Genomic DNA, 144,179 nt, shown 5'->3' with positions numbered 1-144,179 from the left:
CAGAGTGTATGGAGCTGGGTGATCCCGGCTGCGTACGCTGACATAGCGGCCTGGTGAATAGCTGATGGACGGACCCCGCTGATCAGCTATTAATGACCTGGCCTCACTGTTTAGAGCTGGAAACCCCCTGTAAGTCCCGCTGCAGCCCGGTTTTCCTGGTGATCAGCTTGCGGTTGGAGCAGATCGGCCACAACGTCTTCAGGTATCACTTGTATCCCTCCTTGGCAACGAGGAAGCAGTTGCACAATCTGACTGACTGATTGGTGTTTGTTTGAGCATCGTTGGTGCCAACATGTGATTAGATTGCAAGGCAAAGCGGCAGCAAATGAGTGGAAAGTCCTGAGAGGAGTCATGAGGAAGTCGCCGGCATGCAGGAAGTTTTTGTGGTAGGACAGAGAAGTTTGTGGAAAGCGGTCAGAGCGCAGGGAAACTCCGCAGGGCGCATCCAGAAGAGTTTGAGAACTTTGCACATAAGAAGTGGCCTGATTGTGACCAAGTCCCACCGCCGCCGCCACGCTCTCTGTTCAGCTTTTTTTCTTCTTGGAGCTGATTTCCCCATTTTTTTAATATATCGTGACTGATGGTCTGAGCGACTTCCATGTGTAATGCTCTTTCATCACAAGCGCTGTACGGAAGTAAACTAATGGAAAAAGTTTTAAAGGGGTTCTCCAGGACTTCACGGTAGGTCAACAATAGATGATCGGAGGTTGGCTGCTATTTGGGATCCCCGCTGATATTGGGCCATTTGTCTTTGTAGACAAAACCGGAAGCTGACAGCTCTGTCCACGGTGCAGTGGCCTGGTTTAGTATTGCAGGAGCAAGTCCCATTGAATTCAATGCAATACCAACCACTACGCTACAGCCAGCGCTGTTTGCTTCTTGCTCAGTCCACAATGACAGCAGCAACAATATCAGCTGGTGGCCTTGTATCCCAAGTGTTGGGCCATGCTGATCAGCTGTTGGTGACTATCCTGAGGATAGGTCATTGATTGTAACATCCCGGACAACCCCTTTAAGTAATTTTCCATTTTCTGCCAATGCAATGAGTAGAGGATGGGTGTTATGAGCATGCCGGGGTTAGCTGAACGTTTTGTAATGACTGAAGGCGATGCATCGCTTTGTCTGGGGGGCTACATATTGGAGACTATAGTAGGCTGACCATGATGTTATCACGACGTGCATCGAGGAAGGGGGGGGGGCAGAATCTTCTCTTGGGGCCGGTTAATATATTACTCACTGAGGAGTCTGAAATTGCAGCGTTCGGTCAAATCATTGACCAGCAATATACCTAACGTCAAGAATAGGCATTGTTGACGGCCCCCTGGGGTCTTCTATTGCCCCTATGTTCGTTACCTGAGGGTCTGACTTTGCTTCTCTCTCGCAGGAATACGTTAAAGGCCTCTGCGAACCGGAGATGGAGATAAGAGAAGGCTACCCCAAGGAGATGCACTGCATATTCGCCTCCGCTCAGGGTTTGTTCCTCAACCGTCTCATTATGGACACTTGCGCCCACATCGCCATGGTGGAAATCGGCATCCTTAGTATTAAAGGTGGCACGGAACCCGTTGTCATGGCTCAGAGTCAAATCCAGCAGTTTGTTAGACTCTTTAGAAATAACGAAAATCTATCCCACGACCGAGAACCGGAGGTAAAACGGAGGTTCAAACAGTTTGTGGAAGCCAACGCCGATAAATATACCATGGACCTATTAATACTGCCCAGCACATTAAAGGAGGAGCTGCTGAATCTCACGTCGGAGGCCAAATCTTGTACAATACCCGACTGTGCAGATCTTGAGATCGCCACGGTAAACACCAACGCTGTAGACCAAGCCGATGGCAGTCGGTGCACTGAGCAGTCCAGAGTTGGCACACGGACCCCGGTGACGGAACTGACCAAACAGCTGGACTCGGTCTTTTCCAGCGTACCGAAAACTCTACCAAACCCGCCACTCGTGCCGCTCTCCCACCAAGAAAGATCGTCTGTGAAGCGACGATATTCAGAGAGTGAAGAAAGATGTCTGAAGAAGCCCTTCTCCTTAGAATGCATCCAGGTAGACGGTCCCATCTCCAGAGTCACCGACCCGTCTGATATTCCCATCATTGACTTGGTATCTGATTCCGGCGAAGACTCGTTGATCATCGTAGAAGACGACGCCACCGTCAGCGCGGAAACGGAGTACAAAATCCTTGTGAACTTCTTTAAGACTATGGGGTATTCCAAGGAAGTGGTTGAAAAGGTTATCCGGAACTTTGGACAGTCTGAGGAACCCTTAAGGCTTCTTGAAGAGATAGAAAAAGAAAGCAACAAGGTGCCGAGTCGGCGGGAAAGTCAAACCGGTGAGCAGCGAACGGCTCAAGACCTTAATGTCCCTAAAAAGGAGTCTCGGCCGCAGCAAGAGGTGATGGTAGAGCCCATCAGTACACACGCATTCAGTAACGGAGACCTTCTGAAGTATAACTCAAGGAAGCACAACCCCCTAGGGACTGAAGGACTCAAGACCCAAAGACCGGGAATGGAAGGTAATTTACTAAAAAACTTTAGCTTTGTTGCAAGAGGGGCTTCCAGTCCCCCGAGGAATAGACAAGTCTCAGCCTCCGAAGAACCGGGACCTTCCAACCTGCCTCCGGTCAAAGTTATAAAGCAGATCCCAGTAAAAGGCTGCACTCCTATGTATCCACCGAGACCAGTGCAGAATGCCGTTAAACCCTCCGTATCGGAGAGACCGGACAAGCAGAAGCCGTCCGTCACCGGAGTCCAAATGTTCCTGAATTCAATCAAAACGCCTTATAAACTGGAATTAAAGAACGAGCCGGGCGGAGCGGAGCTGCGGCACATCATCATCGATGGAAGCAACGTCGCGATCAGGTCAGTACCGCGCCTGTTGTGGGGATGTTGGCTGCTGTAGGGTGGGCAAGCTGCTGTACAATGCAGGATCCAGGTGGCCCACTATAGCCAACTTTAACCCCTTAATGACCGCCACAAAAAGGCTTTAGGGGTTCTGATGCCTTTTTGTGGCACTACATCCGGAGTTTGGCGCGGCGTCTTGAATAGGGTCTCTACCAGCTACCGGGGCCTCTAGCGGAGCCTCATAGCAATAGAATGCTGTCATGGCCAAAAGTTTTGAGACCGACACAAATTATGTGGTTTTTTTTATAGTTTTCTGCTCTGTGTTTTAAACTATTTTAGTCAGATGTTTCTATGGGTTACTGAAGTGCAATTAGAAGCATTTCATACGTTTTTAACCCTTTATGGACAAATATATAGACTTCATATTTACAGCGTTGGCCCTTATTTTCCAGCCTTCTGCGCTTCGCCCTGACATGCTGGATATCAGCTTCTGGGCTAAAACCTGATGGATGACGCCCGCTCCTCCCAATCAGCGCTGGGAGGTCATCACAATCTGTGTGTTTGTCCACCCGCTTTGTTGCAAATCCTCAGTGGGATGAGATCTGCGGAGTTTCCTGCCATGGACCCAAAATGTCAATATTTTGTTCACCGAGCCACTCGGTTAGCACTTTTCCCTTTGAGATGGAGCTCCATCATGCGGAAAAAGCCTTGTTCGTCACCAAATTGTTCCCGGGCGGCTGGGCGAGGGTGCTGCCGGGGCGGCTGGGCGAGGGTGCTGCCGGGGCGGCTGGGCGAGGGTGCTGCCGGGGCGGCTGGGCGAGGGTGCTGCCGGGGCGGCTGGGCGAGGGTGCTCCCAGACGAGGTTTATATCCCATTCTGTATTGATGGTGGTGGTCTTAGGCTGTGAGTGAGCCGCTCCCTGGGATGGGCAACCACCCCACACATGAACATCTCGGGGTGCCGTAATGCTGGCATGACCCAGGACGCATGGTAGCGCTCACCTTCTCTTCTCCGGACAGTCCTACTTCTGATGAAGCCCTTTATGACTATTTGGGACATCTGGAAGTAATTTCACCCCCGATCCTCTGCGGTCCAATCCCTGGACAGTATTTTAAAGTTTGAAAACTTATGAATTGCTTATAATTGTATTTCAGTAACCATAGAAACATCTGACTAAAATATCTTAAAACACTGAAGCCCCAAACTTTGTGAAAAACTAAAATTTGTGTCTGTCCCAAAACATTTGGCCACGACTTGTACGCTGTAATACTGAAGTACTGCAGTGTATTATGGAAACCATCAAAGGTGATGGCATTCATACCATGCGAGTGCCGGCTGTCTTTAATGGCTGACCCGCGTCTGCAGCAGCCGCTGTCTGGACTCACGCTGATTGCGGCTGTTAACCCTTTAAATGCAGCCATCACTCTGACAGCGGCAGATCGTCCCAGAAGATGGGGGACTAGAACCTGGCCCCCTGCATTTGTGCTGTTGTCCTCTGGATCTGCCGTCTCCCATCATCCCTCTTCCATCCTCCAAGATGGCCACCATGCCTATTATACTGTGCCTTGCTCACTGACCACTGCTGGCCCATCACATGAGCAACCGAGGTCAATCAGAGCAGCGAGACGTGCCTGAGAGCACAATGCACATGTGCATCGGGTAGTGACTGTAGCAGGGCCGCCATCTTGGAAGATGGAAGTGTGGCCATAGGATCCAGGGGACACCGGCACAGAGTGCTGAGTAGTAATACACTCCCCCTACGCCCTTCTCATTCGCAGGACTAGAGCGCCCCTTTAAAGAGGATGTACATGTGTACAATTTTATGGCCTATCGTTAACCAATAGTAGATCAGCAAAGGTTTGACAACCAAAAGTTCCGTCAATCAGCTGTTTGCTGGAGCCATTTGGTCATACACTGAGCTGATTTCTGCAGGAAGCAGACAGCTTCATTCCCACTGCAGTGGCCAGGCTTGGTATTGCAGGCAAAGTTCCCATTCACTTCAATGCCTGTAGTACCAAGCCTAGCCACTGTGGTGTGAACGGAGCTGTCTGCTTTCTGCAGAAATAAGCGCATTGCTTAAGCACTGTGGCTTGGTGAACAGCTGATTGACGGGGGCCCTACTGACTTACTATTGATGGCCTTTCCTGAAGATAGGCAATAAAAAGTTTACAAATGGACATCCCTTTAATTTTATAATGGGCGGACTAGTTGGCAGCACTGCTCGATGCTTTCAGCGCTCACACCGGGGGAACGACATGGAAGGCGAGGCATAAAATGTACATCAGCGGATCGGCTGCTCTCAGCCCATAAGTGTAAGGTATAGTGCTAAAAGTAGGTGACTGTCGCTTTAAGGCTTTTCACTCGAGGCTGGATGATCCCTTTAATAACCACTTAAATGTGAACATTATTTTTTATAGTTTTAGTAATTTCTTTTTTTACGATTGTCGCTTCTCTGAAATAATAGAGTAATATTAATCATCTCGTTTTGGGAGTGTTTCGCAAGGTCACTATGAGTCACGGTCCTCGCAGATCCGTGACGTCACTTTCTCTGCTGCGATGACGTCGCATTTCGGGAAGAGTCGTTAACGGCTTAAAGTTAGAAATTCATCTTAATTTTAAAAAAGTGAACATTTTGAGAGGCGGCCGGCGGGTCTGAGTCACAGAGACGTTACCGAGCGCATCCTGTTATGTATCACAAACCACAACACATGATGAGGGTTGTAGTCCGGCTGCAACTGGAAAGCACCTGTGTGCTACATTGTATCACCGGTCCCATGACACTCATTGTCACATTGTCATCCGTCAGCAGCTGATGGCACTTCTATAGAAACAGACTGCTGAGGAGCTCAGTGTCTGTGTGCTGGGTTATTCTGGTCGCGTCACAATCAACACAGCTAAACACTTGTACATATATTACATTACCTATCCCGTAATATACTCCAGAGCTGCACTCACTATTCTGCTGGTGGAGTCACTGTGTACATACATTACTTATCCTGTACTGCTCCTGAGTTATATCCTGTATTATACTCCAGAGCTGCACTCACTATTCTGCTGCTGGAGTCACTGTGTACATACATTACTTATCCTGTACTGCTCCAGAGCTGCACTCATTGTTCTGCTGGTGGAGTCACTGTGTACATACATTACTTATCCTGTACTGCTCCTGAGTTATATCCTGTATTATACTCCAGAGCTGCACTCACTATTCTGCTGGTGGAGTCACTGTGTACATACATTACTTATCCTGTACTGCTCCTGAGTTATATCCTGTATTATACTCCAGAGCTGCACTCACTATTCTGCTGCTGGAGTCACTGTGTACATACATTACTTATCCTGTACTGCTCCAGAGCTGCACTCATTGTTCTGCTGGTGGAGTCACTGTGTACATACATTAATTATCCTGTACTGCTCCTGAGTTACATCCTGTATTATACTCCAGAGCTGCACTCACTATTCTGCTGGTGGAGTCACTGTGTACATACATTACTTATCCTGTACTGATCCGGAGTTCCATCCTGTATTATACCCCAGAGCTGCACTCACTATTCTGCTGGTGGAGTCACTGTGTACATACATTACTTATCCTGTACTGATCCTGAGTTACATCCTGTATTATACCCCAGAGCTGCACTCACTATTCTGCTGGTGGAGTCACTGTGTACATACATTACTTATCCTGTACTGATCCGGAGTTACATCCTGTGTTATACTCCAGAGCTGCACTCACTATTCTGCTGGTGGGGTCACTGTGTACATACATTACTTATCCTGTACTGATCCTGAGTTACATCCTGCATTATACTCCAGAGCTGCACTCACTATTCTGCTGGTGGAGTCACTGTGTACATACATTACTTATCCTGTGCTGATCCTGTACTATACTCCAGAGCTGCACTCACTATTCTGCTGGTGGAGTCACTGTGTACATACATTACTTATCCTGTACTGATCCGGAGTTACATCCTGTGTTATACTTCAGAGCTGCGCTCACTATACTGCTGTTGAGTGCTACCTTTGACCCTAATTGGTATACGCTGTGGGGGTTTTATAAGCCGGACTTACGGGCAGTAAAACAAGCCTGTTTAGAAATCTTCATTAGTGACTGATATACGGTAGCGCCGCCTGGAGGGCAGAAGGGGAAAACCTGGTAATGGGTTCCCTTTAATCCCAGTGGTGTCCTCCCCCTCTCATCCTGTAGATGGCGGTTTATTGGTTAGTAGTATCCCCTAGTTCACTACAATCGGTGACTTCCTGCTTTGGGGACTCCCGTCTTCTAACGCTCCCCGTCTTCGTCTCGCAGCCACGGTTTGCAGCGCTTCTTCTCCTGCCGAGGAATCGCGATAGCGGTCGAATATTTCTGGAAGTTGGGACATCGGAAGATCACCGTGTTTGTCCCCCAGTGGAGAACGAAGAGAGATCCCAACATCACCGGTAAGTCCGGGGGCCATAGAGGGTCCGGAGCGAGTATATCCTCCCCCTCCCCCTCTCTCACCTCCCACCCCCTCCAAACTCCAGAAACTCTGCGTTTGGGTTGTGTTTCTAGTGGCCACCATTCAGCACGATTACAGCGATGGGTTTATCGAGGGCTTGAAGATGTGATCATTCGATCGCCGGGATAATACACTGCATTACTTATGTAATGCATTCTACTAAGCCTATGACAGCAGCCTATTGGACTGCAGGAGGCGGGGTCTAATAGTCTGACCTACATGGCAGACATGGGGGCCTTTGTCAGGCTTTGGGTATCATGGGAGCCCATTGATGTCTAGTGATCGCACTGCAGGGACGCCGATGGGTGACTGAAGGAGCCCCCTCCCTGTCATCTGCTTAAATGCTGCTGTTGCTATTGGTCGTGGCACGTAAGGGGTTAACTGCCAGGATTTGAGGTTTATCCATTCGTGGCTGTTAGAGCAGGAGCCGGGCCGTCAGTCAGTCAAGCAGTAAAAAGGTGTATTGATAGCAACTAAAGGGTTAAAGGGGATAAATGTGTGAGCGCTGGGGGTCCGACCACTGGGGGCATGGCGCCCTTGAATGCCCCATGTGAATGCTCAGCCACCGCTCCCATCACAGGGGTCCTCGGGGTGCCGATCAGCGATCTGACACTAATGAAGGTTATTGGGAATGCCGATTACATATTGCTGCGGATGTATGTGGGGTCCGTTGGCCGTCGGGCTCCGGGGGGCCGTGGTGGACCATGAACAGCCGACGCTGGACTTCAGGGGACGTTACATGAGGACCGCAGCCCCTTCTCTCATCTGTAATGTCCTTTAGCTGACACGTTCTATGGGTGGGCTTTTCCCGCCATCACTTGTTATGCTGCAGTAACGGCGCTGCGGTTTAGCGGTCGTCATAGTGAAACCTCGGTGCCGCTCGACGGGTTTGTAGTTTTGACTTTGATGTTTTTCATGACTGCTTGACGTCTTTATATAAAAACAGGAAATCCTTCTGTTCTAAGCAGTTGTAGAATGACGGGGGCGCCACTGATCTACCTGCGTCCAGGAGCGCTACAGAACACGACCTCCAGAGGGGTCAGCGCTACAGAACACGACCTCCAGAGGGGTCAGCGCTACAGAACACGACCTCCAGAGGGGTCAGCGCTCAGAACACGACCTCCAGAGGGGTCAGCGCTCAGAACACGACCTCCAGAGGGGTCAGCGCTACAGAACACGACCTCCAGAGGGGTCAGCGCTACAGAACACGACCTCCAGAGGGGTCAGCGCTCAGAACACGACCTCCAGAGGGGTCAGCGCTCAGAACACGACCTCCAGAGGGGTCAGCGCTCAGAACACGACCTCCAGAGGGGTCAGCGCTCAGAACACGACCTCCAGAGGGGTCAGCGCTCAGAACACGACCTCCAGAGGGGTCAGCGCTCAGAACACGACCTCCAGAGGGGTCAGCGCTCAGAACACGACCTCCAGAGGGGTCAGCGCTCAGAACACGACCTCCAGAGGGGTCAGCGCTCAGAACACGACCTCCAGAGGGGTCAGCGCTCAGAACACGACCTCCAGAGGGGTCAGCGCTCAGAACACGACCTCCAGAGGGGTCAGCGCTCAGAACACGACCTCCAGAGGGGTCAGCGCTCAGAACACGACCTCCAGAGGGGTCAGCGCTCAGAACACGACCTCCAGAGGGGTCAGCGCTCAGAACACGACCTCCAGAGGGGTCAGCGCTCAGAACACGACCTCCAGAGGGGTCAGCGCTCAGAACACGACCTCCAGAGGGGTCAGCGCTCAGAACACGACCTCCAGAGGGGTCAGCGCTCAGAACACGACCTCCAGAGGGGTCAGCGCTCAGAACACGACCTCCAGAGGGGTCAGCGCTCAGAACACGACCTCCAGAGGGGTCAGCGCTCAGAACACGACCTCCAGAGGGGTCAGCGCTCAGAACACGACCTCCAGAGGGGTCAGCGCTCAGAACACGACCTCCAGAGGGGTCAGCGCTCAGAACACGACCTCCAGAGGGGTCAGCGCTCAGAACACGACCTCCAGAGGGGTCAGCGCTCAGAACACGACCTCCAGAGGGGTCAGCGCTCAGAACACGACCTCCAGAGGGGTCAGCGCTCAGAACACGACCTCCAGAGGGGTCAGCGCTCAGAACACGACCTCCAGAGGGGTCAGCGCTCAGAACACGACCTCCAGAGGGGTCAGCGCTCAGAACACGACCTCCAGAGGGGTCAGCGCTCAGAACACGACCTCCAGAGGGGTCAGCGCTCAGAACACGACCTCCAGAGGGGTCAGCGCTCAGAACACGACCTCCAGAGGGGTCAGCGCTCAGAACACGACCTCCAGAGGGGTCAGCGCTCAGAACACGACCTCCAGAGGGGTCAGCGCTCAGAACACGACCTCCAGAGGGGTCAGCGCTCAGAACACGACCTCCAGAGGGGTCAGCGCTCAGAACACGACCTCCAGAGGGGTCAGCGCTCAGAACACGACCTCCAGAGGGGTCAGCGCTCAGAACACGACCTCCAGAGGGGTCAGCGCTCAGAACACGACCTCCAGAGGGGTCAGCGCTCAGAACACGACCTCCAGAGGGGTCAGCGCTCAGAACACGACCTCCAGAGGGGTCAGCGCTCAGAACACGACCTCCAGAGGGGTCAGCGCTCAGAACACGACCTCCAGAGGGGTCAGCGCTCAGAACACGACCTCCAGAGGGGTCAGCGCTCAGAACACGACCTCCAGAGGGGTCAGCGCTCAGAACACGACCTCCAGAGGGGTCAGCGCTCAGAACACGACCTCCAGAGGGGTCAGCGCTCAGAACACGACCTCCAGAGGGGTCAGCGCTCAGAACACGACCTCCAGAGGGGTCAGCGCTCAGAACACGACCTCCAGAGGGGTCAGCGCTCAGAACACGACCTCCAGAGGGGTCAGCGCTCAGAACACGACCTCCAGAGGGGTCAGCGCTCAGAACACGACCTCCAGAGGGGTCAGCGCTCAGAACACGACCTCCAGAGGGGTCAGCGCTCAGAACACGACCTCCAGAGGGGTCAGCGCTCAGAACACGACCTCCAGAGGGGTCAGCGCTCAGAACACGACCTCCAGAGGGGTCAGCGCTCAGAACACGACCTCCAGAGGGGTCAGCGCTCAGAACACGACCTCCAGAGGGGTCAGCGCTCAGAACACGACCTCCAGAGGGGTCAGCGCTCAGAACACGACCTCCAGAGGGGTCAGCGCTCAGAACACGACCTCCAGAGGGGTCAGCGCTCAGAACACGACCTCCAGAGGGGTCAGCGCTCAGAACACGACCTCCAGAGGGGTCAGCGCTCAGAACACGACCTCCAGAGGGGTCAGCGCTCAGAACACGACCTCCAGAGGGGTCAGCGCTCAGAACACGACCTCCAGAGGGGTCAGCGCTACAGAACACGACCTCCAGAGGGGTCAGCGCTACAGAACACGACCTCCAGAGGGGTCAGCGCTCAGAACACGACCTCCAGAGGGGTCAGCGCTCAGAACACGACCTCCAGAGGGGTCAGCGCTCAGAACACGACCTCCAGAGGGGTCAGCGCTACAGAACACGACCTCCAGAGGGGTCAGCGCTACAGAACACGACCTCCAGAGGGGTCAGCGCTACAGAACACGACCTCCAGAGGGGTCAGCGCTACAGAACACGACCTCCAGAGGGGTCAGCGCTACAGAACACGACCTCCAGAGGGGTCAGCGCTACAGAACACGACCTCCAGAGGGGTCAGCGCTACAGAACACGACCTCCAGAGGGGTCAGCGCTACAGAACACGACCTCCAGAGGGGTCAGCGCTACAGAACACGACCTCCAGAGGGGTCAGCGCTACAGAACACGACCTCCAGAGGGGTCAGCGCTACAGAACACGACCTCCAGAGGGGTCAGCGCTACAGAACACGACCTCCAGAGGGGTCAGCGCTACAGAACACGACCTCCAGAGGGGTCAGCGCTACAGAACACGACCTCCAGAGGGGTCAGCGCTACAGAACACGACCTCCAGAGGGGTCAGCGCTACAGAACACGACCTCCAGAGGGGTCAGCGCTACAGAACACGACCTCCAGAGGGGTCAGCGCTACAGAACACGACCTCCAGAGGGGTCAGCGCTACAGAACACGACCTCCAGAGGGGTCAGCGCTACAGAACACGACCTCCAGAGGGGTCAGCGCTACAGAACACGACCTCCAGAGGGGTCAGCGCTACAGAACACGACCTCCAGAGGGGTCAGCGCTACAGAACACGACCTCCAGAGGGGTCAGCGCTACAGAACACGACCTCCAGAGGGGTCAGCGCTACAGAACACGACCTCCAGAGGGGTCAGCGCTACAGAACACGACCTCCAGAGGGGTCAGCGCTACAGAACACGACCTCCAGAGGGGTCAGCGCTACAGAACACGACCTCCAGAGGGGTCAGCGCTACAGAACACGACCTCCAGAGGGGTCAGCGCTACAGAACACGACCTCCAGAGGGGTCAGCGCTACAGAACACGACCTCCAGAGGGGTCAGCGCTACAGAACACGACCTCCAGAGGGGTCAGCGCTACAGAACACGACCTCCAGAGGGGTCAGCGCTACAGAACACGACCTCCAGAGGGGTCAGCGCTACAGAACACGACCTCCAGAGGGGTCAGCGCTACAGAACACGACCTCCAGAGGGGTCAGCGCTACAGAACACGACCTCCAGAGGGGTCAGCGCTACAGAACACGACCTCCAGAGGGGTCAGCGCTACAGAACACGACCTCCAGAGGGGTCAGCGCTACAGAACACGACCTCCAGAGGGGTCAGCGCTACAGAACACGACCTCCAGAGGGGTCAGCGCTACAGAACACGACCTCCAGAGGGGTCAGCGCTACAGAACACGACCTCCAGAGGGGTCAGCGCTACAGAACACGACCTCCAGAGGGGTCAGCGCTACAGAACACGACCTCCAGAGGGGTCAGCGCTACAGAACACGACCTCCAGAGGGGTCAGCGCTACAGAACACGACCTCCAGAGGGGTCAGCGCTACAGAACACGACCTCCAGAGGGGTCAGCGCTACAGAACACGACCTCCAGAGGGGTCAGCGCTACAGAACACGACCTCCAGAGGGGTCAGCGCTACAGAACACGACCTCCAGAGGGGTCAGCGCTACAGAACACGACCTCCAGAGGGGTCAGCGCTACAGAACACGACCTCCAGCGGGGTCAGCGCTCAGAACACGACCTCCAGCGGGGTCAGCGCTCAGAACACGACCTCCAGAGGGGTCAGCGCTCAGAACACGACCTCCAGAGGGGTCAGCGCTACAGAACACGACCTCCAGAGGGGTCAGCGCTACAGAACACGACCTCCAGAGGGGTCAGCGCTACAGAACACGACCTCCAGAGGGGTCAGCGCTCAGAACACGACCTCCAGAGGGGTCAGCGCTGCTGTGTTCCCTTTACTTCCTTTTACCCGGAGGAGGAATGTGATGGATGGATACATAGAGAGATGGATGTGCCAAAAGTCTTGGGACAGGAACAAATATCATGTAGGACCCCAGCGAAGTGCAGCCGCTCTCCAAGATATTGATACCACAAGCGGACAGAAGACGTCTGGAGGATGTGGAGCTGTTTGGATGCCCCCCACAGCTCCAGGGGTATCTGTAGGTGCAGGATTTGCGGTGTGAATGGATTAGGCTCATGTCTGAGGATCATGCCCGCCGCACCAGTCATAGGACCTCTCCAGAATGTTCCTCCAACCAGTTATGGACACCCTGGGCCCGACGGCACGGAGCATTATCCCGCTGGAGCATCCATCGTTGTGGGGGGAGATGAAGTCCATGAAGGGCTGGAAATGGTTACAAAGCTGACCAGACATGCCTAGGTGGACCAGTGTACCCAACCCATGCCATGAGAGCCACACACCAGCATGGAGCCGGCACCGGCCTGCACAGCGCCTTGTTGACAAGTGGGGTCTGTGGCTACATGGGGTCTGCGCCACACATGAACCCCACCAGCCGCCTGAAACATTTGTTACTGTGACTCATCAGACCTCGCCATGTATTACCAGTCGTCTTAGGTCCAGTTAGTAAGCCCACAAGCCCATGTGGCGCGCTATGCCCAGTGTGGTGGTAGTAACAGAGGCCCCTGGTGGGTCTTCTACTCCTAGATCCCATGAAAGGTAAAGAACGCTGCGCCGACCTGCGGGATGTAGGCGGGCGCCGACCTGCGGGATGTAGGCGGGCGGGCCTCCTGCGCTGCCCACTGTGGGTGGTAATGCCTTCCATGACATATTACCGGTACACACGGGACACTGCATCGTGAAATGGTAAAAGCCCTCACAATTTCGGAGTGTCCCATCTGTCCAGTATTCGCCATCGTGCCTCGTTCCAACTCCAGTAATTCACGTCGTCTTGCCATGAGCACGCTGGGCAGCGTTAAACCTCACAACTGTTGGCGCTTCCAAGCCTTCTGTCCTCTACATATTGCTATCCCATGACTTTTGTCACATCCGTGTATTTTGTATACATGTTCCTGGGCTCCACTGGCACTTGGGGAATTCACATCAGCGGTCAGCCTGTATTCTCATTGGTTGAGGGTGAAGTGAAGCCGGCACATAGCAGATATGTAATATGTAATGCTGACACGAGTGCTTGTGGTTCAGGCGATGGCGGTATGAGAATACGGCCGGACATGACTGCTATACGGGCGGCTCACCATGATGGTTTTTATTTGGTGCCACATTTCTAAAGCCCCCACAGATGCTTCTCCGCCGACTGTAAGCAACACTTCTGAACATGAGTATCTTGGCTTTTGGGTAATGTCGCCCGGGGTCTTAGTCTTGCAGCAGGGGGCGCTGTTGGGCTCTTGAGTCAATCCCCCTGCAGGTTACTGTGGGTACTGTCAGCAGTCACTGTACAGTACTGCAGGGTATTTCCATTTAGGACCCGCACCTATTCCGGGATCGGAGACCAATGCACCCTCCCAAATTACGGAAACAACGCTGCTCACTGCGCTATTTCTATAACACCCGTTCACTTCTGTGGGAGTTACGGAATGGCATAAGACCGCCCTCTTGGTGCTTTCCATAAGTCCCACCCGCTACGGGTGGTCACCCTCCTATCTAGGCGTGGGCACCACATCCTATCAGACTGTTATGGCGTATCCTGGGGATGACCTGAGATGGTGATAGCGGGGCTCAGCAGCGGGGTGTAGTGGGGGCGCGGGTCCTTCTACGTGGCCTCCAGTCTAACACATCGTCTTGTCTTCCTTCATACAGAGCAGCATTTCCTCCAGCAGCTGGAAGAACTGGGCATCTTATCCTTCACTCCTTCCAGGACCGTCTTGGGATCTCGGATTGCAGCACATGATGACAGGTATGTAGTGTTCCCGATGAGGGGGGGTTGGGTTGTGGGGCTCGCGCCTTAAAGGGGTTGTCTGAGTCCCGTATGGGGTATTCTGCTGTAATCTACTTACCAATCCGCTGGATGGTCCTTGCTGTCAAACGTATCTGACTTCCACGGACGTCATGTACACGAGGGTCATCACGTCTTGCTGTGTATGCGTACATCCGCAGCTGCATCACTGACAGTTAACTATGTGGTGGCATGGACAGGACATTGGCGCAGTTCGTCGCCAGTGATGAAGCTGCTGAGGTTTGTGTACGCACTGAACTGTTATGGCTCGCGGAGCGTGCGCGACGTCGGTGGACATTCGGTGCACGCGACGTCGGTGGACATTCGGTGCACGCGACGTCGGTGGACATTCGGTGCACGCGACGTCGGTGGACGTGATCATCCAGGGCAGGGACTAGCTGGCAAACTTTTACCTGGGAAGGAGGTTGGAGCTAGAGCACTGGCCTATGAGTAGTACACATGTGGGTGTAGTCTGATGTGTGCAGCCAACCACACTAGGTCCTTCCTTCAGTTATAAAATATTGATGGTCTGTTCTCAGATTGGGCCACCAATGGAAGATCGATGGGGTCCATTGCCTGGGACCCCTGTTGATCAGCTGCTCTTAAGACTAGTTCACTTGTGCACCGAGCTGATGTCTGCAGGAAATGGACAGCTCCGTTCTCACTGCAGTGTCCAGGCTTGGTATTACAGGCATTAAAATAAATGAGAACTTTGTTTGCAATACCAAGCCTGGCCACTGCAGTGGGAACAGAGCTGTCCCCTTCCTCCAGAAATCACATCCGTGTGCAAGTACATCAGCCCAGCGAACAGCTTATCCGCAGGGTTCCAGGTGACAATCCACCGCTGATCTACTATTTATGACCTATCCTGAGGTCGGACCATCAATAATTTATAATTCCGACAATCCCTTTAAATTGATTACTAACATGTTAGTGATTACAGCAATGGTTGAATGAATACCACACATGGGTCTCGGACATCCCCTTTAATTTAAAGCCATATGGTTAAGCAGTAATTTACAGTGTATTAAAAATCAGGTAGCGGGGAAGGGGGCGGGGGCGGCTGCTCTGTGGTGGGCTCTGCCAGTGCAGTATGCACAGGTTGGCAGAGGCATGCATACGACCCGATGGATGCCGGATTATCAGACAGTTATAAAATACAATCGTTTTATTCAGGTCTTGCAAAATCTAGAATCTTACCGTCCGGATCAGAGGGATCTTATCTGTGACTTTATTATAGCGCTGCGGGTTTGCCTTCCGTCCCTCGCACCGCGCTCTGTGCGGTTCCCTTTTACTTTGGCCCGCATCAGCGCTGTAATCCAGGCTGCTGAATAAATGGATCCGGCCGGCAGTTGGCAATCACGGGGCGGTGGGGCTGCTTTACTGGACGTGACACGACTCTGGTCTGATGGGGTGTAAGGGGTCGGCCGCTCGGGCACGTTACACCGGCATACCTCAGCAGCAGAGTATGTAGGATATCCTTCACTTATTGCATGGACTGGAAAATCCACCTAGAATAAAAGTCCCTTAGGTCTGTATACAGCGGACATCGAAGTAATTCAACCCCCCGTACAAAATGGGAAGAGCTGCCAAATTTACTAAGTTTTATCTGTTTGCAAAAAACAATTAAACAACAATTTATTTCAATCATTTTTTATTGAACTTTTTCGATAAACATTAAACAGTAGTACATCATACTGATCTGCAGTTACCCTTTTATCTAAACATAGCCACGCTGATTCTCTCGCGTCATAAATCGTTGGTTTTCCCTGCAGAATACATACATTTATTTTGTAGAACAAAAAACTAAAAGATAATAAATTGAGAAAGGAAAAGAAAAAAAACTAAAAAAAAATAAAATAAATTAAAACACAACAACTTTATGATGCGTTAATACACGGCACATGTCTGACTAGAGGGGTGGCAGGTAGGGGAGGGGGGATGCTGGGGTAAGGGGTCGGGGGGGGGGGTGTAGTTCTTGCTTGTAGGCTTATTAGGCTCTCTGGGGTCCCTAAGGGTCCAAAGTACCTGTATATAACCAGTTTTCAAAAGGTTTAGATGCTCTCATGGCAATCCACGGGCTCCACAGATCATAGGACCTTTTGCGGTCTTTTTCCTCCTCTGCTCCCTCCATTTCGTATCTCATAAGAGTGTTAAATTTTTCTGTCCATATAACCTTTGTGGGTGGGACCGTGGAACGCCATAAGCCCGGGACAGACATCCTGACCGCTAGGATGGCCAATCTCAGGAGTTCGGTTTTGATCTTTGCCATGGACCCCGGGAGCATTAGCAGTAGGGCCATTTTTGGTGTAAAGGACACCGTCGACCTGGTCATGTTATTGTAGAGGAGCTCTACACTTTTCCATAGTTCAGCTACTAGTAGGCATTCCCACCAGATATGCAGCATAGTTCCTATGCTATTCTGGCATCTCCAACATGTATCAGGAACTTGTACGTCGATTTGGTGCAGTTTCGACGGTGTCCTGTACCATCGTGATAAAATTTTGAAATTTTGCTCCTGTATTCTGCCGAATTTGGTACTCTTATGACACATAAGGTAGGCCCTCTTCCAGTCTATACTGGTGAACGTTACTCCCATTTCCCTTTCCCATTGTGCCACGTAGCTGGGTGGGTCGTCCTCTGTCCCACGGGCCACCAACATTCTGTATATCAGCGAGATCCCGTGGTCCACAGATGATGATGTCATGCATGCAGTTTCAAACTGGGTTAGCGGTATGCTGCCACTTCCCCTGGGCGTCAGGGACTCCACATACCCCCTCACCTGGAAGTATTTCAACCATGCCCCTGGTGGGGGTCTGGTTTCTCCATAAAAGTCTCTCAGGGGTTTCACTCCTGACTGTGTGATTACGTCTCTCACTCGTGGTATCGGGGTGTTAGGTAGGGACAGGACCGGACCCCCTGCTCCAAAAGCCTGGAACTGGAGGTTGGCTGTCAGTGGGGTCAATGGTCCCGGGACAGAGATCAAACCCAATTTCTGCGCAAATGTGCCCCAGACGCTGAGCACTTCCCTTACTTGCGGTGAAAGGGAAGTTATCTCCTTCACATATTGTCCCGGAATCCATGGGGCCCCCTGAACCGCCGTAGATGCAATGTTGTGTTCTAATTCTACCCATAACTTTGCATTCTTGTCTCTCAGGAGTGATAGCACACAGTTGCTCAGGCGCGCCCTATAATACAGGGTGAAATCTGGGAGTCCCAGTCCTCCCTGATCCTTGGGGCGTGTGAGAAGCGCATATCTAAGCCGGGGTCTACGACCCCTCCAGACAAAGTTGGTTATTACCGCGCGCAGGTCAAGCAGGAATCGCCTATTGAGGTGGATAGGTAGTGTCTGACACAGGTAAAGGAATTTTGGTAGGGTGTCCATTTTTACGGCATTTATTCTACCTGTCCAGGATATGTAGAGTGGGCTCCACTTTTCTAGGTCCCCTTTAAATTTGGCAAGGAAGGGTTGGAAGTTTAAATCAAAGATCTGGTCCGGGTTTGCGCGGAGTTGGACTCCGAGGTATTTTATAGATGTGGGTTTCCACTTAAACGGGAAAGTCTCCTCTAGATCCAGGGCTTCTCTCTGGGGGATCGTTACATTTAATATCTCTGACTTTTGTAAATTTACTTTGAAATTGCTTATCCGCCCGTACTTTGCGAATTCATTCATCAATACCGGGAGGCCTATTCTGGGGTTTGACACGAACAGAAGGAGGTCGTCCGCAAACAATGCCATTTTATGTTCAGAGGTACCATCATGTATGCCTCTAATTGATGTATTACTTCGAATGGCATTAGCTAATGACTCCATTGACAAGATATATAGCAAAGGCGACAGCGGGCAGCCTTGTCTAGTGCCATTATGGATCATTATAGGTTCTGAAAGGGCTCCATTTATTTTGATCTTGGCTGAGGGGCCGTTGTACAGAGCCATGATTCATTCTCTTGTCCTCTGCCTGAGGCCTACTTGTCGTAGAGTCCCCTCCAGGTATCTCCATCTGACCCTGTCAAAGGCCTTTTCTGCGTCTACCGAAAGCAGACACAGTGGTTTATTTTGTGCTCTAGCCAAGTTGATCAGGGACATAGATTTAATGGTGTTGTCCCTGGCTTCTCTACCAGGGACAAAGCCCACTTGTTCTTTGTGAATCAGGCCCGGTATATGCTTGCCAAGCCTATTAGCAATCAGCTTAGCGAACATTTTGACGTCGATGTTTATCAGCGATATTGGCCTGAAATTGGAACAGTGCATTGGATCCTTACCCGGTTTTGGGACTACCGCTATATGCGCTTGAAGGGCTTGGGGGGGGGAGGGATTTTCCCTGGACACCTCGTTAAATGTTTGTACTAGGAGGGGGGATAGTTCGTCTTTGAACTGTTTGTAGAAACGTGCCGAGTAGCCGTCTGGGCCTGGGCTCTTCGCTATTTTTAACTCACCAATGCATTCTAAGACTTCTTCCTGAGTAAAGTCCTGATCTAGATTTTCTGCTATTTCCTCCTCTAATGGGCCTGGTCCGAATTCTTTTAGGTATTCCTCTTCTTCCCTATTGTTGGTCTCGTTTAGTTTCTGGTCCTTTTCTATATTGTAAAGTCCGTCATAGTAGCTGTGGAATTCGTCAAGTATATCCCTTGTTGAGAAAGCTAAGTCCCCTCTGGCTTTTTGAAGTTTTGCAACGAATGTCTGAGGCATTCGTGGGTGTAGGGATTGCGCTAACTTACTACCGCATTTGTCCCCGTGTTCGAAGTCGATTCCTCGCATCCTATCTCTATAGGCTAAAGCTTTCTGGTCTAGGATTACCCTGATTCGTTGCCGTAGAGACGATATCTCTGCCTGCAACCCGCTATTTGGCGCTCTTTTATTTGCTAATTCTTGCTTCTGGAGGTTTGCCAATAAGTCTCCCAGCTCACGCGCTCTCTCTTTTTTAAGTCTTGCCCCATGCGAAATTAATGTGCCTCTCAACGCATTTGAGCGCTTCCCATTTCACCGGGGCCCGGGTTTCATCGTCCTGGTGGTCTATTATGTAGTTTGCTATGGTGGTTTTAATTTCTTGTATACACAGGGGATCCTTTAGAAGATTATCATTTAACCTCCAATTTTTTTGTCTTGTGTCTCCTTGCGTGTCTGCAAATTCTGCGTATACTGGTGTGTGGTCAGACCATATCAGGGGTCCTATGGAGCTGGACGGCTGGGTGTCCAACAACGAGTGAGAGACCCACACATAGTCTAATCTGCTATAGCTGTTGTGTGCAGATGAGTGGTATGTGTAGTCCCTTTCCCCTGGATGCATGACCCTCCATAAGTCAACCAGACGCATCCCTCCCAATTCCTTGAGAAGGGCGCGTGTGGCGGCCCGTGAAACAGAGGACTTACCTGAGGAAGTATCATGTTCTGGGTTGAATGCGAGGTTGAAGTCTCCTCCCAGTATAATGGTTGAGCCCTCTGCGAACCTTGCTAGCTTCTCCAATGTGGTCAGTCCAAAGGATGTCTGTCCCTGATTTGGGAAATAAACATTGGCAAAAGAGATTATTTTACCTAACACCTCTGCTTTAATAAACAGGAAGCGGCCCTCTGGGTCACGTAGTACGCCAAGGGGCTGAACTTGTAAAGAATTATGGAAGGCGATAGAGACACCACCTGCTTTGCGATTGGGGTCGGGGCTGTGGTACCAAGCAGGGAACCTTTTAGTGGAGCATGTCGGGATCTCACCCGCTTTGAAGTGCGTCTCCTGGAGCAGAAGGACTTTAATTCCTTTCCTCTGCATGTGGAATAGGATTTGACCTCTTTTGGATGGTATGTTCAGCCCCTTGGCGTTGTAGGTACAGATTTTTAAGCTAGCCATGATGTTTCCCCCAGAGACGCTGCCCTGCCTTCATATGTACTTGACCCGTCAAGCAAGTTGGGGTAGGGGGCAAAGGGTTGGGAGAGTCTGAGGGAATGGGGATGGGAAGCGGGATGGGGTGGTGTCAGAGCATACAGTTTTCCTTTAAACAACAATTTAAATAACTCCGCACAACTAATATAACAAGTAGTCAACGCACAATGCCACTTTTAGGCCGCCTGCACACGGGCGGGTTGGACCCCGCATTCGGGGTTCCCACAGCGGAGTTCGACCTGGTGCCTGGCCCGTGACCCCTGCTTATCTGTCCGGCTTCTTCTTTCTGTGCTGCGGATGTGCCGTCCGGTGATCAGTCGCGCATGCGCAGTAGGCGCTGGTACTAGGCGATTCCACTGATGCCACGACACGTCCGCAGTGTTCACTGCAGAAGTGCCGCAGGACGGACGGCTTTCATTGACTTCACACAGAATCGCAGCATGCCGCGATTTCTCCTCCGCAAGCGGAAAATCGCAATTGATTTCCACTTGTAGAGATAAAATTTCACAGCCTGGTATGGGGCGGTGTTTGCTGCGGAGTCCAGAAGCGTATGCCCACGGCAAACGCGCCAATGCAAATCCACCCGTGTGCACGCGGCCTCAATGACTACGGCAGTCTCAACATTAGGCCAGGCTCTCACAAGCAGGTCAGATTCTGCATGTGGGAGGCTCACTGTGGATTCCGGCTGTGAGTCCAGCCGGCTACCCTGCGTACGGCAAGTACCTGTATTGTATGTGGAGCCGCGCAGGTGGTCATGCGCAGTACAGGTTTCTCTTTGTATGTATTTCCCGTGCCGTCGCTTAGCGTATGGGCTGCGGGTCACGCGCCTCAATGGATGAGGCCGTCTGCACAGAATTCACGCCCGCAGAATACGCAATTTGTACCTACAAGTGTGAAGGAAAATTTGAAAATACATTTCCTTCTGCGTTTAACTGCGGATTGTCGACACGGACGCCGTTCGCAGAATCCGCAATTCAAATCCGGTCGTGTGAGACCAGCCTTGGGGCGCATTTACACGGGCGAGTGCAATATCCATCCAAAAAACTGTAACCGATATCGCACTTTCAAGTGCACAAAAAACTGCGCATCACTTGCAGTTTTCAAGCAAAATCTCATCACACTTGCATGAAACTCACATGTACAAAGGAGCGGGATACATTTTGGTTTTTTTCCCCCACCTATACAGAAGAATGGGAGATTTTAAACAGAATCGCCCAAAAATAGGACCTCCTGTAGAGGAAAAATCACACATGTAAATACAATAGGCTATCCGTCCGTACGCTTTCTGTGCATGCAAATCGTGCAAGAAATTCGCCCATCTAAATGCAACATTATTCACCCCCTGAATAGAATCCCTCACTCAACCACACCTGATGTAACTAACCAAGGGCTTCATTAGTTGCATCAGGTGTGTTTTGACCTGGAGCGGCTCGAGCTGCAGACGGGGACCTTATACTGCATTTAACAAGTATGGCAGGAGAAGAGATCACTGCTTTTACAAACTAAGGAAAGGATACAAAATGATACAAAGACGCTGGATGTTCCTAGAGACACAGCTAGAAGCAGTTCACAAGTCCTACATTATAGGAGCCCCGCCTGGCTGTGGCAAGAAGAGGGCGCTATCTCCGGCTGCCGCCAGATTCCTGAGGAGGCAGGTGGTCATAAACCCTCCAGTCACTGTAAATGACCCACAGCGAGATCTGGTGGCGGCAGCACTGAGGTCTCCGTACACTGAAGATCTTATCTCAACGCCAAGACCTCGCCTCTACTGACCCAAAAGACAAGACAAGTCTCCTTCAGTGGGCACCAAACCAGATAAGGAACCACAGAAGTTCTGGGATTCTGATCTGTGGAGCGGGAAAGAAAACTACAACTTTTCAGGCCTCTGGAACAGTGGTGGTCTGGAGGAGGAAGAAGGAAGCCGACGCTGAGGAGACCCCCCGCCTACAGTGCAGCATGGCAGCGGCTCGCTGATGGTCGGGGCTGGAAACCTGCAGCGGGGGGGCTGGAAACCTGCAGCGGGGGGGCGGGGAAGATGGCTTCCATCAAGTATCAGGAAATCCCAGGAAAAAACATGGGAGGAAGATGAAGATTGGGCGTCATAAGACCTTCCAATGGGACAACGATCCCAAGGAGACCTCACAGCCCACCAAGGCTTGGAGCAGAAGTAGTCCTGGAGGATTCCAGGGGGTCCGTGAATCACCTGATTTGTACCTCTTAGAAAATCTTTGGTCAGAAGTGAAGAAGGCGGCTGCAGCGCACAGGGCAAGGAATATCTGAGACCTGGAGGCCGTTGTCCATAAGGGCCGGGGTAAGACTCCTCAGGAGCGCCGTCTGGGTCTACATCACGTCTGCAGCACAAGGAGCTCCACGAAGTACTGAAGACGTCGGTCATAGAGGGGGGATAGTTCTCAGACTGCAGCAGTCAGTAAAAGGGACATTTTGTGTGAAACCGCTCGTTATCAGTTGTGATAGTTAAATTGTTCTTTAATTATTTGTTTTTTTTATTTTTTATAAACAGCTGAAAATCTGTAGATTTGGTAAACCTGATATGTAATTGGGGGGGGGGGGGAGTGTGATAAGTTTGGCTGCATTCTATTCTTCGGTCTAATCTAGCCCCCCTGGAAGCTCCTGCGGACCCCCGGGCTCTCTGAGATGTCGTCTAACGCTCGGCTTCACTTAAACACCTTTTCCTTTTCTGCAGGTTCCTTTTGCACTTGGCAGAGAAGACGGAAGGAATCATAGTGACCAATGACAATCTGCGGGAGTTTGTTGTGGAGACGCCTGCGTGGACCCAGATCATCAAAGACAGGTCAGTCCTCGTTTTGTATCGGTAGCGCTTTACAGCGGGGAAATAAAGGACCGTTCCTCCTGACGACTCTGTGACCACACGCTGAGTGACCCCTTTATCAGAGCCCCCACCCCCCTAACAATTGGCGCTCAGCGAGGAGTACGGGGGCTTCAGACGATCGCCGTCTTATAAGAGGTGTAATAATACTCAGCAGAAAGCATGTCTACATACATATACTGAGTGACCCCTTTATTAGATCCCCCGGCCCCCTCATGATTGGCGCCCCCTGTATGGTAATTCTCCCTGTGACCCCGGAGTGCGGCATAAAATCACGTGACAAGTTTTCTGTGGATCAGTTTCAGTGTGAATCCACATTAGATGGAAAATCCAGCGATCGGAGCGACTTCCAGCGAGGCCGGTCATCAGTGCGGGACTAGCGGGGGGCTCACTGCCAACTGCGGGGGCTTTTATCATGTAACGGTGTGGAGAGTATACAGAGAATGGCGCGGTCGAGGGAACCATCCAGAGAAAGGGAATCCTGAGGACGGAAACAGCTAATCACTGAAAGGGGTCGGAGGAGGATGTCAGGAATCGTTCTGACCAACAGGCTGCACAGTCAGCTGAATACAACGCTGGCGCTCCAACTAACGTGTGCGAACGCAGAACTCGCCGTTCCTCCGCACGGATGGGATATAACAGCGACGACCAGTTTCAGCGCAATTACTAAGAAAAGCACAATTTTTGTGCTCTTCCTCACTGGAATTTCATCTGAGCAGCGGAAAAACATCACCTGTCAGATGGATCCAGACTTCTGTTGCTGATGGGAGGTCAGAATTTGGCACAAGCAGCATGAATTGCTGACCCCTTCCTGTCAGCCGGTCAGAACATGTCGGCACCGCCATCTAATCTGCAGTGACTACAAGAAACTTCCTGTCCGCGGGGGCCAGTATTCCTGCAGAACGATGTCATCACTCAGTTGAGGCTATACAACAAATTGCTGCGATTCTGAAAGTTATAAGGGTCCCATGGCTATTAGATGGGGGTCTGATAAAGGAGCCGATCAGTGTTTGTATAGGGGGGGTCTGATAAAGGGGCCGATCAGTGTTTGTATAGGGGGGGTCTGATAAAGGGGCCGATCAGTGTTTGTATAGGGGGCTCTGATAAAGGGGCCGATCAGTGTTTGTATAGGGGGCTCTGATCTATTGAGAACTGAAAGCAATACTTTGGTGGTAACCGCTACTATCGGTAGAATGCCCCACTCGTTACTGACTAGAACCAACCCACTTTTGTCTTTCTGAAGCCTAGCGCACTCTGCAGGCTGTTTGCAGGTACTGCTGCTTAGTTGCAAGGACATTTCTTTTGTTGTGGGGCTGCAGGGAAATTAAACATTTGCCCCCACCCCCACCTATTAACCTTCATCTCTGGGGGTCCCAGCAGTGAGACGGTGTGTGCACAGTGGGGTCCCCGCTCAATCTATCAGTCGTCTCTGTTAAGGATGCCGTGACTTATCTCCGGGGTCTTGCAGTTTGGTCTTTTCCTCTCTCCTCAGATTACTACAGTTCACTTTTGCTGGTGACATCTTCATGATCCCAGACGACCCGTTGGGACGCCACGGCCCAAACCTGGAGGACTTCCTCAGCACGCGGCCCGTTCTGCACAGGTGAGGTCGCGTCTTCGGCTTTTCTTTGCTCTCCATTTATAGCAGTAAAACCGTGAACTTTGGGTAACTTTCAGAAGGTCTGCCCCTTCTGCCGTGTCATACAGAGGATACTTTGTTTCTTTAGCAGGAAACGCAGGCGTAGAGCGTATAATTACCGATGACCCCGGGGCCGTCCCGCTCGGACCAGCGGAGCGCCGCTGCCTCTTCTATATGTCCGTGTGTCTCATTTACAGTAATAAACGGCAGTACATGTCAACCACTTCTTAGTTTGGGCTCTGTTTTGTACTCTTGGGTCAGCTCCACGTTTTTGGATCCAGTGACTCCTGTTACAGGGGATTTAGGGACATATAGCAAGCGGACATACTTTGTCACAGAGGATTTAGGTGTAACCCCTTCCTAACCACATCCCGTAAACATACGTCATGACCAACCCATCATGTGATCGCTCCATACTCAGTGCTACAGGCTGCAAGTTTTTCCCTATCCAGAGGATAACTTTTAGATTGCTGGGGGTCTCCTGTCACTTCGGGGGTCACTTCACCTCCTGCAGCGACTGTGAATGGAGCGCTGGCCTCGTGCTCATTCAACACTTCCTTTATTTAAATGGGCTGACAGAATAGCCGCTCGAGTATCTCTGCAGTCCAACTGGAAGTGAATTGAGCGCGAATGCACGTGGGGGTGCAGTGACACCGCAAGGATGACGGAGGACATGGGGGTCTCGTTCTTTGTGGGGGTTTCAGCAGTGGGATTCCTACCAATCAGCAAGTTACCTTTGGAGAACTCCTTGAATAGACAGCATTGAAAATGACCACATGCCGCAGTACTGAAGTATTGCAGTATACAGTACAAGCAATCAAGGGATCACAAGTTCCCTTACAGGGACTAAACAAAAATGTAGAAAAAGGTGCTAATAAAAGATTGAGAGGGTAAAAAAAAAAAAAATGTTAAAAGTTAAAAAGACAAAACCCTTTTCCTATAAATTATCTTAACAATAAAAACAAAACTGCATATTTTGGTTTCGCTTTGTTCATAAAAGCCTGAACTATTGCAATATTGCACTATTTATCCTGCATGGTAAACTCTGGGGGGGGGGCACATAATGCCGGAATTGCGTTTTTTTTATTTTGATCCCAAAAAAGATGATCAAAAAGAAATTCACAACGGTATCAATAAACTACAGCCCCCCCCCCTCCACAGAAAAGACCCCTCGCACACCCCCATCCAGGACAAAGTAAAAGTCTCGTGTCTCCAGAATAGGCGGCCAAAAAGCAGATTTTTAGAAAAAAAACAACTTTCTTTACTTTTAAGAAGAGCAAAATCTAGAAATATCTAGACTTTGGCAGCGGCATTCTTGTACGGACCGCAGACTAGGACTCATCTGTCCTAATACAAGGGGATAACGTGCTGATCGGTGGGGGCCTCACCTGAAAATGGGAGTCCCTCGTCCTCCCTGCAGTAGGGAGGAGAATGCATGGAGTGCTGGTCACACTAGCACGCTGACGCGGCAATCACTTTCAATGGGACTGCGGAAATACCCGAATGGCACCCGCCCTGATATCTGTCAGCCGCATTGAAATGAATGGAGCGCTGACTGCGCATGCTCTGCCAGCACTACATTCACAGCGACATCACTGCAGGGGGAGAGGCGACCTTAGAGCGGGACACAGGACTCCTGTACTTGAGATCGGTGAGGGTCTCAGCAGTGAGACCCCCAATAATCAGCTAGTTTATCCCTTATCGCAAGGAAAAGGGTATAAGTAATAGTTGCAGTACAACCCCTTTAACCCCCTGAGTGGCGGGTTTCCTACCACCCTGTCGTGCCCACCAGGGCAGGTTTTTTAAAATGGTCTAATCATTGAATTTCAACTAATTTTGCAGTTGCGTCTCAAGAGCCATAACTTTTTCATTTTTCCATTGACATGGCCATGTAAGGGCTTGTTTTTTGCGGGACAAATTGTGATTTTTTTTAAACAGGGGGGAGGAAAAAAAGAAATGGGGAAAAAAGAAAAAAAGGGCCATGTCATTAAGGGGTTAAATAATGCATTAACTTCCTTCTCTGGGTCATTACGATGCACACGGATACCACATGTGTGATTGTATTTTTGATTTTTTACAAAGTAAAGGGAGACAAGTGTTTTTTATAATTTTTTTTTTTGTAATTTTTTACCTTTTTTTTTTTTTGTTCCTTTAGGGGACTTCCACAGGGACTCATCAGGACCCCCTGATCACATTCCGGGGTCCGATGGTGACAGCCCTTTACATGCTGCAGTGACAGCCCTTTACATGCTGCAGTCACATAGACTGCAGCATGTAAAGGGTTAACACAGCAGAGATCGGAGGTTTTCTCTGATCTCTGCTGTAAGAGCAGGTACCTAGCTGTCCTCTGACAGCCAAGCACCAAGCTCTCCCTGCCACAGAGACCATCGGCTTGCTTCTGACAAGCCGATGGTCTCTATGGCAACCTGTAAACAAAGCAGGAGATTGCCGCCATATCGGCAATATCTTCTGCTGGTTTTTCTAAGCCCTTGCTTTGTTCTCTGTGGGACTGTGCAGGCAGAGCACACTGTCACAGCTTGTGGCATTGTGCTCTGCAGCTCCCATAGTGATACATAGCCCGGAAATCTTCCGGGCTATGACGCTATGAGCAGTGGAGCTCGTCCCGGAAATTTTCCGGGCGTGCCACTCAAGGGGTTAAAGGGGTCTTCCCATCTTGTAAAGGAAGTGCAGTCCTGGTTAAGGGGACACATTGCTAAATCGGCACCGCAGCTCCTTCATGCTCGGGCTTGGTGAGTTTCCCAGAGGTCGTCCCTCAGATCATAAAGTGATCATATAGCCTAGAAATATGTCTGATGGGAATACTCCTTTTAACCCTTTACCGACCACATAAGGTAAATGCAGTTTCAGGGAGGAAATGGAGCGGGCTTGGGAATACAGAAGTATTGCAGTGTATTATGGAAGCGATCAGCAGTTCGTGCCGCCTAGTGGGAATAAAACATAAAGTAAACAAAAAGTTTTCATACAGTCCTTGGTGTCCCAAGGCAGAATCTGGGGGGGGGGGGGTGTGAGAACGGCGCACTGTTTCCTTCTATCTGCTTACTGACGCTGTGTGTTTGTTCTTTCTCCTTTCCTCAGAGACCATCCTCTCACCCCTCATCCGTCGGACAGCGGAGTGTTTTTTCCTAGCCAGGACACTTCACTTTCTGGGATCTTCCCCGTCGGCACTGATCACTCACATCCAAGGGCTTTCCTGCCCATAGACAAAAAACCCGTATTCAGTGCGGCCATCCAGAAGATCCTGCGGCCGCAGGCCATCGTCCCCCCGCAGAGGACTTATCAGGAGACCGTATCACTAAAAGACGCCCTCTTAAAAATATTCCCCGAGTCCCAACAGAAGGAGAAGATCGAGCAGGTCTTGTCCGCACACCCTTACATGCGGGATCTCAACGCGCTGTCTGCCATGATCCTCGACTGATCGCCACCACCTCCCGCTCCTCATCCTGGCGAAGTTGTTTTATTGAGCTCGTCGCTTAATTTTTTTTTCTGCCACCGGTGGAATTTTTATTTTCTGCCAGATGTCTGTCGCTCCCGGTCTTTGTGATGGGACGATGAGGTTGTCCGCGGACAAGAACCTTCATCTGCCGTCAGATCCGCGGGATTTCAGGGGAAAGGAAACTTCAATGTAAAGTTCTATAGAAAAACTAAAGTATCGATGAAGCATTAAACCAGTGGAGATAAGTGCAGCTGGTTTAGAGACCCCCTGACCCGGGGCTGGGGGGTCGTAGTGTGTCCAGCGACCACTGTAGGGAATCCAGCTGCTCGCTCCTAATCCATGATGCCAGAACAATGTGTTAAAGGGACCCTGTCATCACCATGGACTAAGTTATATTGCTGATAGGACAGTCATGAGGAGTCTGGGGGTGTTTGTATACTTACCCAGCCCCCCCTCTTCCACCACCCATGGAAGTCTGTGCATGGACAGCTAAATGGACTCTCTGCAGGCTGTCTGCACACCAATAGAGAACAATGTACATGCGCACGAACAGCCTGCAGAAATCCGTTCTCTGCGCTGTCCGTGTCTCGACTTGCACGGGTGATCAGTTTGGGAACACGGAGCCAAGAGAGGATAAAATCTACATCCCCAGACTCCTCGAGACCCGTCCTATGAGCACCGCAACTTAGTTTATGGTGATGACCAGTTCATGGCTGTTCAATGTGGCTTTTACAAACCCTGATGATCAGGCGAATGAATGTTCAGACAAACGTTCATTCCTGATAATCCGGTAAAAAGTATCTTAAAGTGCTTGCTTGGAACTTTTACTATTGATGAGCTATCCTCAGGATCGGTCATCACTAGTTGATTGCTGGGGGTCCGCCTAGGATCCCCGCTGATCACAAGGCCCACTATCCATGCTAGAAGCAGATAGCGCTGTCTATAGTGCATTGTTGGTTTTGTACTGCTCCCACTGGATTCAATGAGAGCTGTTCCTGCAGAATCAACCAATCGTCGGGGATCCTGAGTGGTGGAATACCTATCCCCCCCCTATTGATGGCTCAGTAGTAAAAGTCCTAGACGACCCCTTTAAGATACTTTTAGAGGGCCTGATTATCGGGCATGAACGTTCATTCATCCGATCATCGGGCCGTGTAAAAGACACAGCGATCAGCCAACGGGCGAGCAAATGCTTGTTGCTTGATTGTTGACATTTTTAACGAGCATAAAGATGCTTGATGATCGTCCTCGCATTGTGCATCTCTTGTGACCAGGAATCAGTACTGCCGGCCCAGGGGTGGGGGGTTGAACGAACGTTGATAGCAGTAATTCTCGGCTTGTGTAAAAAGTAAAGTTAACGAGCGCTGATTGATGTTTTTGTTCCGTTGCACCGAGAATCAGCCGGTAGGAAAGTACCTTATTCTGCAGGGTCCTCTTCAGCGCAGCAGGTGAAGCGCTGATCACATCTGCGCCAGAGACTCCATTTTCCTACTGAATGTAGAAAAACGGAATCCCTGGCGGAACATTTCTGTTTCATGACAGAACCAAACGGACCACATGGATCGTTACGGGTCTGCTTGGATTCTGTCTGGAATTTTGTGCCAGATCCCCACCAGAGGTGCCGATGTGAGAAGAGCCTACCTGCGGAGCTGAATTCATACTGCAGCCGCTCCCGGGTTTAGTTCTTGCACCAATAACACCCACTGATGTAACCTTTGTTTTTCAGTTGCTGTTTGGGAGCTCCCCTAGCAGGTAGTTTAGGGCGTCCGTAGTCACTAGAGGAGGCGTAGTAGTTGCCAGTTAGCAGTCGGGTTCGTTATCCTTTTTATTTCGACTGCCCGCGGTTCGGAGGGTAGAGCGCGGTTTATACACTTAATTTCACTCTACAGACATTGGCGTTGGCATTTGACGCTCGGCTGTATGTTGACCATATTCAGCAATAGCTGGAGCTCAGTGAGAAAGGTTCCTGCTATCGTCTGCGAGGATCCTAAGAAATGGACAGACCGGGTCTGGGGTGACGGGGAGCGGCTTCTCCCTTCCAGATCACGGACGCCGCGTTATTGTTTTACTTGTATTTTTTTTAAATCTTGGTTAGGCGCTTTGTGCGCGACTGAGTTGCAGCGAGGCGAGCACCTAGTGGCGATAGCTGCACTTGTATAAAGGGCCTTCGCACAGGCCGACTGTATGGCGGGACGAACGATCCGTAATCTGATTTTATCCCCCATACACGTTCATTGTTTTCGGCAGCCCGTCCGGGTGATGAGCGGCCAAAGATGATGATTTTTGGTGCCACATATATAAAAATACAATCACCTCGTTGGTCGGCGGATCGCCGGCTCGTTTGTTACTATTTAAAATGGCCCTTGAGTTTGTAATTCTGAGTGTATATAATGGGCTGCGCTGACCTATAATAATAAGGCGTTATTACACCCGGGTAAATATTTATTTTAGATAATTGAACCGCGTTCTGTTTTATGTTTTCTGTATTCTAACGACGGCTCCTCACAGCCTATGACAAGATAAACCTTGATTTTATTGTAACCCCTTCTCTGGTTGCAGCCGGCAGTGTAAAGCATGGAGGTCTCATTGCTGGGGGTCATGGCTACATCCACAGGCTTACATGGCTGTTATATATTTTACGTCTTCATAAAGAACCGACATCTCCTCCGCTCTAAAAAATGTAATATACTAGTAAATGTAGCAGTGAGCAGCGGCGGCGTGTTCAGACCGGTATACATGTATGTAGCCATGCAGCCATCCGTCATGTACAAGGCCGACTGCAGTCACAGAACGGGAAGATGTGCACAACGGAGAGAAGGTTCAGGTTTATTGCTGAGAGTTATTCCTTGTCTGTCTGGTTCTGCACGAGCGGATGACGGGCGGGTGTATGCCCCCATAATACGGGCGAGGGTCCCGGCCTGCCAGCGGACATCCTGACCCGAGACCTTCATGGGTGTCTATGATGCTGGCTGGTTGGGCCGGACTGGGACACTTATCCGGATTACGGATGCATAAATGCGCTAGTGTAGAACCGCCTGAGGGTGGCCAAACAGAAATGTCTCCACCAGTGAGAGGAGGTGTAAAGGGAGGACCTGCACCCCTCCACCTCGCCAGATTCTCTTCCACCAGTGAGTGGAGGTGTAAAGGGAGGGCCTGTACCCCAACGCTCCGCCGGATCCTCTTCCACCAGTGTGGGGAGGTGTAAAGGGAGGACCTGCACCCCTCCGTCCCGCCAGATCCTCTTCAACCAGTGAGGGGAGGTGTAAAGGGAGGGCCTGCACCCCTACGCTCCGGCCGGATCCTCTTCCACCAGTGTGGGAGGTGTAAAGGGAGGACCTGCACCCCTCTGCCCCACCAGATCCTCTTCCACCAGTGTGGGGAGGTGTAAAGGGAGGACCTGCACCCCTCCGCCCTCCCGGATCCTCTTCCACCAGTGTGGGAGGTGTAAAGGGAGGACCTGCACCCCTTCGTCCCGCCGGATCCTCTTCCACCAGTGAGGGGAGGTGTAAAGGGAGGACCTGCACCCCTCCGTCCCGCCGGATCCTCTTCCACCAGTGAGGGGAGGTGTAAAGGGAGGACCTGCACCCCTCTGCCCCACCGGATCCTCTTTTGGCTTCTTTGGGTCAAAAAAACGACATAAAAAAACTGCGTTGGCGGTTTCCTTCAGCGCTGTCCGTGAAGGTACCCTCGCAGGCGGCAGGTCTGTTCCCCGCACACCTATGTGGGATTGTTTGTGCAGCGGCTGCATGGCATTCTGCGACAAACCTGCCGCATGTCAATCTACCCCACAGGCCGCCTTATTCCATCTCACCCTTTCTTGTACGTAGCGAGGTTCGCGTCCGCGGAGGATCTCCGACTGTTCTGTGTTCAGGTTTTGTAAATGTTTCGGGTGTTTTAAAATAAAGAACGTTTATTTTCATTAAAACGGAAATGTGTTTTATGTTCTGGTGCTGAATGTAGGATGAGATGGGGGGGTCAGCTGCTGCTGGCTTGTTGTCCGCAGACCCGCGTCCGGTTGATCTTACGGGACTACGGTTAGCAGGTGCATTGCATGTACACTGAATGACCGCTCTATATTAGGCCCCCATCCAGTAGCGCTGGATTCCTTTGTCCTTCAGAACCGCAGCAATTTGCCGTGGCACTGGGACTAGCCATCTGCTATTATAGCCCACCCATACCAAGGAACCATGAGTTGTGCGTTTGGACATGTTAGTTGGAGCACCAGCGTTGTATTCGGCTGACTCGGCGGTGACTATTAGACATCCTCCTCTGACCCCTTTCGGTGACGGATTGTTTCCATCCACAGAATCTCCTTTTACTGGGTGTTTTCCTTATTTACACCACTCTCTGTATATTCTTTACACCATTATACAAGAAAACGCCACAGAGTTGGTAGTGAAATCGCGACTCCGACTAGTCTAGCATCAGCATGACATTAAGGGTGTGTTCACAAGTCGCTGATTCAGTGTGCGCAGATCTGCAGTTGATTTCACCCTTTTAATTGATTTCAAAATGTAGCAAAATCCATGACAAAATCTGCAGTAAATCAGCGGCGTGTGAAGACTTCCTAATTAATAATTGGTCAGTTGAACAGATTGGATGTCCAAGGGCAGATTTCTTCTGCAATTCACAACATAAAGCATATTTAATACCACTAAGGGTGCTTTTACACATGACAAGAAATCCCTTGCCCTCGTACATCTCCGTTCGCCTAATAGTTTCCGAGATGTGATGTCAGGGCTCAAACTCACGACTTTCTATACTCCAGTCGATGGCTCTCCCCAGTGAGCTACCCAGCTTACTGGACAAGGTCCTAACCTTGTTCTTGTTCCTAGCACCTGCTCATGGTTCCCAATTAGCCCCTCCCTGTCTTATGATTGCACTTCTTCTATAAGCCTGGCCCTGTCACTCCCTCAGTATGTGATTATTCTGCTCCCCAGCATTGACTGATCAGTCTCCACTTCTGCCTGCTCCACTACGATTGTGACAAGAACTCCTGATACTGACTTCTGGCTTTCTATCTGACTACGTTACCCGCCTCATCCATTTGTACTGCAAACCGAGACCTCCCGTTGCTGACCCCTGGCTTTCCATCTGACTACGTTACCTGCCTCATCCATTTGTACTGCAAACGAAGACCTCCTATTGCTGACTCCTGGCTCGTCCCCGATTTACCCTCCAGACCCGCGGCTGCTACACGTGAGGCTTCAACCCAGTGCCTGAAACCGCTACAAAGTAATCACGCCGAAACATGGAGTCCATGGTAACCACTCTAAGAAAACAGATTACAGAGCTCCCAGGAATTTCGTGCCTCTTACCAGAATAGGTTGCTAGCATGCGACAAGCAATCGAGGGCTTACAGAGGCAACTCCTGAAGATATGCACTTCAGCACCAGTTCTGGTCCACCCAAGACCAGAATTGCCATTTGTCGTGGAGGTGGACGCCTCCAACACCGCAGTGGGAGCTATCCTGTCACAACAAGTTTGAGATAAGATGCAACTACATCCTTGTGCGTTTCTGTCCTACACCTTATCATCTGCAGAGAAAAACTATGATGTCTGGAATAAGAAACTTCTGGCCATCAAGGTGGCTTTTATCGAATGGAGGCACCGTGACTGTTCTTACTGACCATAAAAATTTTGAATTTTTTCATACTGCCAAGTGGTTATCTGCGAGACGAGCACGATGGGCCCTGTTCTTCTCCAAGTTTAATTTAATTGTGTCCTACTGACCCGGTTCCAGAAGCCGTAAGAGAAATACATTGTCCAGGATATATTCGGAGCCTGAAGAGGTGAAATACAGACTACACCATTCTGTCCGTCCTCCCCGCCCCCCCCCCCCCCCCCCCCCCCCAATTGTTAGGCATCCTGAACTCTTAAGACCTCCTAACAAAGCTTAAGGGAGGATACATAATGACCCCTTCCTGAGTTGCCCTTCTAAAAGAAGGATGGACTTTGGAGACAAGAACACCAACCATATGTGCCTGAGGCTGGTCGACTCGAAGTCCTCAAACTGGTCCATGATTCCAAGCTGGACGGTCACCTTGGAGGTTACAAAGGCTTTGGAACTCCTGCTTCATTATTTCTGGTGGTCCGACTGCAGGGGGGATGTGAAGAGATGCGTCGCCTCTTGCGAGGTATGTGCTTGGAACAAGACACTATGAGTCCACCCTCTGGGTTTCCAGTCCCATCCAGACCATGGGAATCTATATCGATGGACTTTATAGTGAACCTGCCCCCTCAAAAGGAATGACTACCATCCTTGTTGTCGTGGACCCACTCGCGAAGATGGTGTACTTCATCCCCATAAAAAAGATTCCCATGGCCGAGCGCACCACAGAGTTGATGATCCGGGAGGTTTTCCGACTACATGGAATTCCGTATGATATCATCTCAGACAGAGGGATTTAGTTCACATCGAAGTTCTGGAGACAATTATGCTCGGCCCTGGGAACTACCGTGAATCTCTCTTCTGCCATTCATCCATAGTCTAACGGCCAGGCCGAGAAAACTGGCCGGACTCTGGAGCAGTACCTCCGCTGCTTCATCTTCCATCTTCAGGACAACTGGGTGGATTATCTTTCAAAAGCGGAGCTCGCATATAACAATGCCCAATGTAGTTCTACCACCCAGAGCCCATTCTATGCCAGCTATCTGACGCACCCCGTTTGCATTCCTGGCCTATCTGCTAACACTCCTGTCCCGACAGTCAACCACAGACTGGAAGCATTGGCAGATATTCAAAATGAATTAAGAGACCTTGCTAGAAGCCCAGGTTGTCTATAAGAAAGAGTCAGACCAATGCTGCCAAGCAGCTCCTCCCTTCGAGGTTGGGGATAAGGTGTGGTTGTCCACCAAGAATCTGAAGGCGCACACACCCTCACCCAAAATTAGGCGAAAGTTTATTGGACCTTTCCTTATCTCAGCAAGGGTCAGCCAGTTGGCATTCCGGTTGAAGCTCTCGGGCAGCTTAAGGATTTACCCCGTCTTCCACGAGACCTTATTAAAACCATTTCAGGAAAACTCTGCTATTGCGGCAAGACATCCCAATACCGACTTCTGCCTTTCCATCTGGCTACCTTACCCGCCTCATTCAATTGTACTGCAAACAGTGACCTCCCGTTGCTGACCCCTGGCTTGTCCCTGATTACCCTCCAGACCCCTGAGGCTGCTACACCTGAGGCTCCAACCCAGTGCCTGAAACCACTACTTATGGATGCAGCTCCTCCTAGGTCCTCCAAGCAGAGACTATACTCTAGTCCCTTCAGCAGTGAAGTGTCTAGAATGGAGTTGCTGGTCAGAGGACCTACCAGGAGGAGTCACTACACTCTAGACCCAACCATGGCGGGAGGTTCTGTTTGGTGATTCTGAGGTGTGAGAGGTAACCATGGCGGGGAGCGATCAGTCGGCGACCCCAGTAATGAGGGGCTGCTCATGACATCATGCACCCTTACATACACATCATGCTTATGTGTCATTCTGGTTTACCTCAGTCTTGTCAGCAGGTGCTGCCCCCCCCCCCCTCCCCCCCCCCCCCCCCCCCCCCCCCCGGTCAGGTAAACCGGAAGTAGCCTGAAACCCTCCCAGAACTGTGAGGTAAGGCCGTCGCCCGCCTGCCGCCTAATATGACTGGGGCATCCACCATGCCAAGGGCACCGAATTGTCCCGTCGATCGCAGCTTCCCTGGAGTGATGGGAGGCACTCTTCACACAAAACTGCCTCCGCAGGGACATCGCACGTTCCCAAGCGCGAAATCGAGCCCAGTTTATCTCGGTCCCCTGTGGGATATTAGCCCGAGGCTTACTTCTGGCGGGACGAGTTGTATTTCTCGCGGTAATATTCAATGTATGTATAATGTACGGAAAAAACTTTAAAAACTTGTCTAGGCGGAGTTTAATGGGGGGAAAGAAATTCCACCATCTTTGGGTGGGTCTGGTTTTTATGGTGTCTACACTGCGACAAAAATAGAAAGGTAACTTTATTCCGTCGGTCGGGACGATGACCTCCGTTTTGTTTTGTTGCCCTTATTAAAAAAAAATATATATCTTTAAAAAAAATTTTAAATAAATATTTTCTCTCCCGCCATCTGCTGACCGCCATGACTTTTTTTATTTCTCCGTTGACATACTCTTAGTCGTGGATGACGCCGCCACGCTGTGACTGGACGACACTGACACATTGTTACTAAATCATATCCTATTTAGATCAGATTACACTCGTTCGTATTAGTAATAGTGCCCCCTATGTGACCTATGTAGTAATAGTACCCCTAATTATTAATGACCCTTCTGTGGCCCCTATTTAGTAATAGTGTCCCCTCTGTGGCCTTAATTATAATATGCCCCCTCTTTGGTTCTACTTCGTAATAAAAACCCCTCTATGGCCCTCTTTAGTCATAGCACCTCCTGTGGTTCCAAAGAGTAATAGCAACCCCTTTATAGCCCTCATTTAATAATAGTGCCCTCTCTGGGTTGGCTAGAAAGAATGCCCCTTCTTTCCTGGGTCCCATACCTCCGGTCAGGCAGCGAGGGTACAGGCCTCATTTTTTAAGGACACAGAAGCCTCAGTCACCACACTATGTCCAGCTATCCTGACTCCTCCCCTCATCCATAAGAGTACAGTGTGAGGGGAGGAGTCAGGATAGCCAGGTAATAGCGCCACAAATGAAGGGAGGAGCCAGTATAACCAGGCATTGAGTGCACAGCCTCCACCCCATGTCAGGTAAGCTGGACACAGCGCCCCTCCCCATCGTGTCCGGTAAACCACACGCAGCTGCCCATTGCATTATAGTGCCGCCCTTAAGTGTCACATAGCTGGGCACAACCGTCTCCCTGCGTGTCTTGTAATCACGTACAGCACCCCTTTAGCCCAGTGCGGCGCCCCCAGGTGTCCAGAATCGGAAATCATGACATTTTCAGAATAAAGTTAATCTCGGTGATATCAGTAATGTATGTTTTATATTCCCTTATAGGACGATTTGCAGCCAGCGTTCTCTGACATGACTAACGTTGGCGGCTGGGTCTTCTCCATCCCCTTGGTGGCGCTCTTCCGCTTCAGCGAATCTGTTCTGTGGCAGACGGTCTGCAGCGTCAGCGCAATTGATGACAGAAGGATTTTCCGGGACCGGGATTTGTATTCGGACACATTCACCATTTCCTCCTGGGGGCGCCGCTCTCGTCTCTGTCTGATCTGGAGGTTTCATATGAACAAATGAAGGGGCTTGGCCTGCAGCCAATGACTGAGGTTCGGCCGCCGCCGCTTCACTTTATGTGCTCAGAAATAATTGTATTTTTTTATAGAATTTATTTGCATTTTACAAAAAAAAAATGCCATGTGAATGGATAAGGATGTAAAGGCAATAAACAACAAGAAGAAAGCATTTAACCCTTTAAGGACCAAGCGGGAAAAATATACGGTGCTTGGTCCCAGGCTTTAATCCCTGCCAATAGCAGATGAACGGCATGGGTCAGGTCCTCAGCTGTCAGACACATCAGAGGACCCAGAGGAGAAGGGAGAAGCGGTTTTTAGCTGCTTCTGCCCTATTCTTTCCCAGCTAAATAGCGCTCAATGAGCGCTATGTACTAAATAGTGGAAGTATTATTTTCACTATACGACCCTTGATTACGTGACCGCCGGATGCCCTCTGTCGCAGCAGAGCTGCAGGGTCCTATAAGACCCAGATCAGCTCTGTGTAGTGACTATTGTCACCACAGGGGAATGTTTTCCCCTGTAACTGGGGCTCCTATGGATGCGGCTACTATGCATGCCCCAGCTACAGTGGAAAAGTGTGCAATTAAAAAAAAAAAAAAAAAAAAATGTGAATGACCCTCAGAGGTCTTAGATGACGTCATGGGGGACAGAGATAGTAAAAAAAAATTACACAATGAAATAACACTATATACATAAAAAAGAAAATGCCTCAAAGCCGATGCCAACCAAAACAATCGCCGTATGTGCCCTATAATCCAAAACTATACATATTATATATCAAGACGTCTGAAACAAAACGAGGAACCCGTTCCTGTACTTTATTTTACTGTAAATATACTAATTAAAAAAATACAACTATATATTTTTAAAAATCCTTTTTTTTCTTAGCTTTTTACCCCCCCAAAAACTAAAAAGCGTAAAAAAAAGTCAGTGAAAAAAAGATATAAAGAAATAGCTTTATGTGTCACAGGGGAAAAAAATGCCGTAAAAATAATTTTGGTAGCTAAAGGGAAGCAAATAGGGCAGTAAAACCACCACATGGGTAAAATCCCTAAAAAGTGGTTTAAGGGGTTAAACTACTAAAACAAAAAGACAGCAAGGAAGCACTAAAAAGCTGTAAGGAAAATAAATGAATGTAAAAAGCAAATAAAAGCAGGAAAGGTGGAGACAGAGAGACTCATTGCCAAAGAGGGTTTTGTCCAGGCAGCATCGGCTGTCAGTGCTGGGATGCATCAAGGTGGGAGCGAAAGCCGCTGCTCCGACCCGAGTGTGGTGGCCGCTGCTTGTAGTTGCAGGTGCTGTGTGTGAGAATGGCCTTATATTTTCTTCTCTTCTCTTTACACTGTTTACTTTATGCAATGTAATAAGTAACGTATGAATGTATGCCTTCCTTCCGCTTATCTGCTGCACATTGGAGACTCATCTCTATTGTACTGCAACATCTTTTTAATTGTAATGAGTAAAATATTTACTTCATGCGAAGCCTCTATATTACATTTGTAAGCATATCTGTGTTTACTGCAAATCTGCGACCCATTTCCATGTCTTTTAATGTCCCTCCTTTCCATCAGTAACCACCATGTGGTTGTCATTAACAGGCTGCAGAAAGGTTAAAAGATGAGGAATCCCACCTGGGCCAGCAGACAACACCAGTCTGTCCCTGAGAAAGCCTCCATCAGCTACTGGAAGGCTCCTAAATGGAGCAGCAGACTCTCCGCTGTTCAGGTGATGACGGATCCTCTGACATGTGGGGTTTGCGGTCTGATTGTATACAGGATGATATTTCACTCTCTGCTCCGTGTTGTGCTTTATTAGGTGGCCATACAGATGTCGCTATATTGTCTTTCAGGCAATTTCAGTCTTTCAAGTCACGTGAGTTTGTAACACCACATGTAAGAATTTTTGGAGGGGGGCTTGAAGTATAAGCTCTACCCTGAAGATAAGCCCTAGCTGCACAAAAAAAAAAATTATATCACCTTAGAAGCGCTATCAACTCTGCTGTATCTTCTCCCCATTCCCCGGCACTATTCTTCTTCATCTCTTCTGGCTGGGGATTGAATCTGAGATTCATCTGGGATCATGTAAGTAAGAAGAGCTCCCTGCAGTTATCGGGCTCTGATTCATCTGGGTTCACGTAAGTAAGAAGAGCTCCCTGCAGTTATCGGGCTCCGATTCATCTGGGTTCATGTAAGTAAGAAGAGCTCCCTGCAGTTATCGGGCTCCGATTCATCCTGGTTCAGGTAAGTAAGAAGAGCTCCCTGCAGTTATCGGGCTCCGATTCATCTGGGTTCACGTAAGTAAGAAGAGCTCCCTGCAGTTATCCGGCTCCGATTCATCTGGGTTCATGTAAGTGAGAAGAGCTCCCTGCGGTTATCGGGCTCCGATTCATCTGGGTTCATGTAAGTAAGAAGAGCTCCCTGCAGTTATCGGGCTCCGATTCATCTGGGTTCAGGTAAGTAAGAAGAGCTCCCTGCAGTTATCGGGCTCCGATTCATCTGGGTTCATGTAAGTAAGAAGAGCTCCCTGCAGTTATCGGGCTCCGATTCATCTGGGTTCATGTAAGTAAGAAGAGCTCCCTGCAGTTATCGGGCTCCGATTCATCCTGGTTCAGGTAAGTAAGAAGAGCTCCCTGCAGTTATCGGGCTCCGATTCATCTGGGTTCACGTAAGTAAGAAGAGCTCCCTGCAGTTATCGGGCTCCGATTCATCTGGGTTCAGGTAAGTAAGAAGAGCTCCCTGCAGTTATCGGGCTCCGATTCATCTGGGTTCAGGTAAGTAAGAAGAGCTCCCTGCAGTTATCGGGCTCCGATTCATCTGGGTTCAGGTAAGTAAGAAGAGCTCCCTGCAGTTATCGGGCTCCGATTCATCTGGGTTCATGTAAGTAAGAAGAGCTCCCTGCAGTTATCGGGCTCCGATTCATCTGGGTTCAGGTAAGTAAGAAGAGCTCCCTGCAGTTATCGGGCTCCGATTCATCTGGGTTCATGTAAGTAAGAAGAGCTCCCTGCAGTTATCAGGCTCCGATTCATCTGGGTTAATGTAAGTAAGAAGAGCTCCCTGCAGTTATCGGGCTCCGATTCATCTGGGTTCATGTAAGTAAGAAGAGCTCCCTGCAGTTATCGGGCTCCGATTCATCTGGGTTCACGTAAGTAAGAAGAGCTCCCTGCAGTTATCCGGCTCCGATTCATCTGGGTTCACGTAAGTAAGAAGAACTCCCTGCAGTTATCGGGCTCCGATTCATCTGGGTTCAGGTAAGTGAGAAGAGCTCCCTGCAGTTATCGGGCTCCGATTCATCTGGGTTCAGGTAAGTGAGAAGAGCTCCCTGCAGTTATCGGGCTCCGATTCATCTGGGTTCAGGTAAGTAAGAAGAACTCCCTGCAGTTATCGGGCTCCGATTCATCTGGGTTCAGGTAAGTGAGAAGAGCTCCCTGCAGTTATCGGGCTCCGATTCATCCGGGTTCAGGTAAGTAAGAAGAGCTCCCTGCGGTTATCGGGCTCCGATTCATCCTGGTTCAGGTAAGTAAGAAGAGCTCCCTGCGGTTATCGGGCTCCGATTCATCTGGGTTCAGGTAAGTAAGAAGAGCTCCCTGCAGTTATCGGGCTCCGATTCATCCTGGTTCATGTAAGTAAGAAGAGCTCCCTGCAGTTATCGGGCTCCGATTCATCCTGGTTCATGTAAGTAAGAAGAGCTCCCTGCAGTTATCGGGCTCCGATTCATCCTGGTTCAGGTAAGTAAGAAGAGCTCCCTGCAGTTATCGGGCTCCGATTCATCTGGGTTCACGTAAGTAAGAAGAGCTCCCTGCAGTTATCGGGCTCCGATTCATCTGGGTTCAGGTAAGTGAGAAGAGCTCCCTGCAGTTATCGGGCTCCGATTCATCCTGCTTCAGGTAAGTGAGAAGAGCTCCCTGCAGTTATCGGGCTCCGATTCATCTAGGTTCACGTAAGTAAGAAGAACTCCCTGCAGTTATCGGGCTCTGATTCATCTGGGTTCAGGTAAGTGAGAAGAGCTCCCTGCAGTTATCGGGCTCCGATTCATCCGGGTTCAGGTAAGTAAGAAGAGCTCCCTGCGGTTATCGGGCTCCGATTCATCCTGGTTCAGGTAAGTAAGAAGAGCTCCCTGCGGTTATCGGGCTCCGATTCATCTGGGTTCAGGTAAGTAAGAAGAGCTCCCTGCAGTTATCGGGCTCCGATTCATCTGGGTTCAGGTAAGTAAGAAGAGCTCCCTGCAGTTATCGGGCTCCGATTCATCCTGGTTCATGTAAGTAAGAAGAGCTCCCTGCAGTTATCGGGCTCCGATTCATCCTGGTTCAGGTAAGTAAGAAGAGCTCCCTGCAGTTATCGGGCTCCGATTCATCTGGGTTCAGGTAAGTAAGAAGAGCTCCCTGCAGTTATCGGGCTCCGATTCATCTGGGTTCATGTAAGTAAGAAGAGCTCCCTGCAGTTATCGGGCTCCGATTCATCTAGGTTCACGTAAGTAAGAAGAACTCCCTGCAGTTATCGGGCTCCGATTCATCCTGCTTCAGGTAAGTGAGAAGAGCTCCCTGCAGTTATCGGGCTCCGATTCATCTAGGTTCACGTAAGTAAGAAGAACTCCCTGCAGTTATCGGGCTCTGATTCATCTGGGTTCAGGTAAGTGAGAAGAGCTCCCTGCAGTTATCGGGCTCCGATTCATCTGGGTTCAGGTAAGTAAGAAGAGCTCCCTGCAGTTATCGGGCTCCGATTCATCCTGCTTCAGGTAAGTGAGAAGAGCTCCCTGCAGTTATCGGGCTCCGATTCATCTAGGTTCACGTAAGTAAGAAGAACTCCCTGCAGTTATCGGGCTCTGATTCATCTGGGTTCAGGTAAGTGAGAAGAGCTCCCTGCAGTTATCGGGCTCCGATTCATCCGGGTTCAGGTAAGTAAGAAGAGCTCCCTGCGGTTATCGGGCTCCGATTCATCCTGGTTCAGGTAAGTAAGAAGAGCTCCCTGCGGTTATCGGGCTCCGATTCATCTGGGTTCAGGTAAGTAAGAAGAGCTCCCTGCAGTTATCGGGCTCCGATTCATCTGGGTTCAGGTAAGTAAGAAGAGCTCCCTGCAGTTATCGGGCTCCGATTCATCCTGGTTCATGTAAGTAAGAAGAGCTCCCTGCAGTTATCGGGCTCCGATTCATCCTGGTTCAGGTAAGTAAGAAGAGCTCCCTGCAGTTATCGGGCTCCGATTCATCTGGGTTCAGGTAAGTAAGAAGAGCTCCCTGCAGTTATCGGGCTCCGATTCATCTGGGTTCATGTAAGTAAGAAGAGCTCCCTGCAGTTATCGGGCTCCGATTCATCTAGGTTCACGTAAGTAAGAAGAACTCCCTGCAGTTATCGGGCTCTGATTCATCTGGGTTCAGGTAAGTGAGAAGAGCTCCCTGCAGTTATCGGGCTCCGATTCATCCGGGTTCAGGTAAGTAAGAAGAGCTCCCTGCGGTTATCGGGCTCCGATTCATCCTGGTTCAGGTAAGTAAGAAGAGCTCCCTGCGGTTATCGGGCTCCGATTCATCTGGGTTCAGGTAAGTAAGAAGAGCTCCCTGCAGTTATCGGGCTCCGATTCATCTGGGTTCAGGTAAGTAAGAAGAGCTCCCTGCAGTTATCGGGCTCCGATTCATCCTGGTTCATGTAAGTAAGAAGAGCTCCCTGCAGTTATCGGGCTCCGATTCATCCTGGTTCAGGTAAGTAAGAAGAGCTCCCTGCAGTTATCGGGCTCCGATTCATCTGGGTTCAGGTAAGTAAGAAGAGCTCCCTGCAGTTATCGGAAGTTCATGCAAAACTGACAGCATGAAGTCATTTGGCGTCACGTCTAATAAACCCCCAGGATTCCTTTAGTTCTGAAATGTGCTGCATTTCTGACACCAGAGAAGACACAACAACTTCAGAAGCAGGTGGCACTATTCTAACATTAGTGCTGGGGTATAAACAGTAGGGGGCGCTACTCTAACACAAGTCCTGCAATAGTGGAGGGCTATTATAACATTAGTCCTGGAATATCTGGGGATAGAAGTAGGTGGCGCTAGTCTAACATCAGTCCTGGAATAACAGAGGATATAAGCAGCAGGTGGTGCTATTCTTGCATCGGTCCTGGAATATCTGGGAATAGAAACAGCAGGGGGCAGTATTGTAATATCAGTCCTGGAATAACAGAGGATATAAGCAGCAGGTGGCGCTATTTTAGCATTAAGGCCCTTTTAGACAGAACACTATCGTTCCAAAGATCCCTCAAACAAGCAAAAGTGACCGATAGTCGTATCGAATGACTAAGCGCAGCCAATGAGCGAGCGATGAACGATAATTGGTCACTTTTCGTTTGTTGTTCATTTTTTGCATGCATAAAGATCATCGTTTGCTCGTTCACTTATCGTTCACATTTAGTATTACTTTAGTCCTGGGATATCTGGGGATGTAAACAGAAGGGGGCGCTATTCCAATATTAGTTCTAGCATGTCTGGGGATATAAACAGCAGGGGGCACCGCTCTAGCATCAATCCTGGAATATCTGTCAGGTTGCTTGGTTGGTGGTGACATCCTGCACATTAGCAGTGAATACATTATCATGCATCAGACGTATTATTTATGGCTGTCCCTTTCCTTGCAGAGGATGGAGTCTTCTGTGTGAAGAAGTAGAAGAGTTTCAGATCCCGGCGCTGGTGAAGGCTTATAGGTAATCGGAACATCAAGTAGTATGTATAGAATTACAAACACATGGCTGGCTTATTCCAGAAGCAGCGCCACACTAGTCAACAGATTGCATCTTGTTTTGTCGCTTGGCTTCATAGAAGTGAATGGGGCTGAGCAAAAAGAGTTTAGTATCATGTTAGCCAGTAGCCCAAAGTGTGATTGTTCTCAATAAAGGCCCATTTACACGGAGCGATAATAGCTCAAAAATCGCTAAAAAGTGACGTTTGAGCGATAATCATTGATCGTCAAATTCCGTCCAACCTAAAAATTGTTGTGTGGTCTTATCAGGACCGCACGCTGAGTTCTCCGCAGGTAGTGCTGATAGCATTGTTTCCCATCGGAGAACAAAGGAGCTAGGAGCTGAATGCAGATAAGAGCCCTCCGGCTATTAACTGCATTCAGCTAAGGCTTCATTTGCATGCTAATAAGCTATTAAGTAGCTGAGTAGCTACTTAATAGTTTATGCAAAATGATCGCTCAAAGCTGTCACTCAAACTGTCGTTTGAGCGATCATTGTTCTGTGTAAATGGGCCTTAAGAGAAACCAAGTAATCTTGTAGATATGATACCTTTTAATAGCTAACAAAAAAGTATCATATCTACAAGATTACTTGGTTTCTCTAAAGGCCCATTTACACGGAATAATGATCGCTTAAAATTTGCTCAAATGACAGTTTGAGCGATCATCTTTGCATAACTCGGTACTGTTGCATCTTGTCTCCACCACAAGAATAGGTGGAGACAAGATGCACGCCCCCAACAAATGCACACAACTTGATTGGCTGGGGCAGATATTGGGTGGCCATTATCTCCCCTCCCGCCTGGTGTCACTGACCCATCTGCTGCCACTCTCGCTTTTTCCCTTACCGCCTTCTGCACTGTTATTTTCCTCACTGGCTTCACATATTGCAAGCTTTATGCGAGGCCAGCGAGGAGAATGACAGCGGGTGACTGACTGCGCTACAGCAGGGACGGGAGAAGGCAGAGTGACGGTGACAGTGACACTCAGCCGTTCTCTCTTGTCCCCTTCCCGGTTCCTGCGCTTCATTCACCCCCACGGAGATTTTACACAATGGACATTTATCACGTATCCACTAAATAGTTGATAGAAAGAAAATTCTGATTGCCGGGAACCCCATTGTTCCCTTACCTGGAGAACCCCAGCAATGGGCATATAAATGGAGCGGTATTTGAGCCTGCGCCCAACTGCTCCACTCAAAGTCTTTCAGTTTGAAAGAGATGTCAAAGTGCAGCCCTCCGCCGTTCCCGTCAGTCCCATGGATGTAGAATGTTGCAGCGCAGCACAAGCTTGACCGCGGCTCCGTTACACTCCTCTTCCCTGCAGCCATACAGCTAGGAGTAATGGCGTGCTCGGAACGCTGATATTAGTGATCAGCAGGGCCCCCAGCGATCAGACATTTACCATGTATACTGCGGAGAGGTAGTACATTTAAGATGTAGGAAAACCCCTTGAACCACTTCAAGACCACAAAATGCATTAAAGTGTCCCCCCCCCGCTCCACCACGCCGCCCCCCGAATCTTTTTGTCCGAGTAGTCAGTTACTCGAAAAAAGCGGTGCTTGAGTGCAAAAACACCCGAACCGCGTACGCTCGCTCATCCCTATTAATTATAAATAGTAATTTGATAAATTCTTGCCCCGCAGATTCTATGTGACGGACCGCGTCCATGGAGACCCCTCGGAGGACACTAAACCGGGGGGTGACGTATTATAGGCACACTATGCATCTGCCCCTACATAGAGCATGGCTGCTGTTTGCAGGGACGCTCCCAGATGTTGGATCCTTTGTTCTCTGGGTCTTTATATTGATCCACCGCACAGACAGAAGAGTCGGCGTCCTTCCTGAACAGAAGTGGATGCAGTCAGCAGGGGGCCGCTGCCATTGGCATGTAAATTAGAGTATAGTGGAATCTCTCCGGTCAATAACTGGACAGGTGGTCACGGTGATGGATATGTGGGGAACATGTCACTGAGAGGGCAGAGGTTGGGCATAAAGGAATAGCGTGCATGCTGTTATAGCGGCACGGCCTTCTTTAGAGAGAATATACTGTAATGAACGCTGCCGGCAGACTCACTGCTGTATTAATGGGGTTTCCCCGCACAAACCTAACTTCAGGATGGGTCATCAGTGAGGGTCCATCACACGTAATCCCCGACAATCAACCGATTGAAGAGGCGCTCCAGCCTCTTCTCAAGCTTGTGACGTCACTTTCATTCATCACGTGGCCTGAGAGCAGCTCCATCTCATTCAAGTGAAGGTGACAGAGCTGTGATACCAGGCACAGCCACTATACAATGAACAGCGCTGTGCCTGGTGGGAACTAAAGTGACAACATCGCTAGCCCGGGCGCCGTTATCACATCTATCAGCGGTGTGTCACAAGTGACGGACTTTAAAGGGGTTTTCCCACCAAATACATTTATCGCGCACTCATTTCCATCAGTCCCATAGAAGTCAGTGAAGCTGTGGTCATGCAGGCACACTGCTGCTCCATTCAGTTGGGGTGCACCGGTCTGGTGATCCTTAGAGGGCCAAGTGATCAGATCCCCACGGATCGTACTTTTAGCACCTGTAGGTAGGTGATAAATATATTTAGTGGGAAAAGTCCTTTAAAGGGGTTATCAGAGTTACATTAAAGCCTCTCACGGGTCCCCCTGCTGTAGAATAACTCAGCTGATCCTTGCCTCTCTCCGCTCGTGCCCCGGCCGGCTCCAGTCCCCCCGATGACATCATATTCAAACGAGAGACGACCCGTCGGGGACCGCAGGCGGCGCAGATATGATTCCTGTTTGCCTTTACTGCAGGTTAGGAGTTGGATCAAGATCAACACCGAGATCCCTGCCTGCGCTGAGCGTCCTCTATACCCCCGCCACATAATGCTTCTCTAGCATCAGATGAGGGGAACACGCTGAAGCAACACATCGGTGCCCGGGGTTGTTTGTGCCACCATGTTACATGCAAGAGGCCAGGATGCGGAGAGAAGATGCAGCAGGACGGGCCTCCAGCTATGGGCGTAGCGCAAATGTTCATTTCTGTATATGAGGCCATTATATGTCAGTCATCACCTATGGAGGAGAAACCCTACTGCTGCATCACGGCTACAAACAATGATCCCAGACTGATGCACAATGCAGCTACCCGACACTGGATGGCGCTACTGTCTCTAGTGCAGGTGAGAAATCTTTACCTGTTTAAGACGATCTGCTGTGCCTGTATAGCGAGTGTTCCTGGGCTTCACCCCAGTGCCAATGTAAGGCTGCCTTCACCCCAGTGCCAATGTAAGGCTGCCTTCACCCCAGTGCCAATGTAAGGCTGCCTTCACCCCAGTGCCAATGTAAGGCTGCCCTCACCCTGGCCAGAAAGTCATGCAAGATTTGTGCGTTGCACAAATATGAACCCCATTTTTTGAACGGGGTCATACACCTGGGCGGGGTCATACACCTGGGCGGGGTCATACACCTGGGCGATGTTTTCCTGCAGGGCACCGCATGCTCTTTTCTTCGGTGTGCCCTCGCATTGCCCATTGTTTTCCATGGGGGCCGGCAGCAGCGTCGCACCACGTGCTTGCTGCAAGGGCAATGGATGGAACGCCACGATCCTCCATCGCAGCTCATCGCTACATCCCTGAAGTGATGCGTGGCTGGTCGACGTAAAAACGCCTTGCATCTGCGGGGAATTCACACAGTAGGGAGCGCGATATGCAGGCGGGATTCACGGCCCCGTATCGCACTCGCCAGTGAAAAGTTAGCCTTAATGTAAGGTGCAGGGTTAACCCTTTTCAATCCACTGTCTGACGTCTAAAGACATTTTGATTGAAGGCTGCACAGCTCTGATGTCAGAAGACGTCCGTCAGGGTATTTTTACTGTATATTGCCGGTCGCTCTGTTGTCAGGGGCCTCTCCAGCATGTCCCATAGCACAGTACTGGCTCTAGCCAGCAGATGGTGCCATTGTATAATAGCAGAAAGAGAAAGTCCCCTAGGAAACCCTGAATCCAAAATTGGATTGCAAAGGATTAAAGCTCTTACAGTCTAGCAGCAGCAGCTCAGGTCCTCTGCTTTCAGAAACGTCTAGGGATTCCCTGTTTCTCACTGCTTTTGTCTTCCCTTTTCTGGCCTTCATAACGATCAGTGAGCGCCATGTAGTAAATATTACTTTATCGATCCTCAGTCTTTTCTTTCTTGGGTAAACAAACCACAACTACAGCAAAATCGCTAAAAAAATGTTTGCTCGTTTATGACCTACACACACTGGTGGGTCGTCCAGTTGTAAACTATTTCTGGCCTGTCCTTAGGACAGACTATCAATAGTAGATCAGCAGAGTGCTGTCATTCGGATCCCTGCTGATCAGCTGTTGGCCAGGCTCCTGCACTCCTACAATGAGCTGATTTCTGCAAGAAACAGACAGCTCCATTCTCACTGCAGTGGACAGACGTGGTGTTACAGGCAAAGTTCCTATTGAAGTGAATGGCCTGCAATACTAAGTTTGGCCACGGCAGTGAGAACGGAGCTGTTTGAAGATAGGCAATCTAGGCCAGTGCTTCTCAACTCCAGTCCTCAGGGAGCCCAACAGGTCATGTTTTCAGGATATCCTATAGTAAGAACCAGCGTGGCAATGTCTGAGGCGCCGACGATAATTACCTGTGCAATACTGAGGAAATCCTGGAAACATGACCTGTGGGGGTCCAGGAGGACTGGAGATGAGAAACACTGCTGTAGACAAGCCCTTTCAGCGGCTAATAAATGTTATGGAAACAACCTACTGCTGGCATTGTCAGCACCACTTACTGTTGGAACTCCTGACCTGGTGATTTGGGGGCCATTCTCTGGGTACAGCACCACCCCCTGCTGACCAATGATGGGAACTCAACATCTCTTCAAGACAGCATCCTATATACTACTGAAATGGATATCCCATCCCGTGCTGAGGGTATAGTAGCAGGTACAGCGCCTCCCACAGGACCTTTATATTATCACATAGACTGAAATACGCAATCTACATGCCTTCATAGGAATGCAGCGGGTGCGGGCCCGACGATGCTTACATTCACACCAACATCGCTGCTGTTCTACTTCTGGTTATAAATATACTTATTGTCATTCATGTTTTCAATCCAGATCTCGTTCAACATGTTGTGCCCGGCCGTGCCCAGCAGTGCCACTCCATCCTGACCGGCATCATCTTGGATTGTATAACACTGGGGGGCCGGATGTTTATAATGTGGCGAAGCTTGTGGGCATGTATTGGGTAAGTCATTGTGACAAACTAGAGATTGGTGGGCTTCCAGCTGTGGGTCCCTGCCCGCTCCCTCACCCACATGCTGGCACAAGGAAGAGTTTACATGGCGCTCCAGTGGAGTATGCACACCATTACCATCTGTGGCGCTGCAGGAAACACTAGTTGTCTGACCTGCACTAAACTAATGCTGTTCTCTATATCATGTAGAGCTTGGGTGGCTTATCTTCTATGACTGCAGCTACAGGAGGTGCAATACTATGTTAGCCAGAAATATCTGGGTGCTGTAAGCACAATACCTTTATTGGCTAACCGGACCGTTCTCTCACCCCTGGGATACTTTGGGGTAATTTAGTGGCACAGAAGAGTTACAAATGTTGGCGCATGTCATATTTGCACCCCAATTTGTGACTTTTGGGCCTTTTAGCGAACCACTCGACACTTTTCTAAAACTGGGTGGGATTTGGCAAAAAGTGGCCTGTTGGATTTACTATAGTATACTCCAAAAACGGGTGTAAATGAGAGCTTAGATCTACAGCAGCTTGTAGCTGGTGTTCCTGTCAGTGCGGCGCGTGGGCCTGGTCAGACATCTGTGGGTCCTTCTTCATAAACTTGTTGCACCTCCCGTTGGGGCGCTCTGCATCGGTGATTGTATAAACACCAGGCTACGTCAATTCCTGTCTCTTTGACACAAGTATTGTACAGCACACGACTGCGGCTGCAGGGACCTCCTGTCTGCGAGGGGTGCTGGGAAAGCCCCGTAGGGAACAGGAATATATTGCCCATTCCCAGTGATTCTGCACACCTCCCACTCCTAATACGAGGATTCGAGAGAATGTAGGGATCGGTGATCTCCAGCTCTTGGCACAGCCTCCTGTGATTCTATGATGTGCGAACCCCTATCTGCCAGCTGATAGCTCCCTGCTGGCATTGATGTGTCCATATCGGTCATCGCGGTCGGTTGTGATATAACAGTTCAGCCCGACAGTCTGTGGACGACTTGATGCGCCTCAAGTTTTATAATGGACAGAAATCCACAAGAAGGCGCCTCCTGCGCTGGTAACAGGGACCGAGTAGATCTAATAATCCGGAACCGCGGAAATGGAAATGTACAAGTTGTATTTTGTCACAATATGAAAAAGGGTTCAACAAATCCGCTTCACATTCTGATTGCAGAGCGGTCTGCTGAACCCCGGAATGACGCATACCTTTTATTTCCTGTTTTCGTTTTCTCTTCACTTTCGCTCTTATTTACCTGTCGGAGAGCGGCTGCTTATTTTGTGGGGCGAGGTGTATTTTTTTTTTAGCGGTTCCACTTCATTGCTAACTGGAGTTCTTGTGGATCGGAGACCTTTAATGGCTGACAGATACATGATGTTACAGCAGCTTTGGGACCTCAGTGTCCTTCATCAGGGTCTTGTGGAAGGATCCTGAGAGGTCTGAAAGCTCGCATGAACATCATGTATCTTTGGTGGCCATTAGAAGGTCTTCTATCTACAAGATGACTCGGTCTCTCTGAACAATCGCACTTTACTGCCGACACCGGGCCAAACCTTTCTTTTTTGTTTTAACTGGAGTTAAAATGGATAATAAATGCCATTCCCCCATTTTTGCCCGGGGTCTTGTTTTTACGGCGTACACATTGCGGGACGGTATCATTAAGGTGCTCCCCCGTTTATATAGTTTTACTTTTGCTGTTTGACTGTTAGAAAAATAAAATATCTTTGGAAAAAAAAAAAAATCTTCTGCCCGCCATACTTTGTATTTTTACGCTGACCCGGTTGCGCGGCTCACATGTGCGGGCCGCCTGGAGATTCTATTGGTACATTTTGGAGTACATTTTTTTCTTTCCTTCTGACATTCACGCTGCGGGATGAATGTGTTACCTGGATAGAGCCGACTCTTACGGATGCAGCAACATCAACGATGCTTTTTTAAAAATTGATATGGGAAGTTTTTTTTTTTAAACTTTTACTTCCTTTTTTTTTTTCAATAATTAAACTTTTTTTTTTTACTGCGTTCTGACAGACAGTGCATCGGGCCATGCCTTCAGAAAGCCTCAAACTGCCATGTTAACCAAATGGCACCTCATGAGGGATGGGGGGGGTTAGGGACCCCCAAATACTGATTGGGCCATTTAAATGCTGCTGACAGAGTTGACGGCAGCATTTAAAGGGTTAACAGCCATGATTAGCGTTCATGCTGATTATGGCTATTGCCAGCTGTCACAGACAGTGTACACCGGCCGTGTATGGAACGGGAGCAGCTCCCCATCCTGCTCCATATAAATCCTGCACCCCCCATGTCGTGAATGTTTGTCCTGGGGGCGTGAAGGGGTTAAAAACAGCTGTGAAGAATACTGCTCTGTAAATACATTTTCATTATCTCCCTCTTACAGTCCACAGAAAAACAGACTAAATACGGATTAAATATAACTTGTTTGCAAGCGGCCTGAACGGCATGAATGTTTTGGGCTGCAGCAGTGGCGGTCCGTTATACATCTGGCACTTGTGGGCGTCGCACCGCTCACCAGTAAATATTCACCAGTCCTCCTCGGTTTCTCTTTAGTTCTCTCTGCCGTCCGCACGAAGATACAGCGAGTGCGTCCATATGCTGCTGCAGGAGGGACATCAGAGGTTGGCGTCGTGTACCACCCTGCCAGCTCTGCTATTGTAGCGCCATCCGCACGCCGTTCTCCGGTTGAAGTGGTTTTTACCTATTTATTAGTAATTTATTACTGGTTTCATGGGGGGGGGGGGGGTGCTCTGGTCCTTCAGGATTCGGGGGGAATATTTTACCTGTTGGGATGTAATTGTCCCGCCGCGTACGTATTGGTGCGCCATCCTCTGCCGCCATTACAGCCAACAACTCAGTAAGGAACACGAGACACACGTGGAATAAACCTGTTTTATTCAGATTTGAGCTTTTTACCTTCAGTAAATAAATTATTTCTAGTTTTGGGAAGAACTATAACAAAGTAGGAGGCCCGTCCGATCCCAGTCCATGAACACGACGACACAAAGGGGCCGGCCATTAAATATACAATCTATTTTGCAAAAGTCGTATTTTTTTTCTTTTTGTAAAATTGTACAAACTGTGCAGCTTAATAGGAAAACCGGTCTGAGAGGAAGCAACAAACTATATACAGGGGTGAGGAATATTACACGGGAGCGGGTCGCTAACTCGTCCGGGAGCGGGGGAGCTCAGTCACATCCAGAGGCCCATCACAGGAGACTGATCACACCTAGAACAACAGGCAGTGGCCATTAGTTGTGGAGACAATAAAACACTGCATTTACCCCAGACGGAGGCAACAATTCCCATCGGCCGCTGATTTTTATCCCCCACTGTAAATAATTTCGCTTCATCAATGGGAAAATCCAATTCCGCATTAAGTAATGTCACTTCTGAATGCAGATCTATACAGAAATATCCCCACATAGATTTTCCCATTGACAGGGTTAAATCCACGTGCGGAGCCACAGTTTAACCCTTTCCAATCCAGTGATGGAACTCGTCTGACATGCATCATTGCTCTGAGGTCTTACACTATGCAGAACAGAGCTCCGATGTCAGACTGTTCTCTGTAGGCATATATTACACTAACTTGTAAATCACCTTACCCAATTTGTACAGGACCCAACTAGAGGAGGGCAATTGTGGACTTCCTATTAACCTGACAGAAGAACAGGGTGCAGGTTGGGGGGAGGGGGGGGGGGCAGCTGGAAAATAGTGACCCTAACACAATACATTTTTAACTTGCCTTTCAAGAGAGACTTTTATAGGGGGGCTACGAAAATACTAAACTTTGGAAAGGCAAAGTTTGACCAGCTCAGAGATGCCCTAAACCAGATTGACTGGGATAATGTCCTCAAAACTAAGAGTACAGACAATAAATGGGAAATGTTTAAAAACATCCTAATTGCTTAATGTGAGCGGCTTACAGGAATAAAATGGTTAGGGGTAGGAGAAAACCAATGGGGCTCAATAAAGATGTAAAGGGGGCAAGAAGCTGACATCTTGTTTTACTAGTTGCTTTAAACTAGTATAACAAGGCGGCAGTGAAGAAGCTCTAACAACCCATAAGGGAAAAATAAATAATGTAAAAATCAGATAAAAACAGCAACGATGGAGACAGAGAGACTTATTGCCAAAGAGAGTAAAGCTAAACTGTTCTTCAACTATATAAATAGTAAAAAGATCAATACTGAAAGTGCTGGCCCTTTAATAAATAATGTAGGAAAAACGGTAGAGAGCGATGAGGAGAAGACAAATCTATTAAAGAGCTTTTTCCACAATTCATTCGCAGAGGAAAATGAAATGTCAGATGAAATGCAGAGTGATGAAGTAAACTCTCCACTAAATGTCACCAGTCTAAAGTCATGACGATTCTCACTCATCAAGATGATCACTCAACATCCACTCAAACGGCAGTTTGAGTGACAGTTTTGAGTGTTCACTTTGCATAACTGTGTAAAGGAAGGCTCATGCTGTATACAGAAGACAAGCGGGACCACTATCTTCTGCGTACAGCTGTTGTCTTCTCGGAGCGCTCCGCTTTTTATATCACTGTAGGGAACTTGTAACCACAGCAGCTGTCCTGCAATGGCTGATCGCTTGTAATAGGGATCATAGGCAATGGCAAGCCGAACGCCAGTATCTGGTGTCCTGTCGCCATGGCAAGCCCATCAGCCCTCCACAATTACATCACGGGGATCTGATGACATCAGAGGGAGCGTGCCTCCTCTGTAAACCCTTTACATACCTTTAGATTGTGGCATGTAGCGGGTTAAAAGCGGAGATCAATGTTCTCATTGATCTCAGCTGTTGCAGCTGGAGGCCATCTATCGGGATGCGGGATGGCGCAGGCTCAGCTTCTTATCCCACGCCATCCACATGGCGTAAGGTTGCGTCCGGTCGCGTTACGTATTAAGCTGCCAGGACGTAACCTTACATCCTGTGGCGTTAAGGGGTTAAGGCTGCAGAAACAAGTGAACAATAAAGCTACAGTTTATCTTCGACCTTGATCAATCAGCGCACAAGCCGCGAGGTTTACAATGGCGGTTACCGCGGCGACCTACTTGGTGTATTTGCTCTGCTAGCGGCACACAGATCTGTTACATGTAGGATAATAGCAGAGAGACACTTACTGCAGGTTAGGAGGACATTCAGACAATGGTGGAAGGACTGAGGGAAATGTGGCTTGGATTCTGGGGAGAGAAGCAGTAATGAGTGAGTGAGCGGTTAGATGTAATTCCATCCCAATCCAGGAGGTGGCGAGTTAGTAGCAGCCAAGAAGTGACAATTATATAAGGAGTGAGGCGAAATAAAGAGATGGACGAGATACAATAACAACATATTAACGACATGTCTACCTCATTCAGCAGGAACCTCCGCGAACTGCTGTGTATCCAGGACCACAGACCCCTTAATGACGGAGGCCGTACAGGGTTTGTATGGGGTGGGATCGAGAGCCGATCCTACTCCATACAATGCGGGTGCCGGCTGTCTGACGGCTGAAACTCTAACCATGGCGGTTAACGCTTCCATTTAACCCTTTGCAATCCAATTTTGAATTCAGGGTTTCCTAGGGGGTTTTCTCTTTCTGCCATTATACAATGGCACCATCTGCTGGCTTGAGCCAGTACTGCGCTTCTGGGACAGGCTGGAGAGGCCCCCCCAACAACAGAGCGACCAGCAATATACAATAAGAATACCCTGCCGGACGTCTTCCGACATCGGAGCTGTACAGCCTTTAATCAAAATGTCTTCAGACATCAGACAGTGGATTGGAAAGGGTTAAATGCCCCAATCGCATTGCCCCATTGCATGCAATGCAAAAATGGCAACCACAATATAAACCAGAAGAATGGAGGACAAATAGGCCACCGCTGGGTGAAGAGGGTCTATGGATCTGGATACCGGATGGAGGACACAAAAGGACCTATATGCCCGTAGTCGCCAACCCGTGGCTCCCCAGCTGCTGCATGCTGGGAGTTGTAGGTTGGCATCAACTGGAGAACGAAAGGTTGCAGATCAATACTGCAGGTTATGGTGACACCGGGTGAAGCATTGGCGCCCTTACCGCGGAGATGTATTGGCGGTTAATGAATCTGGCTTTTTCCACCACCGGGGAGGCGACTCTGGAGCCGTTCCTCATTTCCGGAAAGCTGTATTGTGCGGAGGCGTCACACGGAGACCCGGCATCTTCAGACAAATTGTCCTGGGGAATACTGGAGACGCAGCCGCTGTCCGAGCCGCTGGACCCGGCGCTGGACATACAGTGAGACGACTCCGAGCTCTCCGTGGCTGCAAGTAAAAGGCGAGACAGTCAGTATCCGCTGAGCGCTAAGAAGAGCGCAGAAGGCAGGAAATTGGGACACGCACTCATGGAAGGCTGGCTGCAGCTCGTCTCGTTCTCCAACTCATCCTCCTCCAAGCAACTGCTGGTCTCAAAGGGTCTAGTGGGGAAGAGCACCCCGGGCAGAAGCGTCTGGTTGACATACATGTGCAGGTTCAGGGGTCCCAGCAACGAAGCAGAAGACGGGCCGCAGGCTGAAGGCACAGAGTTACACGTGATTGGCGCCGGCGTCCTCTTGTAAGGATCCGAATGGTCAAATAAGGACACTGCAATGGAAGCCCTGGTCCTCGCGCCTGCGCATGAAACACGAGGCATTAGTAAACCGATCTCATCCAATCCCTAAGCGGAATAAGCTTATAATTACATACCTCTCCCCTTCATTATGTAATCGATAGCGCGGTTGTTTATTGCTGCGTCACTTGGCTTGATATCCAAAAATGGCTTATTACCGACCCCCATCGAGACCATCTCCTGCATGCGGATCTCTGGAGGAGGAGGAAAACGTACGGAATTAACGAGGAAGACTCAACTCTAATCATCATCTATAACGAAGGACTGCCAGTGACAGGTCTGGTGGGCACCGTGTAATGCGCCAAGGCTGCCAGCGGAGTGCCAGGGGGCCAGCCCCACATTCGGAGACACACAGGGGTCTGTGTAAGGGTATATGCCCACAATTGGAGAAAACCGGTGGGAAGATCCACTATAAATCCTGCGCAGATCTGCGGCTCTCTCTACCTTTATTCCTGGTTGCTTGCTGCCACAGTATCTTGGCAATGTCGGCCGTCCATGCTTGCTTGATTTCAGCGCCGCTGGCTTGGAGGATTTGAGTGTCGTTGGATTTCCGCCTCCTGAACCAAATTTCAAAGCGCAATCCGCTGTCTCCGGAATTTTCTGTCAAACCAATGTCCGCCGTCTGCAAAGGGGGGAAACATTCAAGTACTGGGAGAAACATCCTAACACTGATGAGATGCTCCTACTTCATTAAAGGGGTTTTCAAGGCCTACACAATTTATGACCTGTCCTCAGTATAGGTCATCAATTGTTGATAGGCGGAGTCCGGCGCTAGGGAACCCCACCAATCCGCTGGCTTAAGAGGCCTATGACATCACGTTCATCAGTCACATGGCCTGAGAGCAGCTTAGTCCTATTCAAGTGAATGGGGTTGAGCTGCTATACCAGGTACGGCCACTATACAATGTACAGCGCTGTGCCTGCAATAAACTGAAATGAAGTGCTGTTCACCAGACGGCTGCTGTCACTTCAATCAGATGATCAGCGAGGATCTAGAGCAGCAGACCCCCGCTGATCCTGAGGACAGGTCATCAATAGTTAACTCCTAGAAGATCTCTTTAATATTTCACCCAAGTATCCAAAGCGCATCCTTCGACTTCCCAGGGGGTCGTCCTTTGAGCGCCCTAACTTAGTTTATGGTGCTCACAGGCGGTGACAGGTAAAAAATGTGAGCCTCTGGGTTCACTTACTTTAAAGGAGCGCTTGTAGATGTAGACATCCAAGCCTCCCTGGATCCTCTTGGGTTTGCTGAACAAGATGAGATCCTCAAACAGGAAGACGTGCCTCTGACATTTCTTCCGGCCCAGCCACACGGTGAACTCGTCCTGCCTCACCAGCTGCCCTTGTTCCTTCAGGTTCACCTGATGCCACAACATATGGAAGATGTAAAGCCATGATGGCCGCTCACAGAACCCCACCATCCCTCAACGTGTCCGATAACTCACATCACAGTCCCGGATGGCATCCATGGCCAGGAGATCGTTGCCGTGCCGCAGCTGGAACTTCACCATCTCCTCCGCTGCCCGCAGGTATGCCAGCTCCTGCTCTTGCGCCTCCCCGCACTCTTTAATCAGGTCTTTAAGGAGTAGCGCATACTTGCTCATCCTCTGGATGGGCTTCAGCAGGTACGAGGCCAGGTCCATCTTGTCTCCCAGCTGACGCTGCTTGTTCTGGGCCATAAACGCTTCAAGTCAGTAATTCACACCGGAAACGGCGCTTCTGTCTACCGGAACGTCCGGAACATTTACCGCACCTTACCTTAAAGAAGATGTTCCCGTGGCTGGCGAGCAACAAGTCGGAGCGGGGCTTATTCTTGCTGTACAAGGCGTACATCCCAAACTGGTCCTTCTGGAGGTGAAAAAGAAGGGAAGGTCAGACTGTTCATAAGGGAGTCAGCGAGTTCCATTACTGGCGTTCACAGCGCAGTTCCGGCGGGAAACGGTCGTCCGTAACAACGCTGAATACACAAAACGATTTGCGCTGCATCATCTGCGTCGTAACAAAGCAGACTCCGTGTACAAGACGCGCACCGGGGGCACGCAGCTCACACACCATCACACCTCCATTGGCTCGCCCGCCAGTGGCAAAGAATTGTCAAGAACGATGGTCCTCGGATATACAAACCGGCACTCAAAAAGAGCGGACCAATCAGATCTCAGGGTTCATCTTTATAGGTTAGGTTGGAGAATGTAATCAGTGATATGATTGGTTGCAAGGGGTAACGCCTTTGTCTGAGGAAGCCTTTAAGGGGAATCGGTCAGTTCCTTTGAGCCCTATAGCTGAAGCGGATCCTCAGTTGGCAGCGCTTCAACTAGCCACTGAATGCATTGAGCGGACTACATAGGAGCGGCAATAAGTAGTCCTCTTATTGTATTCTGGCAACGAAGTAGTCCACTGAAGGCATTCAGCGGTGGGTTTGAGCGCTGACAATGGGGAAATGGCGGGTAAGGCACATATAAGGCTTACTTCCCCGGACTCAGCAGGTAAGCTACTTTGAGCCCATAAGCTTAGCTTAGAGTGCTGAGAATAGCTGGCAGATTCCAGGTAAAACCCCAACAGTTTAGGAAAAGCTCTGTTCTTGGCTTTAAAATGACACCCAACGTGTTCCGTTAACCCTTACAGAACCGGAGCTACAGCCGTATCAAATAGGGTCAAAAAGGCTGAACTTTCAGCCATCACTTTTCAGTGTGCAGAGAAGGAAGGGAGGTGAATGCCGCCGAAGAGAAGGGGAGGGGAGAGGGGGCGCCGCAGAGAAGAGGGGGGAGGTGGGCGCCGCAGAGAAGGGGGGGGGGGGAGGTGAGCGCCGCAGAGAAGGGGGGGGGGGGGAGGTGGGCGCCGCAGAGAAGGGGGGGGAGGTGGGCGCCGCAGAGAAGGGGGGGGGGGGGGGGAGAGGTGGGCGCCGCAGAGAAGGGGGGGGGGGGAGGTGGGCGCCGCAGAGAGGGGGGGGGGGGGGAGGTGGGCGCCGCAGAGAAGGGGGGGGGGAGGTGGGCGCCGCAGAGAAGGGGGGGGGGGAGGTGGGCGCCGCAGAGAAGGGGGGGGGGGGGGGAGGTGGGCGCCGCAGAGAAGGGGGGGGGGGGGAGGTGGGCGCCGCAGAGAAGGGGGGGGGGGGGAGGTGGGCGCCGCAGAGAAGGGGGGGGGGGGGAGGTGGGCGCCGCAGAGAAGGGGGGGGGGGGGAGGTGGGCGCCGCAGAGAAGGGGGGGGGGGGAGGTGGGCGCCGCAGAGAAGGGGGGGGGGGGAGGTGGGCGCCGCAGAGAAGGGGGGGGGGGGGGGGAGGTGGGCGCCGCAGAGAAGGGGGGGGGGGGAGGTGGGCGCCGCAGAGAAGGGGGGGGGGCGCCGCAGAGAAGGGGGGGGGAGGTGGGCGCCGCAGAGAAGGGGGGGGGGCGCCGCAGAGAAGGGGGGGGGAGGTGGGCGCCGCAGAGAAGGGGGGGGGGGGGAGGTGGGCGCCGCAGAGAAGGGGGGGAGAGGGGCGCCGCAGAGAAGGGAGGGAGAGGGGCGCCGCAGAGAAGCTCTGTGGTACTCCTGTATATCTCCCGGGGAGGGGGGGGGACATGAAGTTTTGTTCATGTTATTACCCCCCACCAATCGCAGAACATATTTACTCTCCGATTGTCACATTTGGGTTTTTCCCACAGAAAATGAGTGAAAAAAATGAGGACTTGCTCATGTAAATCACTCCTCTACACCATTTAACCCTGCAGGTGCTGCAGCTATGCTGACCACAGCATCGAAATAAATTATTTTTGTTTCCCCCTTGCACAAGTCTTTCAATACGTTACAAGGACCCGAAATTGGTTCTTATAAAAACTCGTCCTGCAAAATACAAGATGTCATACACCGGACGGAAAAATAAAGTTAGGAGCGCTGGAACACAAGGGAAATTACTTATGTCATTAAGGGGCTAAAAATGCACTTGAGGCGATGGAGTTCTGCGCCAAATTCAAACTCTACAACTAAAAAAGGTTATTTTTGGGAGGGTTTTCCAACTTTAACCCCCCCCCCCCTCCCAACAGTCACATTAAAGAAGTTTCCCAGTAAAGACCATTATCCACTGAGTAGAAGATAAAGTGTATGATCACTGGGGGTCCAACTGCTGGGACCTCCGGCGATCCTGAGATCACTGCACCTGAGTGTCCTTGTATGACCGCTGCTTCACTCACTTCAATGGAACGGAGGGGCATGGGTGCGCTCTACAATCTTACTCCACAGAGGTGAATGAGGCAGCGGTGGGATGTGTGGATCACTGATCCATGGGGCATCGTGTGCGCCGGCCTCAGGATCACTGGGGGACCTCTCTATCCTGTGCATAGGGGATAAATGTCTTTAATGGGAAAACCCCTTACTACATGTGAAGGGAATATACAGGGCTGGGATTAACGGACTACCTTTCCTTAGAAGGCTTCACCACCGCTAGGGAGCTCACTGAAGGGCCACCACTACAAGTACCCAACGTCCGGGTTCAGGAAAGGTGGTGTGGACGTAAGTCCCGTGTTTTGTACAGAAAATGGACAACAGCTAAGACAGCGACCTGTCAGGGCGCCACTTACATGCCGCAGGAAGCAGTGGCTGACTCGCAGGGGATGATTGCAGCAGCTCTCCAACTCCTTCAGGAAGTACTGGCTGTGGAAATCCCTCAGCGTCTCCAGGTTCCCAAAAATGATTCCTCTCTTCCCCCGAAGGTCCTGCGGGAGGTCGCTGCGATCCATCTCAGGAAAGTAGTTCTCGCTGATGTACCAGAGGGATCGGACATATTCTCTCTCTGTGGTGACCATCTCATCAATGATGTGCCGAAGTTTACTGCCGCAGAAGAGAAATACAATTACAGAGCGGAGATACACGTGTAGCCCCCGTATGAAGCGCCGCAGGCTACACGCACCGGCACTAGACACTCCCTTGGTTTGGATGGACAGGCATAGTACATTGTCTCTCCTGGGCAGGCATTCTGTCACAGGGTGCCTGCACTAGCCTAATAGCGTCCACCTTCATTTGCGCTCACTTCATGTGCATGAGAATGCGCCTTTTCGGCCACTACTCGCCAATTCACCTGACACCACATGGCGTCCGCCGCTGAGCTGAATACACGTGCTTAAGTATCTGGATGGCATCTGATGTCAGGTGACCCTGCGAATAATGGCGGAGAAAGCGCATGTTCATTCAGCACATGAAGTGAGCGCAAGCAAAGGTTGACAGTAGCACGCAAACACAGGCAACTTTTGACACAGCGCCTTGGGAGGGGAGTTGTGCCTAATGCTATGGGGAAGGGGGATGTGCCTGGTGTTGCGGAATTGGGGGGGTGCCTGGTGCTGGAGAGGGGCAAAAAATAATCTGACTCTTTTGCAGAATAAACAATGGATAATGCGCTGAACGATGATCACTCAGTGTAAATAGCGGCTGTTCAGTAGTGAACGCCCGCTATGTGGCGGGGAAGAACGAGGAGAGAAATCTCTTGCAGCCTCCCCGACCCCCTGCTGGCCGCTCTGTGAGTGAACCAGTGATACTAGCTCCCGTGTGACAGCATCGTTTGCCTGACATTCATCCCCTCTAAATGGACCTTCATTCAGTAGAGGTCTGACTGCTGCAGCCCCCACAGATTGCTAGTTCGGGGTCCCTCCTTATCTTTAATAGGGTCATGGCTGTTAACACACAGACAGTGGTCTCCAACCGGTGGTCCTCCAACTGTTGTAATACAACACCTAGCAAGCTGGTAGTCATACGTCTGCAGCAGAGCCATAGGTTGGAGACCACCACTCTAAAGCCTCATCAGTAGACACTATGCCCAGGGAGACAGATGGCACAGACCCTGGCGAACCAGTCATAGAACATGTAAACATTTACTACCACCCCAAATATACAAGGGGCGCTCCGAAAATAACGCCTCTCTCATCATGTTGGCACATGAAGTCAGAAGCCAATGTTGGCGGGACGGCCATAAAGTGTGAACCGTGCTGACATATCTGGTAAAGTCTGTTGTGGTCCGACAATGATATGAAAGCCGAGCTGTGATAGGGAAACAATTACACCCACTGACATTCATCGACGCTTGATGAACGTTTACGGAGACCAAACAGTGGACGCTGGCATAGCGAGGGGCTGGGCGTTTCAAAAGTGACGTGAAAGACAAGCCACACTCCAAGTGGCCATGCACAGCGGTCGCACCGTGAAGCGAAGAGCGTCTCGTTCAGCTCATCCGCGCGTCATCGCTGTCGATGCACTGAAGCTGATATTCAGTTCCTTACACGGTTCTCCTGGTTGTAATGCGCGGATGAGCTGATGGGGGCGCTCTTCGTTTTGTGGCGACAGCTGTGCATGGCCAGCCGGAACGTGGGTTGTCTTTCACGTCGCTGTCGTCACTTTTGAAGCGCTCCACCCAGCGCAAACATCCACAGTTTGGTCTCTAAACGCTCAGCAAGCATCGTTGGATGTCAATGGGTAAAATGGTTTCCGCATGATGGAATTCCATTACAAACATTTGATTTATACGCACTTTCATGTCACATGCCTTTTTGCCAGACCGCCCCTCTGCTGCCATCCGTCGCAGCGCTAATAAATTTAACGGATATTTGCAGGAGGGTTCAGATTATTGCCAACCCACCAACATCCGCTTACGTGCCAACATAATAAGATAAGCAGCATTAGTTTTGTCGCGACCCTCATATATTACAAGGCCGTAGATTTCCACCAATAATTCCATCTCACTGCCCTTTCTTATGATGCCCCCTACCTGCTGCGACATCTGCCGTCTGTTGAGGAAACACTACTCCTCCTATCGCTTAGCACTCGTTCCGCTGACCAGTCGGTGGCGAGCGTTAGTCTGGGGCTGCAGGGGCGCTCCGCTAGTTCTGTGCTGCTCACTTCCAGTCCTTTGATGAACACACCGATGTTCCCTCTCCTCGCCGGCTCGCTGAGTCTCCGCTGACAACCATGGCTGCTTCCATCAGTCCCAGGAAGGTCAAAACTCTGAGCCTTTCTTAGCAGCCTTCTTCCTATGGGGCGGGATGGGGTTGGGGTCGAAGACCCTGAAGGCACCTGGTGAGGCAGTTCGAGGTAAAGGTCCTCACTGTGAGAATGTTGGAGGGACAGTTTACGCACTCTGTACGCCGAGGATGATGCAACAGAACTGGCGCTGGAGCCAGGTGGACTGGATCTGAAGGGAGTCAGGTCCATTTCTGGTTGGTGACACAAAACTCTCCCGAGTCTCCTCTGCCTGCCAGAGACGGGGGAAGTAGGCGGCTTATTTTGGATATAAGACACACTCATGTTCCTATCCGAAGTCACTTTCTGGTCTCCAACCTCAGAGGGTCTTGATCGCGGGGAGTTTTGTTCTCCTGACACGCTGCTTTTTGTCCTCAGTGCAGCTTCAAGTTTCTTCTCAAAAACCTGCCTGGCCTCCTGATACTTCGACCAGGCGAACTTCCAATGCTTGACCCCCGTCTTGGTCTTCAGCTCATAGACCAGCTCCCTCATCTCCTCAAACTTCTTCTCTCCGATCACCGGATGCTGCATCTTGTATTTCTCAAGACTCTCGAGGGCACCAAGGCAGAGCTCAGGGGAGTTACAGTCGTCCAGGCTGATGGCAGCAAGATGTCGCATCCCATCCAAAGCCCATTCGTAAGCCTGAAGAAGCAAATACAGAAAGTGAGGAAAAACAGTAGGAACTGTATAAATGGCCAACATCAGATCAGGTCATTGGAAGCGGCCGATCGCATCAATCCCAACTACCGTGGACAAAGTGAGGCAGATGCAAATAAACCTCTAGCCCTGGAGCGGCGAGAGGCCAATGGTCATTGCTGAAAGCAGAGACTGGAGGTGAAGAAGACCAGACCCAGTAGAGATGTGTCCCACTATAGAGGAACCAGCAGCTACTTGGCTCCAGCTCGGCCGGCACGGAGCGGCAACGTTTGATGGTTGTTTTCATCCCAGGCTATTAGATGGTGCTATTCCCCAGAGCACCGCGGGACCCGGCCACAGCCCCGAGTCGCTATTGTGCCAATTATAGGACGGGCATTTAAATGCAAATATACGAAGCTTTGATGTTTTCCAATTCCTAATCTGCTCAATGAGGAGCGCTTCCACCTCTGAACTCCCCACAGCAGTGGATATATTCCTGTACACACAACTACGGGGCACAAGCCTCTCCTAGAGCGTCAGCTCTTCTATCAAACCATCACGTGTTGTGCCAAGAGCTGCCAATCCCATCTACAATTCTGAGTAGTGTTTGAAACCTCCAGATTGGTGTCTATTCTGCTCGTGGAGACATCGTGGTGCCAACCATCTGATATGTGGGGGCAGCACCTACTAAGTATTCACAATGCCGCCTCAATGAGAACAAAAGGGGTTCTCATCCTGTGGGAAACCGGACCCCCGACTCCTGCAGAGTCTCACAAATAGTCCCAGGAATGTGGTCACCTGACAGCGGGCTCCTGAAATTCATGGAGGGCGAAGCTGTGCCAGGATGAAGGAGGTGCCCGCCACAATAGAGGAGCTACTATGCTCTGCAGACAAAAGATTCACTGCTTGTTCTGGAACGGCCGGTCCACGGAGAACGAAGGAAGAGCGAATCTACAGAGCGCCATCAACAAGCCGTCCTATAGGTTAGGGCATCAGTCACATATACGTTAGCCATGTGACTAGTTCCGAAAGAGAAGACGGCTGCAGTCTTAAAGGGGCGGTCCAATCTTTATTGGGTTATCTACAATTTTACTATACTTAGTAATTTTCTGCCGTTGTCCTAGTTCGCTTTCTCATCGATGACGTCACGGCAAGATGTGACATCACGGTAAGATGTGACATCACGTGATGGCGGCTGCTAATTACTGCTGTATTATGCAGCGTCAGCATTGACACATCATAGGCCTCAATTAGATCACAGGATTCATGTATATGAAAGCAGGAATCCCCCTTAAATAAGGCGCCCGCGGTCATGTGACCGGTACGTCACAGTCATTAATAAAGAAGAGTCCTTGTAAGAGGGTAGAGGATCCCTCACCCCCCAGTAGTGATTGCACCACGGAGAGACCATCGCCGCCCGTGCGCACGTATGACATCAGCTCCGCACACAATACACATTGTCTGTGCTAACAGGCTTCCACTGAGAGGACAAATCCGGCCCCTCCGGCCCCCTCACTCCCGGAATACCCGGCGATCACTTCATATTTCATCTTCACCTTCCCGCAGAGCGGAGAATCTCACAGACTATGAAAGGCTTCTATCTGGTAGCCGAGACCCCCATCCACCAGTCACATCTGCTGGGAGGACAGATGTCCGGTCCCCCCCACTCGGGAGCAGCTAGCGGAGGGCAAAGCCCCTCTTTAATATATGCAAGTCTTGAAGTTTTCTGCTTGCAGCAGCTGTTGCTCGCTGAGGTCAGACATTGATGCGCTGCTTCAGTAGGCACAATGTCACAACACAATGACTTGTCAGGACATCGAGTCCGCAGGGACTGCGGGGCTCAGCCCTGTGCAGCTGCTAATATGGAAGCTGGCATTGTACCCCACAGGTGTACGGAGACCGGTCAACAGAACCAAGAGCGAGGGGACGCTTCATCCACCTGTCGCAGCATAGTTGTGCCACCCCTAGCAAGTCGGAGTCGGCTGCCACCCACGATCCAGGTGTGACGGAGTTAACTTGCACCCTGGCTGCGCACTATTTCATGGCGCTCTTTGTGCTCCAGCTCAATGGGCGATGATTGGCGATGGAGGAATCAGGCGTGGCTGGAATTTTAATTCAGCTGAAAGGAATTAGCAACAGAGGTTCAGAAAGGGACACGGCGTCTCCTCCGAACCCCGAGGAGGGGAGCGCGGGATGCCAAGCGTTGGGGTCTTGTTAGGGAAGGGCTTTTGGAAAGTAAACTCATTCTGTTTTCCCTTTAGCTGCGCAGGTAGTTGTCACCAGTGCCCCCAGATAAAGGGGTCTTCTGCAGGCGCCGCACGGCTGATGCCAAGGGGCCCGAAAACACAATCAGCTTCCAACCCAGCTGCGGTTATATAAGTAGGTCCGGCGAGATCCACAATAGCACAAAAGCACAAACTCTGATCCCTCTGTCTTAGGCTACCTACACACGGGCGAGAAACTCCGTCTGATATTGCGTTCACCAGCGTGTTCTTTCGCGCCAATTTTCCTGTCAAACCCGCTGCCGTCACTCCTGTGAAGTCATTAGTTCTGCACCCCTCCTATATACTATGGGCAAAGGTTTAGGAATTCTGGTGTTGAAGTCACAATTTTTTGCACAAGTTCCGCAAAAATGTGCAACTTTTCTGCTGTTTTTGCAGGAAGTGGGTTGGGCTAGGTGGAGAGGGGCCGCCGCCGCGCCAATTTCACTATAAATTATGCCAGAAGTTGATGTAAATGCCAGCGCAAATCTACAGCGTCGATTTCAGAAAGATGCGCCAAATGTAATAAAATCGTTGTAGGTCTATTATATTTGGCGCATCTCATCAGTCTCCCCCCGTCTATGACTGGCCTGTAAAACAGCAGTCTTAAGATAAATGTTCTATCACTTCGCCATCTTCAAGATTACTCTGCTTGCAGTCAGTGAATAGAGATATTCTTGTTTACCCCCAATTATATTGGGTCCAGGCAATGCTCTCTGGACTGCAGACTGATACAATGTATCAACACAGGTGATATGTAACAGACGGTCAGGCCAGGAGAGATGAGCGCTGCCGAAGCGTTTACATCCCAGCGGATTGATTGTCTGCACTGGATACAATTGTAGCAAAACACCAGCTGTGAGAAGTATCGGCTGTTATTACAGAAGAGACGGTGGTAGCAATCTGCCGATAACTGCCAGGCTGATCAGTCTCTGGTTTCTATTTACTGACAGCAAGCAGAGCTAAAAAAAATAATGAAAAATAGAAATGTGGATTCGAGATTGCAGAAGCTTTCTCTATGCCTCCATTCCACGTCTGGACGGGCACCTGTCACCACCCGGCGCCGCCACGTAGGATCATCCTGGTAAATGAAGCCATAAGACAAGATGCTATTTGCATGGATCGGGCAGCGCCAACTTCCTTGCTTGCTGCAATAATTAAATGTTCTGCAGGATGCATGAAGAGATGAACGTGTCAACCGAGTTCACGTTCCGAGCGTCGATAGAAGGAAACGGCATCTGGACGCAAGCTGCAAGCTAATGGATGATAATATCCGGCTTATATCAGAAATGTGCCGTCACATGGAGATCCAAGGATCGGGCCAAGTGGGATCTGCTATCGCTTTACACCTAAGACCAGATGAAGAAGACGCTCCACAGACCCAATAATCCGATTCCCCACAGCGGCCCTGACCCCGCGTGTAATCCCGTCTACCGGAATGTGAAGGATGACAGACACATCACAGCTACTCGGCACGCTGGAATTACAGAGCCGAGCAGTGACTGACAGATCCGCCGGAACCCGCAGCGTCCAGCGCTCATCAGAGCCGGCAGCCCAATGATGGACGGAGCTGCCAGTCAGAGTCCAGCGCTCATCAGAGCCGGCAGCCCAATGATGGACGGAACTGCCAGTCAGAGTTGGCAGCCCAATGATGGACGTAGCTGCCAGTCAGAGTCCAGCGCTCATCAGAGCCGGCAGCCCAATGATGGACGGAGCTGCCAGTCAGAGTCCAGCGCTCATCAGAGCCGGCAGCCCAAATGATGGACGTAGCTGTCAGTCAGAGTCCAGCGCTAATCAGAGCCGGCAGCCCAATGATGGACATAGCTGTCAGTCAGCGTCCAGCACTCATCAGAGCTGGCAGCCCAATGATGGACGTAGCTGTCAGTCAGCGTCCAGCACTCATCAGAGCTGGCAGCCCAATGATGGACGTAGCTGTCAGTCAGGGATAGAAGAGATTTATAGCGACAGGTGAAAGTTCCTGATTAACCCGGACGCCAATTAAGAGCCCTGGAGTTTTAGCGAGAGATGAGGAAACTGACAGCCGGAGTCTAATTCATTATGGTTACATGAAAAACAGGCAAATAAAGGAGGAGAGTCCTAAACGAGCGCCAGAAGAGAGCGGCGAAGATAGAAGAGGATGACGGGACGAGACGAGCAGAATAGAAGGTCGTTAACAGTTATCTTGATGAGTGGACAAAACAAGTATCGTGTGAGGAAAGACGCTGGCGCTACGTAGCCCAGGAGGCTGCCACTACGAAGCCCAAAACACTGGAGCTACGAAGCCCAAGGCGCTGGCGCTACGAAGCCCAAGGCGCTGGCGCTACGAAGACCAAGGCGCTGGCGCTACGAAGCCCAAGGCGTTGGTGCTACGAAGCCCAAGGCGCTGGCGCTACGAAGCCCAAGACCCTGCCGCTACGAAGCCCAAGGCGTTGGCGCTACGAAGCCCAAGACGCTGGAGCTACGAAGCCCAAGGCGTTGGCGCTACGAAGCCCAAGGCGCTGGCGCTACGAAGCCCAAGGCGCTGGCGCTACGAAGCCCAAGACGTTGGCGCTACGTAGACCAAGACGCTGGCGCTACGTAGACCAGGAGGCTGGCGCTACGTGGACCAAGACGCCGGCGCTACGTGGACCAAGACGCCGCCGCTGCGTAGACCAAGACGCCGCCGCTGCGTAGACCAAGACGCCGCCGCTGCGTAGACCAAGACGCCGCCGCTGCGTAGACCAAGACGCCGCCGCTGCGTAGACCAAGACGCCGCCGCTGCGTAGACCAAGACGCCGCCGCTGCCTGCACAAGCAGCCTTCACCAATGTGTGTGACATATATAGAACAATGTGCACAAATAGCTAACAACGCACACGGATGACGACCGCGATTACAGGCAGTAATGAAAATACCGTACCACTGATTGGCAGATATCCGCGCGGTTTACGTCCTCCTCCACCATTCCGCTTTCTCAGCGTCTCCCGGCTGTCACTACTTCCCTGCGGCCGGTTGGGATCTTTTTACCCATTAGGACCATAGATGATAAATCTGACATCGCCCATGATTGTGCCCCAGGCCTGCAGAGCATCGCACCCTGCGAGGGGACGTACAATGGCTGCTGTCTCTTATCATAGTAAAAACGTCACACCCGTAAAGAAACCTCATTTTCCCCCTAGCCCCGGCGGTTCTGCAGATGCAGTTTAACCCCTGACTACCTGGACTGAAGTCTGTATATAAAGGACAAGTGGAGCCCCTCCCCGACTCTATGGGGGTCTTTTCAGTTAGCAGCCTGTTTCCATTCCCCCCCACCCCTTGTATAGAAGACTTCACACTGGTTTTCTCATTAACTCTATGAACGCTCACAGCTGTCGTAACTCGGCAACCGTCAACTTAAAGCGAAATGTTCGTAACGCCGGCGATGACACTTCTAGACAATTAACACTGAATGCTAAATATAAAACTCGCACCCGTCGCACAACGTGAGAGACGCGATAGTCAGAGCCTGGCGCCGACCCAGGGGTACCGTACACGCTGCAACAAAACCCCCAGCTGAAGAGGGGACACAGATCTCCGCACCATCAATGCCCACCAGAGTCCAAGCAACCCTACATTACCCCAACAATACCCCAGTGCCAGGATGCCCACCAGAGTCCAAGAAACCCCTACAGTCACCCCTACAATATCCCAATGCCAGGATGCCCACCAGAGTCCAAGAAACCCTACAGTCACCCCTACAATATCCCAATGCCAGGATGCCCACCAGAGTCCAAGAAACCCTACAGTCACCCCTACGATGTCACAATGCCAGGATGCCCACCAGAGTCCAAGCAACCCTACAGTCACCCCCTACAGTCCCAGGACACCCACCAAAACCATCAGTCCATTGTTTCAGCTTCTTTGTCACCTGCTCCCTGATCGGAGCCCCCGGGCAGCCGCTGTACTCCACAAAGAGGACAGACAACAAGGGGTCTCTCTTACCTGCATGTCGGTAGAGCCCACCTGTCGGTGCCGATTCTGCGCTGTACTCCTCGCAGCCCCTTCTCATGATCCGCAGGAGAAGCGAGTGACTGGTGCCCAGCTATTCACAAGCAAATGTGAGGCAGATGGGCAGCCCCTAGACCCCCGTATAAAGCGAGGGGAGGGAGGGGCCCAGACTGAAGTGTGCGGGGAGAGGGGGGCCGACTTCTAGAGAGCGCAGAAAACCCCCCAGACTGAAGTGCCAGGAAAATGCCTCTTCCTCGTGCAGATTGCATCCGTTATCGGACGCCATAACGCCGCGCTGGATTGTAATACCGGTCGGATTACCTGCAGGTCAGAAGCCAACAGCAACGTCATCCAGGGCGGCGCACACGAGCGCGTGGTGAAATGCTGCATATATAACGCTTTTACCGCGGTGCGACCTCGCGTATCACCACGTATGGCAGCGATTTGTGCCGGCGCATTTCACGCACGCGCTTCACGGGTTCATTTTCTTTTTTAAATCCCGCTGTGCTGCTTAGCGACGTTACGTATAAATGTCGCAAATACGTAATCTAATGGCGTATGTCCAGTGTTTTGTACGCACCCATAGAGAATAGGGCTCCATCGCGTCTAATACGCAGTAAAGCGGAACGCGCTGCGCTCGTTGTTTATTATACTGTGAGAGGAAGAGCGACAATCGGCGTATCTGACGCACCGCGACGTACCGCGGATTATATGTGTGAGATATGCAGTGTAAATGAGGCCATCCGCTCTGGAGGGCGAAGAACAATCGCCACATGGAACGCTCTGCAAGTTCCTATTATTCTTAATGCTTCAATCCTTCACCATTTTCAAAACCTCTGCTTGCTGTCAATGAAAGGTTGTTTTTGTTTTTTTTAAAAACTCGTTTTATTGAAGGTTAAACAACATACAAAAATCTAGAAGCGCCGCGGCCCGCGGAACATGGCAGATCGGGGCGCCAAAGTAGTAAGACGGAGGTCAAGCCTCCAATAGTAACTTTCCTAGTAAGTAGGACAGTAATGTCGGGAGACGCCAGGTCCCACCTCCAGGACACACCCATCAGTGAGGACCGCCCCGGAGGAGAGCAAGCGTGAGTGGGGGTACTCCACAGACCCCCCAAACTATCAAACTCATCAGGACACTCCCATCCCCTATATACTATTATATGGCACATGTGAATCCGTCGCACTTTCCTGGTGAGGAATAATACGTCCCCCTTCTGATGACCTCATCAAGTATCCCAGGTAGACAAATCTCCGGGCCCGTAGGAACTCCCAGGGGACCCCTGAGCTTGAGTAACTGGGCAGTCCCAGATGGTGTGCCAGGAGTAACTACAGGAGTATCTGATACAACGTGCTGCCGATGCTCCGCCCGTCCTCAGTGACCTCGCTGGGGTGAGATAACGCCGATATACGGTATATAGTTGTATCGTCTTATTGTTCGCTGCCGGAGAACAAAGGAAGTTCTAATAACTCTTGGAGCGTCTTCTGCCGGCGTCCTCCATTGTAATCCAGCAGGGGGCGTTTGGGGAATGTTTAAGGAGCGCAGAATGCCAATGAGGGGTTAATGTGATATACGAGGTCTAGAAGATGGGAGCTGGGTTTGTAGGAAGGGGTACAGGGTGACTCGTAGTTACCTGTAGTTGTGAAGCGTATACAGGTCATATATATATATACCATATCGTTCCCACACGAGCGTCCCGCGGTTACGCCACAACATCCGTGAATTTGCTAGCTGACTTCAGGTTTATGAAGCCAATGTATGTAGAGGAGGCATTCTACCCATTAGAAACGACACGGACCAACGCCGAGCCGGCTGCAGGGTATATAGACATTCAGGTCATATACTAGCATTCTAATTACGTTTCTGAGACTGAGCGATAGGGAGCGCCAAATGTTACATTTGGATTTGAATAAATCTATTAGGGGGTGGACAATAATATGGAACCACCACACGAAATACACAGGATTAGAATGGTTAGGACTGAGCCACGCTTTCGCCCCCTGCGTGGCTGAGAGCTTTCTCGCCACATTTGTGTTTACTTCACCTCTTGCCCTGCTCTGGGGGGCTTTGGGAGGTAACAGCAGCTGAGTGGCCCTGACCAATGGAACCTTGTAGCTCCGGCAGCACCTGTGCCATATTACCTCCACTTACATGGGATTATAAATCATATTTCAATTAGACATGTAGAGACCCATTTTAAGGGTGTTTCCATATTTTGGTCCACCCCCTGTACATCTAGATCCAGGGGGCTTCCAGCGGGATTAGAGATCTGGACTCTCCGGTGGGAGATGCAACAAGGCAGATTATGTCCACTTAATATGGAACCCCAGAAAGCCACCAAATCTGTTGGGAAGTCCACGGCGCAGGGAGGGGTATTAGCGGGTTTGATACGGTCATCCCCATATAGAGCCACTCAGCCCCCCCGATCCCATACAATAATGCCCTTATATAAGGGGCTCTCCCGAAGCATAATAGCTAGTGGCTTAACGGCCAGTGCTAATATAGGGGACAGAGCGCCCCCCATCTTGTACCGCAGGAGCCGCCAGGGGGATTTATAGAGGAAGGAAACCCACTGGATAAAAACCTCTACCAGAGGGGAACATTTTTACATATAAGGGCTAATCCCAACCCAAAACGTCTCACAGCTGGGGGTTTGCTACAGTTGTATCCAGACTAAACAATCCTCTGCGATGAATAGATTAGCAGCGCACATCCTCTCCCGATGGTAGTTTGTTACAATGTATCAGTGCAGCTCCCAGCTGAATATACCCAACCGCAGCAGCCAGAATGTTAAAGGGGTTTTCTGGGCAAAAACTACTGATGACCTTTGACTCAGGATAGATCATTAATAGTTCATCGCTGGAGAACCGCCGCATGGGACCCCGATGATCATCTGATCGCCCAGCATGGCTGTCAGTGCAGCGGGCCAGACATGTAGACGGCCCTGGAAGCGGCCTAGTTGGCTTCACTGCCATTGAGATCAATGGGCGCTGAGACTGCTATGCCACTTCCGCGGTTGACCCTAGTGAGGACTGGTCAGCTATAGTTTTTGCCCAGAAAACCCCTTTAAATCCACCTGCCTAATATGATGCTGGTCCCCTTCATGTGACCCGTTGAGGCCGGACCCCACAAGACCCCTAATGTTTCTAGACGTTGGCAGCAGATCCTGTCCGTTGCCCCTGCGACCTCCATGGATCGGACTTGTTTCTATCAAACAGATTGGCATCTGGGTACTTGGAGGACAAGTCACGGCGTGGGACGATTCTTCTAGGACCCTGGAGGTGCCGGATTAACGCGAACATATCACCATACAGTGATCGAGATCTGCAGCGGTACACCGTTTGGCGGCTTTGTCCTCCGGGGGGATCTGTTCTTCCAGCAGCAATCGCCTCTGGATAACAAAGGGGTCCCAATCAGGAGACCCCCCATCCCCCGTTCACAACGCCTTTATAGGGACCCTCCAGCTGAACATTCAGAGGAGCAGCATGACAGAAGGGCAGTGAGATCCATGTTCTTTCAGTTTCCTTAACCCCTTAGTGACCTACTTTGGCCATATGGGTGCAATGATTTGGGGGGACTTTTATCTCACGTTTTATTTTTCATATGACGGCCTGTTCCTTGTGTGGCGAGCGGCAGCTTTCATTGGTGTTTTTGGGTACATATAGTGTTTTGTAGAACTTTTTGGAAGAAAAAAAACATCAATTCTGCCACTTTTTTCTATATAGCGTTAATCATGCAGCACAATGACATGACAAATGTTTTCTCTGCGGGTCGGTACGATTACGATAAGACTAAAAGTACATGTTTTTAGGTTTTTCCACTTTTGCATAATACAACAATTTTTTTTTTGTAATTTTTTTGCATCGCTGCATTCAAAGCCGCATAACTTTATTTTCCCATGGACGGAGCCCTGCGGAGGCTGCGGGGGGGGGGGGGGGGGGGGGTTGTGTAGAAGGCTGGAGTTGTTATGGTACCATTTTGGGGTACATATGGCTTTTTTAAATCACTTTTAATGAGTTTTTTTTGTGGGGGAGGCAGAATAAAATAAAACCATTGGCTGCCTTTTAGTTTTTTGTTTGCTGTGCAGGATGTAAAAGAGGAGCTGAAGTTATTGTACAGGTTGGTTGCAGATGCAGAGATGCCAAACAGGTTTTGCTTCTTTTTTTTTTTTTAAATAAAGAGGGGATAGTATGCAAAAAGTTTTTTTTTTTAAACTATTTTTGGGGACTTGAACCTGCGATGTTATAATCACTCTGGCAAATACATAATCATAGCGATCACAGGCCATGGCAGACCCGGATACCAAGTATCTGACATCCCAGTTGCTGTAGCAACTCACCGGCCCCACGCACTTACATGGCGGAGAGCGAAGACATCATAGAGGCAGCGCCCTCACTCTGTGGACATTAATTGTGCCATGTAAGGAGATAACGGCAGGGATTGGTGTTTTCACTGATCCCCGCTGTTGCAGCGGAAGGCCAGCTGTGAGTCACGGCCAGCTCCCACTGCAGATGGTGCACCATCTATAGGCCATAACTGGTATGCCCATTCACGCCAACTTCCCACCCAGGGGGTACATTTGAGCCCGGGCAGGGAAAGGGGTTAAAAAGAATAGCCAACGGGACATCATCAGCAGGGCGGGCCGTAATGCTCTGCAGCCTTTTTTCACTCATACTCCCCTTTCTTTCCCTGTACTGACTCTCCTTAGATCGTCTCACCGTGCTGTCAAGTGGGCGGTCCCCTCTGATCCCTCTCTACACCGGACTGGCAGACAAGTTCAATGGCGCCCATTGAGTTTTTTCGCTATAACCCCGGGCACGCCGCTTTAGAACTTCCTAACTGCTTTAGACTTGTTTTTGTCAAAATCGCTGGCGTGTAGCACAAAAACGTACTTTAAGGCTGGGTTCACACCGGGCGGATTTGCCGTGGAAATTCCGTCCGCTGCAAGTCCGCCTGCGGCCGCTAATCTTAGGATTAGCCAGCCATGTGGACGAGATTTCTCAGAAATCTTGTCCACACGGTACGGCAAATCCTCCACGGCAAAGCCGGCGCTGCAGATTCGCCGGCCGCAGCAGGTTTATTTTTTTTCTTCTTCTGCTGTAGCCGCGCTCTCCTCTATGGGAGCGCCAGCCGCAGCAGAAGAGCGAGCGGCCAGGCCGCTTCAAAACCTGCAGCCAAGTGCCGCGGGTTTTGAAGCAGCGCTTCTCCCTGCGGAATTCTCGCGTTTTTTCGCTGCGGCCAAACCGTGAGATTTCCACCGGGAATCCGGCATGTGAGAATCCAGCCTTATTTTAGCATTTGCTGTGAGTAAATTGCACTTTGGAGTCATCTGGGCGGAGCCAAAGGTCTTCCGAGTTCCTGCTCTATCTATCCGCACCCAATCCTGGTTGTCCGCCATCTCTCTGGTGTGTGACGTCAGCGCTTGCTGCCCATGCTCCATGTCCGACAGCCACAACATCCGGCTATACAAGTGAAGGGAGTGGAGCGTTCCGGGATTTCAGTACTGCTGGCGCCGATGTCACTATCATGACGAGAGCAGCGAGCCGATGATCCGGAAGGCTCGGACGGCGGGGATTTACATACAACACGCTGGAATACGAGGACGTCTTCTGGGCGAACTGAAGACGGGAAATAAAATCTACAAAAACGGTTTCTCTATATTTCATAAAATTGTTGAGAACCCCCCAAATTATAGTGTATGCCCCCCATGACTGGCGACTTTCCTATGCCACAACACTGGTGCAAATCACTTCAAAAATCCCCCTTCCCCTCAACGAGAAAGAAAAGTACCCACCACTGCAGCAAAAGTCAACATGAAGACAACTACGAGGAGCCGGAGGATCTGGAGCCGCGGCCGCAACGTGACAAAAGCTTGCATGAAATTGCAGGATACAAAGCAGCCGGTGACGCTCGGCGTCTGTCGCACCAGCCAGCCTGCAGTTCCAGCTGTGGCCAGCAGAGGGATGATGAGCATAGTCCTGGAGTTGTCGGCTCCGGTGGGAGTTGGAATCTCAGATGTTTGGTTCAGACATAATCACTTCAAGTGATTAACAAATCAGTGCGGCGGCGGGAGGATTCTACACGGGAACGCCAGGAGAACATCAGTAAGACGGCGCTGGAAAAAGAAGCCGCGAGCGCCAGGAGTCACAAGACCGAACCGACCGCAACATCTGGAGCCGCTTATACAGAAACGCCGCTTATCCTTAGAAACAGCCTCAGCGGCCAGCGGGAGAACGACAAGCAGAAACGTAGACCTCAAAGGAAAATGCAGCACCTTTGCAAAAAGCAGTCAAGGCCGTTAAGCAAAGCTGCAGTGCAAAGCATGAGGGATGGCTGAAGTCTAATGAGACAGGAGGCAGATATGAAACTCCCTTAAACGCCAATAGACAATGAAATGAACCTCTTCCTGCCCAGGGTGTAAATGCACATGCTGGCTGGGGAGCAGTTACCAAGAATGGATATACATTTACGCCCTATGGATGGCGTGGGTTAGAAGCTGAGCCTGTGCCATCTGCAGTGCGAGCGGCTGTATCGGACAGCCGGCCTCACGCTGCAATAGTGGGGATCAGTGAGATCACGTGGCATTTAGGGGGTTCACAGAGGGAGGAGCCTCCCATTGTGATGTCATCGACACTTCACCATGTAATCGCAGAGGGCCAATGAGATGCCATGGCAATCAGATGCCAGACAATGCTGCCATAGCCTGTGATCACTACGAGAAGCAATAATGCACTGCAGCACAGAGGTACTGCAGTGTATTATCAGTGTGTTCCTAACATCGCAGGAACATAAAAACGATGAAAAAAATAATTTTTCATTAAATTTACCCTTTTTGCTTTACATAAAAAAGTTATAGAACCCATTATATGTACCCAAAAAATGGTGCCTGTAAAAACGACATCTCGCCACACAGAAACGAGCCCTCGTGCGGCCGTGTCGACGGAAAAATAAAGTTGTGGCTTTTGAAAAGTGCAGATGAAAATTGGCGCATCCTTAGGTCCAAAATAGGCGGCGTCACTAAGGGGTTAAGCCACTGTTGCTGATTACAGCCGAGTACTTGTTAAAGACACTGCAGGTAGCAGCAAGCAGAGGTAGTAACTCGCATGTAACGGCTATCCCCACATCTGGACTTAGTCACTGACCTTATCAAAGAACTGATAGAGTCTGATGGTCTTCTCCAGCCGGCTTCTGGACTCCTCGAGTCTCCTTGAGAACTCCACCAACTTCTCCTTGCACCTCTGTAGCCGCAGCAAGTACTTCTGCACGTCGGGCGAGGAGAGGTGCTGCCAGCGCTCCATCGTCTGCAGCAGCTCCTGACCCCGTCTGCAGTACTCCTAGCGAACAGCAAACACATGTCAAAGGCCGGAGCCGACAACTCATATGGCGGAGGGGAGTCGCCGGCCACCGCCACTTACACATGCCACACCATCGAATTCACCGAAGTGTCTCTGCGTCTGAAGGAGGAGCTCCAGAGAATCTTCCAGGACGCTGCACTCCTCAAGTAACCGCTCGCCGACGTTCTCTATCCACCCGCTGACCTGAGGGGAAGAAGACGAGACCGAACAAGGGTCAAGTCAATCCACGAACGGTGGAATTCCCTTAATCTGGCATCGGATGATCAAGCAATGTAACAGCGGCACGTAGAGCGGGACATCGGGTCCTATCACACTGGTGCCGGATTAAAGGACCTCCCACCCCGAGGCCAACCACATCCTCACCTCCTGGAACCGCTCTTCAAAGGCTTCAAAGCTGACGACCAGTTCCATCTCCTGGATGCGCTGGTTGGACATCCTCACCAGGCTGTGCACGCCTTCATCCACCCGGTTATACAGCTCCGCCGCCACCTCCACCGCCGCCCTGGAAGAGACACCTAGAGGTCACAACTCAGAACTGCGCTCAGCGAGGAGTACGGGGGCTTCAGACGATCGCCGTCTTATAAGATGTGTAATAAACCTTAAAAGAAAGTGTGTCTACATACATATACTGAGTGACCCCTTTATCAGAGCCCCGGCCCCCTCATGATTGGCGCTGCCCTGTATGGTAATTCTCCGGTAACCCCGGAGTGCGGTGTGGAGAGTATACAGAGAATGGCGTGACCAAGGTAAAACATCCAGTGAAAGGGAACGCCGAGGACAGAAACAACTCATCACTGGAAGGGGTCGGAGGAGGATGTCAGGAATCGTTCTGACCAACAGGCTGCACAGTCAGCTGAATACAACGCTGGAGCTCCAACTAACGTGTCCGAACGCACAACTCGCCGTTCCTCCGCACGGATGGTATAACAGCAGGCGACCGGTTGCAGCGCCATTGTGTGTAAGAGAAACAGAAAGACTCCAGCGGGCAAAAGAGCGCAAAACTTGTATCACTGAGCAGCGGAAAAACATCTCCTGGTCAGATGGACCCAGATTTCTGTTGCTGATGGGAGGTCAGAATTTGGCACAAGCAGCATGAATCGCTGACCCCTTCCTGTCAGCCGGTCAGAACATGTCAGCAGCGCCATCTAATCTGCGGCAGCTATAAGAAGCTTCCTGTCCGCAGGGGCCGATATTCCTGCAGGACGAGTTCATTACCTGGTAGAATCTACACCACAACCAATTGCTGCGGTTCTGCTTCCACCGCCACTAGATGGGGGGACAATAAAGGGGCGTTCAATGCCTATAATAAACACTGATGAAGCGCTTCCATGGTCACATCTGTAATAGTATTATACACAGGCGCCGCTCATCTCTTCCTGCAGAAGCCATCAGTCCCAGATCACTTTTGGAAGAAGCCTCTGCTCCCATGCTGATCAATTGACATGTAGTACTCTTTCAAAAGAGGTTCTGCAGCAGCTGTCATGTATACTATAAAACAACAGAGCCTCTGCTATGAATGAAGAAGGATCTTAGGAGTCGCCTCAGACGTTTGCTGGGCCTTCAGCGACCGATGAGACTACAGGACGTGCCTGTATGTCGGCCACACGGGGGTGAGAACAGACCATGACCCTCTTTCCCCCACGACCCCCTGCAGGATGCAGCAGCAGCGCTGCCGACCGCCCGACGCTTCGCTGCCAGATGACGACTGACGATCGGGAAAACATTTCACAATTCCAGCAGCTTCAATTGAATTCCAGACGCGGCGCAGCGATCCAAAGTGGCTGGAAAAACTGCCGCCCGGGCCAGGACCTTACTGGTAGATAACCCCCGGCTTCCTCCAGCACCTCCATTATCAGGGGCCGCGGCCGCGCCAATTGTCAACTTAACTCCTTCACTCCCAGGCACAATTGTAAAGGAGTCGTCCAGATTCATGCAAACAAAGCTTCACCTTCCGATTCTGAATTGTTCTGCTACTTTCTGTCAGTTGGCATTTCAATCTCTCACTGTTTCCAAGATCTCTGCTTGTTGTCAGTGAACAGGAATATGGTTATATCCATACTAATACTAACACTTCTCACAGCTGACGGTTTGTTACATTGAATCCAGTGTGGACAATCTGTGAGCTAAACACATCAGCAGCACAGATCTCTCTCCTGTCCTGATCGTTTGCTACAATGTATTAGCGCAGGTAACGTGCATCAGTCTGGAGTCCAGGGGGTTTAGTTGTATTGTCTAGGCTGGATACAACTGTAACAAACCATCAGCTGTGATGAGTATTAGTTCCACAGTAGCTTCAGCCTCTGTATGTAAACAGGATTCTTCCTATTCACTGACAGCAAGCAGAGATCTTGAAAATTATGGCCACCGCACACGAATTCTACTACAACATTTCAGCTATTTCTTATACAATGAGAGTTATATAAGGTACAGTCCCATGAAGTGTTCACTGCGCGGGACGAGGGTCTGGACGCCGCGCTGGACGGGGGGCTAGTTAATGTCTGTGTGGTTTGACGCAAACTGCAAGGTGCCATTAAACGTATACAGTCATTAGGGACTCAAACAGAGAGCCGCAGCCAATCAGAGCTCTCTGCCGCACTGCGGACGCATCCCAGACCTGCAGGGAGCGCTATGTGGGACTTTACCATTAGAGAGACCAGTTATTGATGCGAGACCCCCCTGTAGGAAAGTTTGAGCTTTATATAACTTGGTTGCTCATAAATCAGCGGTCCGGCGGTGAGATCGGGAGGCATTGAGATTCGGGTCCCATACATTGTTCCAAAACTGCTGCAGAATCCGGAACGTTACCTGTAATCCTCTGTGAGGGTGACACAGGACTCCTCCTTCCTCAGTCTGGCCAGCACAGCGCCCCCTTCTGTCTGCAGCGTCACTAGTCTTGTGTCTTCTAGCACAGCTTTCATCAAGTGTCCGAAGCGCGTCAGCTGCCGACTGGCCTCCTGCCAGAGAGAAGGCACATCACATTACACGGGGGGCGCTCGGCTTCCCCAGGTCATGTGTTGGGATAAATTTGGCATCAGAGACGAGCGGCGCCGAAGAAACAAGAACACCACAAGACGGCGACCACCTCTCTGGGAACTAGCACAAGTCCTGATACATTGTAGTCCTGTCGCTTTAACCCCTTCCCGCCCCCGGGGTATGAATGCACGAGTTGGGTGGGAAGGGGTTTCTGCGTACAGGTGTAAACTTACGTCCTACGGATGGTGCGGGCCCAGAAGCAGTGGGCACCGGCTGTGATCAATAGCCAGCCTCCCACTGCCACAGCGGGGATCGGCATTTTCACCGATCCCCACTTTTAACCCATTACAATGTTGACTGTAACATGTAAAAAGTTCAGAGGAAGGGCTCTCCCTCTGTAATGTCATCGGCCCTCCGTCATGTGATCGCGGAGGCCTGACAGGTTGCCATGGCAAGCGGACGCCAGTCAGTAGCGTCTGGGTGATCACTATGATAAGCAATAATACACTGCAGTACAGAAGTACAGCAGTGCGTTGTCTGAGCAGTCGCAGCGTCACAGGTTCAAGTCTCTGGCGGACGGACTAGAGTGATATCGGTCATTTATTACACATATGGCTGGCCGCATCGTTGCAATCACCCAACCTCCGTGTCCTGTGGGCTCCTCACCTCGGCTTTGGCGGGTAAGGCGCTGCCCTGCACGCTCTGGATGGCATTGTGTAGGAAGATGCTGGCATCATGGCAGCTGTCTTGCAAGTTTTCCAACTTCTGCAGAGAAAAAAAAAAAAAAAGAAGAGAATATTGCGGCGGCCTCTCCCCGAGCCGCTCGTCCGTCGTCACATGATATCAGCGTGTTCTCCCCGTGTGTAAGTGACACCCGTGACTTCAGTGGAAGTTGGCGAAGTCCAGAGCCGTTACTCACCGTGCGGAATGTCAGCCAGTTCTGGTGACAGTACGGGAATGTTCCATTAAACGCGGGCGGGAGCTGCGCCGTCTCTACGTGTTTGTGCAAAGACTTCACCGACGTGAGAACATCAAACTGCGGAGAACATACAGATACATAAGAAGTGGCGCCATAAATGCATTTCACTAAAGGCGAAGCACCTGCAACATTCTAATATACTTTGTGTTTTAATTTCTTAGCATTTCTACTATATCTGCTTGCTGTCAGTGAATGGAACCCATTACTGTTTGCATCCGGTAGCTGAAAACCTGTACAGACCTTACACTTCTCACAGCTGAGGCTCTGTTGCAACCGGATCCAGCCTATATATAAATATACGAGCGGCCATATCTCTGTCTGTCCTGATGGGTTTCAGTGAATTGGGAATCCAGGATTGTCTGCTCTGGATACAAATTGTAGCAAATCCTCAGCTGCGCCACAAACACAACACAGAACACATGAAGGTTACTATGCTCAAATGTCGACGCCATGGGAGAACCCGGGGCAAGTTTAGACCATCTTTGACACTTAAGACAGGAATCAACATCTCAAGAGGCGACATGTAAGAGTGGAGAATATGAGGAATCTACAGCAGAGGTAACAAACCTTTTTAAAATGTGTGTTAGAACTACATGTGGTTACAGACAATACTGCTTCCATTCACTGACAGCAAGCACAAATTTTAAACATGAGGAATTCAAACCCAAAGCCTGATCCCTTTAAATGACTTTATTTAAACGATAGTTTTTTATTGTCCTTCGCAAGTGCACAAAGCAAAGTATCGCAGCATCCATCAATATACATCACATCCATCAATATACACCACATCCATCAATATACACCACATCCATCAATATACACCACATCCATCAATATACACCACATCCATCAATATACACCACATCCATCAATATACACCACATCCATCAATATACATCACATCCATCAATATACACCACATCCATCAATATACACCACATCCATCAATATACACCACATCCACCAATATACACCACATCCATCAATATACACCACATCCACCAATATACACCACATCCACCAATATACACCACATCCACCAATATACACCACATCCATCAATATACATCACATCCATCAATATACACCACATCCATCAATATACGCCACATCCATCAATATACATCACATCCACCAATATACACCACATCCATCAATATACACCACATCCATCAATATACACCACATCCACCAATATACATCACATCCACCAATATACACCACATCCATCAATATACATCACATCCATCAATATACACCACATCCATCAATATACACCACATCCATCAATATACACCACATCCATCAATATACACCACATCCATCAATATACACCACATCCACCAATATACACCACATCCACCAATATACATCACATCCACCATCGATATACACCGCATCCATCGATATACACCGCATCCATCAATATACACCACATCCATCAATATACACCACATCCATCACTATACACCACATCCATCAATATACACCACATCCATCAATATACACCACATCCATCAATATACACCACATCCACCAATATACACCACATCCACCAATATACATCACATCCACCATCGATATACACCGCATCCATCGATATACACCGCATCCATCAATATACACCACATCCACCAATATACACCACATCCATCAATATACACCACATCCATCAATATACACCACATCCATCAATATACACCACATCCATCAATATACACCACATCCATCAATATACACCGCATCCATCAATATACACCGCATCCATCAATATACACCGCATCCATCAATATACACCGCATCCACCAATATACACCGCATCCACCAATATACATCGCATCCACCAATATACATCGCATCCATCAATATACACCGCATCCATCAATATACACCGCATCCATCAATATACATCACATCCATCAATATACACCACATCCATCAATATACATCACATCCATCAATATACATCGCATCCATCAATATACACCGCATCCATCAATATACATCACATCCATCAATATACACCACATCCATCAATATACATCGCATCCATCAATATACATCGCATCCATCAATATACACCGCATCCATCAATATACACCGCATCCATCAATATACACCGCATCCATCAATATACACCACATCCATCACTATACACCGCATCCATCACTATACACCGCATCCACCAATATACACCACATCCATCAATATACACCACATCCATCACTATACACCACATCCATCAATATACACCACATCCATCACTATACATCACATCCATCAATATACACCACATCCACCAATATACACCACATCCACCAATATACATCACATCCATCAATATACACCACATCCATCGATATACACCACATCCATCGATATACACCACATCCATCACTATACACCACATCCATCACTATACACCACATCCACCAATATATACCACATCCATCAATATACACCACATCCACCAATATACACCACATCCATCAATATACACCACATCCATCAATATACACCACATCCATCAATATACACCACATCCATCAATATACACCACATCCATCAATATACACCACATCCATCAATATACACCACATCCATCAATATACACCACATCCATCAATATACATCACATCCACCAATATACACCACATCCATCAATATACATCACATCCATCACTATACACCACATCCATCAATATACACCGCATCCACCAATATACACCGCATCCATCAATATACACCGCATCCATCAATATACATCACATCCACCAATATACACCACATCCATCAATATACACCACATCCATCACTATACACCACATCCATCACTATACACCACATCCATCACTATACACCACATCCATCAATATACACCACATCCACCAATATACACCACATCCACCAATATACATCACATCCACCAATATACATCACATCCATCAATATACACCGCATCCATCAATATACATCACATCCATCAATATACATCACATCCATCAATATACACCACATCCATCACTATACACCACATCCATCAATATACACCACATCCATCAATATACACCACATCCATCAATATACATCACATCCATCAATATACATCACATCCACCAATATACATCACATCCACCAATATACACCACATCCACCAATATACACCACATCCATCAATATACACCACATCCATCAATATACATCACATCCATCAATATACACCACATCCATCAATATACATCACATCCATCAATATACATCACATCCATCAATATACATCACATCCATCAATATACACCACATCCATCAATATACATCACATCCATCGATATACACCACATCCATCAATATACACCACATCCATCAATATACACCACATCCACCAATATACACCACATCCACCAATATACACCGCATCCATCAATATACACCACATCCATCAATATACACCACATCCACCAATATACACCACATCCACCAATATACACCGCATCCATCAATATACACCACATCCATCAATATACACCACATCCATCAATATACACCGCATCCATCAATATACACCGCATCCATCAATATACACCACATCCATCAATATACACCACATCCATCACTATACACCACATCCATCAATATACACCGCATCCACCAATATACACCGCATCCATCAATATACATCACATCCATCAATATACACCACATCCACCAATATACACCACATCCACCAATATACACCACATCCATCAATATACACCACATCCACCAATATACATCACATCCATCAATATACACCACATCCACCAATATACACCACATCCATCAATATACACCACATCCATCAATATACATCACATCCACCAATATACATCACATCCATCAATATACACCACATCCATCAATATACAGCACATCCATCAATATACATCACATCCATCAATATACACCACATCCATCAATATACACCACATCCATCACTATACACCACATCCATCAATATACACCGCATCCACCAATATACACCGCATCCATCAATATACATCACATCCATCAATATACACCACATCCACCAATATACACCACATCCACCAATATACACCACATCCATCAATATACACCACATCCACCAATATACATCACATCCACCAATATACACCACATCCATCAATATACATCACATCCATCAATATACATCACATCCATCAATATACACCGCATCCATCAATATACACCGCATCCATCAATATACATCACATCCATCAATATACACCACATCCATCAATATACACCACATCCATCAATATACACCACATCCACCAATATACATCACATCCATCAATATACATCACATCCATCAATATACATCACATCCATCAATATACACCACATCCATCAATATACATCACATCCATCAATATACACCACATCCACCAATATACACCGCATCCATCAATATACACCACATCCATCAATATACACCACATCCATCACTATACACCACATCCATCAATATACACCGCATCCACCAATATACACCACATCCATCACTATACACCACATCCATCAATATACACCACATCCATCAATATACACCACATCCACCAATATACACCACATCCACCAATATACATCACATCCATCAATATACACCGCATCCATCAATATACATCACATCCATCAATATACATCACATCCATCAATATACACCACATCCATCAATATACACCACATCCATCAATATACATCACATCCATCAATATACACCACATCCACCAATATACATCACATCCATCAATATACATCACATCCATCAATATACATCACATCCATCAATATACACCACATCCATCGATATACATCACATCCATCGATATACACCACATCCATCAATATACACCACATCCATCAATATACACCACATCCATCAATATACACCACATCCATCAATGTACACCACATCCATCAATATACACCACATCCACCAATATACACCACATCCATCAATATACACCACATCCATCAATATACACCCCATCCATCACTATACACCACATCCATCACTATACACCACATCCATCAATATACACCGCATCCACCAATATACACCGCATCCATCAATATACATCACATCCACCAATATACACCACATCCACCAATATACACCACATCCATCAATATACACCACATCCATCACTATACACCACATCCATCAATATACACCGCATCCACCAATATACACCACATCCATCACTATACACCACATCCATCACTATACACCACATCCATCAATATACACCGCATCCACCAATATACACCGCATCCATCAATATACATCACATCCACCAATATACACCACATCCACCAATATACACCACATCCACCAATATACACCACATCCATCAATATACACCACATCCATCAATATACACCGCATCCACCAATATACACCACATCCATCACTATACACCACATCCATCACTATACACCACATCCATCAATATACACCGCATCCACCAATATACACCGCATCCATCAATATACATCACATCCACCAATATACACCACATCCACCAATATACACCACATCCACCAATATACACCACATCCATCAATATACACCACATCCACCAATATACACCACATCCATCAATATACACCACATCCATCAATATACACCCCATCCATCAATATACACCCCATCCATCAATATACACCACATCCATCAATATACACCACATCCATCACTATACACCACATCCATCAATATACACCGCATCCACCAATATACACCGCATCCATCAATATACACCACATCCATCAATATACACCACATCCATTCTAGCAGCTTCCCAAACTAGGTTTTCACCAGACGGCCCCAAGTCCTCTTCACTTATTTTCCGGTACACTGTGCCTTTAAGATGTGCGCTGCGGTTAGCGTCTGGGAAATAAATAATGGTATCTGTGGCTTCACCGCCTCAGGGGTCGGGGGTCATCGCCCAACATCGGCCTCAGTTATTCTGCCCTAATGAGCCAAGAACAGGATCTGTTTATGAAAGCCTCTAAATTAGGGTCTGTGGAAGCGTCTGCCTGAAGGGGCGCACAAGGAAGAGGTCAGGCTCAGAGCTAATCGGGACCCCCGTGCGGCCTCTGGGGGCAGGTGGTACACACAGCACACTTCAGGGGTCCCATATGCTTTGTCACAATTAAGTCAGACGTTCCTGACAGCAAGATTGGATTTCGGAACAATTAGAGGATCCTGGAATAAAGGATCCTGGAGGAGCAGCAGAAACAGGCAGAATCCACGGAGAGGCTCACAGCGGACCGCCAGGCTTTACGTCACAGCTTAGAACAGACCAGCGAGTTTAGGAGATCCAGGGGCCGGATCAGGCCGGGGGCCACACCAAGTATCAGAATAAGTCGTGTGCGGGCCCAAGACTAGCTGCGATTTGGATATTTAACCCCTTAGTGACACGCACTATTTTTTCGTCGACATGGCCATATTGGGGGGAAGGGGGGGCTTGTTTTCTGTGTGATGTAGTTTTGGGGTACATATAATGTATTGTATACATTTATTAATTTTTTTTTTGGGGGGGGGGGGGAGAAAAAAAAACACTCATTTTTTTAACTTTACAGCATTAATCATGCAGCATTAATGCCAGGATACACTTTTTTCTGTGGGTTGGCAACATCAGGGCAATACCAATATTATATATTTTTTATGTTATTACCACTTTTGCACATTTAAAACCTTTTTAAAAAATTCTGTATTTTTTGCATCATTACGTTCAAAGTTCCATTTTATTTTTATTTGCGACGAACCTCTGCGAGGGCTTGTTGTTTATATGTATGAGGAGCTGTAGCTTTTGGTGGTACAAATGGCTTTTTTGATCACTTTTATTGTATATTTTTGGAAAGTGACGTTAACAGAAAAAGCATTTTCCCTCCATTTTTTTTAGCTTTTTCTTCTTTTTTATAGCATTTGGTCTGCTGGAAAAAAAGTGGGTTGAGTTTATTGTGTAGGTAACAATAAACGAGGGGGAAGTACGCAAAAAAAGACACTTTTTTTTTTTTCTTCTATTTTTATTATGTATTACCTTTTCTATGACCCTGTAGGGGACTTGAACCTGCAATGCTATGATAATACACTGCAGTACTTTTTTTTTGTTTCACTAATATTTATTAGAAAATGTTTCGTTTTTCATAGCAAAACCAAATACAACCGATAATAAGCCAACACGGATGATATAGAGGTACAATAAGAGCATTCAGTGGCGATATAATGTGTCTTAGATTATATATGTTATTAACCCTTTGCAATCCAATTTTGGATTCAGGGTTTCCTAGGGGGCTAGAGCCAGTACTGGGGTATGGCACATGCCAGAGAGGCCTCCCCCACAACAGAGCGACCTGTAATATACAGGAAGAATACCCTGCCGGACGTCTTTCGACATCGGAGCTGTACAGCCTTCAATCAGAATGTCTTTAGACATCAGACAGGGGATTGGAAAGGGTTAAAGTAACATCTATTGGTTTAAACAATTACATAACAGAGGGAGATAAGCAACTAATAGCAGGGAAAACAAGAGGAAATGACAAATGTAGAAGCAAGAGAGTCTGCAGAAGTAAAAACCAGCACTAGAGATGAGCGAGTATACCGGCTCATCTCTACCCAGCACTCATCCCGGTCTGCACTGAATATAAGACACCCGGCCGCTCCTTATATACTGAAATCTCAAGGATAAAGATGATTTGCACGCACGCGTTTTTCAGCCGCGGGTCCGGACGATCAGGGTGACAGTTCCTCCTATATGGGGGGGGGGGGGGGGGGGGTCAATACTTTCCCAATGTCTTAGTATAATTAAGGCTGATGATAGCAGCACCTTGCAGGCCAGAATCCGGCGGGATCATTCGGGGACGGATATTCATCAAAGCCAATGAAGGAGATTCCCGCACGGCGAACCGGAGAGGAGAATAACCGGAACGCAACATGGATGGAGAAGAGGGCGGTTCCACAATCTATGCAGCAACGATCCTCCAACAATCAGCTGAACCGCTGGGATACATTTGGGCCGGGCGATCCGGCGTATAGTACTGTACCAGCCGAGTGGGATTCATGTTTCTGGGTGTTCTGCGCTCCGGGGCTTTAGGACAACGCTGGTTTCCATTCTTTGACGCTACATTTCCGACCTAACTCTGTCTCCGACTCTCTTAGTAAGTATGTTTTTTGGACCAAGTCCGACCGTGAAGCCATGGATATGGAGGCTGTAATCTGAAATGTATTTAAATTACCCCGAAATACTAGCAGTTTATGTAAGAAATGCTGGATATTTGTACCGGTGATCTGGAGGCAAAGGATACGGAGAGGTGAGCTGCTCAAATGACACAAGAGATTCCTTGCAGTAAGTGCGCTGATCTCCACTGCTTCAGATGTTGGATGGCATATGGAAACAAGTCGAGGCTAATATATTCTTTCGGGAGAGAGATTTGGGATTTTGTCAAGTCATGGAAAAGGTAGATGCCATAAAGGAACAAGAGAAGCCAAGTGGCGCTCAGTACGGACCCAGTGCTGCTGGTTCTCAGATCTCAACAAGTGTAGCTATATACTAGCCTTGAATATCCGGGAAGCCTGGACCCCCGCCCAGCAGTCCCCTGTAATACAGTTGGCCCCCCTTGGTTTATGTTGAGCCCAGCCAAACTGAGATAGGATTTTGCTCCTGCTTATAAAGCATGTTCCAGTGGTTCAATAGGGGGAGTGCGGCATAAGTGCGGCATTTACAGCAATAAACGCTTTTTAAGGTTGGCCCTACTTCCCATCCGTGATATCTGGAATTTACAGAGTCTGTGAATCTTCCTGTAATGTTTCCAACATAGGATTGAAATTGTGTTGGTAAAAACGCAACAACGATAAACAGCGCTTCACGAGAAGGAAACGGAGCCGCCCCGCCAGAGCCGAGGACTATAGGGGGAACGTTTTTGATGTTTCGGAACTTTGAGTGTTTCGTAATATTATTCCAGCAGGGCAGATTTGGAGATGACCTTGTTTGTGAGATTCCCCGACGTGCCATTCCCCCTGTAGGCACCCAGTTGTCTAGGATCCCCAGCAGGCACGGAGACATCCAGGTTCCATTGTGGCACTTCCAACGATTTAACAACAAAGCTTGTGTCCTCGCGGGTTATCAGCGGCGCACGGGAAATCCCCATTTGTATGCTATTATATTGTCTCCAAGCGTTGTGGCGATGTGGAGAAGTTGTCGCCTTCACACCAAAGCTGCAGCGGATAAATCCGTAATGTTCGATAAGGCGCAGGTAATGAGCCCCGCTCTCCGCGCCGCCTCCAACAGCTTTTCTTTGATGTGAAAGAAACTCCTCCTGGCGCGTGCAGCGCTAGACGTCAATTACAAGAACCCGCAAGAAAGACTCCGGTAACAGCGATTTTATGAGATCCCGCATTAACTCAGTGGTGGAGACCGTTCCTGGGATTCCCCAGAACTCGACGTTGTTGCGGGGGAACCCCTCCTCCAGGTGCGCCGCTTTATTTTGAAGTCTCTCAAGTTGGATTGTAAAGACATTTGTGCCGCTTCCAACATCGCTTTCATGCTGGCATCCATAACTGATGTATCATTAACAGAAATACGGTCACAATGTCCACGCTGGCAGGTGGTGCAGGTTTAGAGGAGGTATGGTCGCTCACCCGGCGCCAGGTCGCCCCTCTGGAGGGTTCATTCTCTGTTTAGCTGAGGGAAGAGGAGTCGGCGTTCGCCATGTGTCCGGAGAGATGATGATGATTGAGTCGTGAGAACTCTTGCCTGACTTTGCAGAACTTTCCTCAGTGTCTGCGAGTGAAGTTCATCTGAAAGCGCTCATCTATCAATGGTTACCAGCTGGAAAGAACACTTTGTACTGCAGTGTATTATCACTAGTTAGTGGTAGGCCGTGGCAATCACGGGCGCTATTGTCTGGGGTCCGTTTGCCATGCAACCCATCGGCCCTGCTGCAATCAACACTGATTGCAGCATGTAAGGGCTTAACAGCGGGGATCAGTGTACTCACCGATCCCCACTGTTGCAGCAGAAGAGCAGCTGTCTCTCACAACCATCTCCCACTGAGGATGGCTCAGGCTCAGAAGCTGAGCCCGCACAACCCATGAGACATATGTTCACACGCTGGTGAGAGAGCGGCCTCCCAGCCAGGACAGAAGTTTACATTTTGGGGAGGGAAGGGGCTGAAAACACACAACTTGCATTACAGTCCACGATGGCGAGGTCATGTGTTCGACTTGCAACCACAAATCCAACAGTTTCAGGTTTTTTTGCGAATGTTGCATTGTGGTTGTTTTTGGTTGTAGCAAGCCGCCATTGACAATTACAAGCCGCAGTGCGGCGCGACAATCTTCACGCTGCCGTGCAGCCCTGGTAAAAGGACATCTTGGACTGCCGGAAAGAAATCTGTCAGTAAACGTGCCTGAAGAGTTTGCGCCTTTACTACAGCGTCGGCATCAGGGCGTCCCAACCACGCACCCAATGGCAGCCTTAAAGGGGTATTCCCATCTTGTGAAGTGATGGCATATCGCCAGGACACACCTTCAGTTTATGATTAGTGGATGTCTGACCTCTAAGACCCCTAACGGTTCATGAAATTAAAAGGGGCCGCAGAGCTAATTCAGTGAGGTGTCCTCGTCACCGTGTGCCAGTACAGCAGCGCCCCTGATCAATCGGTGCCAATCACATAAATAGAGCTGAGCTTGGTAGCCGGGCATCACAGAGCCCCTTAATTCTCAGTAGTGGTGGGAGTCACAGTGATCTACAATCACCTTGTAAGATCGAAATAAAGGTCTATTCCGATCCCTGGAAGTGATCCCTTATCTACAAGATAGGGTAGAACTTGTCCATTGGGGGGGCTCCGACTACTGGTACCTCCACACATACAGAGAAATAACTCCGGCATGGGGTGCCCCTTCTGCAGGCGCGTGGCTCTGCGAGAGTAGGCACCACGAAGCTCCGCCCAAACACACAAGGACTCCTGCAGGGGGAGGAGTCTAGCCTGCCGTGCGCCAGAACAACAGATCCACCACAGGGCTGGGGTTGCCAAGCGCCAAATTGTGGCGTATAATGCGCCACAGCACTGTGTGTAAAGCCCCTCTGCCGGCCAAGTGACAGTCGGGGAAGGAGAGGAGCAGCAGAGCGCCGGTTCGAACCCCGACCAGACCAGCAGCAGGGTGATTGAGGAGGGGCTGAGAAGCGCTGTTAGGCGAAGGCTCCGCTCCTACTGCGGTCAGTGGTGACACAAGTAGAGCATCCCTGCTGAAAAGATCTGGCGCCATATAGGGACTCAGCCTGAGCCCACCCACCTCCGCCAACGTTCGAAAGCCTTTTGCCTCTGTCCGTTTTTTCCCACGCCATCACATAACCTGTGAACGGCCATTTCCACCCGCCCGTTAAACGTCCCTAAATACAGACAGTGGTGTCAAACACGCATGCCACTGCCCCGTTCACTTCAATGGGAACTAGTTGAGATGGCTGAATGCTTGAACTTCGCTATCTCCGGCCGGCACACTGAAGTGAATGGCATGCGACCACCGCTGTCAGAAATTAGGACCCGTTTCTCCAGATCTGTGGGGGTCCCGGCAGTCTGACCCCCACCAATTGGCAAGTCATCCTCTATTTATGGTTAGGGGGTAACTTGCAGAGATGGGAACACCCCTTTAACACCGCCACCTGCTGATACACCCTGGACACAACAGGTAAGGACGCCTCCGCCAGAAGGAAAGTTCTGGTGCCAGACCATCAGGGAATGCCATGCTAATCCGGCATTAGGTGCCGGATAAACAGACCTTTACTCTACACTCAGACGCTCACAACTTCATAGGGAAATAGATAGACAAGCCAGAATGTCGGCTGGGGGGGGGGGGGGGGGGGGGGGAGGATACGCTGCGCCCACACCGTCTTTCACAATTAATTTCCGCGAAGGATCACAGCGTCTCCCGCTGCGGAAATCCGCCCCGTTGGTGTGAGCCCGGCCTTACTAATACTCTACACCCCTCCGAAAATAGGAGATCTACAATCCAACAGCAGAGTCATCCAGACGACCGGCGCCACCCTGCGATTTGTGCAAATAATACGACAGCATGCAACGTGGATAGAGCGCCCAATGAGGCCCATTACCTGCAGGCCGTGGGGTCTCTCCGAGGACAGGACCAGGTCCTTCTCTGTCAGAAGTAATACTCCGTGGATACAATGAGGAATAGCAGCCTGGAACAGAGAGACACATTTACTACTGCAGCTCTGCTACATCAATCCCCAACATTACTCGGACCACCCCGGACCACCCTGTGTAACCCCCACAGAGATAAGGACGAGATGTCTCAGACCAGATCATCACTAGAGATGAGGAAACTACTCAGGACTACGGGATATGGGGGGCCGCATCACATAGCTGGTGGGGTCCTACTATCAGGGGGTAATAGCACAAAGGACAGCAGCTATCGGGGGTCCTGCAGATCGGCGGAGTGTCCTGGGATGGTCAATACAATCACCCAATACTCTGGATTATGACCAGAGGCGTAAAGAATCTTCACCGCGAACCCACAAACCTTCCTCCGTCTTTCGGAATCGCAACGCTTACCAAATTCCCCAATCTCTGACACTATGGCATTAGAAGTGATAGGACTGGTGGCAGGAGGGTGCAGGGCGCCAGCAAAACCCCCGAAGGAGCCTATGAGTAGCTCAAGTGTATTCAGTATATAGAAGTGGGGCCGGCGCGGACATTAAAGCAGCGATGTGATCGGCTGTTATGCGAACTGCTCAACGTCTTATGATCAACGTCCCCCAACGTGTTACAAGAACGGTCCCCGGCGGACACAACACATACCTGCACTGTGTGAATGGCTTTAAACACGGCCGGTACCGGGGAGCACCTGCGAGCGTCCACCAACAGCGTCAGGCCCAGGGCTCTGCAGTCCTTCCTGGAAGAAGAAAGGCGATCAGCGGTGCCGCGCAAATTATATCACAGACAGCAGCAGAAACACAAGGCATGTCGTGTGGAGCCGTAATGGGGGCTACGCTTAAGAGCGAATGCCCATGGCCGTGACAGGCTCCGCAAGCGGAATATCACAGCAGAGCCCGTCACGGCACCCCCCTAAAGACCCCATACTCCCCTCCCCGATCCGCTGTGCGCGTCCCGCCTGATGCGCTGACGTTGGGAGGGGTCGCATATTCACGGGATACTTCCGCTGTACTGACAGTAGAAGTATAGTGTGACAACCGGCTTCCACAGACTGCATTGGAAGCCGGACGCGTATTCCTGCGGCATTTAGAACACGCCGCGGTTTATTTCACGGTGCGGAATTCCAAGGTGGAATGCCGCAGCGTAAACATTGCACTATTACCCAATAGCTGCGGTGTAACGCGGCGGAAATCCGGCCGTGGGCATTAGCCCTAAAGGAGTTTTTCCAGTAAAGGCATTTCTCTTGTATCTACAGTATAGTGATAAGTATCTAATCGCTGGGATCTCCAGTGATCCAGTGGCCTGAATGTCAATAGAGCGCCGCTGCGCATGTGTGACCCCCAGTGCATTCACTTCTATGGGATGGAGGGTGATTGCTGAGCGCATCGATCTCCGCCGGTCCCATAGATGTGGCGGTCACGCATGTGCAGCGTCACTCCGTTCACACGGGGGATTCAGGGCTCTGGTCTAAGGATAACTGGGGTCCTAGCGGTTGGACCCCCAGCAATCAGAGGCTTATCCTCTTATTCATTATATAAGCAAAAGGTTCCGCAGTTTACTACCTCCCATTTTTGTAAGATCTCTGCTTGCTGTCATTAGGGCTGTGTTCACTCTTGGGTGGTTTTTAACTGCAGTAAAAATAAGCATTAAAATAACGGATGCAGTTTTTTTTCTGTGGTTTAAAAATGCAGCAAAAAAAAAAAAAAAAGCCGAACACTACAAGCCCACCGGTCAGACTGCTCACAGCAGAGGGTTTGCTACAATGTATCAGTGCAGGAGTCTAATGGATACAATTGTATCAAATTCCCAGCTGAGAGAAATATTAGATCTCTGTGGGTTGCCGACCGTTCACAGACAGCAAGCAGATCATGATAACAAGGGAGGAACTTAAACAAAAAGCGTTAATCTGCGTGCCAAACGAACGCACAGGATTCGCACGGGCGCAGTCGGGGTACATGACCCCACGGGGGAAGGGGGGGGACCTGCTCTTACCGCACGGTGCTGTAGAAGTACAACAGGAGGCGCCCCAGTTCGGCGGTGTTGCAGTGCGGGTTCAGCCAGCACGTGTTCCGGGTGTTGATTATCACCAGCGCGCGTCCGCTCCGATCCCGTGTGCCTAAACAGAGACAAATATGGCGGTTCACGCAGAAGGGATGGTGGCCAGCGGTCACACGGACGACTGATCGCCATGCGACTACAACCATCAGCATACCAGGCAGGTAGACCACGCCGCTCATCAGCACCTCCATATTAACATCCCGGACCCGCCAGGGACGGCTCGGACCCCCACTCCTCCTACAGACGCTTGGCGAGCTCGGGATGAGCGGCCATAACGGCGAGGGGTCTCTCTCCGGGGGTATTTCTGGGCTCTTCTCCTGATGGTTTGTCTGTCCTGTAAAACAGAAGCCGCAGCTTGTTATCTGCCTGGAAGACGACGGCGAAAAGAAGATTAAAGGTTACGATCGCCGCTTTAAGGCGGAGTTCACAGCGGCGTCTTGGTTTGCGTTTTCCTGTTCCGTCATTGGAAGCTGGATACGTCTTACGAAATGCGCTTTGCAGACGACACTGACTATGATGGCGTCCATCGCCTCGGTCCGGACCCCTGGGGGTTAGCGGACAAAACAGCACGGGGTTTAGGATGCTGCAACCTCCGACGCAGATGTGAAGGATTTCTGAATACACGACATTGCTGACCCAGTACAAGATATTATACTCCAGAGCTGCACTCAGACTTCTGCAGGCATTGGAAACAGTCAGCAAGCTTGTGGACAGACACCGCTAACAGCTTACTGAGCTGCATTAGTGCAAGCTGTTCTCTGTGAACTAAACAGCAGCAGCAATCTCTGTCCTGTTCTACACTGGCACATTGCAACAAACCCTCAGCTGATCTAAACCAGTGTTCTTATCTGAGCAGGACCCTAACCCATACTGATCCCTGGGCTCAGAGGGGGGCCACGGACGAGGAGCGGGCTCAGAGGGGGGCCTCGGGCGAGGAGCTGGCTCAGAGGGGGGCCTCGGGCGAGGAGCGGGCTCAGAGGGGGGCCGCGGGCGAGGAGCGGGCTCAGAGGGGGGCCGCGGGCGAGGAGCGGGCTCAGAGGGGGGCCGCGGGCGAGGAGGGGGGCCGCGGGCGAGGAGCGGGCGAGGAGGGGGGCCGCAGGCTCAGAGGGGGGCCGCGGGCGAGGAGCGGGCGAGGAGGGGGGCCGCGAGCGAGGAGCGGGCGAGGAGGGGGGCCGCGAGCGAGGAGCGGGCTCAGAGGGGGGCCGCGAGCGAGGAGCGGGCTCAGAGGGGGGCCGCGGGCGAGGAGCGGGCTCAGAGGGGGGCCTTGGACGAGGAGCGGGCTCAGAGGGGGGCCGCGGGTGAGGAGCGGGCTCAGAGGGGGGCCTCAGACGAGGAGCCGGCTCAGAGGGGGGGCCGCGGGCGAGGAGCGGGCTCAGAGGGGGGCCGCGGGCGAGGAGCGGGCTCAGAGGGGGGCCGCGGGCGAGGAGCGGGCGAGGAGGGGGGCCGCAGGCTCAGAGGGGGGCCGCGGGCGAGGAGCGGGCGAGGAGGGGGGCCGCGAGCGAGGAGCGGGCTCAGAGGGGGGCCGCGAGTGAGGAGCGGGCTCAGAGGGGGGCCGCGAGCGAGGAGCGGGCTCAGAGGGGGGCCGCGAGCGAGGAGCGGGCTCAGAGGGGGGCCGCGAGCGAGGAACGGGCTCAGAGGGGAGCCGCGAGCGAGGAACGGGCTCAGAGGGGAGCCGCGAGCGAGGAGCGGGCTCAGAGGGGGGCCTCGGACGAGGAGCGGGCTCAGAGGGGGGGCCGCGGGCGAGGAGCGGGCTCAGAGGGGGGCCGCGGGCGAGGAGCGGGCTCAGAGGGGGGCCTTGGACGAGGAGCGGGCTCAGAGGGGGGCCGCGGGTGAGGAGCGGGCTTAGAGGGGGGCCTCGGACGAGGAGCCGGCTCAGAGGGGGGGCCGCGGGCGAGGAGTGGGCTCAGAGGGGGGGCCGCGGGCGAGGAGCCCACCATACATATCTACGGGGTTCGGATGAGATGGAGCCCCCAATCTACAGGCCGCCGCTATAATATCCCGTTATATCGTATAACCGGCGGTCGGACGCTCAGAGATTTGCGCTCATAAAACGATGAATCACTTCAGCCATAACAATGGAAAATGCAAACAGCGCATAAAACTGTAACGTTTATAACCCGAGGACAAAACCTCGCCGGCGCGGTCGATGCAGGTGTGCCGTGTAATATACTCGTTATCACGCCTCTCACTTCACACATAGGGAAATATTTAAAGGGGCGGCGCCGGAGAGGAGCAATTATATATTGTACAAAACAGCTATAATTATCACCTTTTATAACGCTGTCTACTTACATAACGCTCCGTGGATAGGTGCGGGGCGGACCCTTATATCCCGCGGGGCGGCCCCTTATATCCCGCGGCGCGGTTCTGTCATCCCTTTCCCTGTTATTACATTTCATATAAAGTTCTGCAACTTTTTTCTGCGCTGGGGATTCCCTTTTCCTGTTCAGGGAGGAGTAAAGGGGAATCCCCGCGGCTAAGCGGTTCCGTCTCCAGACAGAACTGAACAGCGCCGGGCTGTGGATGGAAGAAAACGCATGCGGCAGGTGCAACCGGGCGGCTGCAGCTTTCAGTCCATGAATCCACAGCATGTTCCTGCGCGGTCGCCGGTCCTATAATTCGGAGCGCCGCGGTTTTATACATATGTGCGGCATCAAGGCTCCTTCACGCGGGCGTATTTGCGTGCGTTTTTTGTACGCGTGGAATACGCAATACTAAATCCTCATTGATTAGCATTGGGTTATTCAGTCCTGCGTATTTACGTAAATATATGCAGGATGAAGCAGAAATCTATCGGACCGCGGGTGTAAATACACACTAATTACGAACGCAAGAAATGCAAGAAGCTCAGAAAACGCTACATATTCACGGACCAAAACCGAATATGCTCAGTACGCGGGCAGCCGCAGCCGGATATAAGCCATTCACTGACAGCAAGTGGAGATCTTGAAAAACTAAAGCACAAACTCTACACATCGAATATCTGAGAAGTTCCAGAACTTTCCGCCCCGCGAGGGTTAATCTTTATGTACAGAAAGTTTTTCATTAACTTTTCGGTTTGTGCAGAATCGCCCGACTGTAAAGCCGGTGACACACGATGTAAGAGCGCGGGTCTGGGCGGCCGCGCCCACCGGGTGACACAGCGGCACAAAGCAACGGTGACCTACGGGTGACTAATGCCGTGTGTGTATACAGCAGGAAGCCCCTCTGGGCCAATAACCCCCATCCGGGACCAGTCAGGTGCCCACAGGGGAGGGAGAGGGTTAATGGCGCTGCTGACACATCCGAGGATTTCTGCCATGGACGGCCGGACCCGCGGTTGGAGTGAACGATAATGGCGGAGCTCCTCCCCGTCTGCGGAGTCCTCCCAACTCATCCCCCGGACAGCGAACGGCGGCGGGCGCGGAAATATTACCGGGGATTCCAGCAAACCGGACGCGGACGGCCTCCATAAGAGTGCGGCGCTCGGCTCATATTTGTGGCCACTTCGTATATTCCACGACTGCTACTCATAAAATTGGCACACAACGCACGTATATCACCTAGTGTAATATATATAATATATACCGCATTTCCCTGAAAAGAAGACCCTGTCTTACATAATTTTGGCCCCAAAAGAGGCACTGGGTCTTATTTTTGGGGGATGTCTTATTATACTTACGTAGCAGGCTCAGTCCAGGTCCCTCCCACTGCTCTACAGAGATCCGACACACTGAGCCACGGCATTGATTGGCCAATTCATAAATGCCACACCCACAACGCAATGGCTCTGATTGGCTGAGCAGTGTTCCAGAACTAATCAATGCAGCGCTCGATGAACCAATCACAGCCATCGCATTGGTTCATCGAGAGCGGCATTGATTGAATATATATATATATACACACACGACGCCCGGGTATATCACCTACTTATACAGATCAGCGGATCCCAACCAGTTGTGGAACTACAACACCCAGACATGCTGGGACTTGTAGTTCGTCAACAGCTGGAAAGGCACCAATTGGAGATCAGTGGTTTGGACTAGGATATTCTTGGCTTCTCTCGGACATTTCCCTCCCGCAGTCGTCGGCCACTTGTGGCTCTTCAGCTGTTGGGCGCCGCTTCCTGGCACGTCCTCCATCCATTCATGTCGGGAGCAGTCGGATGTCGCAGGCTGCAGATGGCGTTTCACGTACCAACGCTCGGCGCTCACTGACACGGGCAGATTTACGCACCGTATTACGCAACTGGATGACATTCAGAGCTCATTCGCACGGACGGACGGACGCAGCGTATTACGCGCATATTCTTTACACTGATCGTACGCCGGGCTGAAACGCTATTAATTCGCATTCGGGCGTTCCGACCTGCGCAGTTTTGCGCGTGAAAAGAAAAAAAAAATCAACATGTCCGATTATGGTCCGTATTCTGTACTGCGATCAGCACTGAAGTCACTGGGATGGCGTGAAGCTCATGGGACTCGCCAACTCCCTGCGTATTCACACGGACATTTAATGAGACACGGCTGCCTTAAAAAAAATATTGCACACGTGAAAAATGCGAAGAATGCGTGAACAAAAAGAACGCGGCCGGGTCCAGACACGCAGGGAATACGTGGAATTTCAGTCGGTGCGCACACTGCGTATTCACGGAGCGAAGCTAAATACATCCGTGTGAATGAGCCCTAATAAGTCCGGCGGATGATGAAAGCCATTTTTTTGGCGCATCATCAATTGAGTGCGGAGATTGTGCTCCACAGCGCCACCTAGTGGAATGGCAGATATCCTAGGAGTCAATATTCAACCCTGCACAGGTCTTGCAGCATGCATGTAACAGAGTTAAAAAGGCTGGCTGTTGATTCGTAGGGTAGCTACCATTCCAGTAGGTGGCGCTGTGGAGAATCATTTTATCACTCATTTGCATAGCTTTTTCCCAGGGTGCCTTGCAGGGCCTATAAGACCCTTTAACCTCCCCGTATGACATCATAACATCTGAAATCCCGGCAGTATCCTTCATGCTTCCCGTATGACACAATATCCTGACCTCTCCTAACAGGAAGCGACCCCACAGATAGGAGACGCCCGGAAATACTTGAGGGGATCCGCGCACAAGATAATGCGACATTGTACCGAGGGGCTTCCATCATAACCACAGCCAGCCCTCCAGCAGACAAAGCCATATATACTCTATATATACCCCCTCTATATTCAGCATGCACCTAGCGGAGGGGTCCATTGTACGGGGTCAGATCCACACATCGGTCTAGGCCATCTCCGCTAGTCATATCATCCAGGAGGACAGCCGATGGACAGTATAAAGGACTTTGTAAATACTTACACCATTACATTTTATTGTGGGCTCATACAAGGGGTGGACAAAAATATGGAAACACCGTATGAAATGCATGGGATTTTAATCATTAACTCTGAGCTGCTTTTTTTACCCCCGCTTGGAACTTTCCCCCCAAATTTGTGTTTACTTCACCTCTTGCCTTGCTCTGGGTGGTTTTGAGTGTCAGCTGGTAACAGCAGCTGCATGGCTCAAACCCCTGACCAATGGAACCTTGCTGCTCCGGTAGATGTTCACTTGTCCAGCAGCGTCTGCGTCATATTACCTCCACTGAAAATCGGTCTCTACAGGTCTTATTGAAATATGATTTATAGTCCCATGTAACTTAAAGCATGCATTTCATACAGTGTTTCCATTTTTTTGTCCACCCCCTGTATATGGGTTACATAGGGCCACATGTTAACCAGTTGATTGCAACAGAAACCCTACAGATGAACAGTGCTTGTTCTCAGTCAACTGCTCCAGTATAGAAGTCACCGAGAAGGGGAGGCGTCCTTTATGGCCTTATGCACATGAGCCCATCGACCCGCTGGGTGGTGATCCCATCGACCCGCTGGGTGGTGATCCCATCGACCCGCTGGGTGGTGATCCCATCGACCCGCTGGGTGGTGATCCCATCGACCCGCTGGGTGGTGATCCCATCGACCCGCTGGGTGGTGATCCCATCGACCCGCTGGGTGGTGATCCCATCGACCCGCTGGGTGATGATCCCATCGACCCGCTGGGTGATGATCCCATCGACCCGCTGGGTGATGATCCCATCGACCCGCTGGGTGATGATCCCATCGACCCGCTGGGTGATGATCCCATCGACCCGCTGGGTGATGATCCCATCGACCCGCTGGGTGATGATCCAATGGACCCAGGTCTTCTAACACAGCATGCACCGCACAAATTCTACCGGGCTTACCTCTCGCATCCCGAGGAGCGACATTCCCTCCTGTGACCTCCGGAGGGTCATCAGTGGAAGCGCCTTGTTCCTCCTCCGTATCCTCGTGCAGGGTCTCTAGAGGTAGTTGCGTTGGGGGTGATTGGGCACGCTTAGTATATTGCGGACTTCTTGGTGGACTTTCAGGTCCTACATGGCAATAAAGTAATTCCAGTTTGGTTTGTTCCACGGTGTCCACGGGGAGGTCGTCTGCAGCTCCATTAATTGTTACAGCATACACTGAATTAAGCTGCTCATCACAGACGTCAGCCGCCAGGCTGTGACCCCGTCCGTCGCCGAAGGCAACCTGTACATTTTGGTCATTCAACTCTGCAGATGACGGCCATTCCTGAGCTACGGGCAACTCATGCCGTACCAAGACTTCTCTACCAACAGCGCTTACAGTGTCCATGTTTTCTGAACCCTCCACACTGGCCACGTTTTTGGAAACATCGACATTTGCCATATCTTCTGAGCCCCCCACCCCAGTCGCATCTTCTGATCCCCCCACCCCAGTCGCATCTTCTGAGCCCCCCACCCCAGTCGCATCTTCTGATCCCCCCACCTCAGTCGCATCTTCTGAACCCCCCACCTCAGTCGCATCTTCTGAACCCCCCACCTCAGTCGCATCTTCTGATCCCCCCACCTCAGTCGCATCTTCTGATCCCCCCACCTCAGTCGCATCTTCTGATCCCCCCACCTCAGTCGCATCTTCTGATCCCCCCACCTCAGTCGCATCTTCTGATCCCCCACCTCAGTCGCATGTTCTGATCCCCCCACCTCAGTCGCATCTTCTGAACCCCCCACCTCAGTCGCATCTTCTGAACCCCCCACCTCAGTCGCATCTTCTGAACCCCCCACCTCAGTCGCATCTTCTGAACCCCCCACCTCAGTCGCATCTTCTGAACCCCCCACCTCAGTCGCATCTTCTGAACCCCCCACCTCAGTCGCATCTTCTGAACCCCCCACCTCAGTCGCATCTTCTGAAGCCCCCACCTCAGTCGCATCTTCTGAAGCCCCCACCTCAGTCGCATCTTCTGAAGCCCCCACCTCAGTCGCATCTTCTGAAGCCCCCACCTCAGCTTCATTCTCCGAATCCTCCGCATCAACTATATTCTCCAAACCCTCCACTTTATCTGCGTTTTCGGAACCCTCCACATTGTCTGCATTTTCCGGCACAGTGTGGCTATTGTCTGGTAACTGGGACGCAGTTTGGTCACCATCCTTGGCATTCGGGTGGGATACACAAACTTTGGAAGGTTCTTGGCTGTGACTGTCCCTGTCCTCTATTCCTGGACTGTCGATTGTCCTTGAATGCTCTGTAACAGGTTCCTGTGTAGCGTCTGTCACCGCCCGGGCATCCTCGGTGCGTTCCTTCTGGAGCGATACCAACGTGCTATAATTATCTGGCGGCTCGCCGTGTCGTCTACTGTCATCAGTCTCTCTGATAACATTGTTCTCCGCATCCTCAGATACATCCAATAAGGCCTCGTTTTCGAGGCTAAAACCTTGCTGGAAAGCCTTCGTTCCATTGTGAAAGGAGAAGTGTGTGCAGTCGGGTATGGAGGACTCCCCAATCCCGAATTCAGGGTCCGCCAGATCTATAGTCTCTGGTTTCTGAGCGGTATAGTATTGGCTCACACTGGCCCCCATAGTCGTCTTGGGTGGTGACAAGCAATGAACGAAGCTTCCCGAGGACCTATTGCTGCTTGGAATAATGAAGCTCTGGTTATTCTGAGATGTTTGGTGCAAGCTGTGCTGGCTTCTGAAGTTTAAGGCTATAGACTGAGTTAAGGAGCCCTTCTGGGGGCCAAACCGTGGCACTGTAATATCACGCAGCTCCACGTATTCTCCTTCAATCTCACAGGTGCAATCTGATTTGACATCCAAAGTATTAACCGTTGCAACGCCATGGCTGGAGGATGGAGCTTCAAGAACAACTTCCTCATCGTGAACCATAAATTCTTCTACGGGATGGTGGGTTGGACCCTCCTTACCTTCCTGAGGGAAGCTCTCGGTAAACTCTACCAATTTCTCAGTTGACTGTTTTATCTCTACAAACTCGGGATGAACTATCATATCCCAGGGCACCCGGTGGAGTTGGTCATCACAGGTCAGGAGACAGTTCTCCAGTGAGGCCCCGAGGCGCTCAGAATTGATGAATTCCAACCACTCCAAGGTGAAGATGGAGGTGTAGGTCGCCTCCGGGAGCACCACCTCCTCAATGTTATGCTGATCATGTGCAAGACATTTTAGTACAATCCTCGGGGTCTTTCTCAAATAAGGCACCACTTGGAGGTAGAAGTCTCCGGGCTGGAGAAGTCTCCAGTCAATAGAGGCCAACTGTAGGACAATCTTCTCATGGATACAAAGGGGCCACCCGGCATGTCGGAACAGCAGTCCGCAATACTGTAACTGCGGGAAGAAGAGGACAACAATGAAGGACTGCGACAATCACAGAACATGCGATCCTACATCATTACAGCGGAGATAAGTCCAACAAATCTATTATGTGCCCAAAGTGGGCTTATTATATATAGGGGGCTACAACAATCCAACTGAATGAGTGGGCAAGCCCAGTCTGAGACAGCAGGACTTGAATTACAGCAGTAAAGGCATAATATTTAGTGAAAGGCTTTCTCCGGGACCTTTACTACCTATCCTTAGGATGGCTCATCAATAGTTCCCCACTTGTCGGCTGATTGCCGGACCTACTGTCCATCGGGGCAGTGCCTGAAGCAGATAGGCAACATTGCAGCAGGCTGGTTTTATACTGCAGGTATAGCGCTCAATTAATTCAATAAGAGCCGTGCCTGTGGTACCAAACTGGGCCACTAAAATACGGACAGCAGCATCTGTTTCCAGCATGGTACCCATTAACAGCGAGTCAAGGAATTAGCTGATCGGCAGTGAATTCTCACCAATCAGTTATTGATGAGTTATCCTAAGGATAGGTTATCAATAGTCAAAGTCCTGAACAATCCATTTAAAGGGGTTGTCCCACCACATGACATTACCCCAATGGGATAGGGATAACTAGCTGATCAGTGGAGATCTGACCGCTGGGACCCCTAAGGTCCACAAATGAATGTAGTGGTGGTCAAGCATGCGCACCGCTGCCCATTGGGACTACTGGTGATAGGGTGCTTGAACTTTGCTATCTCCAGCAGTCCTACCGAAATCAATGGCGTGGCAACATGCATGCTCAAGCACCACTCTATCCACTCAAAGACCTTCAGGACCCTCATTTTTGGAATTCGTGGAGTTCCCAGTGGTCAGATCCCTACTGATTACCCGGTTATCCCCTATCCTGTAGTAAGGAGACAACTTCATTAGGTGGGACAATGCCTTTAATGCTAGAAAGCCCCCCACAACATACGCAATCCCAGAAAACCATGGAACGAGCGAAAAATGAACTGTGTTCTCAGAATTGGTGAGGGTCGCGGTGGTCGGGCCCCACCGATCCTCGAGGTTTCATCTATCCAGTGGACCGCTGAAGACTTGAGAAGACTTGGTCTCCAGAATACCCCTTTAAAACCACCCACCATACAAATGCATTTCAATGACAGCTTCCCTCCACATTATACCGGACCCCCGCTCTACTCACACAAGCCTCCTGCTGCAGACCCTGCAAGATGCGCTTTGCTGGGATCAGAAAGTCAATGAGATAACTGAGGCCATCTCCACGGTAGGTCTTCTCCACCACGTCCAGGACTTGGCACAGCACTGTGGCGGCGGTGGACTCGAATGGATGGTAGAGAGAGGAGAGGGTCTTCTGAATGCAACTGTCCAGAGACTGGGAATCCTGCGGAGGGAGAGACGAGAAATGCGCAGCTGCTTAAGCCGTTTCCATTTAAAGACCCGTCCTTTCCTCAGAAGACTCCACTGCCCCTCATACCGAAAAATACAGTTAACCCACCCTTGGCCTTGACCTTTAAGAACAAATGCACAGAATGCTTCTGACAGGGAACGGTGTCTCACAAATGTCTAACTGTGAAGGAGTAACCCGCTCCAGGAGGCGCTGCAGGGGACAGATATGGGGCCGTTTTATATGTGACATGCAATATTACAAAGGTGCCCCCCCCCCCCCCATGAATCCGACATGTGAAGCTCTGGCCGTCTACTGATGCTCAGAGATTATTTATGCGTGACGGCATATTTGGTGTCGGCTCAGCCGCTCCTGCCACACGTCAAACACACCGTGTAATCTCATCACACTTCATCTCCGCCACTTAAACAATTAAGAAAGAGGGTGAAGGGGGCGCAAGAGACTAAATCCATTCTAATTACTGCCATTCAGTCTCACTCTGATAGAGGGAATGATAACACAGGAGTGCAACAGAGACACCAAAGTCAACAATATGTCCATCATGTCAGAGGGAGATGCAACTGACGAGGAGCAGAAGTCATGAATACAAAAAGCGTCACGCGAAACGGTACAGAAATGTAGAGGATACTAATATTTATCCTCTACATATGCCTCTGCACTCACTATTCTGCTGGTGGAGTCACTGTGTACATACATTACTTATCCTGTATTATACTCCAGAGCTGCACTCACTATTCTGCTGGTGGAGTCACTGTGTACATACATTACCTATTCTCTATTGATCCTGAGTTACATCCTGTATTATACTCCAGAGCTGCACTCACTATTCTGCTGGTGGAGTCACTGTGTACATACATTACTTATCCTGTACTGATCCTGAGTTACATCCTGTATTATACCCCAGAGCTGAACTCACTATTCTGCTGGTGGAGTCACTGTGTACATACATTACTTATCCTGTACTGATCCTGAGTTACATCCTGTATTATACCCCAGAGCTGCACTCACTATTCTGCTGGTGGAGTCACTGTGTACATACATTACTTATCTTGTACTGATCCTGAGTTACATCCTGTATTATACCCCAGAGCTGCACTCACTATTCTGCTGGTGGAGTCACTGTGTACTTACATTACTGATCCTGTACAGATCCTGAGTTCCATCCTGTATTATACCCCAGAGCTGCTGGTGGAGTCACTCTGTACATACATTACGTATCCTGTACTGCTCCTGAGTTACATCCTGTATTATACTCCAGAGCTGCGCTCACTATTCTGCTGGTGGAGTCACTGTGTACATACATTACTTATCCTGTACTGATCCTGAGTTACATCCTGTATTATACTCCAGAGCTGCACTCACTATTCTGCTGGTGGAGTCACTGTGTACATACATTACTTATCTTGTACTGCTCCTGAGTTACATCCTGTATTATACTCCAGAGCTGCACTCACTATTCTGCTGGTGCAGTCACTGTGTACATACATTACTTATCCTGTACTGATCCTGAGTTACATCCTGTATTATACCCCAGAGCTGCACTCACTAATCTGCTGGTGGAGTCACTATGTACATACATTACTTATCCTGTCCTGATCCTGAGTTACATCCTGTATTATACCCCAGAGCTGCACTCATCATTCTCTTGGTGGAGTCACTGTAAATGAATGATTTTGTGAATGATCGTTCCCTCTGAATGCAGCCTTAGCCCCGGCTGTGGCCCCTGGTGCGATGTATCGGTGAGGGTCGGACAGGCTGGTTGGCGTTTCTGGTTCTTCATATGTCATGAGTAACAAAAGAGCCTTTTAATTAGCACAATAAACTGCCAATAGCACATGAGGGGCTTCCTGCCCGCCGCTCCCCGCCGCTCCCCGCCGCACGCAGCCAGTAGATGCTCTTTGTTCACAGCTGATCTCTTCATTCTACTTTATGAATGAAGAGACGTAGCGCTGCGTGGCGGCACCTGAGCTGCAGTGATGGCGCCCTCCTGCGATCTGCACACCTATCGCCAGCGCCTCACCACCTCCCCACCGCGCCGCACAGATGGACTTTCTTCATGCTGACGAACAGGAAACCAAACAGCAGAAAATGAGATAAAACTCAGCTTATTTCCCCGACGGCAGCGCCGAATCATCACCTGACTCAGCGCCGCCAGCCTGTCCGCTACTTCACGCCTCAGCCGCCTGACAGACACGGAAAGCTCAGCTGTCACTCAGGTGCGAACGGCGACGTCACCTGCGGAGGAGCGCGATTCATCACCTTTACGGCTTCCAGGCAGTAGTTTGTCAGGGTGCGGTCCCAGCTAGGATGCCAAATGTATCCCCAGACCCCCCGCACACCCAACAGGGGGCGGAAGAGCGTCCTTTTGGCCTCCATCGGCTGCAATACGAAACGGTGCAGGTTTTTACCGCACCACATAGGGGGCTCAACATGGGAGTTTATGGGCAACATATGTCTATACGCCATGCTGATAGAAGTATTGGGGCGCCCACAGAAGGGGGTGCAATAGGATTTCCTTTCCATTTTCTATCCGGTGTGGGCCTACATGACCGCAGTCACCCCCCCGGGGCCGCTTCCCACCAAATCCCCATAGATGTGGAGGGATTTGCCTCCATTCCTCCAGGAGCCTCTTATAGTGATGCGGGGATGACGGGCGTGTTGGGCGCTGAAGCTGAGATCCGGACTTTGGGTGGCCAATGAAGTCTGCAGACGTCCTGCTCCCCCCACACTGCGTGCCGTATGACATGGTGCTTATTATGTTGGTGGAGACAAGGAGCTATACCAGAGTATTACCACAGGGGAGGGGGTGATGCCACATTGTCCGGGATGTCTCTGTACCCATTGGCCTCAACGGGTGGACTTCACTATAACCAATGGCCCCCCCGTCCTTCCCGGCAAAAAACCCTCCAAAGCTCGCTGTTGGGGCACTGCCGTCACGTAGAACCTGCTCTCCAGCCAACTGCCACATCCAAGTGCCGCCCTCCGATCAGAAGACGGTGTCCTGTGATTCATCCACAACACTTGCCTCCACTCACTTACAGTCCGTCGCTCCAAGCCCCATCGCAGGCGCAGCTGTGCAGTCACTGCTGGGATGTTGTGTGCAGCCGCTCGTCCGTGGTAACCCTTCACATGCCGGTCCTTACGGAGGGTCCTGGTGCTAATGGATGTCCCAATGGCCTGTGAGACCCCCTGAGCGCGGGCAGACGATGTGTGGGATGTCTTCACAGCTCCTACAAGTTATTGTAGTAACTGCAATAAAGCCTGAGGTGCAAAAAACTTCCCTGCGTCCTAGAGAATCGTTGTCAGTAATTTCTTTCATTTTTCATAAGACTACAAATCCCAGCATCCTCTGACACTCAGAAGTTATCAGAGAATGCTGGGAGTTGTAGTTTCACAAAAGCCAGAAAACAGGATTGTGCAAAATGGTCAGTAATGGATTGTGACAGTAGAAAAGCCTGCACTCCCTGGAGGGGTCCCCTGGCTTCACCGGACCCCTGGAGGGGTCACCCAGCATCACGAGACCCCAGGAGGGGTCACCCAGCTTCACCAGACCCCCGGCAGGGGTCACCCAGCTTCACGAGACCCCTGGAGGGGTCACCCAGCATCACGAGACCCCTGGAGGGGTCACCCAGCATCACAAGACCCCTGGAGGGGTCACCCAGCATCACAAGACCCCTGGAGGGGTCACCCAGCATCACAAGACCCCTGGAGGGGTCACCCAGCATCACGAGACCCCAGGAGGGGTCCCCCGGCTTCACCAGACCCCAGGAGGGGTCACCCAGCTTCACAAGACCCCTGGAGCACAAGTCTGTGCAGTTTTAGACCCCTAACACTCCCATGACTAGTGTGAATGGTGGATCTGCTTACATGGCACAACGCAGCTTGCTACCCCAAGGACGGGCATCTAGAATAACCTGCACGCTTCCACTGGCGCGGGCACCTAGCTTTCCCAGACTCCTGCATGGCAGACCTGTCCCATAATGGAATACTATGCCAGGTCCTGGCTCTATTAGAGTAGACTGAGCTGTAAACATGGCGCCTCTCGCTCCGGACCCCGCTGTTACAATGTAGCTGAACGCCACGGAAAGAAAGTTCTCACAAGACAAGCTGTAACAAGCAGCCATAAGACGCATCAGTCCAGCGGGCTCGTCACCGTGACGAATGAGGACCCCGTCAGTACAGTGATAGCGCTCCCGGGAGGCCGCGCAGAGGATGTGCGACCGGAGACGCATTCTCCGGACTAAGCAGATTTCTCATGAAACGATCCTTTGTCCTCGCTGCCACTTTTGGACATTTTGGACCAGTCAGAAAGTTCAGCTTCCCAGGGACGGCCAGAATCAGGAGGTGCATGAGAAAACCATTTAGGGTCGTGAAAACTACAACTCCCAGCATGCTCTGATATTCGCAGGCTGTCGGGGAATGCTAGTAGCTGTAGTTTCATCATAGCTAGACAACATGGTGCATAAAAAGTGACCACTAATGGACGGACATTAAAAAAAAACTCGTAGCATATTTAGTTTTCCTGGATGCAACCTGCAGTGTAAAGAATGGCGGCAGGATGCTTCAGTAAGTATTTCCCCTATGCATTAGCTCCATATTTCGAAGTCCCGTATATACAGAGCTCTCACAGGGACGGATTTCTATTTGCAAAGTGCTGTGCATGGGTCATACGGTATATTCTGCAAAGCTGTAGTCAGGCCCCCCTCCTGACACTAAGCTGTCCCCTGCGATCAAACCAAATCCTGCAAGAGTCTCCGGCTGTAGGAAGGATCTGTTTGCGCACGGAGCGCGGCCCACCTTAAACAAGCAGAGAAACCGCAGAGAGCAGAAATATGGAATGCAAAAATGTTTCCCTGGGACATTAACCCTCCAAGCCCCTGCTCCTCCATGGAAGTCCTGGGGACCACGCAGGTAGCAACCCCATCCCCTCCCCCAATGACGAAGCCGCAGACAACCATCACCCAGAGTACTAAGGATTATCTACATCTATGATATCAATGTCATCAGTGCCTAAAACAGTCACGCTTCATTCCCTAAAGTGTATATACACTTGTGAAGAGCACCTCAATACAGATATAATCTACATGCATTACTGATCCTGAGTTACATCCTGTATTATACTGCAGAGCTGCGCTCACTATTCTGCTGGTGGAGTCATTGTGTACATACATTACTTATCCTGTACTGATCCTGAGTTACATCCTGTATTATACTGCAGAGCTGCGCTCACTATTCTGCTGGTGGAGTCACTGTGCACATACATTACTTATCCTGTCCTGATCCTGACTTACATCCTGTATTATACCCCAGAGCTGCACTCACTATTCTGCTGGTGGAGTCACTGTGTACATACATTACTTATCCTGTACTCATCCTGAGTTACATCCTGCATTATACTCCAGAGCTGCACTCACTATTCTGCTGTTGGAGTCACTGTGTACATACATTACTTATCCTATACTGATCCTCAGTTACATCCTGTATTATACTCCAGAGCTGCACTCACTAGTCTGCTGGTGGAGTCACTGTGTACATATATTACTCATCCTGTACTGATCCTGAGTTACATCCTGTATTATACTCCAGAGCTGCACTCACTATTCTGCTGGTGGAGTCACTGTGTACATACATTACTTATCCTGTACTGCTCCTGAGTTACATGCTGTATTATACTCCAGAGCTGCACTCACTATTCTGCTGGTGGAGTCACTGTGTACATACATTACTTATCCTGTACTGATCCCAAGTTACATCCTGTATTATACTCCAGAGCTGCACTCACTATTCTGCTGGCGGAGTCACTGTGTACATACATTACTTATCCTGTACTGCTCCTGAGTTACATGCTGTATTATACTCCAGAGCTGCACTCACTATTCTGCTGGTGGAGTCACTGTGTACATACATTACTTATCCTGTACTGATCCTGAGTTACATCCTGTATTATACCCCAGAGCTGCACTCACTATTCTGCTGGTGGAGTCACTGTGTACATATATTACTTATCATGTACTGATCCTGAGTTACATCCTGTATTATACTGCAGAGCTGCACTCACTATTCTGCTGGTGGAGTCACTGTGTACATACATTACTTATCCTGTACTGATCCTGAGTTACATCCTGTATTATACTCCAGAGCTGCACTCACTATTCTGCTGGTGGAGTCACTGTGTACATACATTACTTATCCTGTACTGATCCTGAGTTACATCCTGTATTATACCCCAGAGCTGCACTCACTATTCTGCTGGTGCAGTCTCTGTACATTCATTGCTTGTCCTGTATTCTATTCTCCTTCCATTGTGGCCTGGAGTCACAGCCCTGGTTTAGTGTTTTGTGCTCCAAACTACATTAGTTTTATAAGTGGACACAATGGCCGCCCGTCTGACACTGGAGTGACTGCTGGCAGCGCTGATCCCGCTCTCCTCTCCGGTCGGGCTGACGGCGCTGTCGTTTCTGTTCCTTTGTTTTATTTCCCTCCTGCTACATAATATTCTGGTATTAGGAGATGGAACGTTTTCTATCAGCTCAGCCTGGATGGGACAAAGCAGGGGGCGCCACATATCTGACCCCGAATCCCGCTCAGCAGGTTACGTCATCCCCTTTCATTTTTTTTGGATGCCTGCAAAACTTTCTGAGATACGTTGTTTCCAAAAAACGCAGATGTAACAATAAGATGTGGAGAAAATTCACAGCAACCAATCAGAACGCAAGCTAGGGCCGGGGGTAACAGCGTCATCTAATGGGCTAAAAACATGGCCGACATCGCAGCTGAGGCTTTGGTATGAGGACGCAGCAGCCGCAGGGTCGCCCCTGTTTGTGGTAATGGTCGTAGTAACACCCAATAAGGCCGCGGTCAGACCGGTCTTGTTTTACGGACAGGTTGCAGTTGACGGCTGTGATCAATACGGACGCGGGAAGCAGATACATAGATTACTATTCGCTCCGTACTGCGATCCACGAAACACGGACCAAATACTAACACCACGTGGCTGGAAGGATGACCCCCATCATTCAGAGCTCCATCACTCCCAGCAGCCCCTCTTCCCAGTAAAGTCCGGTCTCAGCAGCACCCACATACTGGCCCGGGGCCCGGCAGTAAACAAAGGTCTGATTGTGGGTCAGAGCGAAAAAATTCCCATCTGTGCCACTCCCCCCTATAAAATCCCTCCCTGAGCCAGCCGTGCCCGAAAATACATGAAATGCTAGTCATAGCCTCAAGTCACATAGCCGGGCGCTGAGGACGGCATAAACTCACATGCCAGGATGCCAGTCCCAGAGAGCCACATACACAGCACTGCTTACTCCACTCATCCTGAGCCTCCTGCTTCACCCCCCCCCCCCCCCATCACAACCACTGTGACACGAAAGGCTCCGTTCACGACCCCGTTAGAGTTCATGAGGCTCTGCGAGGGCCATTTGGTTCCCCCAGAAGACAGAGTCGTTACCTACAGGAGTCCCATTTTCTGGTTTCCATTCCAACTCCATCCGTTCAGTCGTGTCCGGCTCTTGGATTCTCCGTAGACCGCTCCTTCTTGATGGTGTCCATCCAACACGTCTTTTGTCTTTCCGGTTTCCTTGCCACTGACCAGTCCAGGTAGCATCTCTTCTTCTAGCCAATTCGCCCTCATGGCGCGTCCCAAATGCCTCAGTCTCTGTCTGGTGGTCTTGGTCCTGGGGATTCGTAGACGTTTTCTCCAACACCGTCATTATTTCTTCTATCCTCCACGACTCCCAGGCCATCACCCTCAGGGCTTCCCAAAGTAGTTGAAAGCCAATGAAACTCTTATTCCTTTTCCATGGTCCACCTCAGGTTTGCGATGGGGATTCGTAGTCCTTCTGCCCTTGTGGAATCCAGCTTGATCATCAGGAAGTTCCATATTCTAGCACTTCTGGTTGACCCTTCTTTGGCAATCCTTTGGCCATGTGCAGATCCTCCAGATACATATGAGCAGCTCTGCAGGGATTCCATCAATGCCGGGTGCTTTACCGTTTGGTAGCCGTCTCATCGCCAACTCCACTTTACTTTCCGGCAGGTCTGGTTCCAGATTCTTTTGGCTCATGTTCCTCTGGGCAGTCACTGCCAGCGTATTTCTTTCCATCTCATCTTGATGTCCTTGTGGTAAAGTTTCCTGGTGTACTCATTTTACCGACCTCGGAAGGAAGTCTGAATCAACCTTGAGCTGGCTACCGGATTGAACTTGCAACCTTCAGGTTGTGAGTGAGGGTTCAGGACTGCATACCAACACCCTGCACCACACAAGGCCCCTCATGGTCCATAATGGCTGTCTGGCGGGTGGAGAAAGCATTACATTACAAAACAGAATTCCCGAATGCGGATGTGAATGGAGCCCGACATCCCGGGGCTGAAGATCTGTAGGTCTGTACGGACCAAGTATTTCTAAGGTCAGGCTCACACTTGTGCTTTGGGTAATCGTCTCCGAACTAGGAGCCCAACAATGGAAAAACTGGAAGTGCTGGATCTGGCACATGCCGGGCCCGAATATACTCGGGTCCGTCGGTCGTCCGGCAGTCCCTGTGGCACTGTAAAGAACAAAATTGCGTAGCATGCTTCTAGATTTTGTCTGGCATTCTGTGCCAGCTTAGTGCTGGAGGCTGTGAACGCAGCCTTGGCATCACCCAGGGGTGTCCAATGGGAGTGGTTTGGAGGACAAGGTCCCACATCTTCATGTACAGCCCAGGACAACTCTTCTTCCAACGTGGCCCAGAGACACCAAAGGTTGGACCCCCCCGGGCGTAATACGCAAAACTTGAATCACTTAATACGCGCCAAAATAGAACATGCTATGATTTTTCTTGCGTGTGTATGTCACGCAATTCGTGTGCGCGGTAACATGGCTGCCTATGGGGAGATTAGTACAGCGTATTCCGCGTGCAATACACTATATCGATAGGCCCGTGTGAGCCCGCCCCAAGTCTGGACTCCAAAGTGATACAATGTATCAATGCAGGGAAAATATTACAAACTGTCGGGAGGGATATCTGTGCTGCGGATACCGTACGTTACATCGCCGGGGATCGTCTACGCTGGACGCCGTTGTAGCAAATCCTCAGATTTGAGAGGCATTACAAGGGATTTTCTGGGCAAACTTGCTTACCTCCTAAGCAGTGAGCCCCCCACCGATCAGCTAGTTACCCCCCATCCTATGGATATCACGAGGATAGCGGATAACATGCAATTATAGCACAACCCCTTTAACAAGGACAGCACTCAGTAGTGTATGGGGGTCGGGCTCGGCCGATGAGACGCGGCACGTTATCCCGCCACTATACGTATATATGACCGTCCTTGTGTGCGGCGATAGCATTATGGAGCCATAGAAGAGCATTTGGTTGTATGGCGTCGGACCCCCGCTTGCTGGGGATACAGTTACTCTCCGCTGCTTGCTGCACAGCCATTTCCAGGGAATGAGGGGTTAACATGGAAGCACTCGGCAGAACAAACTGCAGCGCCATCAGAACTGGCGGCGCAGACAATGGGCTGTCACAGAACGCGGATTTTCCCCTCTTTTTGGATACAAAATCTGAAGGGTGGGAAAGAGCAGACGGAGAGGAGAGCTCTGAAACGCAAAGTCAGCGCTCTGATCCGCAGCCACTTCGCCCACGCCGGCCGCGCCTAGCTCCTATTGGCCGGCAGCCGCTGACATTCACCGAGTCCAAAATACATAGAAAATATTATAAGGAGAGGCGGATTCTCACAGCGGCTCATCTGGTGCGGCTGCTGCCCTGACCCTCCGGCCGTGACCCTCAATTACAGGTGGGTCCGACCTGGAGAACCCCTATTCCTTACTCCGGCCCCCAGACAATGAGCTGGCCATATGGGGGGCACCTGTAGTACTAGCCGGACCCACTGTATGCAGGAGCGCGCAGCTGTACAGGGGCGGCAGAGCATCCTCCCCGATCACCCCACACACCCCGCCCCAGATCCAATGCCTTACTGAGGTCCGGGGGTCCTGATGGGACAATGCTATTCAAAGGGGCTTTATTACCGCATCCCCTGCTTGTTCAGTGACTTCATGGAGCTTTCAGAGCTGGGAAGAGTCCTCTTAGGTCACTGTCACACATCGTTTTGCACACCGTGGTAATCGCGGTACAAGGCTCCCATTGATTTCAGTGGGGCCTGGCAGACCTGCGCTCGATCGTGGAGTCTTCTAACGCCATGATCGTCGAGCGCTGCCTGCTCTATTTTGCCCCAATTAACAGACCTCATCACCCATCAGACAGAATGAGGTTTGGCGTTAAAACCCGCCGTCAGAGACAGGAACCTGCATCCGAAAATGGCGGTAAAATTGTGACAAAACGCCACAATCAAAGTCGTGGCATTTTGCCAACGTCATGTGTGGAAGTGGCCTTACTCCAGACGCTATACAGTTACCTAATGCTTAGAAGTTATATATATATATCTCCCCTCTGCATAAGGGGAGTATGTCCATGAGTTTGTCGAAATCAGCAGAACAGTGAGTGCAGCTCTAGAGTATAATATATAGAATCCTAGAATGGTAGAGTTGGAAGGGTCCTCCGGGGTCATCGGGTCCGACCCCCTGCTCAGTGCAGGATTCACTAAATCACCCCAGACAGATATCTGTGCAGCCTTTGTTTGAACACTTCCATTGAAGGAGAACTCCCCACCTCCCGTGGCAACCTGTTCCACTCATTGATCACCCTCACTGTCTAATATCTAATCTGTGTCTCCTCCCTTTCAGTTTCATCCCATTGCTTCTAGTCTTTCCTTGTGCAGATGAGAATAGGGCTGATCCCTCTACACTGTGACAGCCCTTCAGATATTTGTAGACCGCTATTAAAGGGGGTGTCCCGCGGCAGCAAGTGGGGGTATACACTTCTGTATGGCCATATTAATGCACTTTGTAATATACATCGTGCATTAATTATGAGCCATACAGAAGTTATTCACTTACCTGCTCCGTTGCTGGCGTCCCCGTCGCCATGGATCTGTCTAATTCTGATGTCTTCTTGCTTTTTTAGACGCGCTTGCGCTGTGCGGTCTTCTTCCTGGTGAATGGGGCCGCTCGTGCCGGAAAGCTGGTCCTCGTAGCTCCGCCCCGTCACGTGTGCCGATTCCAGCAAATCAGGAGGTTGGAATCGGCAATGGACCGCACAGAGTCCACGGTGCACCATGGGAAAAGACCCGCGGTGCATCGTGGGTGAAGATCCCGGCGGCCATCTTGGTGAAGGAAGAAGAAGGAAGACGTCGCAGAGCGGGGATTCGGGTAAGTAATAAAATTTTTTTTTTTAACACATCCTTTGGGGTTGTCCTGCGCCGAACGTGGGGCCTATGGGGGAAAAAAAAAACCTTTTGGCGCGAGACAACCCCTTTAAGTCTCCTCTCAGCCTTCTCTTCTGCTAAACATTCCCAGATCCTTTAACCGTTCCTCATAGGACATGATTTGCAGACCGCTCACCATCTTGGTAACTCTTCTCTGGACTTGCTCTAGTTTGTCTATGTCTTTTATAAAGTGGGGTGCCCAGAGCTGGACCCAGTATTCCAGATGAGGTCTGACTAAGGAAGAGTAGAGTGGATAACGACCTCACATGATCTAGACTCTCTGCTTCTCTTAATACATCCCAGAATTGTGTTTGCCTTTTTGGCTGCTGCGTCACATTGTTGACTCATGTTCAGTCTGTGATCTATTAGTATACCCAAGTCTTTTTCACATGTGCTGCTGCTTGGCCCAATTCCTCCCATTCTGTATGTACTTTCTTCCTTTTTCTTGCCCAGATGTAGGACTTTGTATTTCTCTTTGTTAAATACCATTCTGTTAGTCGCCGCCCACTGTTCAAGCTTTGCTAGATCTTTTTGAATACTCTCTCTCTTCCCTAGTGTTAGCTATTAGAGATGAGCAGGAAATGATATCTTCCCCGCCGCATTTGCTCGGACCAGTAATCAGTTATTCGAGAAGACCAATACTCGCTCGAGCATCAGCCTTAAAGGGGTTGTCCCGTGCTGTGTATTAGCACAGTGTTAATTATACAGTATACAGGATGTACTGCGTGTCACCAAGGCGCTGCCCTGCAGACAAACAGCACGTTGCAGCAAACCGCACAGATTTCGTGTAGATTACAGCTAACATACATTACTTGCTCTATACTACAGCTAAAATTCTCTAATTGGTAGCAGACTGTATCTTGGGCTTCACGCTGGCGGTCCTCCATCCTCACAGGATTTATATACTGTCCTACATACGATGTTTGATAATCCAGCACCCATCAGGTCCCACAGATGCCAGATTAAAGGAATGTCACTGTATACTATGACATATAATAGCCCGGGACTGTACCACCTGCCATATGTGGGGGGGTTCTCCAGGATGACGTGTTATGTGCAGGTAATGTCGGGGTGTCACTGTATACTATGACATATAATAGCCCAGGACTGTACCACCTGCCATATGTGGGGGGGGTTGTCCAGGATGACGTGTGTGTTATGTGCAGGTAATGTCGGGGTGTCACTGTATACTATGACATATAATAGCCCAGGACTGTACCACCTGCCATATGTGGGGGGGTTCTCCAGGATGACGTGTTATGTGCAGGTAATGTCGGGGTGTCACTGTATACTATTACATATAATAGCTCAGGACTGTACCACCTGCCATATGTGGGGGGGTTCTCCAGGATGACGTGTTATGTGCAGGTAATGTCGGGGTGTCACTGTGATGTACAACATGCAATCACCATCCTGCAACCTACTGAAAAGTTAAAATCGCAGGAGGGTGGAAATGTATTCTGCCACTTGGGTGAGATGGGCAACCCAAGAAGATTCTCCTTGATTGTCAAACAATGGAAATCAATGCTGAGCAACCCATGTATCTCCCAGTGTTGAGGGACTACATGCCCCAGCATGCCACGGTGGCCCTTGTCTCCAGAGCATGCTATGAGATGAAGTCCCCAACCAGCTGGACAGTTCTTGGCCAAACGCTACTGCGATGAGTCCATGGCCAATGATCAGGGATCGATCGGGGGTAAATCCCATCACTCTTAGGGGGTCTCACACCAACGGATTTTAATTGCTGAATCCAAGATGGCCGTCCGCGTGGACTTTCCACGGCAAAATGCAGGCATTCAAAAGGCTTGTAGTTTAAACGTCTCCTTCACACTCGCAGATACGAATTGCGTTTTCCAAGCGCAGAAGAAAAGTTGCAGCATGTTCTATTTTGCCGCGGCTGCCCTCCATTGAAATCAATGGAGGTGTCCTACCCGCGGCTGCCATGTTATTATCAGCCCCATCTAGTAGCGTTGGACTCCATTGGCCTTTGGATCCGCAGCCGTTCGTTGTGGCATAGATTCCACTCAGTGATGAACTCGCCCTGCAGGAATATCGGCCCCTGCGGACAGGAAGCTTCTTGTAGTTGCTGCAGATTAGATGGCGGTGCTGACACGTTCTGACCGGCTGACAGGAAGGGGTCAGCGATTCATGCTGCTTGTGCCAAATTCTGATCTCCCATCAGCAACAGAAATCTGGACCCATCTGACCAGGGGATGTTTTCCCGCTGCTCAGTGATACAAGTTTTGCGCTCTTTTGCCCGCTGGCGTCTTTCTGTTTCTCTTAGACACAATGGCGCTGGAACTGGTCGTCTGCTGTTATACCATCCGTGCGGAGGAACGGCGAGTTGTGCGTTCGGACACGTTAGCTGGAGCTCCAGCGTTGTATTCAGCTGACTGTGCAGCCTGCTGGTCAGAACGATTCCTGACATCCTCCTCCCACCCCTTTCTGGGATGAGCTGCTTCTGTCCGCAGGATCCCCTTTCTCTGGATGTTTTTCCTCGATCGCGCCATTCTCGGTATAGTCTCCACATCATTATATGACAACACCCCCGCGGTCGGCAGTGAGGCCCGGCTGGTCCGGCACCGATGACCGGCCTCGTTTGAAGCCGCTCTCTTTTCAGCTGGCGGAAGCAGCCGATAACCAACGAACACAGCCGAGGAGACACGGCGCTCAGGTGAGCGATGCAGCCCCTTCTTCTAGCAATCAGCGGGGGTCTCAGAAGCGAGACCACCACTAATCAATGCTTTTGGGATGTCAAAAGTTTTCTGAAAGTGCAGTTGTTCCTTACGGACGTCTCACGCTACATACGACCATCGCCTGTGTGGGGTTACTGATTAATGACGCGCCCGACTGCAATCCTACACAATCCCCCACTGGGTACCAAAAGGTGAAGGGCGTCACACCAAATGCTGCTGGGACTTGTAGTTCTCTTTTGTTTATTTTTATCTATTAGCAAAATATAAATTGACTAAACTATTAAGGCCGCCTGCAGACGGCCGGGTCAGATCATGCGCAGAGCGGAGCCGGCGGCTGGGGAGTGACGTTTCTGTGCGGGGCTCTGCGAGCGCCGCACAGAAATAGAGCATGCCGCGATTTGTTTGCCGCGCGAGATTTCGCGCGGCCGTCTGCATAGGATTGCGTTTGTTAACGCAATCCTATGGCAGCTTCCAGGGGCCGAAATTCCGTGGGAAATCCCGCCGCGGAATTTCCGCCCATCTGCAGGCGGCGTAATCCTGGGATCTCACACACCGGATTCCCGGCGTAAATCTCGCGGTTTGGCCGCAGCGAAAAACCGCAAGATTTCCGCAGGGAGAAGCACTGCTTCAAAACCCATGGCACTTAGCTGCGTGTTTTGAAGCGGCCTGGCCGCTCGCTCTTCTGCTGCGGCCGGCGCTCCCATAGAGGAGAGCGCGGCCGCAGCGGAGGAAGAAAAAGAATGAGCATGATGCGGCCGGCTAATCCGTGCCGCAGTGCCGGATTCTGCCGGTATTGCCGTCCCGTGTGGACGAGATTTCTGGCTGGCTAACCTCGGGATTAGCGGCCGCAGGCGGATTTGCCGCGGCGAAATTCCGGACGGAATTTCCGCGCCAAATCCGCCCCGTGTGAACTGTGCCTAACACTTGTATGTTTTTGCAACATTTATTTTACCCACCTGCCTAAACCTTTGCCCGGCCCTGGATCTACCCGCTGCCGCCTATACAGGCCCATGGTCGCTCAGGGAACCAATCACATCCCCCTCCATCGCCTCGGCCGCACAGATCACTGATGTCGCCTGAAATCTCCCAGTTTCAAAGTCCGGAACGTTTTGCTCCACGGATTATAAAAAACCCCGAACCAGTAAGACAGAAGAAAGTCCCCGCGGTTCGCTGCCCCCCAGTAACCCCGGGGGGGGGGGGGGGGGGGGTGTCTAAGAATTAAACATTAATGACCGCAGACCAAAGGCCTCATCTACGGCGCAGCGTGTGCAGACCGAGCCGAGATTGAAGGATGTCCAACTCGCACCAGCTTTTGGCGGAGGGCGGATCTATACAACCATGAAGCGCGACATTTCTATACCCGCGGGCGGCCATCGCTCGGGCCGCTTCATTAGTATCAACCTGCGCATAGAAAATACCCCAAATGGAGTTTCACAACATACGACGGCCCCCCGGACTACAGAGGGGGTGAAGTCACCGCTTGGACAAGAACTCACGATGTCCCTCAGATACGACCTCCATATATTGTTCTTTTGCTTCCCAGCATGCAATGCAGAATCAGTACTTCTCCAATCACAACCAGAGCTGCATTGCATTGTGGGAAGCAGATACTACTGTTAGAGCAGAGCTGTCAGGAATATGATGGGTGGAGATAAATTGTTCGCCATTTCCAAGGCCAACCAGCAGATTAAAGGGGTTGTCCAGTTGCAAATTATTGATCGCCTATCCTCAGGACAAGCCATTAATAGTAGATCGTCAGTACTCCACCGCCAGGACCCCCACTGATCAACTGTGCTCACGCACTGGGCTGATTTTTGCAGAGAGCAGACAGCTCCGTTCCCACTACAGTGGCCAAGCTTGGTATTGCACCCATTCACTTCAGTGGAAACTTTGCCTGTAATACCAAGCCTGGCCACTGCAGTGGGAACGGAGCTGTCTACTTCCTGAACAATTCAGCTCAGTTCAGAAGCATATCGGCCCAACGAACAGCTGATCCGTGGGGTTGCCGGCCGATAAAGTCCCGCCAATCTACTATTGATGACCTAAACTGAGGATAGGGGAATCAATACTTTATAACTGGACAACCCCTTTAAGTGCACATCCGTTTTTACTACTTAGTTTGGGAAGCATGAAAACGGCAACTACGTGCCAAACAGATCCGTCTTATGACCGGACCGAGCAGCGCTGAACGGACTCTAGTAACCAAACGCACTGCGTTCTAGTCAACAGACGGCCAGCCGGCATTTTACAGAACGATATACTGCAATACCTGCGTTATTTCATTCTGGTTTTTTTAGCATAAATCAGTATCGGGGGCTCCAATGGACACCTCTGATGCCGCTGTGAACGAGTCCTGACAGCGGTTTGGGATCTTAATGGAGAAAAGAATTTCAAACAATGCAAAAAAGGTTTTTGCGATATTGCGCCAGTTTGAGCAGCGGCGCCGGTCAGCGCTGACGGTCCTGAAAGAGTTAATCCCGGGCGACCAGTTCTATGCAAAATGAGGCGCAGAGATGCAAATCACAGTAAAAACAACCGAAATAAAAACCAGCGCTGCACCACGGGCATCCAGAACCTCAAGACCTGGCGCAGCCGGGGGCAGGAACATGGCAGCCGGGGCCCAGAGGTGCCTGACCTCCTAGTCCATGACCTCGGAATCCAGACCAATCGAGATGGTCAGCATGTGCACCGCTGCTCCGGGCGTTCAAGGTGCAGCGATCACTGGGGGTCCCAGCGGACAGTTCCCCCCTATTCTGTGGTTAGGTACATTTGGTACAAGCCATTTAAAGGGAAAGGCCATTTAACTCCCATAGAGCTGAATGGGGAGCGCTGCGGACATGTGCGGCCTCCCTCCATAGACTCACCAGGCGGGTCGGGGGGCGCTGCTCTCCACAAGGCTGTGGGCATTTATGACATATGTGGTGTTGGGACCCCATTAATGTCTCCATGGCACAGGAAGGCTGGGTTCACACGGGGCAGATTTGCTGCGGAAAATGTGTCCGGAATTTCGCCGCGGCAAATCTGCCTGCAACCGCCAATCCCGGGATTACCAACCCATCTGAAATCTCATCCACACAGGACGGCGAATCCGTTGCGGTAAGCCGGCATTGCGACGCGGATTCCCCCGACCGCAGCATGTCCATTTTTTTTTTTTGTTGCGGCCGCGCTCTCCTCTATGGGAGCGCTGACCGCAACGGAAAAGTGCGCGGCTAAGGGCTGCGGGTTTTAAAGCTGTGCTTTCCCAGTGGAAATCTCGCGGTTTTCCACTGCGGCCAAACTGCGAGATTTCCGCTGGGAATACGCCGTGTGGGAACCCAGCCTTAGAGAGTCAAATGCAGTGCGGAGACCCTATCAAACAGCTCCTCATATCTCAGCATCCTGAAGCATGGGGGGGGGGGCAGATACGGCAGCAATGCTCCCAGAGGGGGTTTAACACCCAAGATGCATCACTCTTCAGGCGGCGGGCAGTAAATGGTTTCGGATCGCCAGCGCCGCCTGTCCAGACAAGTTTGGGATCTCTGCGACCGGCGCTGGAGGCTATTTTGAAAATAGCCGTCCGTGTATATTTAGGCCTGAAAGGAGTAAAAGCGAATATACCGCCACCTAAAAATACCGCATAGCTGGCATAACCAGAGAGCGCCGCGCCGCTGCACCCACGAGTGTTCTCAGTCTCCTCCATGGCACTCAGTGCCACAGTAAGCGCTCAGGCCATTTACCACTGATGTCATCAGACACCATGTTTACCTTAGTGACATAATGCAAGTGGCATCTAGTCATGTGACCAGAGAGTCGGCAGATTATGGGGAGGCCCTCCAGACAGACGGCAAACATCCGGATCGCTGCACCCGCACAACGCTCTGCTCTCCAAGTGTCGGGATGAGTCTAATGCAAGCAGAGCACTTCACTGTGTCAAACTCAGTGCAGGGAGGGGAGGGAGAGTTCAGCTCTGCAGCATGCAGAATAGTGAGTGCAGCTCTGGAGTATAATACAGGATGTAACTCAGGAGCAGTACAGGATAAGTAATGTATGTACACAGTGACTCCACCAGCAGAATAGTGAGTGCAGCTCTGGAGTATAATACAGGATGTAACTGAGGATCAGTAGAGGATAAGTAATGTATGTACACAGTGACTCCACCAGCAGAATAGTGAGTACAGCTCTGGAGGATAATACAGGATGTAACTCAGGATCAGTACAGGATAAGTAATGTATGTACACAGTGACTCCACCAGCAGAATAGTGAGTGCAGCTCTGCAGTATAATACAGGATGTAACTCAGGAGCAGTACAGGATAAGTAATGTATGTACACAGCGACTCCACCAGCAGAATAGTGAGTGCAGCTCTGGAGTATAATACAGGATGTAACTCAGGAGCAGTACAGGATAAGTAATGTATGTAGACAGTGACTCCACCAGCAGAATAGTGAGTGCAGCTCTGGGGTATAATACAGGGTGTAACTCAGGATCAGTACAGGATAAGTAATGTATGTATACAGTGACTCCAGCAGCAGAATAGTGAGTGCAGCTCTGGAGTATAATACAGGATATAACTCAGGGTCAGTACAGGATAAGTAATGTATGTACACAGTGACTCCACCAGCAGAATAGTGAGTGCAGCTCTGGAGTATAATACAGGATGTAACTCAGGAGCAGTACAGGATAAGTAATGTATGTACACAGTGACTCCACCAGCAGAATAGTGACTGCAGCTCTGGAGTATAATACAGGATGTAACTCAGGGTCAGTACAGGATAAGTAATGTATGTACTCAGTGACTCCACCAGCAGAATAGTGAGTGCAGCTCTGGGGTATAATACAGGATGGAACTCAGGGTCAGTACAGGATAAGTAATGTATGTACTCAGTGACTCCACCAGCAGAATAGTGAGTGCAGCTCTGGGGTATAATACAGGATGGAACTCAGGGTCAGTACAGGATAAGTAATGTATGTACACAGTGACTCCACCAGCAGAATAGTGAGTGCAGCTCCTGAGTATAATACAGGATGTAATGCAGGGTCAGTACAGGATAAGTAATGTATATATACAGTGACTCCACCAGCAGAATAGTGAGTGCAGCTCTGGAGTATAATACAGGATGTAACTCAGCATCAGTACAGGATAAGTAATGTATGTACACAGTGACTCCACCAGCAGAATAGTGAGTGCAGCTCTAGAGGATAATACAGGATGTAACTCAGGATCAGTACAGGATAAGTAATGTATGTACACAGTGACTCCACCAGCAGAATAGTGAGTGCAGCTCTGGAGTATAATACAGGATGTAACTCAGGAGCAGTACAGGATTAGTAATGTATGTACACAGTGACTCCTCCAGCAGAATAGTGAGTGCATCTCTGGAGAAGGTTGGGTGTGTGAGAGCTCTGCAGGAACCAGGGTGTGGTCACCAGTGAGAGGAATCTTACCCAGAAAAGACTACAGGTGCTGGGCTTGCTCCAGCCATGGAGTCCCGGACCTCCTCCCTCTGGCTTCGGTCAGGGGGAGGGAGGACTGCACCCCAGGAGGGGAGAACACCTGGTCGGAGTGGCAGCAATGTCACCCTGACTCCCCTGGAGGAGCCCAAGAGGACCCGCAGCCAGAGAAAGAGAGTGGAGGACCATGCGGCAAAACAACGTTTGCAGGCAAGTTGGGCTGATCGCAGGGAGGGTGAGTCTGTAATGGATGTGGCAACCCGTATCGCCAAATATATGAAGGACTATGGACATGTCGGGAGGCAGCTGAATAAATATACGCAGGAGCTGCACGCTGCCCGACATGATGCGAAGCGGGCAAAATCCCGTACCAGGAAACTGGCCATATCACGGCAGATTGAAGCTTGTGAGGAGGCCATTGAGTTTTATGCAGAGGAGAGGGAAAGGATCCTGGAAAGAAGTGGGCCTTTCAAAGAAAAACTGTTAAATGACGAGAGGTTTATCAAAATGGCGTCTGTGAGCAGCGGTGCTATTAAAGAGCGCTCTGCCAGGCACTCCAGCAGCAGCAGCTCGGTGGAATCCGATGCTGCTCAGGATGGTCAAGCTGGGTGCTCTGGAGAGCAGCAATCAGCACTGCCAGGTGGGACTACAGGGCCCAGCATCCCAGCTGAACAGGTCAGCCTGCCCTCCACATCAGGCGAGTCTGATTCAGAGGACACTGATGATAGCTGCAGCAGTAGTGGAGAGGGGGCGCTGATAATGCGGCAGATACAGCTGCAAGAGTCCCCAGAGAGGCTGCAGTCTTGCTATTTCGGGAATGATTTACCCCCGGAGACCTCAAGCAAAAAGAGGAGGAAAAAGGAAAAAACGTATATTGAAGAAAAGTTTGTTTATGTCACCAAGCACTCTGGTTTGGCTGCAAAGTCAAACCAGGGTGGTAACCCTGAGCTCCTAGTCCCGGGCTCTGTGGTGGGTCCGGTGCAGGGGACTGGGGAAGAGAGGGTTAATGCGGCCCAAAACTCCAAGCCCGCTTGTGCTAGTAGTGGGAATGGAGGAGTAAAGGAGGTGGAGAAGAGCATTGGGAAAGCGAAGAGTCGCGGCCAGTCCAGAGGTGCTGGCGCTGTTGGTCACGTCCCAGTGGGAGGGGGGCGTGATCCGGCACCAGGTCCCACCGGTGGTGGCTTAGCTGTCCCCCCTGTGTCCCTAAAGCGCCTTTCCGGTGCGGAGGGGGCGCAGGGGGTGGTGGCTGGGTCTGCCGACCCTCCCACACATGGTAAAGATCCTGCAAGGAAAGTTGGAGGAACTACAACTCCTAGAGTGGCTAAGGTGGGCGGAGCTACAGCCACCAATGTCCAGAGAAATGTTGAAGTGCATCTTCAGCCACCCACCGGAAGTGCCATGGACTTGCCCTCAGGGCATAAAGAGAAAGTTAATGGTAAAGATTACATGGGTCCTGGTCCAGCAGCGAATGGAGAAGTGAGTGCGGTAATGGATGCGGCTGTTGGTACCCCTGCTGCCCCTGTTCCTGCTGCCCCTGTTCCTGCAGGAACAGCTGTCCCCGGTTCCCCGGCAAGTATGCCACCTTGTTTACGGGTGGGTGGGGCTTCGGAGGGTAGTCAGGGCGTGGGTCAGGATCCAGTCGCCCCTCCAGCGGCGACAACATCTGGTAGAAGTTATGCCAGTGTCGCCGCTGGAGGGAGGGGAGAGGCGTCCTCCTTGTCTTTGGGCTCTGGGGACGGCGTTTTGCAACAGCGCCTCCTGGAGGCCTTGAGGAGGGGGGAGAGCTCGATGAATGTAGGGGGCAGAGTTGTGGATTTGTCTCTCTGGGTGGAGAGACATGGTCTTGGTGCCTTCCGAGAACAAAGGGGGGAGATTGTCTGGTCCCTGCCGACAACCGGGCAGGACATTGGCCGTAGGAATGTGGCTCGTCTTCAGTGGAGAGGCAATGACGCGTGCCCATCCAGGAGTAAGGTGGTGGAGCTTCTGCTGAAGATGGGTTTCAGGGCAAATGACATCTATGCCCTGATCCATCCTTACGGCACGTCTGAGTTCGACATCAGCTTTGCTCGCCCGGAGGGCCTGGAGCTCTTCTGGGGGAATTATGAGCTGATGAAGGACGAGCCCGGCTGGCGCGGTTTCGCTGCACAAGTGGTAACCCGCCAGACTGGAGTCAAGAGAGTGACCGTTTTGACTCGTAACGAGTCCCTCTCTTGTTATGATATCATGACTTGGATAAGTCGGTACGGAGAGGTGGTGGACATGCCCAATAAGAACCGGGACGAACACGGCATCTGGTCCGGAGCCTGGACGTTTATGGTAAAACTTAAGCGTTCAGGGAATTCGGTGGCCCACATACCATCCGCGGCCTTCCTTGGCAGGGATCGTATCTTGGCCTTCTACCAGGGGCAGCCGAAGCTCTGTCACAAGTGCGGCGACCCCACACATTTGAGTGCAGCCTGTAACGTCATCAAGTGCGCTCTGTGTGGCGAGGTAGGTCATCTTGCGGCATCTTGTGCAGAGATTAGGTGTCACCTGTGTGGTGACCTCGGTCACCCATTCAGTCGCTGTCCGCGCTCTTTCGCCAATGCGGTCATGGCCCCAGCGGAGGAGAGCCGTGAGGTTGCTTCTGCAGGGGAGGGGACCAGCAGAGGCGATGGAGCCCAGGAGCCAAGGAAGAACAAACATGCTGGGGCAGCCAAGCTAAGGCGCCAAGAGAAGCGCGGAAGGGGCAGGGAGCTGGTAGAAACCCAGGTGGCAGGTGGGTCAATGCTGGCCCTTGCTCCGGACGCAAATCATGTGGCTGAGGCTCCAGGGGACAGGGAGCTGGATGAGGAGGTCAGGAGGATCCAAAGGGAAGAGGATGCCACTTATTCAGATTCTTCCCACTATGAAAGTGTGGGTGAGGGCAAGGATGAGTGGCAAAAGAAAAAGCGCAAGCAGGGCTCCAAGAAAATGAAAAAAAGGGAAGGGAAATCTTCCCCTGCAACGGGCCAGGTGCAGGAAGGCAATCCAAACTCTCCTCTTGTTGGGCTCTCCAACAGGTACCAAGCTCTCTCGTCCTCGGAGGGAGAGGTGCCTAGGACAAGCGTGAGGCCTACAGGGGGTGCTGAGCCTTCCTCTTGTGGGGGTTTGGTGACATCCAGGGGGAGGGCTGGCCCAGAGCCCAGTGGCAAGGAGGACGAGGTTGAGGAGCCCCTTGCCATGGACCTTTCAGTGTCCAAGAAACGTGGCAAGGGGTCATCCTCAGACCCTGATGAGAAGGGGGGTGGGAAGAAGAAAGCCATCTAACTCGATCACCAATGATGGCGGCACCCGCTCCGTTGACGCTGGCATCCATTAATGTTGCCAGCATTAAGTCTGATATGGCTAGATTTGCGGCCTTTGATTTTCTCGGCCGCGTTGAAGCCGACATTTTGTTTTTGCAAGAGACCAGGCTGCCAAATTTGGCAGCTGTGCACAAGGCAAGGAGGGAATGGAGGTCTGGTCCATCTTATTGGTCTCTTGCGGCCGAGCCATATAGCGGAGTGGCGGTACTTTTTACCGCAGCAGTTGAATGCCGACGGGTTATTGAGTTAGAAATAGGGAGGTGCCTGATCCTGGATGTTCTCATGAAGGGACAAGAGCTTCGGCTAATCAACATCTATGGTCCCCAAACCAAGCGGGACCGCAAGGATCTCTTTATGAGGATCAAGCCGTACCTTTTTAGTAGTCGGCAGGTGATCTTTGGGGGTGACTTTAACGCAGTCACGAGGACCCGTGACAGGGGAGGCTCCCTAGGCAAGCTGACTTATGATAGCGTCGCGCTTAATAGCATAGCTAGCGAAGCTCGCCTGGTGGATGTCCACATCCGGCACACCCCAGGCCACGCGGGTTTCACCTATTATAGAGGCGAGTGCAGGTCTAGAATAGATAGGTTTTATTTGAAGGAGGAAGCCATCTCTTCACCAGTTTCTGTTGTTGAGGTGGAATTCTCCGACCACTGTCTGATTTTGTTTTCCCTGAATGTTGCAGAGACCCCCCGGATGGGTAGAGGCTTATGGAGGCTGAATTCATCACTCCTGGAGGAAGCAGAGATAAGACAGTCCTTTGAGGATTTTCTGCAGAGCCAGGTACCATTACTGGATCTTTGTAGCAGTAAGTCAGAGTGGTGGGAGATGTTCAAGATCAGGGCTGCGAGGTTCTTCCGCCAGCTCTCTAGCCTCAGGAGCCTGAGTAAGTATCGTCTTTATCAGGGCCTGAGGAGGAAACTCGAACATCTCGTCTCGACTGGAGGTAGCCGCGAGGAGATCTCCAGAGTGAAGTCTTTGCTCAAAGGGTGCCAGTATAATAGGCACGCATCTTTGGTTTTTGAGAGGGACTTCGGGAAGTACCACTCACCTGACCCTTACAGAAACTGCAAGATGTCAGTGAATCGTAAAGTTGTCACTGGACTGATCGACGGTACGGGATCTCTGAACAGGTCCAGATCAGGGATTCTGGAAGTCATCAGATCCTTCTACTCGCACCTTTTGAGGAAGAGGGATCTAGATCGAGATGTGATGTCGGCTTTCCTGGCTGAAGCTGTTCCTGAGCCAGGGGATGACCTCTCCCTTAATGTTTTGACAGAGGAGATCAACATAGAGGAAGTTAAACTGGCGATTGATGGGCTTGCGCTCAAAAAATCGCCAGGACCGGATGGCTTAACATCTGAGTACTATAAGACCTTTAAGGACCTCTTGAGTCCCCTCTTGACTGAGGTTTTCAATGAGTGTCTTTCCTCGGACACTCTCCCAAAGTCAATGAGGAGGTCGGCTTTGATCCTTCTGTCAAAGGGTAAAGACTCGAGCCGTATTGAGAACTGGCGTCCCATAGTGCTTCTCAATACGGACAGGAAGGTTCTGGCAAAAGTGCTGTTTAATCGGCTGGTCAAGTTTGCACCCCGGCTCCTCTCGGGCGCCCAGCATTGCTCTGTTCCAGGCCGTAGCACCTTTAGTGCTGTTCTAGGTGTCCGGGAGGCAGTGGAGCAGGGTAGGGCTGGTCACTGGGAGGGGTACCTGCTGTCCTTGGATCAGGCCAAAGCGTTTGATCGGGTTAATCACGAGTACCTCTGGTCTGTTCTTCTGAGATATGGCCTGCCAGTGGGGTTTGTCAATTGGCTCAGGACATTGTACGTGGGGGCTGAGACTTTCCCGCTAGTGAACGGTTGGGTCGGCCACCCATTTGAGGTTGGGTCTGGCGTCCGTCAGGGTTGTCCTCTGAGCCCCTTGCTGTACGTGTTTGCCATTGATCCTTTCCTTAGGATGATTGATGGTGGGCCTATGGCGGGGGTCGGGATGGATCGGGCGGTGCCGGAAGCCGCCCTCAGGGTGGCAGCGTACGCTGATGACGTCACCGTCTTTGTGTCCTCGAGGGGGGAGGCAGAGTACGTGATGGCAGAGGTGGATCGCTACTCGGAAGCATCCGGGTCCGGCATCAACTGGGATAAGTGCGAAAGTCTCTGGTTAGGAAGGGGAGATCCTACATTTGGTCTCCCGGACACTCTTCCAGTGCCCCAGGACTCGGCTAAAGTTCTCGGCATCAAATTTGGCCGGGGAGATTACCCCATGCAAAATTGGGTGGTGAGGCTCGATGGTGCCACTCAGAAGGTGGCCCAGTGGAAGGGTTGGTCTTTGACCCTTCGGGAAAGGGTTAACCTGATCAAAACATACCTGCTCCCTTTATTCATCTACCTGGGCAGCGTATGCATTTTGCCAGAACCTCTCTGGACCCGGGTCTACAACCTGTTCTTCCTAATGTTGTGGGGGAACAGGTTGAACCTAATTAGGAGAGATGTCACATATCGCACGAGGAGACCAGGGGGGTTATCTATGGTCAACCCCGTGGTGTTTCTCGTAAACACCTTTGTTAAGATCAATATAGGCAACCTCTGGCAAGAGAGGGCTCCTCCGTGGGTATTCTCCTGTTGGGGATGGCTTCGGCCTTTCTTCCAGGAATGGGAGACAGGAGGGCGAGTGAAGGATCTTCGCACGCCGCACGGGCATCTTCCGGCTTACGCTACCGTGGTTCTGAAGATGATACGTCGGTGGGGTCTGGGGATGTGGGAGATCAGAACTCTGTCGAGGAAACTCCTCGATAAGAGGGTTCTGTTGACCCATTTCCAGAAGCCCCTGGCGCTCAAGGACTGCCCAAGTCGGGACCTGGAGGGAGGGTTACGTTTATTGAATTCTGACAGGATCCCCTTGAAGTTTTGGGACTTGACTTGGCGCTGTTTCCACGGGAGACTGTATGTAAGGGGCAACTTGAAGAGCAGGCCACTGGTGGATAGGGGTTGCCCCCGCCAGGAGTGTAGCAACGTACTGGAAAGCATGGAGCATTTCCTGCTTCAGTGTCCCTTTAATACAGAGGTGTACAAACGGGTGGGAGCCTCCATTGGTTGGCCCAGGTTGGCACGCCTCTCGTATGCGGAATGGGTCTATGGAGCATTCGGGGACCTTGGTGGCAGGGACCGGTGCACTTTATTCTTAGTCAGCCTAGTGGTTAGGTTTCACATTTGGAACGCACGGTGTCTAGTTTCGACGGAAGAGAAAATCCTCCCCGTGGATGAGGTGAATAGAAACATCCTGGGTGACCTGGTGAAGGTGCGCTCTCTGGATTATGAGAGGTTGGGCACGACTAAGGCCTCTCTCCTATGGAGAGGGTTTGTATTTCGTTAGGGACAGTCTTCTTATTGATAGGGTCTTTGTAGGGACAGAATAGGGAGAGGTAGGGACAGTTTCTCTGGAGTAAGTTTTAGGGAAGGAGTAGGGACATTGTAGGGACAGATTAACTATAGGGATAGTTTTTCTCTATTTGGTCGGTGCCCAGCTTATCATATCCAGTCCTGGTGGAGGGCTGAGTGTGACACTAGTAGAGTTTTTGTTTTCGGTCAAAGATAAAGTATGTACGGCTGCAGGTAACTGAACCTTAGGCTTTCGGGTATTAATATGTAGTGTTGGTTTGTAGTTGTGTAGTATAAGAGATGTTATATGTTTTGTTTTGTATATAGGGTTAGGGGTTATAGATAGGTTGGGTGGGGGTTTATTGGGGGGAGGGGGGGGGATTTATGCCTCAGCCGTAGCTTGACACGTCCCGGACAATGAACACTGGGCACGGACTGTTGGTGCGGGCGTGGCCCTCAGGCTGCGGCGGGCAGGGCGTGTATTCTGGTGCAGCTTGGCTCGTCCTGGACATAGACATTGAGCACGGACTTGGGATGCAGGCGTGGCTCCCAGGCTGCACCGTAGGGGGTTGTTTGGGGTGTGTGGTGGTTTGGTCTGGATATAGGGTTAGTTTAGGATTATGTAAGGTTTTATTTTTTTTAGGTGGTGGGCATTAAAAAAAAAAAAAAAAAAAGGTATTGGGTTGTTCTTATTGTTACTACTTTTGTTATTTGCATTATTGTTATTATATAATTGCTTTGGTTATTAGTCGTTTTCTTTCTTCTTTTTTTGGGGATTTCAGGCTGGATCCTGTGAGTTATGGTTGTTTTCTTACATGTGTGTATATCGTTATATGTAGTATGTAGCGTATATGTATTGGTGAGGATGAGTGAGTGTAGTTTGGAGTGCAGGTTGGTGTAGTGTGCGGTGTGTATTATTTGGACCAGATGGACCTTTTGCTTTTGTTCCCTTGTCCTGCAGTAAGGCAAAGTACAGATAATATAAGTGATAATTTGGTTTTGTTTTATGTTTATGTCTTTTATGCCAAGTGAGCGATATTTATGTTCTGTTTATTGTTGTGTTTTTCACTTTTATAATAAAAAGATCTACAGGATAAGTAATGCAGGTACATAGTGACTGAATATTCTATCTACATTATATCCGGATATAACCAATTACATTAGACCTTTCCCTGGCACCGCACATCTTATGCCAGGGCACAGGGCAGTCTCAGCCATGTTATCATCAGACATGAGCTCCGGGAGGCACTGTGATGCCATGACAGGCGCACCTGATCTTATCATTTTGGCTGCAGGATACGCTGAAGTTACGACGCAACCATTTCCCCTTTCGCTCCTCGCACAGACGGGTCTTCCTCTCAGCAGGCTGGCAATGCAAATGCCAGGCACCTGTTCTTTCCTGCCCTCAGGTCTGCAGGCGGCTGCACTGCTGCCCAGTAACTATCTGCCCCCTGACAAGAGGTGCAGCACTGCACACTGGAGACTGCGGGTCATCGGATTATTCTAGACTGGCACCTGCCCAAATTAAACATGCTGCTTTCCTCTCAGGGTTCAGCGCAGCCCTTCCCACGGTAGGATTCCAAGTCTGTGCCCGCTGCACTGTCACGTCCTGCACTGGGGGGTATTCTGGAGCATCGCACTGTGGATGTTTCTGCTGAGATGCCAGGATACCTGGGCACAGCAACAGTACCAGCACAGATGGGTGATACCTAGGGCACCAATGACAAATGGACAGACAACCCAGGTGCCCTTCATATCACCCATCTGCACAGGTATTCTGGAAAAACACCATGCTGTCCTGGCACCAGAGGTGACTGGCACATAATCAGTCTTGTGCCAGTGTATGTGATACCTGAACAGTTGGGTACGATGCATGGCACAGCGAATACCCACATAACGGCACAATCATACCTGTAGAATATGAATAGACTGGTAACATGGATGGATGCCCCGGTTGTCTGTTATAGAGGTACCCGTGCAGACTGGCGATTTGCTGGGCACTAAGGAGACAGATATCACTGGTATCCTGCCCATTACCAATCCACACAGAAGCTGAGGTGCCCATGCCACCACTTATCACCTAGGGCGCTGCGTAACGCCAGTCTGATGATGTGCAGATCAGTACAACCTGAGCAGTCCGGCGATATACCTGGCACCGCGATACCCAGGCTGTGTGGTATAGTGAGTGGTATCTGGACAGACTGGGAGAGTACTGGTGCCCTGCACATCACCTGCCCAGCCGACGCTGGCGATGCCCTGCACATCACCTGCCCGCCAGATACTGGTGATGCCCTGCACATCACCTGCCCGCCAGATACTGGTGGTACCCTGCACATCACCTGCCCGCCTGTACACTAGTGGTACCTTGAACATGACCTGCCCGCCCCAACGCTGGCAGTGCCCTGCATATTACCTGCCCGCCCCGAAGCTGGCAGTACCCGAGATAGCTGTCCCAATAGTGGGACGGATACTGGCGATGCATCCGCACACACTGATACGGTAAATATGTGATACCTGGATGGCGCCGCTGATCTCCTACAAGAGGCAACAAGTGACCATTAACAGTGCCAACAGCAACGAGGGCGCAGCTGCCCACCTGACAGCACAATGTCATCACCCCCAGTAATCAGATGTCCGCTGGGGGCCACCGTCACTGCGCTGTCACCTGCAGGGTGGTCAGCGCTCAGCGGCGCTCCTCGGGTGCAGCACTGTGGTGATTGCCGCTCAGGGGTCTGGGACAGCTGGGTGATGTCCCCTTATAAGTGGTTACTGTGGCAACACAGTGCAGCTACCAGCACAGACGTGCCATCAGGACAGGAGCGCAGCGGGCGCACGAGCGGATTTTGGCTGCGCATTACTCACACAGCGTTTACGTAACACGCAGCAAGTATCGAGGCGGATTTCATGCCGCTACAGCCTATAGTGCTGCGCAGCGCCAAAGTAGGACGAGGGCCAGATTTTCCGCACCAATGAAAGTCAATGCCACTTTAGCAGCACGTACGCGACCCGTCCGCCTGCGCGCCGTAACAACACGCGGTGACAATGACGGCGGGACACACAGAGCAGAACCCACGGCGGACGCTGCAGTCACACATGTCAGACCGCTGCAGTCACACATGACACATCACTCATCTCTCATCACACATAATACATCACTCATCATACATGACGGCGCATCACACAGCGCGCATCATCATCACACAGCACGGATACATGACAGCCACAACAAGTGATACAAAGTAACCGGCGGCGCATGAAGTGACAACACGGAGCGCAGCAGAGCCGGCAGCTGACACACGGGTCCCCGACCGCTAGGCGGCTCCTCCCGGCTCCCCCCGGTGTCCCCCGGCCGCCTCACCATGTCGCCGGTGTCTCCTCCGCTCACCGCTCCGCCGCCGCCGTTGCTGCCATGTTCCGGAGCAGTGAGAGCCGGCCCGCCCCTCCTGTGTGCCGCCCGCCGCTAGGGGGAGTGTGAGGGCCGACGGCGCTGACCCCGGAGCGGCAACCTGGGATGTTACAAGCGCGAGCATGCAGCCTGTCAGCAGTAGAGCAGCAGTGCCGGGGGGCTGTTATTACTGGGGGGCTGTTATTACTGGGGGGCTGTTATTACTGGGGGGCTGTTATTACTGGGGGGCTGTAGTGCTGGGGGGCTGTGTGTTATTACTGGGGGGCTGTAGTGCTGGGGGCTGTGTGTTATTACTGGGGGGCTGTGTGTTATTACTGCGGGGCCGTGTGTTATTACTGGGGGGCTGTAGTGCAGGGGGCCGTGTGTTATTACTGGGGGGCTGTAGTGCTGGGGGGCTGTGTTATTACTGGGGGGCCGTGTGTTATTACTGGGGGGCCGTGTGTTATTACTGGGGGGCCGTGTGTTATTACTGGGGGGCCGTGTGTTATTACTGGGGGGCTGTGTGTTATTACTGGGGGGCTGTAGTGCAGGGGGCTGTGTGTTATTACTGGGGGGCTGTAGTGCGGGGGGCTGTGTGTTATTACTGGGGGGCTGTAGTGCTGGGGGCTGTGTGTTATTACTGGGGGGCTGTGTGTTATTACTGGGGGGCTGTAGTGCTGGGGGCTGTGTGTTATTACTGGGGGGCTGTGTGTTATTACTGGGGGGCTGTGTGTTATTACTGGGGGGCTGTGTTATTACTGGGGGCTGTGTGTTATTACTGGGGGGCTGTAGTGCTGGGGGCTGTGTGTTATTACTGGGGGGCTGTGTGTTATTACTGGGGGGCTGTGTGTTATTACTGGGGGCTGTAGTGCTGGGGGCTGTGTTATTACTGGGGGGCTGTAGTGCTGGGGGGCTGTGTTATTACTGGGGGGCTGTAGTGCAGGGGGCTGTGTGTTATTACTGGGGGGCTGTAGTGCTGGGGGCTGTGTGTTATTACTGGGGGGCTGTGTGTTATTACTGGGGGGCTGTGTGTTATTACTGGGGGGCTGTAGTGCGGGGGGCTGTGTGTTATTACTGGGGGGCTGTAGTGCGGGGGGCTGTGTGTTATTACTGGGGGCTGTGTGTTATTACTGGGGGGCTGTAGTGCTGGGGGCTGTGTGTTATTACTGGGGGGCTGTGTGTTATTACTGGGGGCTGTGTGTTATTACAGGGGGGCTGTAGTGCTGGGGGGCTGTGTTATTACTGGGGGGCTGTGTTATTACTGGGGGGCTGTGTTATTACTGGGGGGCTGTGTGTTATTACTGGGGGGCCGTGTGTTATTACTGGGGGGCTGTGTGTTATTACTGGGGGCTGTAGTGCTGGGGGCTGTGTGTTATTACTGGGGGGCTGTGTGTTATTACTGGGGGGTTGTGTGTTATTACTGGGGGCTGTGTGTTATTACTGGGGGGCTGTAGTGCTGGGGGCTGTGTGTTATTACTGGGGGGCTGTGTGTTATTACTGGGGGGTTGTGTGTTATTACTGGGGGCTGTGTGTTATTACTGGGGGGCTGTAGTGCTGGGGGCTGTGTGTTATTACTGGGGGGCTGTAGTGCTGGGGGCTGTGTGTTATTACTGGGGGGCTGTGTGTTATTACTGGGGGCTGTAGTGCGGGGGGCTGTGTGTTATTACTGGGGGGCTGTAGTGCGGGGGGCTGTGTGTTATTACTGGGGGGCTGTGTGTTATTACTGGGGGGCTGTAGTGCTGGGGGCTGTGTGTTATTACTGGGGGGCCGTGTGTTATTACAGGGGGGCCGTGTGTTATTACAGGGGGGCCGTGTGTTATTACTGGGGGGCTGTGTGTTATTACAGGGGGGCCGTGTGTTATTACGGGGGGGGGGCTGTGTGTTATTACTGGGGGGCTGTGTGTTATTACTGGGGGGCTGTGTGTTATTACTGGGGGGCTGTAGTGCAGGGGGCTGTGTGTTATTACTGGGGGGCTGTGTGTTATTACTGGGGGGTTGTGTGTTATTACTGGGGGCTGTGTGTTATTACTGGGGGGCTGTAGTGCTGGGGGCTGTGTGTTATTACTGGGGGGCTGTAGTGCTGGGGGCTGTGTGTTATTACTGGGGGGCTGTGTGTTATTACTGGGGGGTTGTGTGTTATTACTGGGGGCTGTGTGTTATTACTGGGGGGCTGTAGTGCTGGGGGCTGTGTGTTATTACTGGGGGGCTGTAGTGCGGGGGGCTGTGTGTTATTACTGGGGGGCTGTAGTGCGGGGGGCTGTGTGTTATTACTGGGGGGCTGTGTGTTATTACTGGGGGGCTGTAGTGCTGGGGGCTGTGTGTTATTACTGGGGGGCTGTGTGTTATTACAGGGGGGCCGTGTGTTATTACAGGGGGGCCGTGTGTTATTACAGGGGGGCCGTGTGTTATTACTGGGGGGCTGTGTGTTATTACAGGGGGGCCGTGTGTTATTACGGGGGGGGGCTGTGTGTTATTACTGGGGGGCTGTGTGTTATTACTGGGGGGCTGTGTGTTATTACTGGGGGGCTGTAGTGCAGGGGGCTGTGTGTTATTACTGGGGGCAGTAGTGCTGGGGGCTGTATTATTACTGGGGGGCTACAGTGCTGGGGGCTGTATTACTGGGGGGGCTGTGTGTTATTACTGGGGGGCTGTAGTGCTGGGGGCTGTGTTATTACTGGGGGGCTGTGTGTTATTACTGGGGGGCTGTAGTGCTGGGGGGCTGTGTGTTATTACTGGGGGGCTGTAGTGCTGGGGGGCTGTGTGTTATTACTGGGGGGGCTGTAGTGCTGGGGGCTCTTTGTTATTACTGGGGGGCTGTAGTGCTGGGGGGCTGTGTTATTACTGGGGGGCTGTAGTGCTGGGGGCTCTTTGTTATTACTGGGGGGCTCTTTGTTATTACTGGGGGGCTGTAGTGCGGGGGGCTGTGTGTTATTACTGGGGGGCTGTGTGTTATTGGGGGGCTGTGTTATTACTGGGGGCTGTGTGTTATTACTGGGGGGCTGTAGTGCTGGGGGGCTGTGTTATTACTGGGGGGCTGTAGTGCTGGGGGGCTGTGTGTTATTACTGGGGGGCTGTAGTGCTGGGGGGCTGTGTTATTACTGGGGGGCTGTATGTTATTACTGGGGGGCTGTGTTATTACTGGGGGCTGTGTGTTATTACTGGGGGGCTGTACTGCTGGGGGGCTGTGTTATTACTGGGGGGCTGTAGTGCCGGGGGGCCGTGTGTTATTACTGGGGGCTGTGTGTTATGACTGGGGGGCTGTAGTGCTGGGGGCTCTTTGTTATTACTGGGGGGCTGTGTGTTATTACTGGGGGGCTGTGTTATTACTAGGGGCTGTGTGTTATTACTGGGGGGCTGTAGTGCTGGGGGCTCTTTGTTATTACTGGGGGGCTCTTTGTTATTACTGGGGGGCTGTAGTGCGGGGGGCTGTGTGTTATTACTGGGGGGCTGTGTGTTATTACTGGGGGGCTGTAGTGCTGGGGGCCGTGTGTTATTACTGGGGGGCTGTGTGTTATTACTGGGGGGCTGTGTTATTACTAGGGGCTGTGTGTTATTACTGGGGGGCTGTAGTGCTGGGGGCTCTTTGTTATTACTGGGGGGCTGTAGTGCGGGGGGCTGTGTGTTATTACTGGGGGGCTGTGTGTTATTGGGGGCTGTGTTATTACTGGGGGCTGTGTGTTATTACTGGGGGGCTGTAGTGCTGGGGGGCTGTGTGTTATTACTGGGGGGCTGTAGTGCCGGGGGGCCGTGTGTTATTACTGGGGGCTGTGTGTTATTACTGGGGGGCCGTGTGTTATTACTGGGGGCTGTGTGTTATTACTGGGGGGCCGTGTGTTATTACTGGGGGCTGTGTGTTATTACTGGGGGGCTGTAGTGCTGGGGGCTCTTTGTTATTACTGGGGGGCTCTTTGTTATTACTGAGGGGCTGTAGTGCGGGGGGCTGTGTGTTATTACTGGGGGGCTGTGTTATTACTGGGGGCTGTGTGTTATTACTGGGGGGCTGTAGTGCTGGGGGCTCTTTGTTATTACTGGGGGGCTGTGTGTTATTACTGGGGGGCTGTGTGTTATTACTGGGGGGCTGTAGTGCTGGGGGCTCTTTGTTATTACTGGGGGGCTGTAGTGCGGGGGGCTGTGTGTTATTACTGGGGGGCTGTGTTATTACTGGGGGCTGTGTGTTATTACTGGGGGGCTGTAGTGCTGGGGGGCTGTGTTATTACTGGGGGGCTGTAGTGCTGGGGGCTGTGTGTTATTACTGGGGGGCTGTGTGTTATTACTGGGGGGCTGTGTGTTATTACTGGGGGCTGTAGTGCTGGGGGCTGTGTGTTATTACTGGGGGGCTGTAGTGCTGGGGGCTGTGTGTTATTACTGGGGGGCTGTGTGTTATTACTGGGGGCTGTAGTGCTGGGGGCTGTGTTATTACTGGGGGACCGTGTGTTATTACTGGGGGCTGTGTGTTATTACTGGGGGGCTGTAGTGCTGGGGGCTGTGTGTTATTACTGGGGGGCTGTGTGTTATTACTGGGGGCTGTAGTGCTGGGGGCTGTGTGTTATTACTGGGGGGCTGTAGTGCTGGGGGGCTGTGTTATTACTGGGGGGCTGTAGTGCTGGGGGCTGTGTGTTATTACTGGGGGGCTGTGTGTTATTACTGGGAGGCTGTGTGTTATTACTGGGGGGCTGTAGTGCTGGGGGCTGTGTGTTATTACTGGGGGGCTGTGTGTTATTACTGGGGGGCTGTGTTATTACTGGGGGCTGTAGTGCAAGGGGCTGTGTGTTATTACTGGGGGGCTGTAGTGCGGGGGGCTGTGTGTTATTACTGGGGGGCTGTAGTGCGGGGGGCTGTGTGTTATTACTGGGGGCTGTGTGTTATTACTGGGGGGCTGTAGTGCTGGGGGCTGTGTGTTATTACTGGGGGGCTGTGTGTTATTACTGGGGGGCTGTGTGTTATTACTGGGGGGCTGTAGTGCTGGGGGGCTGTGTTATTACTGGGGGGCTGTGTTATTACTGGGGGGCTGTGTGTTATTACTGGGGGGCCGTGTTATTACTGGGGGCTGTGTGTTATTACTGGGGGCTGTAGTGCTGGAGGCTGTGTGTTATTACTGGGGGGCTGTGTGTTATTACTGGGGGGCTGTGTGTTATTACTGGGGTGTTGTGTGTTATTACTGGGGGGTTGTGTGTTATTACTGGGGGCTGTGTGTTATTACTGGGGGGCTGTGTGTTATTACAGGGGGGCCGTGTGTTATTACAGGGGGGCCGTGTGTTATTACTGGGGGGCTGTGTGTTATTACAGGGGGGCCGTGTGTTATTACGGGGGGGCCGTGTGTTATTACGGGGGGGCTGTGTGTTATTACTGGGGGGCTGTGTGTTATTACTGGGGGGCTGTGTGTTATTACTGGGGGGCTGTAGTGCAGGGGGCTGTGTGTTATTACTGGGGGCAGTAGTGCTGGGGGCTGTATTATTACTGGGGGGCTACAGTGCTGGGGGCTGTATTACTGGGGGGGCTGTGTGTTATTACTGGGGGGCTGTAGTGCTGGGGGCTGTGTTATTACTGGGGGGCTGTGTGTTATTACTGGGGGGCTGTGTGTTATTACTGGGGGGCTGTAGTGCTGGGGGGCTGTGTGTTATTACTGGGGGGGCTGTAGTGCTGGGGGGCTGTGTTATTACTGGGGGGCTGTAGTGCTGTGGGCTGTTATAACTGGGGGGCTGCAGTTCTGGGGGCTGTGTGTTATAACTGGGGGGCTGTAGTGCTGGGGGGCTGTGTTATTACTGGGGGGCTGTAGTGCTGGGGGCTCTTTGTTATTACTGGGGGGCTCTTTGTTATTACTGGGGGGCTGTAGTGCGGGGGGCTGTGTGTTATTACTGGGGGGCTGTGTGTTATTGGGGGGCTGTGTTATTACTGGGGGCTGTGTGTTATTACTGGGGGGCTGTAGTGCTGGGGGGCTGTGTTATTACTGGGGGGCTGTAGTGCTGGGGGGCTGTGTGTTATTACTGGGGGGCTGTATTACTGGGGGGCTGTGTGTTATTACTGGGGGGCTGTACTGCTGGGGGGCTGTAGTGCTGGGGGGCTGTGTTATTACTGGGGGGCTGTAGTGCTGGGGGCCGTGTGTTATTACTGGGGGGCTGTGTGTTATTACTGGGGGGCTGTGTTATTACTAGGGGCTGTGTGTTATTACTGGGGGGCTGTAGTGCTGGGGGCTCTTTGTTATTACTGGGGGGCTCTTTGTTATTACTGGGGGGCTGTAGTGCGGGGGGCTGTGTGTTATTACTGGGGGGCTGTGTTATTACTGGGGGCTGTGTGTTATTACTGGGGGCTGTGTGTTATTACTGGGGGGCTGTAGTGCTGGGGGGCTGTGTGTTATTACTGGGGGGCTGTAGTGCCGGGGGGCCGTGTGTTATTACTGGGGGCTGTGTGTTATTACTGGGGGGCCGTGTGTTATTACTGGGGGGCCGTGTGTTATTACTGGGGGCTGTGTGTTATTACTGGGGGGCTGTAGTGCTGGGGGGCTGTAGTGCTGGGGGCTCTGTTATTACTGGGGGGCTCTTTGTTATTACTGAGGGGCTGTAGTGCGGGGGGCTGTGTGTTATTACTGGGGGGCTGTGTTATTACTGGGGGCTGTGTGTTATTACTGGGGGGCTGTAGTGCTGGGGGCTCTTTGTTATTACTGGGGGGCTGTAGTGCGGGGGGCTGTGTGTTATTACTGGGGGGCTGTGTGTTATTACTGGGGGGCTGTAGTGCTGGGGGCCGTGTGTTATTACTGGGGGGCTGTGTGTTATTACTGGGGGGCTGTGTGTTATTACTGGGGGGCTGTAGTGCTGGGGGCTCTTTGTTATTACTGGGGGGCTGTAGTGCGGGGGGCTGTGTGTTATTACTGGGGGGCTGTGTTATTACTGGGGGCTGTGTGTTATTACTGGGGGGCTGTAGTGCTGGGGGCTCTTTGTTATTACTGGGGGGCTCTTTGTTATTACTGGGGGGCTGTAGTGCGGGGGGCTGTGTGTTATTACTGGGGGGCTGTAGTGCTGGGGGCCGTGTGTTATTACTGGGGGGCTGTGTGTTATTACTGGGGGGCTGTGTGTTATTACTGGGGGGCTGTAGTGCTGGTGGCTGTGTGTTATTACTGGGGGGCTGTGTGTTATTACAGGGGGGCCGTGTGTTATTACTGGGGGGCCGTGTGTTATTACTGGGGGGCTGTGTGTTATTACTGGGGGGCTGTGTGTTATTACAGGGGGGCCGTGTGTTATTACTGGGGGCAGTAGTGCTGGGGGCTGTATTATTACTGGGGGGCTACAGTGCTGGGGGCTGTATTACTGGGGGGGCTGTGTGTTATTACTGGGGGGCTGTAGTGCTGGGGGCTGTGTTATTACTGGGGGGCTGTGTGTTATTACTGGGGGGCTGTAGTGCTGGGGGGCTGTGTGTTATTACTGGGGGGGCTGTGTATTATTACTGGGGGGCTGTAGTGCTGGGGGCTGTGTTATTACTGGGGGGCTGTGTGTTATTACTGGGGGGGCTGTAGTGCTGGGGGGCTGTGTGTTATTACTGGGGGGCTGTAGTGCTGGGGGCTGTGTTATTACTGGGGGGCTGTGTGTTATTACTGGGGGGCTGTAGTGCTGGGGGGCTGTGTGTTATAACTGGGGGGCTGTAGTGCGGGGGGGCTGTGTTATTACTGGGGGGCAGTAGTGCTGGGGGGCTGTGTTATTACTGGGGGGCTGTAGTGCTGAGGGCTCTTTGTTATTACTGGGGGGCTCTTTGTTATTACTGGGGGGCTGTGTGTTATTGGGGGCTGTGTTATTACTGGGGGCTGTGTGTTATTACTGGGGGGCTGTAGTGCTGGGGGGCTGTGTGTTATTACTGGGGGGCTGTAGTGCCGGGGGGCCGTGTGTTATTACTGGGGGCTGTGTGTTATTACTGGGGGGCCGTGTGTTATTACTGGGGGCTGTGTGTTATTACTGGGGGGCTGTAGTGCTGGGGGCTCTTTGTTATTACTGGGGGGCTCTTTGTTATTACTGGGGGGCTGTAGTGCGGGGGGCTGTGTGTTATTACTGGGGGGCTGTGTTATTACTGGGGGCTGTGTGTTATTACTGGGGGGCTGTAGTGCTGGGGGCTCTTTGTTATTACTGGGGGGCTCTTTGTTATTACTGGGGGGCTGTAGTGCGGGGGGCTGTGTGTTATTACTGGGGGGCTGTAGTGCTGGGGGCCGTGTGTTATTATTGGGGGGCTGTGTGTTATTACTGGGGGGCTGTAGTGCTGGGGGCTGTGTGTTATTACAGGGGGGCCGTGTGTTATTACTGGGGGGCTGTGTGTTATTACAGGGGGGCCGTGTGTTATTACTGGGGGGCTGTGTGTTATTACTGGGGGCAGTAGTGCTGGGGGCTGTATTATTACTGGGGGGCTACAGTGCTGGGGGCTGTATTACTGGGGGGGCTGTGTGTTATTACTGGGGGGCTGTAGTGCTGGGGGCTGTGTTATTACTGGGGGGCTGTGTGTTATTACTGGGGGGCTGTAGTGCTGGGGGGCTGTGTGTTATTACTGGGGGGGCTGTAGTGCTGGGGGGCTGTGTGTTATTACTGGGGGGCTGTGTGTTATTACTGGGGGGCTGTAGTGCTGGGGGGCTGTGTTATTACTGGGGGGCTGCAGTTCTGGGGGCTGTTATAACTGGGGGGCTGTAGTGCGGGGGGCTGTGTTATTACTGGGGGGCAGTAGTGCTGGGGGGCTGTGTTGTTACTGGGGGGCTGTAGTGCTGGGGGCTGTGTTATTAATGGGGGGCTGTAGTGCTGGGGGCTCTTTGTTATTACTGGGGGGCTCTTTGTTATTACTGGGGGGCTGTAGTGCGGGGGGCTGTGTGTTATTACTGGGGGGCTGTGTGTTATT

At 51.0% G+C, this 144,179-nt stretch overlaps 2 protein-coding genes across 4 annotated transcripts in view; one reads left to right on the top strand and one right to left on the bottom strand.

Annotated features, from left to right (window-relative positions):
- N4BP1 (NEDD4 binding protein 1) overlaps window positions 1-32,399 on the top strand; it is a 36,516-nt gene extending 4,117 nt beyond the window's left edge. The window contains exons 3-9 of one of the 3 annotated variants that reach the window (XR_010787219.1): window positions 1,385-2,868; window positions 7,157-7,287; window positions 14,548-14,644; window positions 23,261-23,368; window positions 24,897-25,007; window positions 28,140-31,757; window positions 31,819-32,399. Coding sequence is in view for 2 of the 3 variants with exons in the window: in XM_066584041.1 (XP_066440138.1) it covers window positions 1,385-2,868; window positions 7,157-7,287; window positions 14,548-14,644; window positions 23,261-23,368; window positions 24,897-25,007; window positions 28,140-28,479 (2,271 nt within the window). In the remaining variant the exon portion in view is untranslated. Of the gene's footprint in view, window positions 1-1,384; window positions 2,869-7,156; window positions 7,288-14,547; window positions 14,645-23,260; window positions 23,369-24,896; window positions 25,008-25,131; window positions 25,272-28,139 lie in introns of those variants that run through there. The other 2 variants (XM_066584041.1, XM_066584042.1) reach the window with 2 other exon arrangements.
- A 20,143-nt stretch (window positions 32,400-52,542) lies between these two features.
- On the bottom strand, window positions 52,543-135,365 carry LOC136582669 (pleckstrin homology domain-containing family G member 4B-like). Its single transcript, XM_066583848.1, has 25 exons — window positions 135,291-135,365; window positions 105,581-105,778; window positions 102,754-104,388; window positions 101,956-102,700; window positions 95,871-96,050; window positions 95,651-95,774; window positions 94,304-94,397; window positions 93,598-93,684; window positions 81,380-81,496; window positions 81,127-81,225; window positions 80,293-80,441; window positions 77,851-77,989; window positions 77,548-77,670; window positions 77,275-77,466; window positions 63,020-63,912; window positions 60,846-61,095; window positions 58,060-58,149; window positions 57,747-57,971; window positions 57,492-57,662; window positions 56,746-56,923; window positions 56,379-56,495; window positions 56,037-56,303; window positions 55,735-55,958; window positions 54,800-54,859; window positions 52,543-52,893 (listed from the first exon to the last, which is right to left on the bottom strand). Exons 1-24 carry the CDS (start codon window positions 135,291-135,293, stop codon window positions 54,818-54,820), a joined length of 6,342 nt encoding a protein of 2,113 aa, XP_066439945.1. The 5' UTR covers window positions 135,294-135,365; the 3' UTR covers window positions 52,543-52,893; window positions 54,800-54,817.
- Between the last annotated feature and the right edge of the window lie 8,814 nt (window positions 135,366-144,179).

This window comes from Eleutherodactylus coqui, chromosome 11, assembly GCF_035609145.1.
Source record: "Eleutherodactylus coqui strain aEleCoq1 chromosome 11, aEleCoq1.hap1, whole genome shotgun sequence".
Taxonomy (NCBI): Eukaryota; Metazoa; Chordata; class Amphibia; order Anura; family Eleutherodactylidae; genus Eleutherodactylus; species Eleutherodactylus coqui.
Note: the sequence above shows the minus strand (reverse complement) of the source record. Positions and strands in the feature narration are given on the sequence as shown.

Excerpts from the sequence above, each read along its gene's own strand:
- LOC136582669 (XM_066583848.1), bottom strand. Across the intron at positions 77,467-77,547 it reads AATTCGATGGTGTGGCATGT|GAGTACTGCAGACGGGGTCA; the intron begins GTAAGTGGCGGT and ends GCTGTTCGCTAG. Across the intron at positions 56,496-56,745 it reads GCAAGCAACCAGGAATAAAG|AGATCCGCATGCAGGAGATG; the intron begins GTAGAGAGAGCC and ends CTCCTCCTCCAG.